Source organism: Ixodes scapularis, unplaced genomic scaffold (assembly GCF_016920785.2).
Source record: "Ixodes scapularis isolate PalLabHiFi unplaced genomic scaffold, ASM1692078v2 PGA_scaffold6__148_contigs__length_123643588, whole genome shotgun sequence".
Taxonomy (NCBI): domain Eukaryota; kingdom Metazoa; phylum Arthropoda; class Arachnida; order Ixodida; family Ixodidae; genus Ixodes; species Ixodes scapularis.
The window spans coordinates 63,077,723-63,221,901 of NW_024609881.1; the positions used below are offsets into that span (position 1 = coordinate 63,077,723).

The 144,179-nt window shown below is 44.3% G+C and overlaps 1 protein-coding gene and 1 long non-coding RNA gene across 2 annotated transcripts; one reads left to right on the forward strand and one right to left on the reverse strand.

Moving 5' to 3' along the window:
* Positions 1-4,941: 4,941 nt before the first annotated feature.
* LOC115316682 (venom metalloproteinase antarease-like TtrivMP_A) lies at positions 4,942-109,936 on the forward strand. Its single transcript, XM_042294454.1, has 14 exons — positions 4,942-4,990; positions 7,257-7,414; positions 8,404-8,496; positions 8,882-8,999; positions 10,009-10,053; positions 10,465-10,592; positions 10,732-10,803; positions 15,713-15,846; positions 19,208-19,263; positions 29,280-29,391; positions 29,625-29,792; positions 95,851-95,983; positions 97,028-97,135; positions 109,889-109,936. The coding sequence occupies exons 1-14, from the start codon at positions 4,942-4,944 to the stop codon at positions 109,934-109,936; spliced, it is 1,422 nt and encodes a 473-aa protein (XP_042150388.1).
* On the reverse strand, positions 62,297-63,631 carry LOC115316698. The gene is made up of 2 exons (XR_003917918.2): positions 63,413-63,631; positions 62,297-62,457 (listed from the first exon to the last, which is right to left on the reverse strand). It is a non-coding gene; the product is annotated as an uncharacterized LOC115316698 (long non-coding RNA).
* Positions 109,937-144,179: the final 34,243 nt, after the last annotated feature.

The following is a 144,179-nucleotide window of genomic DNA, read 5'->3' on the forward strand; positions in this document are numbered from 1 at the left end:
TCAACCACAACAGAAGACATGTGTTCAAGGATGATTCAGGTGGTTCACTGCTCTCCAAAATTCCAAAGTTCCATCACGATCTTCAACAAAGTCACCTACAACAAAATTACGTATTGTCCTTTGATGCAGCAGCCACGGTAAAGTTTTACGTTCAAGGCCACAACTACAGATACAGGAATACCAGATCATTCCACCGTGACGTGATGTGATCACTGTTGACAGGGGCGCCCTTATTGAACAGGAGCATGATGACGTTTTTATGGGATTTAGGGTGACATGAAATTTATTTGAGGTCGAAGTCTTTTCGTATCGCTCATGAGACACACAGAATTCCAGAGAAGGGACCTCGGTCAATCCTTGACTGAAAGTTTTTGAGCCCATTGAAGACTCCTTGCCGGTTGGAACCGTACAGCGAGGCGACGTCGCTTGGCACTTTAAGGTCAAGTGCCAAACCTGCGAGAAAGTAATTTCGTCATCAAAAACTTCCACTTCAAGCTCAATCTCTGTTGGCGTCTCAAACATATTTTTAAAATATATTGTAGTATCAGTATTGAAATATTTGTATTTCTGCCCTCAGTGAAACGTATTCCTGTATTAGTATTTGCCAAGACTTTATGCTTATTCTTAAAATGTATCTCCGATACCTGTCGCGATAGATTTTTCTACATATATTGGAATATCGGTATTTTTGCTCCTTTTCTCATTTCTCCTAGTATTTGTATTCCCAAATACATTTTTGAGTATTTCTCCCCAACCCTGGTATGGACCTTAATTTTTGTCGACATTATTTATTGCCATTCGCGTTGCGAGCGGCGCTATCATGTTACTGAGAACTATAATAGTTGCGTGTCGCTGTTGCGTATACCATGTGAGATAAAATGCTGTCACAGGCTCAACGGGAACTTCAATCAGCTTTACTAACCCAAGACATGACGAAAGTATGGTCCTGCTCGAGGCGGCTCGGCGTGAAAGCGTTGGAGTCTTGGGCTCCCGCAGGGACATGTACCGATATATCAGTACACCACAGGCGCAAAAAGGTATGTTTGGATGAAAAACATGGATGGATGTGCCGGAAAGATCGCGGCGTGCTAAATGAGGTATGACAGAAGCTTATTAAAATAGACCCTGACGAGTATTGGAAACTGCAGTGCGTCAGCCTGGAAGAGTTTCTGCATCTCCATTCGCGCGTGGAACTAAGAGCCGCGCCACAAACCGAACAAAAAACACAATGACTCGCCAATTTTGTTTTTCTAAAAAAAAAAACTTTTTTAGATGTATTACACTAACTGCTTTTCAAGCTAGAGGGAGACTGAAGTGGTTTTATATTTAAGGGGACAGATCCCCAAAAGGGTCAACTTTTGAACCCTTGGCGTAAAATTAATGAAATTTACAGGGCAGGCTGATAGTCATGCTAGAGGATGCGTAACAAAATTTTAAGTCTGCCGGTTTAATCGGAAGGAAATTAGAGCAGCTTCTATCAGTAACACGCCTACATTGCTTAGTTAATCCATCGTTGGAAAACTATCACAATATTAAAATCGTTTTTCTGCTAGATATGTAGCGGAGTGCCTAGGGGGTGCGGCTATGGAAAGTTTCTTGTAAAAAGTAATTTATTTCTTTAAATGTTTTCTTTTGCAAAATTGGTCAACTTTTAGTCTTCTCTGGCGTTGACAAAATGGTAACATTTGTCAACGTGAGAAAACAATTCCACAGCCGCGTTCCGTATTAAATTTGAGTCAGGAAAAGCGAAGAGCGAGCCGTCCCTTTATCGCCATTATCAAACGATAGATTGACTAAAATAGAATTTCTAGCAAAAAGCGGAACAGAGAAAAGTGTGCTCAATTTGCTGCAAACCCTACCTTTTGTTTAGCTTCACTGGACAGAAAATAATGTATAAAAAGGTAACTATGCAATGTAAACTAATTAAACTTTCTGCGGTAAACCTCAAGATGTTAGTGGATTCAAAAAGATAATTTTTCAGAATCAACTTTTGTTGCAATTTTTTTTTGTTTTGTTTTTTGGTTAGTGGCTTTCCTTAAAGAAAAACACCAAAATTGTCTTCATTTGGCCTCCAAGATCAGGAGCATAAAAAATATTTTTCAATTTGGCGCACGGAGGCTGCAAAAACTATTTTTTAAAGTTAATATCAAAATGCACGGGGCGTGGCGTGATACTAGGAGTTTTCGGAATCCCTGCTTAGCGCATCTTCAGCACCTGTCAAAGCTATCCGCATGCACTCTTGCTGTGTTCGAAAAGGTCAGATATAGACGTCACGACTGACGTCAGTGCGGAGAAATACACCTTGCAAGCTTCCGATTGCACGCGCTGCCCAAACATGCGACACGCGCCTGGCGGCCCGAAGATCCTAGTTAGACGTCACTACTGGTCGGAGGTTTTTCGGGTTTTCTCATGTTTTGTATAAATCGTTGTGGAAAATGAACATGGTATTCAAAGCCATGGGATAAAAATACTCTAGAATTCTTCTCTAACTCGTTTCTATTTTTTCAAGAATTGTTTCAGCTTCCCTTCAAAGGCTCTCAGCTATTCAGTCTTTTCACTCCGCGCGCCCGCGGACTGAAATAATATTTTAATTTCTTGTAGTAATTTGTTGCGTCAAGAACATAGAAGTTTCGCTGTTACTAAATGAAAAAAAATACGAAATCTTTTTTGACGACTTACGATCAAAAACGAGTACAAGAGGACTCCGTTCATTTCGGCCAATCGCCCGACGTGCCTCAATTGATGTCACGGTCCACGCCATTCATAAGCTGGATTTTTCCGCAGTCTCGGGCGCGACGACCGAGAAAAAACATTGAAGAGTCCATGAAGACCACATTTAAGTTAACTTAAACGATTGATAGGAACGCCAAGCTCTTGCGCGTTGCACAAATTATTTGAATAGAACCAGCAACAATCACACCTGGACCGATGAGAGCTACTCTCATCTGTTCCGGTGTGATTGTTGCTGGGTCTATTCAATTAATTTGTGCGACGCGCAAGAGCTTGGCGTTCATATCAATCGTTAAAGTGAAATTCAAAGTGGTCTTCATGGTTCTTAAAGGTTTTTATTAAGAGATTCGCGTTTGATTAATGACGAATTGCACTCGTCGTTATGGCGAGTTCCGGGATGCACTTTTTTGGAGGGCGCGTTTGCCACTGGTCTTTTGAGATCAACCTGGATGTCTTTCGCACGTCCTTTTGGAGCAGCGCCGGCTCTGATTTAGGGTTCGGAACGCCCATATCTCGATCGGCTGATCCTCCCGGAGCCGAGTGGAAGGCGATATTTGGGAGACGTAACTTCCTGCCTCGCCGAGCATGACTGGAACGGCGGTCGACCGACTTGTGATGGCGGTTTCCGGAAATGACGATAGCCCAGTACGATGCGGAATGCCGGGACGACAGTTGGTCACTCTCGCAACCCTGTCGTCTTCCGCTGATGAAGTCGGAGGCGCGGTGGCTCCGCACCAATCGGATGCTCCGTAGTGGATTTAGACTAGGGATCTCAAACGGCCAGGGGAATGGTCGTTTTGAGACGCCTGCGACCGCTTACGGAGAGTGAACACAGTGGCGTCATCTAACGGGCAGCCCTGGATACCTCACGGTCTCCCTACAGTTTTGGGTGTCATCCTTATTCATTACTGTATTATCTCAGATAAAAAAGTAGGTTGACTTAAAAACTGAAAATAAATGTATAATAAGGTGCACTCGCACCCCTAACTAAAGCCAAAAGGACAGCGTGCATCCCGTGATGATGACAAGGGACCAATGTCCCAATGTTGCCGGATTCAGCTTGTTTCGTACATACTCTGTATTCTAGAACTTTTCGAACATGAACGAGGAATATGTTACAGAATGATAACGTTCTAGAAGAGGGGAGAAAGATAAAATGAGAAATTTGTCTGGTGGGGCCCTAGCCCCGTGCCTTTCCGTGGGTGACGAGCGAGACGCCAACTCTGTCGTGAATATGTCAATAGAAATCACTTTAGTAAACGTAGCCCTCGAGAGGTGTTCTGAACTTCCCTAGCAGGCAAGTGAGATGCCGCTCAGAAAGTACAGGATTGTTAAATCTCAGTTTTACGTGCTATGACTGCTATTCAGTATATGGAATCGCACTTTTTTCTATCGAAGCGACGTGAGATTTGAGGAAGTCATTTGCAGACGCGGAAGAGTACACCGCTGGTGTACTCTTCCGCGTCTGCGACGGTCCGGTTTCGTGACATTAACATGTCTCGTTAGCCTCTTCGTTTATGTGTGGCCGGCATGTGACGTCATATTACATACTTATTTTCATGCATTGATGAAGAAGCCACGTGCTCAGCAAGCAATGGCCACCAGAATGGCCGCTGCTCTGCCGTGAGTGTAAGCCATATTTAGTCTCCACCGCAATAACCAAACCACTCGTGTCTCCTCTTTGACGCCGCTTCAATAGACCCTTTTCAATATTTAGTCTCACCTACCACGTGCAGAGCCAAACTCGACGCTCTAATTGCAGCGCTATGCAGCTTCTGCACCCTTGGAGAAGCGAACGCCTTTAAAAGCATGCCACAGAGAAGCGGAGAATCCATTCTAACAAGTTGGCCCTTGAAAGTAACCTTTGATTCACAAAATCGAGAGTGTTTGAAGGTAGACAATCTTGATCTTCTATCACCGTCATTAGTGCGGAGAAATTACTGCTATTGAGACTGCCACGAGATGGCTCTGACTTTTGAAAAGGGTCCAGTGCCGGTGTCAATGCTCGTCTTGTGCAAAAGCTGTCTTTAAAAACATAATAAATGCAACTTCCTGTGTGCGTCATTGGAGGTATTGTTTTCATTGTCTCTCATTTTGTGTAATGTTTTAAAGGGCGCTGAATCTTTTCACCCTTTAAAAAGGTTCTTGACAAAGGCATTCTTTTATTTCCATGTGTTTTTCTCTCCTTTACGCACGTTTTTATGACGGAAAATGTATTCGGCTACACTCATCATTGCCAGCGTAGCTACTGCTCACCCCGGTGATGTATTGATTCTATTTATGCAGAAGCTTCCGCATGGCGTTTTTCTTAGTGGCGTAAAATCGAATTTTACATTTCTCCTAGGCTTCAACCTCCGAGCTTTTGGGCACGATAAAGAGTTATCATGGAAATTCTGCACACAATATTGCAGACGAGAAATATTTGTATTACGGCATGCACCATGCCCCCGAAAGGCGTAGGATTTAAATTGGCTTGGGTAAACACGCTGCATTGATTGTATTCACAGATTCCTTCATAATCGCTGACAAATAAGACGCGCAGGGTGTGGCTTAATACTATAAACTTGATTATTGCTTCGTGATTGCTTCTTTCGTGTTCTTATCCTCTAATACCGCAATCCTACTGAATGAGAAGAAATAATGATATGCTCGTTAGTCAGCACGTCCTTCACTTTGTTTGTCAATTATTGTAGAAGCGGCCTTATATAAATATATGCCGCTATATATCCCGATAACATGACGGGTTGATTGAGACACTTTAATACGTTGGTATTCTATCGGGTATCTAAATAGCGGCCAGGCTAATTATATCAACCGCAAAATTCGGTTTCTTAAGCCATCACTACGATTTTCTGCAGCGTTGCCCACAGGGGGCGGGTATTTTTCTATAAAATTCGCAACGAGCGAACTTACCTCAGGAAAATGTAAAGAAAGTCTTATTTCCCGTGGAAACCCAGCGAAGCCACCGGTCTTCAATCAATAAGGTGCCCTATTGTTTGAAGACTGGTGACTTCGCTGCGTTTCCATAGGGGTTAAGCCTTTTTTTTACATTTTTCTCACGTAAGCTTGCTCCTTGTAAAGTTTATAAAACAAATGCACCACCTGTGTGCAAACCTGCAGAACATCGTGGCGCGATGGGTTAAGAAACCGGATTTTGCGGTCGATTTAAAGAGTTTGGCCGCTACTTGATACACTCGATACTACATCCAAATCTCTTTAAAAACATAGAAGTTGCGAACGAAATTCTTGTACTCTGAACCACTCTGACGTCATATAAGTTCCATGCCGTTGGCCAGGATCCTGGCGGTGTCGCAGTGGTGGTGGTACGAGCCAAATGTACGAGCTTTCCATTTCACTTTTGCCTGGGAATTCCGGCACCAAGCGCAAGGGTTGCGACATCCGAGAGCATGACACTTCGGCTCCTGTGAGGTCTTTTGTAAAAAATTCGGGATTACTTTTAAGGTATAGATGCGATAGCATCTTTAACGCACCAGTCACAGATGAGCTCTAAAGGCGTCGTACTCCATAGTTCAGCCAGCCAAAGGGCGTCATAAATTGGTAGAAAGCGACACCGAGGTCATCATACCGGAAGCAGTTGTTCGCGTATTCAACGTCTGACGTACGTCAGGTCTGCGTAAAGACCATGCATTTGGTTCCTCCTCTTATACCTACAAATTAAGAAAGGATGCAAATGTGGCTTTTTAATGCGGAACGACACTTGCATTGTACGTGCACGGAATGCACAATCACGTAATATTTTTGTTTTGCCGAGTTCCAATCTGCCAAAAATCCTTTCGCGTTGTTGGGCCTTTGAGAAAATTACTCTTCGCGCTTTTCTTAGAGTCTGTTCGTTCAGATTACTTGTACAGTCGGAGTTACCAAATGGATGTGACCGTCTCAAAACGATGTTCCATTCATCATGGTGCCGTACAATTAGAGCGCTGAAGAGCGAAAAGTTTGACAGATTGCCAAAAGGTTTTCGCAAGAACAGGAACGTAGGCGTGGTACAAAAGATTAAGGTTATAACCATCATTAACAAAAACTAGGCAACAAGGTAATCTAGATTCTTCAGTCCCTTTTTTTATGTGGTATGGCACCCTAATAGCATTTTGAGGTCTAGCGAAGTAGCATATCTTCTCATGAGCTGCATATTAAGAAATGCATATGAAAGGATAAATAGTGTTAACGAAACACGATTGGAAGATGCCCCCTCCCCCCCCCCCTCCCTTCCCCCGAATTTCTAAATCTGTTCCGTTCGAACTATTCAGATGAGTGTAGGCTTGCTTCTTTCCATGTACTTTTATTGCATTACGTTTCCAACGTCTTGTCATTGCGGAAGGGCTTTCTTATTTTTGTTGAGTTCATTTTCCTCTGTTTGTGAAAGGGAACTTTGCTGGGAGATCTAGATACAATTTTTTTATAAGAAAAACACCGTGAATTGTGACCACCCTTTAGTTTCTTCCTCTGTACCGAGAAGTTTGTTGCGAGAATGGAACGGTCGGATAACAGGAGCGGTTACGTTCCAGGTGTCGTCTACCCGGTTCTGATTGAAAGCAGAAGCGGCAACTCAAGAGGCGCTGTTCAACTTTCTAAAGACTACGTCATAGACTTGGAAGAATCCAGCGTTTTAGGGGACAGTCTGTATTTTTCCGATGCTAAGTATGGAGAGGTGAATCACGAATTGGTAAGGAAAGATTACCTTTCACAAGAAAGCATGCTTCCGCCTCACTGTTTGAAATTCAGTGAATTTACTTAGAAAATAAACATTCGGCCTGTTTTTTCGCTCAGAAGTTTTTTGACGTGCCCGCTAGTGCCTTTGGAGGTTTTCGTACATTTCAAAATGCCGTTCGAGCAGTATTGTCTCCGCTTATAATAACGTTAATAACACACATTTGTTTAAATGACGTGCCGACTCCCACGATTTCTTTTTTGCATTCTTTGAGGAAGTTTTACTTTCTCGATAATTTACACAACCATTCACACCGATATTCGTTCTGCGTCTTGTTGAAATTTATTGAATGTAATCATTTACTGAGTTTTTATATAATGCCATTGTTTGCGAAGGAAAAAAGCATGAGCAATTCCACTCTGTAAAGGTGGAAGACCAGCGAAGCTGTTTAGCACACTACACAGACGTGTCAAAAAATTTTGAACAAAGGTACGACCAGATTTATTGTCTTGATTGGCGGTCATCGTGACGAGCCGGAGGCAAAAAGACACCCGCAATGCGACGGCCACCTGGCGGAATGAAGACGCGCGCGAAGGGACCGCCAATTCGGGAGGGCGGAAGGAACGGAAACTAGGCTCGCAAGCGCTCTGGACGACGACAAGGAGAGGGCGGTGCGAGAGTAGACATAGCGGACGCGGGTCGCACAAAGCCAAATCTTTGAGAAGCGTTCATTATCTACCTGAGAATCTACTGATCTTGAAAATGGAGCCTATTGATAACTAATCTACTGAAGATGCATATCCAAGTGATGAGACATAAGCTTTTTCATAAAATTAAGCGATTTTGCACCAAATCCGGGAACTCACGTTTTGTTGACATACACAAAAAATCCACGAAACCCAGAAATAAATAGCGTTTCTATGAATATAACTGTTTAGCATTTCAGCTGCAACTAATATGAATATTACTTCGCAGGTATTTGTCTGATAATATGTTCTTTCCAGATGGATACTACAGACATACGTAATAGTGTTTATGAAAATGCGGAACGCAAGGCGTCCTTTACAATTACTGAAACAGACGTGGGAATTGAAATGGTATCTACACATTTTTTTAAGTATATATTCTTATAGGAACAATAAATACGATTATACAAATGCACAGAAGGCTATGCAATCGTTATTTATAAATCCTGTACTTGTTAACAACATAGATTTTCGCGAAGATTTTATAAACCTGGAGTGTTTTTTTAAGTTTCATAAAAATAAAGGAGCATTAAGCGTATTAAAAGTAAACGCCACCGCAGCGTCTAAAAAACATTACTTACGAGAACTTTAAATTATATATCTAGAATACTTTCTCCATAAATTGCTTCCTAACCAATTGAATTTTTATTAAAATGAAATGTTTGTTTAGCGATTCACAAACGGTCTGCACCGGGCAATGCTTCAATATTCAGAAATCTTTCACTTTTTTTAACAGGAAGGATACCTAAACTTTACACATGGAATTGAGCCTTTGCGAATACATAACAAATCCGGCCGTGTCCCTCACAGAATATTTCCGCTACCGACGCCTGAGGAGGCGATCCACTTGGAAAGTAAGTGAAAGAGTCAATCACTACACAAGATATTTGTTGAAAATTCCATCTTTAAAGGCTAGACTTCCTGAAGCAAAAATGATTAGAAATTTTGAACGTACGACCGAATTTCTTACTTCAACGTTCGCTTCACGTGCAGTGTCAATTCTTGTATGCTCTCAGTTATTTGCCATTTATTCTCTCGATGAATTATTTCACCTCCCGTTTTTTTTCTCTCAACACATTCTGTTTAAAGCGTGGCGAAATGACCGCAATATTTGATTATCATTGAAAAATTAAAAAGGAGAAGTTCTTGCATAGGCGACGGCCCCTCAGTATTTCTTTATTTTTTTTACTTGCATCATTTCAACGGCTCCTGTATTAGTGATCTGAGTATGTAATCCGATGTTCAAAGTATTCAGAGTACCAGAGCATGTATGATCTCAAATAGTACCAATAATTAGCACTTTCTGAGTTAACGGAAGAGGTCAGTGGTTCGGCAGTCGGAAAAAGTTCTCATATCTTTATACTCAAGACAACCTTCCTTAAGTGCGTTCAAAGTTTCCCTTCTATTTTTCCTAAATAATTTAATTGGTAGCACTAAAGAGTTCCAAGAAAACATGTTTCTACAAACGATATTTTTGACGCAGAATATACTGGCGATTATAACGTCCCTTATGATTTTACTTAATTATGCTTGCGTTTTGGGTAACACATGTAAAAATATCACTTCGTCGTCTTTTCTTTCAAACAAAAATAATTAACTACTTTATTTCGGCATACTTCAGTTTTGATTGGATGGCATTTGAATAAACACATATGCGCTGACATCGGATATTGTAACAAGTTAAGAAAATTATCTTGAAGATATCTTGACGACTAAAAACCGCAAAAACGGGACAAAAAAAACTAATTGACAGCAAAACAGGAATTGATTCTGTATAATTTTGCTGAAGAAGCGTGCCTTTGAAAAGTTATAACCTTTGACTTTAATTACTTTTTACATTCAGTATCACTATGATGTTTACAGTTCCCGTTCAAGAACGTTCTGATGAAAGACTACCGCCAAAAGTAAGCTTATTTTGTTTGTAAAACATTTAACATATCTCAGCAATCCTCTCAATCAATTCTAGAAACACCAAAGAGCAGGCTGCAATTCCAGTTACATGCGCTGCATACATACTGGGCATTTTATAACCTTGATGCAATTTTCTGTACACAGTATAAACCCTAATTTTTCTTCTTCAGGGTTTTGCTTTGAAATATTTCGGTAGACGTCAGCTCTTGCTTCACGTGTAACTACAATTCGAGACCGCACTTTAATGATATAATGAATTTGAAAGCTTTCAATTAGAGACTGTTTCACTATCTTGCACAGAAAACAAGATCGACTTATCTGCATCGTGCAAATTAAAAAATAATGATTACACAGTCAATTCTAAACTTGCGAAGCACTGAGAACATGCCATGATTTGAAACCTTCTAGATGACACTGCAGAGCCACCCACCGTGTGGCGACCTGAAATGTACGTCATGGTTGACAGTGTAATACACAAGTCCCTCAACGAAAGCAAATATATACAGGCTCAATACATCATAAGGCTTATGAACATCGTGCGTATGGTTTACATTTGTTCTTGTTCAGAAATAATATAGTAATGTCAGTTTTCATTGACCAAACAAAAAGCGCTTACTGAGGCTTTTGTGCTCCGCTTACTGACACCCGTTCGAATGCCTTATTTCTTCCACGAAGGTGAATGCAATCTTCAAGACGGTTCGCAAGCCCCGAATAAACCTCCAGCTTGTTGGAATATACAGGTTTCAGGTGCGTATTCATTGTCCAACCCCCACATATTGGTATCTTTAAATTTGAAAGTCTTGTTATTGCCGCCAAGAGTACAACACAATTGTAAAATGAAATCTTTTAGAAGAAAGCAAAATGTTTGTCATATAAAGCCGACTTTTTTATTTGAAACCGTTTGGATCAGATTGCGCTTTGCCAAGGGGAATCGAGTGAGCGGAAAACAATAACTATTTGTTTAACTATAAATTATTGGATGCCTATGATTTAAATAAGATTCATTTGCGTTATACCAGATAATATTATTTTACATTAGTATAGCTATAAAATAGTGTATTTGATGACTAGATGTATTTTTGAACATGACAGATTGACTAATATATCCAACCGATCACTGAAAATATTCCGGAAGAAATAATTACTGTAAATATAAAGTACGGTTTAAGTGACTTTTTTCTTTATTAAGCTGTGACTTTGTAGAACGAAAAAAAAACAGCTTAATATTGTGTGGTTGCGATTCACTCAGCCGACTGCTTTATGTTTGATTTCAGTGCGTTATGAGATTTTTTGTTTTGTTTAGCAATTCCTTGATATAAAAAGCAAACAATGCATATACAATGCATCGCATGATAGAAAAATTGTAAATTGTAAAACTATTTTGGGATTATTTTTGTGGAAATGTTTTTATTCAAAATATTGTAGTGAAACAGGTATGATTTAAAGCACTATTGAAACATGACAAAAATCACGATTTAAATCGTCCAGACTTTTATTCTCCACCATGCTGTTAACGCTCATGTTTTCTGGGTTGCAAGAATATTGTATTGGTCAGCTTGATGCAATGTTGTGTTTTTGATATGATAGTGCTGCAGAGCAGGTTTACACAATTGTACCGGATTCAAAAATATGTTCAGTATAGTGATTTATATATTAGGTAAATATTGAAAATATTATTAGTTACTATAGAAACTACCACACGTTTAGCAATTTGCGTAAAATGACAACGGACATGGCAGTAAAATAGATAAAAATGTCCGCAAGTGATTTACCGATTCTACTTAGACAACTTTTTTCCTGAATTCGTGTGTTGGTCACGTTTCACAAAGTCACGGGACGTCATTTCTTCTTCTAAATTTAGCGGAGAAACTGAATTGGTGTTGAGGTCACGTGGTGTCAATTTTCCTGCTAAATCTAGCAGGCAAATTAAAATTTCGTTTAGGTCACGTGACCAAGTCAGATGACATCACTTTTTCCGCCATATTTAGCTGAGAAACAACATTGTTCTATTGGTCAAGTGACATAAAGTCATGTGACTTAATTTCCCCGTAAATTCAGAGGGGAAATAGCAGAGGTCGAGCAATAATCCGGACCCGGAATTCCATTCTTCATTTGTCTGAGATGCATCGAGGGCGCTGCAGCAGTATTGTAGGCGTTGCCGAAAAAAAGTAACGAAATACGTTACTCATTACAGCAGATGATATCAAGGCCATACCAATCATAGCTGTTGCCCATCTTTTGTGTTCTGCTCTACAGCAAATATGTAACATTTATTAGCAACTAAAGCGCCGTTCCCATATATGCGCCCGAGTACGACCGAGAGAGACCAAACCGCTTTTAAGCCGTTTGCGACGTCTTAGGAGCAGCCCCGCTGCAGCGGAGCTGGTCCTAAGAAGTCGCAAAAGGATAAAAACCGGTCCTGTCTCTCTCGGTCGTACTCGGTTGCAAGAGTGTGAACGAGCCTTAATACTTTTCCCCATGGCATGAAAATTCCAAAATTTCCTGTTTTGTACAAAGCCCAGGTACTTTTGACAACATTAATAACTATAGGCCCATATCCGTACTGCCCTTATTTTTAAAAGTATTAGAACATCTAAAACAAAAACGCCTAAGCAAATTTTTGAATGAAAGACATGTCTTTGTAATGCAGCAATACGGTTTTCAAGAAGAAAAAAAAAGTCAACAGAAAGGGCGCTTTTTAGTATCAAAGAAATATCAATCAACATTTTGAAAATAAACTATTTACCACTGGAATATTTTAGACTATAGAAAAGCGTTTGATCTCATTAAACTTGATATATTGTTTTATAAACTACCGTTTTTTAGAATTCGAGGTGTTGCTTTAGATTTGGTGCGTAGTTACCTATCTTGTCGGTCACAATATTAAGTTTTAGGAAGTAAAAGTGACGTAAATCCGTCACCCGTTACTCGAACTGCGTAACGTAATTACATTACCCGTTACTGTTTTAAAAAAGTAACAAGTACGTTAAGCGTAACCGAAAATAAGCAACGCGTTGCAGGTAACGTCATTACTTGTAACGCGTTACCCCAACACTGGCGCTGAGTCATCAAACGCTGAACAGTCTTTGTGTCAAAACACCGAACTCTATGTTTCCCTCACACTCAAAAATATAACGTTGCACTCCGAAATAGAACGCGACCCAATCAACAGTGAGACAACAATCAGGGGCGATGTCAAGGTTTGTATAAAGAAAACGCGCAGAAGAAAAGTGCCGCTACCTTGAAGGTTACATATGTCACAAAGAGCGGCAGAAAGCAAACGGAATGGTTTCGTTTCGTTGCCGTTACAATTGATCAAGATGCGGGGCTCCGATTTTGACTGAAAAGGACAACGTGAAAAGCAGATCCCGTAAGTTGCTCTATCCAATTTGTCTATGACGATATATTTATGCATGATAGAAACCACTGTTATTTGATTCGTTTCTTACTTACTCTTATTAGCGCCACCAGGTATATGCTTAAAGGCAGTTAACATGCCATTGCACATTTACGCTCCTTTTACTTATAGGCGACCATAACCATGCAGCAGACTAGCCGAGGCTTGTGAGGGACCAGCTGCGCTTGGCGCTGAAAACGTCAGCAGCACCCAACCCGAATACGCCCATGCCAAGTTTGTTTAATGAGGAACTTCTCCAAACCTGCTCTGCAGTTTCCTTCCAAAATATTATATCTATCACACCTACGAAGTATCCTGTAAAGTTTCTTAAACGAAATCACAAAATTTATTCTAGGTGCCAGATGAAGACGCAGCAGATGTACCCACCTTTGCCAGCCTGAAGGATTCGATGTATCGCGAAAGGCGCTCAGCGCAGCCACCGGTTCCTTCATCAGCCGACACACCGCAAGACAACGACGCCCACAAAAATACAAAAATAGCAGAGCCCTTTATCATTGACGACCGCAGAGACCCTCGTCTTGAATAGTTGTCTTCGCAACACGAAGTGGCATGCAACGGCTGTCGTCAGTTAAAATTATTTTTTTTTTTGCAGACGGGGCTTTTTTTTTTTTTTTGTACCTTACATGTGTGACGAACTTGTAACTCTGCATGTTGTAACTGACGGAGTGCCTAGCGCAGCCGTTTGCTTTTTTGTTGTCGGGTCGGCTAGCTACAAATTTATGCTCCTGCTTTTGAAGGTGTATGATTACATTCACATCTGCTGGGATTCCTTCCTCGACCCCTGAAAGTTTCATGACGGATTTTGAGCAGGCGCTTTTTGGTGGTCTGCGCGTCGTGTTTCCCCAAGTTGTTCATCGCGGGTGCCATTTTCATTTTTGCGCAATAAATGTGGGCTTCCGTTCAGGGGCTGGGCTCCAAAGCGCATATTCAAGAAACAGCCAGCTAAGGGCGCTCATTCGTAAGCTCGTGGCACTTTCCTTTGTTTCGCCTTCGTACATCCATCGCCCCTGGGCGTTTCTGCGTTGGGGCGTATATTGCTCGGTATTCCGCAGCTCATCGGATTACTTGATTACTTTGAGGCGACTTCGATACGGGCATTTTCCAACTGGAGCGGTGGAACCATCACGGAAGCAGGGAATACACAACCAACAACCATTTGGAGGCATGGAATCGAAAAATTAAAGCCATGTGAGGAAGATAGCACCCGAACCCCTTCGTGTTCGTTGATTTATTCGAGAGAGATGAGGCCCAAACAAGAGTCATCTTGCTTCAAGTTGAAAACGAGCGAGCCGTACGTGCGCGAGGCCGCAAGTGGGCTAAAAAAGTAAAAAAAAAACTAACGGAGATTGAAGTACGCTGTCACAGTGGCGTCATTTCGCTTTTTTTTTTTAATTTCTGAACTATGCTCAAGCTTCTTTTAAAGTATAGGCATTGCTGAGAGCTTTAGCCGGAGAAATAAGTGTCTGAAAAAACTTGCAGTCCATTCGTTGTACCAGTGTGTGATGTGTGAGAAATAAAACCAATATACGTTTTGTCGCAAACATGCGGTATCACTCTAATCGAATGTAGAAAAATGGTTTCGAACAAGCCTGAAAGGAGGGATTGGAAGGGGAGGGGGGATGCTCGTGCGTGCCTGTATACATATCTTATATCTGATGGTATGTTGGGGCCCCGAGTAAGGAAAGAAATGAGCGTCGGTATGTGTTGCGAAGAAGGGTTCCTATGGTTTGGTGAGGGTAACAAAGAAACCACTTATTTCCACCATGACCTTGCACTATTTTAATGTCGCGATAGTATTACACCGTGTAAATGAATAAGAAAACGAAGACATATGTCTCAAAGTGATAGTGCCAATCAACAGCAATTGGGGATTCATCTGTCTAAATCAAAGTTGCAAAATCGCTCCTGTTCGCGCAGTCAACGCCGTCGGTTTTTTTTCGAAGTAACCATTCGTTTTCTATTTAAATTGTGTACAATATTTATTTTTTTCGCGAGAGATGGCGCTGTCAAAACAAAACTAGCTCATTTCTAGTTCGTTTTCGCAAATGTCCGTATGTTTCATTTGACTTATTTTATTTAGTAGGCTCAATGAAACGTATTGCAGAATTTGATAAACGATTAGAGCTAGAGACATTTTTAATCTAGAAAGTACTAATTTTCGATGATAACGGCGGTCTAATTTGTGATTGAAAAAGTAATAAAATATAAATATTTTCAATTAATACTTTATGTTTACAGACGAATAAAGATGAGTATTTCGTTGTGGAGGAAGATAATGTAGTATCAGCGGGTGAGTCACTAAGCGCCTTTGGAAAATTCACGAAAAAGACCAAGTTCGCATGGCCTGCCGATTTCTACCTGATGCTCTTTGGGTAAGCAAGATCACGTAACTCAGCCTGAGTTGTGCCGCTGAGGCAGAGATCCTAGTTCCTATGGCGATGCAATGCTGCCGAAGGATATGTGATAGATTGAGGCGTTCGTGCGACAATTTTCGGGCTTACAATAAATTAAGCACTGCGTAGATCAAATCATTGGCTTCTATAACCCCCCAAAACAAGGACTAGCTTTTATTTTTACTCAAAGGCAATCGGACAATTTTTTTTGTTTAGATAAACGAGCACAGTTAGCTTTTACCTCTTTGCCGGAAAAAGTGGCCTCATGATCTTCTATTACGGATTATAGGCAGGCAAGTGGCAAAAACTTGGCGTAGGACGGATGGGCATTACTACAGGGTGATTTAAGGAGACTCCAGGCTCTTTAAATCGACCGGAAAATCGGGTGTCTTAACCTATCGCGCTACGATTTTGTGCAGCGTCGCCAAGATATGGTGCATTTTTTTTTTGTAAAATTTGGCAAGAGCAAACTTATTTAGAAAAAAACTGAAGAAAGAAAAAGACTTAGCTCCTATGAAAACGCAGCGACGCCATCGGTCTTCAAACAACACGGTCCCCTTTTTCACGGCAGGCAACAGATGGCGCAAGCGGTCGCGACGCCAACTGCCATCAACGAATGAGCATACGGCATCCTTAGCAGACAAAAAACTGTAGTTCCTTCTTGTTACCGAACCTGCTTTTGTTCCTGCAAATGTCGCCGCCTGCGGAACGCGCGCCGCTTTTGAGTCGAAAAGAGTGCCTGCTAAAGACGCCGGCTCTCGGCGCCGTATGCTCGTTCGTTGGCGGCGTTCGTTGCGCCATCTTCAAAAACACGGCGCCGTGTTTTTTGAAGACCGCTGGCGTCGCTGCGTTTAAATAGGAGCTAAGCCTTTTTCTTTCTTTACTTTTTCCTCAGGTAAATTTGCTCTTTGCAAAGTTTACAAAAGAAAAATGCACCATTTGTGGTCAACGCAGCACAAAGTCGTAGCGCTATAGGTTAAGAAACCGAATTTTACTGTCGATTTAAAGAGCCTGGCCTCTCTTTGAATCACTACGTAGAGTTGGGCTATTCACTGTACCGCAGTGATTAGGCGCAAACTACTACTGAAATGTTCGTCTAGCTGATTTTTTCTCACGAGCCTAACTCGAGTGATTCCGCACTGCTCATGTTGGATACTCGAGCCGGCTTCGACACTTTACCCCATACGGTGTGATCCCCGTAAATACGTCGTTAATTTTTACGAAGCAGAATAATATTCTACCAATACAGGGAAGCTCCTGAGCTAATATTGTTTCCTGAGAGTACAGGGGGATATATTGAAACGTTTCCGCAATGAATATGAAATGAAAACAAAACCGTTTGAAGTTATGGTATTTGAAAACAGAATCCCCTCGAAGTTGAACGCACTTGATGCAAGGTGTTTCCAACTTTTCTATTCACTCTTGGAACGGAATTTCTTCAAGGCCCTCAAATACGCAATTGAATTCCTCTGTTAACTTTTCATTCGACCGAAATCTCTTTCTAGCCAAGACTGTTTGAGTTTTGGCAAAATATAAAGTGTGAGGGAATTCAAACTTCTATTGTCTTATGTTGCTTTTTTTTCTAATCGTAGCAAATGCCAAATGCAGATCATTTGCTAAGGAATAAGAAAATGCGACACCCATCTTGCGGAAAGCTTTCTGTTTTGAATTCATTACGTAAAATATTATCTACTGGGGGACGAGAGATGCCCACGGCTTCCTCTATCTTACGCACTTTCGTTCGGCGACATGCAGAACGCTTCGTCTACAGTGTCTGACGTGCTGATCGTTTCACTGTGTAGCGAACCTGATTCGTCGCTTAATGTGTGCCACAAACCTGGAGCTTGGAATCCTCCAAAACTCACTGTTGAAAACAAAGGCAATAAATATCAAGGGCATCAAAGCTGAATTTATTTTCGTTTTTTTTCTTTATATATATATATATATATATATATATATATATATATATATATATATATATATATATATATATATATATATATATATATTATGACCACTGGGCCTTTGATTTTATTATGATTATGAAAAAAAAAACATTTGCATAGTTTCCTTAAAAAATGCATCTTTATCTTTATTTTGGCATAGTTCAGTTATTAGGAGGCGGTATCTAGTTACACACATATGTGCTTATATGTGTCTATCCGATATGTGTTCAAGAGAGGACACATGTGCGCTGATATCTGTCTCCTCTTTGTCTTCGTCTTTCTCTGCGCTGTATTTACCTTACCTAGTGATGACCAAACTCGCCTGCATAACCACCTTTGGTAACTTCGTACTTCGGTGCGACTCGTGCCAGCAAGCTTGTGTACAGATTATTTCGATCCAAAATTGTAACATGCCCTCTTTTTTATGTTCCGGTTAAATTGACTTTACGGCAAGGTGACAAGAGACGTGTAAAAAAGTTGTGTTGCCCCTCAAATCGAGCGGTAGAGGTGCATAAGTCTGGCAAATACGCGCTGCATGCTACAAGTTATTCATGTATTATTTCCGAGGATAGCAAAGCCCTTTATATATGCAAATTCTAGGGATCTCGAATTGTCAGTATTAAACTGTCGTAAGCATTACAGTTTTGGTTTTAAAATTTCCTGTCAGCAGACGTTAAGAAACAATTTCCTGGAAACAATATTTCTCTTGGAAATATTAAGTGAAGTCTTCGATTTTGTCGATTGTTTATGTATAGTAGGTGAGTTTAGCGGACATTTAATAATTCTTGCGGTATCTTAATGTTCTAAATACAAAAAGGCTTATGATTTTGTCGATGCACAATTCTTTTCTCTATCTCTACGTTTGGTTCAAATCGATGGCCTAGAGAAAGGCGTGGTAAGGGCCGCGGGTAAATGTTCCATTCAAAATCCGAAGTTTTTTTAGATTGACAGGGCTGGTGATGGGTAAACACAGACGATTATATTCTCGTCTGAGTTTTTGCATCGCCAACCTTGCACCGATATCACGGGTGGTAACGTCAGCGCGCCACAACCCTTCCCAAAAGTTCCAAAATTTTCTAACATCGACTATTTTAGTGCTTTTTGACGACGCTCAACTAAGTTTTGATTAGAATGATATGTTTTCTTACGAACTAGAACGTTGATTCACAAGTTTTAGTTAATAATCTTACCTATCGTTACAGCTCCTGTGTTACGTCCCAATCGCCGTGTAACTCATCTGCCGAGACTGCATAAGTGTAGCTTTCACGGATTTTCTAGAAAAGGACATCTAAAGCCTAAAAAGCACAAACTATATGTACATACACCGTTTCATGTGATTAATGTTCATAGCAGCAGGGATGCGCATAATTAGTATTTTTATAACTTCATTTCAGGCGCCGCTTAGGAACACGTAACAAGAAGACTAAGAAATTATCTCCTAGTATTTACGGTAAGAGAGCGGGGCCAGAAGATGCTCCGGACCACACCCCAAGTAGCACAACTCGCTGGTTTGGGAATGGGGTGGTACCGGTCTGCCGGCAAGATCCTACTGGCCCGACGCTGGAAACGCCCCGTGGGGCGACAACGGGCCAGTGAGATTGCCAGTCACTGGCCAGCGACTAGGACTGACTGGGACGCCCGGCACTGGGCGTCCCAGTGAGTTCCCGGGATGCTGCCAGCACAAACCTCCAGCGTAGTACCAGTAATACGGTAAGATACCAGCAAGACCCCAGGCTAGCGGCATCAAGCCATACAGTTCCCGGTCTTTTTTCCCAGCGAGTTCCCGGGCTGCTGCCAGCACAAATCCCCGGCATAGTACCAGCAGTACCGCAAGATACCAGCAAGACCCCAGGCTAGCGGGCTAAAACCAGACAGTTCACGGTCTTGTTTTCCATGCTAACATTTGGTTTTGTGTGCAATTCACACCTGGATAGAAATGATGTAGTTCATAACAAGGGTTATTTTAACACGTAATGTGTGTAAACAATAAATGAAACATACAAAATTGTTACCGTCATTGTTTATTGTCAGTTGCAGTGAAGCTACAGTCGGCTGGTAATCATGCGCTTGTCGCCAGAGGAGTGCGCTGAATGAAAGAGGCTGCATGTCACGGGCCTAGGAAATTTTCTTCACACTTCTCATGCAGCTTGTGCTGCAAGTCGACCATGCACCCGAGAAGGCAAGTCCTTCATTACAGCAACTGTAAAGAGAATCGACACCACAGTAGAATGACAGGGTAAATCAATAGCAGCTGGACGTGACAATCCAGAAATTCCAAACTGGGGTGAGGGGCACGAGACAAGCAGCCCATGTAAAAGGAAATTTTTTTGTAGCTAATGCACTAATTGTCTTTATTTTATTTTCAATCTGGAAACTATATCAAAACAAGAATCCCTAAGGGACACACCTGTAACAACACACTGGATGACCAAGGGGCGAAAATGGTCCAGTTATCTCATAATCAAGGTCAGCTATTTGTATGAAAAAGGCCCACTTCAGAGAAAGGCTTGTGGAAATCATCTATTTTAATTCAAAAGGGCATGTCGAGAGACGGGCGATCTTGGCAGAGTAGTTGGCATGGTGTTTAACACTGACGTTTGTTACGATAGGTGTGCAGTCCCCGATATCCACATTCAGCATTTTTAGGTAAACATAGCGATTCATTAGCATTACTGAGACAATGACAAATCATATCCTTGACATATACAGCTCACCGTTGTACACATACTAATGAGATTGGGTAGACACAGGTAAACATGTAATGCATTGCAGAGTATGAAACCCCGGTTCCCACATAATGGCAACTTGACGACTAAAAGTCATCTGCAGACTTCATGAAATAAAAAATAGCGACTTACACAAAAACTAGTATATATTATCAGCGTCCACCATCAAACTCACATTGAGTGTTTTCCATCGGCATGCCCTAGCCCTTTAAAATGCCCGCAAGCCTCACTTACTTTAAGCATATGACACCCCATGAGATGAAACATTCCCTCGTTATCATCATTAAAATGTCTACAGGTGCGAACAGTTCAGGAATATCAATTGAAAGATACCAAATCAGTAGTGAGGTAGTGTACAGTGGCTGGTAGATGCAGGTTAATATGTATGGGACATCTATTTTCTAAGTGATATTGTTTATCTGGTCAATTATCTTCACATACCCATCACATACTGGGACAAGGTTCTCAATACAGTGGAAAACAGGAAGGAGGAGTGAGTTCCAGATTTAGTTTTGCACAAGTTATGTGGCAACTGACTTCATCCTCTTAGAATTTATTAGAGTGGATCTGGGTGTAATGATGCCTAGCCCGACAATACTGCCAGTAGCACATGTCCCAAAACCTTCAGAAACGGGTAGAGGAAGTTTTAATCCTAATTTCCGTATTGCGATGAGAGCTGCTCACACTGAGAATTGATGTGAGCAGTGTCGGCCATCCCTCTGTCTGAAATATCTATGCGTCAGCCACCCCCTATCAGAAAAAGTTTTAGCTGAGCGCTTTTTACGGCCCGCTCAGCTCAGCCACTGAGCGGGAAATTAACCAGGCAAGCACGTAACGCTCAGTCGGCAGTGGCCATAGGGGTGCAGGAATTGTCTTTTCCATCGGCATCTGCGCTCCAATTGGTCGTTGCTGACTGAGCGTTGTGTGCATGCAGGTGCTTTCCTTTTGAGTGGAGCGGGTCTAACAATGCTCAGATAAAACTATCTAATGTCTATGTCACAGCCTCAACAGCCAAACGAGCAGTCTTCTTCTCGCTTGCACAATAGACCAAAATTGCACTGCATACTGCTTTAGAGGCTTGTTGGCATGTTTCACACTCACTCTCTGCAGACAGCTAGGACAATCGGTAAGCGAGAGAAAAAAAAGTGTGATCACATATCATGCATGCCAAAAGAAAACATCAATGGGACTGCACGAGACTGCATTAAAGTTGCCAATTGGGCGCGTTTTATACTGCACAGCCACTGGCTGAATCACATAAGTGTCACACTTGCCGAGCTTGAAGTACAGTCGTGATCTTTACGAGTGTGAACAAGCGATCGTCGACTGTTCAGTACTGGGAGCATCATGCACCAGCGGACTTGCTCTCCTTTTAAAATGCCTTGCGAACCAAGTGTGGTAAGTCATCTGATAAGGAGAGAACGTCACCACGGACAGCACTGAGCAGTTGATAATCACCTGCTTACCTTCACATGGATCAAGTCTCTACTTGGCCAAAGTAGGCAGTATGTGTGCAGCAGAAACGGCTGTACTGAAATCTCAAAAGGATGAAAGATCAGAACAGGCTTGGTGAGGTTTCACGTTGCAAGTATGCCCATGGAAATTTCACTTTCTAAAACATAAACACGCATTTCAAATTGTCATCCAGGACAAGCTGCTATTACACAGCTGTATATATAAGGCAGCTTACCATCAACAACCTTCGCAGACTGCCATGGACCTGATCCTCGGCTTGGCTGATGATGCAGGAACGAATTGGCCTAGTCGATGCTAGCTTCCGTTCGGCAAGGGCTGCACTGAGTATAAAGATGAAAAAAGTGTTGTAGATTATGTGAAACAAACAAAAGCAATCCTAGCATCCACAATTCGCTAGAGGCACTGAAAACAAAAATAAGAGGTTGGGTCAATTATTTTAATGCAATATACTTCGGACACATACCATGACTGCAGGTAAGATATTTGCTGCCTTCAATCTAGATCTGCTTGAAAATTTACGAGCCAAATAACAAATATTTTTTAAGCTGAAATATATTTTGCTGGAACTACAAAATCTGAAGACTATCTCTGCAAATATGGTGCTATCTAGTACATCAGAGATGAGTAGAATTGGATTACAGCGTCCCCCTTACAAAGATTGAAGCAAAACAAGTACAGAATCTGCCGTGCCACTACAGTAAAACCTTGTTAATTCGGATCTCATGGGACCGGCAAAAATGTTCGAATTAAGCGAAAGTAGAAATATCGAAAGGACAAAGAAAGCTGCGCGAAAACGTTGCCCTGTGACAAACCTTTATTTTGAGAAAAAATCTGTTATTACCGCCTGCTTTCTGGACGACACTTGGGCGAAGACGCCAACTTTCCTTAGCGCGGTCGAGTGCTTCACCGCACTCGCACTGTCGGAGCTACGCATCCCGTGCGCTGACAATGTAGCACAGCAAGGCCTCTTCTAGTTTCGGGTGCACCACCTTCCAAGGCCGCTTTCTTTTCGCGTTGAACTTCTCGCTCTCAAAAGCCCGTAGGATATCGGAGAAAATTTTTACGTACGTGGCCAAAGTGCTTCTCTTGACGTCGTAACTTTCCACAAGTTGTCGAAAGACGCCGCCCTTTAAGGCCCTCAGTATTTCCACTTTCGTCGCTAAATTCTTAGCCTGGTACAGCTGCAACGGAAAACGAGTAGCACAACTGACCAGTAATCGGGGCGGCGAAATCGCGACACTTGGCGCCATTTTTCCCGAGCGCCGATAGCGAGAGTGCCAGTCACGTTGCAATTTACAATGCGGGGGTGGCCGACGAAAAATTGAGGGATAGGATAGTTGTTAAAATGGCGGGCTTTAGGATCCCCGCGTTGAGGCATAAAACGTGACTGTCACTCTCGCTATTGGCACACTCGGGAACAATAGCCCCGCGTGTCGCGATTTTGCCATTCCGGTCGTTGGTCACTTGTGCTACCCTTTTTCCGTTGCAGCAATGCTTCTGCCGCTTCCTTGCCAGGAGAGTAACCCGCTGAAGCACGGCGATCCAGAGCAAAACTGGTGCGAAACACGAAGAACCGAAAAACCATGGGAAAACCGGAAAAATCACGTGCGCACTTCGGATGGATATCGGTTATACCTTTTGGAACAGACGGTTGATAGCGCCACCTGCCGAATTCGTCCGAATTTACGATAGTGCGCCGCGTTCCCTTTGAATTAATGAGCGTTTGCTTCCATTGACTAATATATACGTTTGACGGGACCGAATCGGCAGTTCAAATTATCCAAATTTCCAAATTAGCGGGGGTTGAATTAACAAGGTTTTACTGTACAACAGAAACGACTCTACTTTGATCTCGTGGGGATCAGAGTTCGGAACAGGCATGAAGGATTTGGCACGAGAAATATGCCAATGTCATTATTCATTTTTCCAACATTAAAATGACTCTGAAAGTGCGACCAGCTGCAGGGTGTATTAATGCAAACCTTGTGAGTGCTGAATTGTAGGCACAGTGCCCTGGTTGTGTTCATGTGCGATATATGACCAAATACCATAGAGACCAATACTGCAAACCTCATCGAAAACCAATGGGTGCGGTGGCGAATGGCGTGAGTGGCGCTGTTCACCTCTCTTGCCGTTCATTTGTGTGTTGCCACTTCCAATGGGAAGGCTTCAGCCATTATTGGGAACACTAGATAAACAAATAAAAATGCAAACACAACACACGCAGCAGTACTGGCAGCAAGCCGAGACGCACTTCTGTAGTAAACTCAGCATTCCGCTTACGAATGGGATGCGCAATTTCCCTACAGGATTTCATTCCACGTGAATGGCATCGGAATTGCTAAAGGCCAGTCCATAAACACAGTCTGCGTTAAAAACAATCCTATCAGCAATAAGTTTCTATTATATTGCTCAATATATAAAGAACCTTACCATGAACAGCCTTGGCAGTCTTCCATGAAGCCTGGCCTTCAGCAGAGGAAGCTGGCATTCTGTGTCGTTTCAGGACACTCGCATCAGAATGGCGAAAGTGAATGCCAACTTCTACTCGGTAAGGACTGCAGTAATATAAACATGAAAACACAGGTTAGAATATACGATAAAAAATATCATAGACCAACGTGAAAAAAGTGCACAAAAAGACAAGGACAAAAGGACAGGAACACATAGGACGCAGACTGGTGCACACTCACAACTTGATCTATTGAACATAAAGGAAAAAGGATCAGAGAAATCAGAAAGGCTGTGTTCGGAGAATGCGAGCTTCAGAAACCAGGGCGTGAGCAAAAGATGTCAGGTAGACTGTTTTACAGACACTTTGGAAATAACAACAGCCTTTCCATGTAATAAGGTGGTGAGTTCATTCTGATTGAACATCCTGAAAGTAACAAACAAAAAACAAGGAATAAAAGAGAGGAATACATACACTACATACGAGTGTAGACTCCCAACTCACAAATTGGAGAAGAAAAAAAATAAAGAATGCGAAAGGAGCTTTAGCAAAATTTCGAACAGGTCCAAGTGGAATGTGATAACTCCCACCCATATGCATAAGACTGTAAACACAATTTTCTTGGCAGCTCAGGTAACGGACGGATGTGCGGACACATTAGTCGCCCATACTAAGAATAATAAAGGCCTAAAATAATCCCCTTGTATGGTTTTCACAGTATCTGCTGATTATTCACGTTTTCTCTAAAAGCCTCGTCCCACTAGAGCGCCAAACACCGATTTTCGTCCGACGACACCACAAAGTTCCATGTCGCCGATGCTGTCCCACTGCAACGGCCAACGCCCGCGACAAATAATAGAGGCGGAGGGCACCGCGCTCTTCCAGACATTCTAGTTTACCAGTGAACAATACGGTGGAGGCAGGCAATCAAACAACCCCCCTTCCCCTTTCCGCCTCGCCTCCACCCGCCGGCGGGCCGGCCCCCCCGCGCGCCCGCCGCTGCCGCGGTTCCCCCCCCCCCCCCCCCACCCCGCGCGCGCCCGCCGCTGCCCAAGCGCTGCCGCGGTTCCCCCCCCCCCCCCCCCCCCCTCCATCTCCCCAAACGTTCCGCCGCTACTGATGGACCTCGAGCGAGTATGCAGCCTATTTGTGAGCGAAGAAAAACAGCCTCGTATTACCCCATTCGCGCACAATTAGTAATACTGGTAAAAGCAAGCGATCTGGACAATAACAAGGATTTTGAACGGAGGAAAGAATAATCTAGCGCTAACAGACAAAGAAAGGAACTTACTTTGGAACGACCGTACCATGATCTTGGCTGTTGAGCAGATTTGACGTAGTTCCACGGCTCACAGTCGCTTCCTTCTTGTTTAGACACATTTGAAACTAAGATAAACTCCACGCATCACGACTAATCGGTGAATTGACCTGAAGACAGGGATATGAATTGAAAACCCACACGCCCGGCCAAACGTGCAAAAAAGGGCTGTGGATTAGATTGGATTGCATTGGTTGGCTCTAATGGATATCTAGCGACTTTACGGAAACTATCTTCAACACGCTTGCAATAAAACGACCAGCAATGCAAATTTAAAAAAAAAAAACATTAGTATACACATTAATAATAACTTATTTAGCATGTAAAGATTGCCACAATAATATAAATGCGTCCTGAACACGTAGCAAAAAATTAAATACGAAACCAACCGCACAATGTATCCAACCGACTTCAGCGGACCTATAATCTTTTAAAACATCAGACGTTCCGTATGTTGGTTTGGCTTTGGTTGTTAACGCGTCCTGCTGGTAACCTAGTGGTCGGTGGTTCGAATCCCACTAGAGAGAACGTTTCCTAATTTTTTTTTATCGCGTTTTTTGCTTGTTTTTATTATTTTAAATATTTGCTGTGTTTTTCGCAGTCGCCGGCCCCCTACTTTAGGGTAAAAGTCGCGCAGAATGTGAAAATAGAAAGTGCGAGCCCAAATTTGAGTTGAGGCAATGCACAAACCGTGACCCTCCTGTTTGCCGGGATAAATCGCTCCCTCCGTGCTAATAGGTTGGTTGGTGTAGTACGCAAACAGCGGAAGTGCTTTCAACGAAGTAAAGAAGCTAATAATAATGGGAATATTGAGAGAAAAATGGGAAAATGTGTATGTAAATGGTCAAACTGCCACAGTGATGCAGCCGAAGATTGTCTGAAGGCGGTCACCTTTAGCCACTATTAAAACAAAAATACCGCTATTTTAAGGCAGTTATTTACCTGAGCTCATAGCGCGCTACGTATTGAGCACATCTCTTAATTTTCTGACTTCCGGAAAGTAGTACTTAATTTTGTTCTGGCACATCAGTGATATCCATCGCCTGCCCCTGGTTTTACTTATTGAGGTTGTGCTCCGCAATTTTACTTTTTTATTATGCCTATATAATGTTTTTATTCCTGAGATCAAAGAACAGTGCGGATAAATAAACTAGCTTTCAGAAACGATATCGTTCGGTGTGATAACATTTATGTTTTGTAGCGCCAAGGGGTCACACTCACAAACCAGGCAGTGTAAACACCCACAACGCCTTTGTGTTTCCCGTTTTATCGTGTTAAAAAAAAAAAAAAGTTTTTATATTTACTTTTTTTTGGTGCGGTATGTCGTATAACCTAAGCTATCGGGGACAGATCATCTGGCTATGTGAACATTTGAAATATTTCTGTTAGATGGTCGTAGCTACCACAGAAAATAGTCGATTCTTGCCTGAAATAGCATATTTTCACACTCGATTAAAATCACCAATAACATGATCTCAGGAAAGTTGTGTACATCTCGCAGCGTCATAAGCAAAACACACATCTCTTTCTTGTCCAGATTCTGCAATGTAATGCAAATTACTGTTTTTGTCACTCAAAGCGCGTGCTCAATGATGCCACGTGTTTGTTAATTGTGGTTGTTGTTTTTCACTCGGATTCTCTGCTATACCGTTTTTATTTTATTTTTCTTATCAGTGCCAAACACGTGCGTATACCACCGACCTTAAGTATAGTGCATCAAATTAAACTAGCTTCCTGAAAAGGTGTCGTTCGGTGTTGTGTAATTTATTCTTCATAGCGTAGGTGGTCAGAGTCTCGAATCCTGAACTGCAAATGTTCCACGCCGCATTATTTTTTCTCGCGTTTTCGCGATAAAACACGTCAGCCCTGCCATGCTGGGATCAAATACACCAGCGTCGGCAGTTATTTGCGAAGGATTGATCTACGCAAATATTTCCACTCGCTATTCATGAATTGCCACAGTTCGCCAAAATCTGGAGGACTTGACTGCATAGTAAAAACGGCAAAAAAAAAAAAAAAGATAAATCGATGTCGGTCAGTAAACGGAACTTCCATGGCGGGGTTCGCCAGCCTGAACAGCAAAGCGCCGATGCCGGCCAGTAACTGAACTTCCGTGTAAATACCGGCCATCAAAGACAGCAAAGTGCCGATGCCGGCCAGTTACTGAACTTCCATGTAAATACTGGCCATCAAAGACAGCAAAATACCAATGCCGGCCAGTTACTGGAACCTCCATAGAAAGACTGGCCAGCAAAGACAGCAAAAACCCGATGCCGGCCAGTCACTGTAACTTCTTCGGCGGAACTGGCCAGTGAGCAAGACGAAACCCCGACGCCGGCCGTGGCCGGTAGCTCACCGGCGCCAATGGCCGGGCGCCGCCATCCTGTTACCGGGACCGGCCGGCGTAGTCCCGATACCGGCCGACGCGGTGTGCTACCTGGGACATTTATTCTGAATCTTGAGAAAATCGGAGTTTAAACAGCTATTTCTTAGAGATGTATAACAAATATCGAATGCTATTCGCCGTTTGTGCTAGTTGGTAGCACGGATTTGTAAGTTGGTAGCCGTTTTCACGGAAGATTTGCTTTGCTGAATAAAATTCACATTGTTTGCTTTGAAGTAGTTGGAGAAAGTCAAGTTCAAAATGTTTTTCAAGCACGTTTTGGCCACTTTGTTCACAAATAAAATTTGACGAGAAGGGTTGTCGTCAGATGATGGTCATAAATATCACATTGAACGAATATCTCTTGAAAATTTCACTTATATTCGTGGTGAGATTTCTACAACACCAAACGCGAAAATCAACTACAAATTATGACTTTACATTTTTATTCTACGTAAAACTGTAAGGCCGCAAGTGTACGTGTGTCCACAAAAATAGTGTTTTAATGACAAGACAGCCTACGCATTGCCCAATGCTTAGTGCCCTCCATATGGAGCTCTAACGGTACAACCTGATGCCAAAGTTTTAAAACTCAGTGTTTGCAGATTCAAAAGTTAGAAGCAATTTTTTTTAATTTTACACTGGCAAAATGAGTCCCGTTTTCGGTGGCCGACGTCACTCCTTTTCAAGGGTTTCCTAAATTTCCTAAAACTGTTTATAACCTTTGAGTCAGCAAGTTCTGATACTTCGCCATCAGGTTCGAGCACCGAACGCTGCATTTGGCCGAAGACTGGGAGTTTAGTTATTCGTAATTTAGCTTTGCGCTGAAACATGTAAATGTAGATGTTTGTTTGCGTGTTTGTTATGTTTGTTCAAGCACACCACCAAACTTCTAGATACGGCTTGTTTCCTTGGCATTTGAGAATTTCGCACAAGCGGTCACGCCTCGGCTAATTATTAACTTTAAGTGGCTGAACTTCCCATAATTCTAAATACCTGCTTTTTGAACGAGGGTGATTTTAACATCACTGCTTATTCTTACCGCTTGAAAAAAAACAAAAAAACGTTATTGAATGTATTTGGTAAGCAGCAGATGGATTATTATTTCCAGGCCGCGCCAATGCCGGAACGGTCGGCGTGAAAGGCGCTAATGTGGGAATTTCCTGGGACGTACCTCCTCTGTACAGTAGATTCACCACAATAGCCCACGAAATTGGGCATTTGTAAGTATCTCGTTGCTTCCTCTATAAACACATGTGCTCAGCGTATCATCCGGGAAAAGCTTTTTTTAGTTACCGTTAGTAAATCTCATGCCTCTTTTCATCGCCATGGACAATGCGATATGGGCCGAAAAGAAGCCTGATCATAATGATCCTTGCTTTGCGTTTCTTAATCTGTCCCTGAAAATAGTGGTGACCATTAGATGGTTTTCGTAGCATGAACAATATTTTCGCAGGCTCGGGAGTGCGCACGATGGAAGTGGTCCCCTGAGAAATGTCAAGAATCATCCTGGTGCTGTTGACTGCAAGTCCAAAGTCAAATACATCATAGACTCTGGAGGGCCTCCTGGACCGCCTTTCGCGTTTTCGCATTGTAGTGAGGAGGGGATGCAATTTGTTTTAAAGTAAGTATTTTCTTGAACTTCCTTAAGCCCTGGCATCATCGAACCTTTATTTTCCTTTGGACCCGTGATATTTCCTATGCTATTGTTTCACCCTAATTTTGAATGCATCGTTTGCCAGTTGATGGGGATGTTAATTGTAATCATAGTTACTTAAATCGTAGTTCACTTAAAAGGTAGCTAAATCCACCACACAAATGGTAACGCTAAAAGCGTCACCATATTACGAGAGGCAACGAGGCGCTAAGTTCACAGCGAAAATACATTGTATTGTGGTTGTACTGTTATTCTCGATATAAACAAATTATGGTCATTATATCGACTTTAAGGAACATCAAAGCGTTTACCAAAATGTAGCTGAATCTATTAAACTTCACAATTAATTTTTCTTTTTTGAGTCCTAGTGCGTCCGTCGGTTGGTTCGTGTAAACGAACTGAACCGAAAGAAACACTACAAGGTTGATTGATTTGACGCCCTTAAGGCCCGGTCACACTGAGGCAACAGTCGGAGAACTCTATTCGGCAACACGACATAGACTCGTTTCCGGCGACCCTCTCACGTCGCGGCAACAAGAACAGCAGGGCAACATGTTACTCTCACCCGGAATCCGTGTTGGCCGATTTGTTGTCCGACCACCCTGTCACACTGCGCTGACTTCTGGCCCAACGCTTGGAACACTCCACCGTCTTTGATTGTTTACCTTCGTTCGTGTGTGGCGAAACGTCGCTGGAAATGCGACTCTTAAATGTGCTACAGCATTCAAAGGGCTGGAAACTTCCACGGGACCGCATCAACTAGTGACCGTGGTTAGAAAACTTGACACGGGGACTATTTTCCACCTTTCTTTTATGAAGATGTTCTCCTTTCGCTGACAACGGTATAGCCCTATACGAGGAAGATGATATTGCCGATATATGTTAGGAATCTACGACATCGTATAAGGTGTTTCTGTTCAGTTTTTTTCTTTCATGCAATTCAAATATCTACTGTAAAATTGAGTTAGCACCTACAGTTCCCTGAAGCGTTTTTTGAAGCGTGGTGTTGTCTGAACTGACAGTGCTTAAAAACGACGACACCGACATTATCGGCCTTCATTACAATAGGTAAAATGAATATTTTTCCACGCTGTATACTTGCTTCCGCCTGCTATGTGATCGCTTCATTCCCCAAAACGTCCTGGGAATTTTTGAATCAGTTCGGGTGTCTGGTAGCGGCTGTTTCCTAGTGCCAAGCAAGCAGGCTAAAATATCGCGTTCTTTTATTGCATTTCTAAAGTACGACGAAATCTCGCAAATGTGTGTGAACAAAATAATGAGAGCGAAAAATTAGTTCTTTATTGAGGACCTACGCGGCCTTATAAAAACTAACTCAAAATTATTTGGAATGCAGTTAACACCCAAGCACACTTCCAATCCCTTTTAGTTTACTGATTCTTCGAGAAACGAGCTGGATGCTGTTGACGTCTGTGAACGAGTTGGCAATTCCTTTAGTGAAATCTTTTCTGATTAGTGAAATGTTTTCTGACGAGACCTTTCCCTTGCTAGTTATTTTACCTTAAAGACCGACCAACGAAACCATTTTCCGCAAGGTAGGAAAATGACCCTCGCTCCCTCCTCTTTTCACCCTCTCCCAAAAATCACGTGACGGCAGAGGCTTCTTTTGAGTCGGCTTTTTCTGTACGGATAATCCTCAAAAAGCGCGAAATGAGCGGCTAGCTGCGAGCGCCACAACGACCTTGAGACGTCTAGGTGTCTTCCCTCGTTTACGCGGGCACGCTCCATCCTCGAGATTGAGGAAGCCAGCGCGACCGCACGCTTTTTCCCATGAGCTGTAGGTCCGAGGCCGCTCGGTCGGTGGAGATCGAGGGGTCGTGGTATGCTGGGTTCGTTCCAGCAGCCGTTCTCTGGCATCGCGCGGCTGCTGGAACCATTCCCGTGTCTGCACGAGGATTGGCTCGTGCAATAAAGGGTTCAGGTCGTCGATAATACATTTATTTACGAAACTTATAAATCGAGTGGCTTTCCCTAATCTCTTCATTACTGTTTGAAACATATCTCCTCTCATAGGTTGTTCATCCCATTTTGGACTCCCCTGTTGGAAAATATCGATGATGGAAAGATGATGGAAAAGGCTCATACAAGCGTAACCGTAATATGGGACATCCTATACAAGCGAAAAGGCAGCTCCAGTAGAGTGGATTACGGCGGAATGATACAGGTAGGCGGAACCATACAAGCGTGTCGTATTATGGGACATCCTATACCGGCGTAGTGGATTATGGCGGAACCAAGTAGGCGGACGGAACCATACATGGATAACGTAATATGGGACATCCTATACCAGCGAAAAGGCGATACCTGCATGTTGGAGCCATATGGCTCCAACATGGTGGTTTTGCCTTTTCACTGTTGCACACGGCAATTTAGTTTTAAGCTTTACATATATGTTTAGAAAGGTTGTGAAAGCTAAATTAATGCGATTTGTGCAGGCGAGTTATATGGCCAGGCGTACGTAGTATAGGGACCTAGTCGTAACGATCAGTCAGATAATTAAATACAATTTGTTAATTAACTTTTTAATTAGTGAAAATGAAACTATGGTTTCTATTGGAAACTTTCTGAGTCACTGAAAACCACAAAATCAACTCTTTTTAGAAGGATATAATGCAGGGGTAGCATTTTACGCGTTCTGTAAAAATGCTTTATTTGGACGAGTTTCTAGGTTTCAGTTTCTTATCAGAGCTCATCTTTGCACCCACAGTCCTGTTCCCCAGGGGCTTAGACGCGCAACACACGTGCGCCTTGCTTCCCTCCATCCTACGAGGGAGGCGAGGGGGCGGCTTCGCACTGCGGCCACCGGGCAGCAGGACCGTAGGTGCAAAGATGCGCTCTGGTAAGAAACCGAAGTCTGGAAACGCGTCCAAATTGACCATTTTTTAGAACACCATAAAATGCTGCTCTTGTCTTATATCTTCACAAAGTAAATTGATTTAGTGTGTTTTGATGATGCTTAGAAGTCTCTAATTGGAACCATGGGTCTATTTTGACTGATTAAAAATTTCAGGAACATACTATACTTAGAGAGAGGCTGAAGCGGTTTTGTATTTGAGAAAACACTTTTAAATCTTCTTCATTTGACCTCCAGAATCTCAAATATCAAAATTATTTGCTAATTTAATTAATCGAGGCTGCATAGAGTCATTTTTAAAGCGCTTTGAAAGCACTTCCCTAGAGAGCGACGTCACAAGAGCAGCTTTCAAAATCTTTGTTCACGCATCTTCAGCGCCTATGAAAGCTATGCACGCATATGCTATTTATTAAAGGGGCAGAAAAATGTGTCACGACTGGTGCCAATGCGGGAGAATATACCTAGAAAACTTGCGACTGGACGCGCGGCCCTTAAGCGACACACACTTGGCGGCTGAAAGGTCTTCTTACGATGTCACTATTGGTAGGATGTTTTTTTTTGTGTTTTCTCACGTTTAGTTATATCTTTGTGGAAAACGAGCGGGATATTCAGATTCGCGGGATAAAACCACGCGAGAATGAACCTCCATCTAGTTTTTTGAAAGAAGTCTGGCACATCTCTGTAATAAGCCGACTGATCATTACAAATTAGCCTTTTATACTATGCCACCCTGGCCATATAACTCACGTGTACAGACTGCGTAAATGTAGCTTTTACGGCTTTTTTTTTAAATCTGTAAAATATACAAAAAAACACTCTGTAGAATGTCCCCCAATACAATATGATTGTATGGTTCCTTTCCCGCTTGCATTGTTCAAGAAAGACTTGTGGATATCCAGCGTTTCATTGGAATGCTGGATGTCAATGAGTCTCTACATCAGTGAGTGGTTTCAAACAATTATGATGTTTGCACACCAGGAGCACTAAGAGCAGAGGCAAAATGTCGTGACCTGGTAAATTTGGTTGCAGGTATTTATTTTGAGAAGAACTGCATGCAGCAAAGCTTAACTTTGCTCAAAAGAAGATAATTAAAAATTCAATACTGAACAATGGTGTCCCTTGAGCTGTCAGACCAAACTCCCACTCTTGTCACTCAGGAGTTCCTAACTTGTGCGTAGAGGATCAGCACAACCCAGATTTGTGCTGCAAGCGCACCTGCAATATAAAAGTTGAATAAACATGAGATGAAATATGAGACGTTTACAATTCTCTGTAATGAGAAAATACAGTACAGCTCTCGAAGAGGAAGATGGGTGGGTATGCCCCTCCTTCCCCTCCCCTCCTCCTTTTCTGCTCCCTCCCATTTAGGGGGAAACTTCCCCACTAAATTTAGCGGGTTAAGTTTCCCAATAAATTTAGCGCGGAAATTGATGTCACATGACCTCAACACAAATGCAGTTTTTCCGCTAAAAGTAGCGGGGAAAATGACGTCGCATGACCGTGTCACGTCATCCATAAAAAAATTCAGTTTCTCAGCTAGACTTAGCGGAAATATTAACGTCACATGACCACAACATTAATTCAATTTCCTGCCAAGTTTAGTTGGGCGGTTACGCCAACAGCGACGCCGCGAAACGCGGAAACGGGTGCTAAGAGCTGCGCTAAAAACTAAATGCATCAGGTGAAATAAAGTGAACATTATATATACTGTAAGAAAAAGAAGAGAATCTAAGATACCGTTCTCAGATCCTTCCTTTTGTCCGTTCTCAAATGTTTTGATATCAAGAAATGTTTATCTCTTTATTCATACCCAGAGAACCCCTCCCAGTTTCAGCATGAATGCAATAAATCAATGCAGACTAGACCTAGTAAACAATAATGCACATGAAAATGAATGTTTGCCACATAGTCATGTATCAGTCAGTGGCTCCGATCTCAAAATACATTTGTATTGAGGAACATTCTTGAATAAAACCTCTGGGCTTCGAATTCAACAGTTTGTACTTCCATAAGGAACACTGTATGGCACTGATTTTTTTTGTTTTTTGTGACACATCAGAAACAGCACAACAGTGTCATCCTTGCATGCCTAACAAGAATTTGTACCTTTTTTTTAGCATGGCATGTGCTATTCTAATGCCCATACAGCCTCCTTTAACGAAATTTCCTTTGCATAGCTTTTATTGGTTCTTATTTAGCTCGCTCGACAGATTCGGTACCTTGAATTCTCACTCGGCATCAACAGTTTTATATATAAATGTAATAGCAAAAGACATGATGTATGGACTTGAGTACGGTTCAACAAGCACAGATGTTGAGAAAAGTACTGAGGAAAACTCAAATGTCAAAATAAAAATAAGCTGGAATGTGGATACAATTATGGACATGGTCATGAATACAGTTAGCAGATTCAATATAAAGAATATGTGTTAGACGCACGCTCAAAGAAACCTGTTGCATCTATATTCATTCAAATTACTTTGCAGAACCCAGCGCTGCAGTCTCAGGTGGGAGTTCGCTGGATGAGTCTACTGAAAATGAGTGTAGACGGAAAAAGCAGTTTGATCTGCGATAATGAGCATTACATAAGTGACATGTCATTATTACTGTTACAGTGCCGAATGTTCCAAACTGTCAGTAGCATCATTCTGTGAATTCCCTCCGTACACTACAGGGTTTGGCTGTTTCGAATGCTTTGCGAGAAAAATGATGAACTGGAAATATCTAGAGTAGTTCTAGAAAAACTATTTCCAGAATCTTATCTCAGCATCGCAAAGAATATAAAAAGTTTCTAAAGACAAGGTTAGTGCAGGAGTTGAATAAACTAAATACTTTGTTTTTCGAAACCATCTTGCCGTAGTAAAAAAAGTTCCCCTAGGTAGAGCTAGTCATTACGGATGATTGTGCCCATTGCATACCATAAAAATGTAATTTGCGACCTACAATATTTACAAACTCAATTAACTCTGAATAAGTGGACCACTTGGAATTAAAGATTGGCCTCACCATGACTGTCTGCCAACATCTACATAATAATTTTCATGAACCTATGTATTTCAAGAAAATATTTGGTGCGAGCTGCTTAAAACACAATAGCACTTTTTAACAAGTGCTGATTGTTGGGCAAGTTGGTACGGTACGTTAGAAAACATAATTGCGCTTTGAAGACGGGGACATAGGAAGGACAGACACCACCGAGTGCTAACTTTCAACTGATTTAATTCAAGAACCTCAGCGTAAAAACACACTGCGTCACCGCACCACATCTCCACCAATCCGTGGCCCTGCCACGGACCGCAAGTACGCCAACTCCTTATCCGCCAAGTCAATTGACGCCACACTGACACAACACGTGCCAGAACTATTTATAGCATCAGCCTCCATAATCTCTCTAACAGTCATATCTTTGTGCCTAGCAAGAACAGTAGACGAAGCAAATAATGGTTTGCACTCGCAGTGATGATCTGTCGTGTCACTGCCATGACTGCGGGTGCAAACAATTATTTGCTTCGTCTACTGTTCTTGAGAAGCACAAAGATAGGACTGTTAGCGAGATTATGGAGGCTGACACTATAAATAGTTCCGGCACAAGTTGTGTCAGTATGGCGTCAATTGACTTGGCGGATAAGGAGTTGGCGTACTTGCGGTCCGTGGCAGAACGGATTGGTTGACATGTGGTGCGGTGACAAAGTCCGTTTCTACGCTGAGGTTCTTGAATTAAATCAGTTGAATGTTAGTGCTCTGTTGTGTCTGGCCATCCTATGTCCCCGTCTTCCAAGCGCAACCATGTTTTCTACCACACTTTTTAACACTAATAGAAAGCCTGTAGTGGGCCACAACTTAAGCAGTTTTCACTTCATTATGAAGAGCAATTACACATATGTGAACCATGAATATAGGCCTGCACTGAGTTTTTTTCTTAAGCTGAATGTGCTATGCTCTGTTTACTATATAAATCTTTGCAGAGCTGACAATGTGCAACTTCCTGTTTTTTTATATTTCACATGTCCCGACTGCCGGGTGTGGTAGGGACATAAGATTGATGACACCAACGAAACACAATGATTATTTTAAGAATTTGCTTGTGTAAAGCACGAACAAGGCGATCTGCGGGAAGTTATTTCTGTGACACCGTCGAACCTACATCCGCGGGCTTTAAGTTCACATGTTAATCATGTCTGCAGACTCCTTTTTGTAATTGGAACTCTATCCAACCCAAGATTTGAATATGTTTTTTTTGCATTTTAGGCTTAGTAGTGCTTTTGCTGTTCTAGTAATAGGTAAGAAAAATGCTTATTTCAAGTGGCATACCTAACACCTGGTGGCACGAGGACTCCCCTGTCGTGACGCTGATCGAAAGTCACAGGCAGGGAGATACTGCGATGCTCTTGTTGCTGGGATTATCTCCCCTATGGTCCTGGCCAGACCACAGAAAAAGATTGAGTCCAAGCTTGTGGCCACTAGGATCACCAGATCTTGAAGCACCCAAGTAGCTGAAAGTAAAAACAAATCACAATCAAGTACTTGGCAGAGCTACATTAGAATGGCTAGCATATTCTTTCGTGATCAGCACATAGATCCTCTTCTTTTAGTCATAGTCACCCCCCAGGACAAGGCCACGTAGGCGTTAAAATGATGGGTACCGAATTAAGGCGAATGATCAAATGCATTCATTTAACCCTCTTTCGCCCCAACCTGAGAGACTTCTGTCAAATATTCACATTCAACTGTAAAGACTACAAATAAAACTACTACTGCAATGCAAAGCCGTATAGTCTGTTCTCAAATGTTTTGATTTTAAGAAATGTTTATATCTTTATTCATACCCAGAGAACCCCTCCCAGTTTCAGCATGAATGCAATAAATCAATGCGGACTAGACCTTGTAAACTATAATGCACATGAAAATGAATGTTCGCCACATAGTCATGTATGAGTCAGTGGCTCAGATCTCTAAATACATTTGTATTGAGGAACATTCTTGAATAAAACTTCTGGGCTTTGAATTCGACAGTTTGTACTTCCATAAGGAACACTGTATGGCACTGATTTTTTTTGTGACACATCAGAAACAGCACAGCAGTGTCATCCTTGCATACCTAACAAGAATTTGTATTTTTTTTAGCATGGCATGTGCTATTCTAATGCTTATACAGCTTCCTTTAACAAAATTTCCTTTGTAGAGCTTTTTATTGGTTCTTATTTAACTCGCACGACAGATCCGGTACATTGAATTCTCACTCGGCATCAACAGTTTTATATATTGATGTAATAGTGAAAGACAACATGTATGGTCTTGAGTACGGCCCAACACGCACAGATGTTGAGAAAAGTACTGAAGAAAACTCAAATGTCAAAATAAAAATAAGCTGGAATGTGGATACAATTAAGGACATGGTCATGAATACAGTAGCAGATTCAATATGAAGAATACGTGTTAGACGCACGCTCAAAGAAACGTGTTGCATCTATATTCAAGCAAATTACTTCGCAGAACCCAGCGCTGCAGTCTCGGGTGCGAGTTCGCTGAATGGGTCCACTGAAAATGAGTGCAGACGGAAAAAGCAGTTTGATCTGCGACAATGAGCATTACATAGCATTACATAGGCAAGTGACATGTCATTGTTACTGTTACAGTGCCGAATGTTTCAAACTGCCAGTCGCATCATTCTGGAATTCCATCCGTATATTACAGGGTTTGGCTCTCTCGAATGCTTTGCGAGAAAAATTATCAACTGGAAATGTCTAGCGTAGTTCTAGAAAAACTACTTCCAAAATCCTAACTCAGCATCGTAAAGAATATAAAAAGTTTCTAGAGATAAGGTTAGTGCAGGAGTTGAATAAACTAAATACTTAGTTTTGCGAAACCATCTTGCCGTAGTAAACGTATAAAGTTCCCCTAGGTAGAGCTAGTCATTACGGATGATTGTGCCCATTGCATACTATAAAAATTTAATTTGCGACCTACAATATTTACAGACTGAACCAACTCTGAATAAGTGGAACACTTGGCACTAAAGATTGGTCTCACCATGACTGTCTGCAAACATCCACATAATAATTTCCATAAACCTATGCATTTCAAGAAAATATTTGGAGCGAGCTCTTTAAACTGCCTTAACACTTTTTAACACTAATAGAAAGCCTGAAGTGGGCCACAACTTAAGCAGTTTTTACTTTATTATGAAGGGCAATAACAAATATGTGAAGCTTAAAACTAGGCCTGCATTGAATTGCTTTCTTAAGTTGAACGTGCTATGCTCGGGTCAATATATTATCTTTGCAGAGCTGACAATGTGCGAGTTCCCATTTTTTTATATTTCACATCTCCCGACTGCTGGGTGGGGTAGGTACATAAGATTGATGACACCAACGTAACACAATGATTATTTTAAGAATTTGTTTGTGTATAGCACTAGCGAAGCCATCTGCGGGAAGTTATTTCTGTGACTCTGTCGAACCTACATCCGTGGGCTTTAAGTTCACATGTGAATCATGTCTGCAGAAGCCTTTTTGTAATTGGAACTCCATCCAACCCGAGATTTGAATGTTTTTTGCATTTTAGGCTTAGTAGTGCTTTTGCTGTTTCACTTCAAGAAGAGGTAAGAATGCTTATTTCGAGTAGCATACCTAACACTTGGTGGCATGAGGACTCCCTTGTCGTGATGCTAATCGAAAATCACAGGCAGGGAGATACTGTGATGCTCTTGTTGCTGGGATTACCTCCCCCATGGTCCTGGCCGGACCACAGAAGAAGATTGAGTCCAAGCTTGTGGCCACTGGGATCTCCAGATCTTGAGGCAACCAAGTAGCTGGAAAAAAAAACAAATCACAATCAAGTACTTGGCAGAGCTACATTAGAATGGCTAGCATATTCTTTCGTGATCAGCACATAGATCCTTTTGTTTTTATACTTTGTACGTGCACCTATTAAAAAACTGCTCCTTCACAGCCACAGTCATAGACACACCCCAGGACAAGGCCACACAGGCCTTGAAATGATGGGAACCGAATTAAGGCGAATGATCAAATGCATTCATTTAACCCCCTTTCACCCCAACCTGGGAGATTTCTGTCAAATATTCACATTTAACTCTAAAGACTATAAAAAAAAACCTACTACTGCAATGCAGAGCCGTATAGTGGGAGAGTTTAGCCAGTGGGTGTGGTGACAAAGGTGCCGGAGAGGAGGAAAGGGAGGAGAGCGCCGAAGGAGGGAGAGAGAAGGCAGGAAAAAGGAGACGACTGCTATTTTGACGCAACGCTGTTGGCGCGGAGCACTGTTGAGGCTATGTGTCGTCTGCTACTGGCTTAATTGATTTTTGCCTTTATAAAAATTTGCGTTTAAACATGAAGAAACTTCTTTCTTTAGGTTTTTAAGCCACCGAGGAATAACACTATATTATTTTATTGCCAAAGCCTGCCAAATAAAAGCAAAGGGCAGGTGTCTGGATAGAAAGAGTTTAGTTGGCGCACCAAGAGGCTAACCAATAAAAATGGGTACCACTCTGCGCAAAGTGCCTAAAAAGCGTGCATCTCTACTTGACACTAACAGCGGCACACACTATCTATTTTACTGACTAAAGGGTACTAGATCATTATTTTCAGCTAACTAGTCAAACTAGATATTCTTGCCGACTTGCTTTTTAGGAAAATTTTTAAATTTACAAGAACTATTAAGACAACGGCTAAAAAAAAAAGCAACGGCAAAACCAACAATCGAATTCGCCTGCTCTCAAGTAGCACGACATCTATAGAAGGCAGACCTGCGGAATGAGCAACCAGTCTAAAAAAGAGTATGTCCCATGTATAATTTGTTTCCATGCTGCAAAGCAAGTGCTGGAAAGAGGTTTCACGACATTAACGAAATTTCTTGCAATCAGTTGAGAACAAGTTAGAGCAGTGAACTTGGCCTTGCCCTTGGCATAACGTTTTAGTGTTGCCCATGGAAACTCAAATAAATTTGTAAATAAAAACAAAAAAGACTAACCTTTATAAAAAATCTAACTTTCGCAAAAAAAAGTTAATTTGAACAAAATATGCGGGATACAGTTGTACAGCATCCATTTGTGTGCTGAACCAATTTTGAGGCAAATCTGCGACAATGAAAAGAAAACGCCCGAGTACATTAGGGAAAGACAGAAAGGATGCATACCTACAACAAAAAAAATTTAGAACGACCACGGACAGGAACCTCTGGTGAGCCTCTCGGAGTGACTCCCTGCAATGGGCCAGCGCAGACCAGAGAACAAGATCGGTCAGAGCTTGCAGCCATAAGGTGCTTCATACCATGAAGTTCCAGAAGTAGCTGCAATTGGAAGCAAAGTGCATTTTATTTCTCTGCAGAATGGAGAGTTTAATAGCTAGTATGCATTCATAAGGTGATACAGTCACGAATGCAGATTTTTCAATGCAGCACTATATCACCAAATTGTTAACCGTGCCGGGCAACACTACAAACCGAGAGCATTATTCCAAACTATCTCAGTTTAAAGTTAACCACGGCAGAACTGCAAGCCATGTGACCTTCTAGTTGGATGCCATGGTACGTAGAGCTTATAATCATGTGTCACACTGTTTTTGCTGCAATGGCTTGTAGTGTCAAAAGTGGTCCAGCTTAAAGAGATGCAAAGTATAGACGTTTGTGAGTGGGGCCCCGACCTAGTCTTGAGCCACATTGCGAGAAAGGACGTTTCAACCGGGATGTTTGCTGCCTGTATCCACACGACCAGCTTGTGCACAGCGATTGCTTGAGCAGAGTACATGTCCTCGACAGTGCCATTAATTGACAAGCAGTTTTATGAATGTTAAACATGACTGACTTACAGAGACTGCATCTCAACGACTAATGACTTGGGATACCTAAGTGAATACTGATATATTAACTGAATGCAAAACAAATTACCTGGCAGGCATTAAATTTATCAACAGGGTGGGTCGACTCCGTATTAAGTTGGAGTCGATGCGTCAGGCACGTAGCCAGGATTTTGTTTCAGGGGGGACCCACTCATAACAAAATGCTGTATGAGGGGGAGGGGGGAGAGGAGGACCCATGCAAAATGGAAGATATCGGGGGGGGGGGGGGGGGAGGCCGGGCCTCATAAGCCTCCCCCTGGCTACGTGCCTGCAATGCGTAATAGGACAATACAAACAAAGTTATGCCTTACAATTCCTTTTGAACCCTCAAAATGATGTGTTTTTGAAGGTATGATACACAATGTTCTTGATTCAGAAAGTGCCTCAGCTGTACAAATGCATATGCAATAAGGGCACTCGCCAAGCCTATTCTCCTCAGCTCTGTGCAGGTTAAGCTAGGTTAGAGTATAGAGGTACACGCTCACTGACACCATCAGAAAGGCAGGGAGAAGTCTCCGTTGTTCCACCACCAGCCCGTCTGCTACCTTTGATGACGTTTCAGCGCCTCGTGAGCCTGGAGCAAGCACATCTGTCCAAAGCGGGGTGAAAAGCACAAGCACGTGCTGGAGGACGCCCAGCCATTCTCTTTTTGTCATCGGCTATTCTACATATTTTAGTATGACATATTTTTAAGTGAGAAAAAGTGTTGCAAATATGCAGTCCAACTTTGACCATAATACAGAAGTCTGATAAAGATAGCAGTTGTCATTCACCATTTTCCAAATAAGTGCTCCCACCTATCGGAACATCTACACGTGGTGCGTGAGTGGGTTCAGGACTGAGACGCTAGAAAACGAAGCGCTCGCAAGGCTTGTCTGGCCCTTCCAACCATGCGGGTACATTCATCGCAAATCCCCAATTTTTCGACAAAATGATTTAGAATGAGCAAATCTTGTCTACGCCCGAGGTAGAACATTGAATTGTGATTCCCCCATATTGTGCCAACCATCCTTCAACCTGCGGTACCACCTGCAAATGAACTATGTTGTGCTGCGGCACGCGTCCATGCTGCCTGCTTCAGGGAAAACCACTGCTCGTGTTGAAGACGACATCCCACAATGCAGGGCCGTACCCAGAAAAAAATTTCGGGGGGGGGGTTCTCGGGGACAACAGCGGCCATTTTGAAAGTGTCTATTGTCGTATTTTCGCCTATGAATCATGTGCATCGGTGGCATATAATGGAGAGTTATAGCAAACTGGAGAACCGGTCCCGCTTTGGTACCCGGTAGCCGACCGGTGCCACTGCGCGTGCGCAGAGGTGGAGATTAAAATCGGCTGGCTGCAAGTGCACCGACCAGGGCCGTACTCAGAAAAAAATTTGGGGGGGGGGGGGCAGAGCCCCCTAGCCCCCCCCCCCCCCTGGTTACGGCCCTGCCACAATGTACACGCAACAATGTTTAACGAACTAAAACAAAATTGATATCATTCAATAGACACAGATAGGCTTGCAAAGTGTCGACACCATGATTGTTGTTGTTCGTTTTACTCCTGCATACAAACATAAGTGACTTCCTCTTTCCTCAGATGTACACTAAAACCCCCTTACCTTCGTGGCCCCTATTTCTTCTCGAATCGGTCACAGAGGACATAATCGCAGCCACTGAATTCTGCAAAATTAAAGGCCGCGAAAATTAAAGGTTCGCCAACATTAAAGAGTTTACTGTTCTTCGGTGTGTCACATGATGTTAACATTTCAAGGAGGCTGAAGGTATTGCTTTAAGAAAAAATTGACCTATGAAAAAAAAATGCCCTTCTCCAGGTTAGGCACGCGAGGTTCTTTTGCACTACCTATAAGGCGGCAAGTTTGTTTCGGCAGAGCTTTTGGTTAAACGGAGTCACAAAAGTAGCCATACTTGGAGTCAACTATTTTGTGCTGCATTATAAAGCTAGAGTAAATTCCACTGTGCTTCTGCACAGCAAAGTGTTGCATCCCATTTGCATGATCTAGAGAAACTAGCGCTAACAGAGTTGGAGCACTCAAAAAAAGAAAAAAAAAAAAAAACAGCCGACTGTGGAAACATTGAGAGATGCACACATGCGAACTGTGCATTTCTTAAAAGTGGATTCGAGCAAAGGTAAAGAAAATATGTATACTTACAGCGGCCATACTTGCCTTTCCCAAGCATGACCACTTTTCCCTCGGTAGCACCATCCAGTAAGCACCAGCAACACGCCCATGAGACGCCGCCGACTCATGGACTGAATGACGACCCGCCTGAGGTCTTGGAAGGAGACCCGGAACACTGCTTTAGTCCAGATGTTGTATCTGGAGGGGGCAAAGTAAAAATTAACAACTTTATCTGAAGCGCTACATTCCTATAGCATGAACTCTAGGATAGCACTATTTTTTTTTGAGGTCAGTGATGCATTTTAATTACACACAAATGGTTGGTTTATATGATGAACTAGCAGCCCCTATTTTCCTTAAGTGTAACGCAGTGTCTAACGTTACGTCCGACGGAACCCGAAATAAAAATTAAAGTTACGCCCAACGTAACTGTCAAGCATTCGAGTTGCGTCCGACAGAACCCAAAATAAAAATTAAAGTTACCGTATTTACTCGAAAATAGGTCGAACCCTATTTATTGAATCGACCGCGAATAAAAAAAAAATAATTCAAAAACAGGTCGACCTTTTTTTTTATTTTTAAGAACAGGGGAAATTTTGGGCAAAAGAAAGAAACAAACCTTTATTTACATCACTCAGCTAAATCACGGGGCGATGCCAAAAACTTTATCACCGTCAGAACTTCTGGACATGTCATCGTCGTCCGAAGCTTCGTCAGCTGGGTAGACATCCTCGGAAATTCGCAGCAATACTTCACTGAAACCTTTGTAAAATGATGACAAGAAAGGAAAAAAGGTGCGAAGCGACGGAAGACAAACTACAAAGACGCAAGCAAAGCCGCCGTGTCGCCATGAGCAACACGCGAGCCGAGCCGCCTCAAGCAACTAACAAAAGTAACATCTTTTTTTTTTTTTTTTTTTTTTTTTTTTTGGTGCGCGTTTGCGAGGATGGAGGGTAAAGTGCATGGCGCATCGCGTTCCTCTCCTTCCCCGTTGCCCAGCAAGGGGAACGCTAGAGGCGCGATGTCGAAATCCGACGCCCGAGGAGCGGCACCGGCCACCGCGGGCGGCGAGACATTTCGGTTACCAAACGCTTTTCGAAACAAGAAGCGGCGCGGCTCTACGGCAACGCCGGCTCGGTGACTCGATAGCTCCATGCCTCCGGTAGGGTCGCAAAATTTGGTCGCGAATGTAGGTGACGAAATTCTTTATTCGCAATTTCCGGGAAAAAAAAAGTTGACTTACAATTGAATAAACACGGTAGTCAGCCGCGCGCCGCGACACACATTATGAAAGCGATTGGTGCGAGCGACGAAGGCGATGAGCGACGTTTTCTAGAAGCCCAAGAACCGAGCGGCGCAAGCAGCGAGAGTGACAAACCTTCGTCACTCGGCGCCGTCGCTCGTCTCGTTGATCGCTATATTGCTTACATGCCGTTCAGAAAGGCGCTCTAAGTGCTTACTATTGCATTGGGACCAGCCTCGCATCCAACCGTAACCAGTCTTGACTTTCTTTAAGCCGCACAGGTAGAAGTTAACATCGTACATACATCGTTTTCAAGCATGGCTCCTTGTTCATTGCTCGATTTACATTTTCGGTAAATGACAAACCGCAATGAAGCACAATTATTCTAGTTCAAAATTGTCACGAACACTTGGCACGCATGCTTACACTGTAGCGCACCAAACGTAATTTAAAAGTAGAACGAAAACGGGACGAGATTCGCTTACCGTTTCACGGAGACAGACGACTTCGGATCCCAGGCCTAAAGAGCTCGGAAGTCGCCGGCGGTCCGGAGATCGGACGAGGCGAGCCGACCCAGGCCGACCACACCTGGTTGAACTATGACAGGCGCCGTCGAGTTTAGAACCAGAGACGCAGTAGAAACGGACCGCAAAACATCTGTCCCGTAACCGTAAACGAGCCAACGAACCACACCGCTCTACCTTCGCCATTGTTTGCCATCTCCGCGACGACCGGAAGTGGAAGCTGCGAAGTTAGAAAAGCCGCGGCTGCCGCGGCAGCGGAAGCACCGAAGCCACTGGGCGGAAGCCTTACGTTTCGGTTTCGCTTTTCTCCAACGCCGGCTACGGTCGCTACGGTGGCGGGCTAATGAGTTTGTGGCTGGTTGCAAGGACGCGAGGGGCCACGAAAAGACGCCGAGTTTGCCGAGTACGAGCAACAAGCCGTTTGCCGCTGTCGACCGGCGATGCGGTATCCGCGGCTTGGTGTTACGATCGGTTTGTTGCCGTGCACGTTGACTCAAAGCTCGAAGTTACGCAGTTCCGTTCCGGCACCAGCCGCACCACGTTTTCCGGTGCATCGCACGTGGAGGCCTTTCGACGCATTCAGTGAAAGTAAAGATCGTGTCCGCTGTCTTCGGTGCTGTGAAAGAAGTTGCGAGACGGAAGAAGCATCAAAACCAAGGCGTTTGGGACTCCAGGCGGGGCCGCCGGTTCACTCTGAGCGAAAGGCGACGTGTGTGCGCACGCTTTGAGGAAGCCTCCGCGTTTCGCCGCGCCAGACCTCGCCGATCGCGACCAGACCAACCGGACCCCGAGTTCGAGAGGCTCTTGCGCAGCCAGGAACGGCACCGAAGTAGGAGCTGCTCGTTCTGCGCTACCATGCAGTGCTCTACAGTGCTCGAAGCTCTCGGTGTCATTCGTGCTTGCACCGAAGCCTTTGTGACCCCTTCGGACGCGCAAGTCGTACTTCGCAAAGGTTTGGACGGGGCCGCCCTCACCGAGCAGCTCCGCTATATTCCGCTTACTTATGATCGCAACAAAAGCTTGCGTTTGTTCTCGGGAAAAAAAATTGCGGGACCGCTCTCCGCGCCGCCGACGAGGTTGGCCGCCGCCATGTTCTCAGCTGTTCACTCGCTCCCGCAGCGAGCGCCTTGCGATTATCCTCCCCGTTCCAAAATGCGATGCGCTTTGCGCATTATGCCGTTTACATGACCGTATATTGAATGTGGCAACTGGATTCGATGCGACTAAGTCGCATTCATGTAAACGCGGCTTATGTCCTTTTTCAACATGCATGGTGTATGTAACGATACCGGTGGTGAACGATGGACGTTTTCGTTGGAAGATGGCGGTCGTCTTTCTGCATGTATGATTTAGTTATACCGGTGGTCCTGTGGTATAAGCGTTTTGTTGGAAGGATGGCAGTCGCCTACGTCATCGGACGCAAAATCATACCAGCCACACCGAATCATATCGGCAAGCAAACTGGCTGCCAGTATAGACAGATCCGGAGCCATAGCGGTCCGGTATCTCCAGTTATGCAGAACGCCAAACCAAACTAGCTGCATACATAATAACAAGCAATTATGTTGGTGTCATACCAGAACTGAACAAGCGGCAGGTTTGTTTCTTGTACGTTTTTCCCATAGGGTCTTGCGTATTTATTCGTCCTTACCTCTGCTTGATGACTGTTTTATAACTAGATAAAGACCTTTAAATATTGGCGCGGGCTTGCGCGATCAACGCTGTCCCGGATTTATCCAAAATTGGAAAGATTGGCTTCAGGAGGGGTTGAAGAAGCAAACCGAAATTCTTAATTGCTTCTAATGAAGACGGCACAATCGTAAGATAGGTCTTTGCTTCACTTCCCTCCACAACGCCCCATCGTTTGCACTATCGCAACTTCTCAGTGACATAGCTGTGTACCACATTCCACCCCTTTCTGTCCCCCCCCCCCTCTTCCCTCCCTTTACGGAGTTAGGGATATATCAGGCCACTCCAGGAAGCAGCCTGCAGACTGCGTTCTTCGGCTACTCATTCTCAACACATTCAAACACGGAAGTAAACACATTGCATGAACGACGCCCTGTTTATTTGCAACCTAAATAATGTTGCCCAATCAATTTCATCATAAATCATTTTATTTACGATTTCATGGTGAAAGTGTGTTCGTCGTGATGCCACAAAAGTGGTCGATTCAAAGAGAGCAACAGGTCCTCGTATTTATTTTGCGGAAATACTCGCTCCTGTGACGCTCTAGTGCGTAAGGTCAAAGCACCCGAGGCAGTGCGTAATACTTTAAAACTGTCGATGACGATGAAATATTTGTGGGAAGTGCTTAAAATTGTTTACACCACAAAAGCATACCTAAAGACAACAAAATATCGCAATGCAAAAAAGAAAAAAAAAAGATCTGCCAGCGAAAATTGTTGTTTCTCCCCCCTTTCCCCCCTTCCCTCTTTTTTTTTTCGCGCCACTACAAAAAATAGCGGCCGAGCAACGAAATTCTATCAATACCTCACTTCTTGGAGAAAGGATAGCAAGCGATATGGTTGTGAATTTGGCAGGGAGTTTGTAGAAATAATGGACGACCATTAAATCTAGCTTTCTGCACGAATCATGCCCCGGATATTTCCATTTTCCTTCTTCGCCTTTAGAAGGCAAGACGCTGGGGGAATTCATGTGCACTAACGTGCTGCTTCTAAAAGAAAGTACCAGATTTCTAGTGCATGTCAATATACTTGTAAATAGTTTAATCAGTGTGCGCAAACATTCGCGGCCTGGAGGATGACATGGAATCATGGCGGAAAACAGCTTGCTGGAAATAGAAGTCTCTATTGCATTGCACTGGTGTGAAAAATTATTACGTATTTTTGTTTCATTTCTGTGCGAAAATAAAAACAGCGTTTAGAAACCGGACACTGTGCGTTTTGAGGTGCGCTGAAAGGACATAAAAAAACCGGGACAACCTGAACAATACAACGTCACTCAGCTTTTCCTGGTCTCTTGTTTTTCCGGAGCCTTTCAAAAGGGGATGAAAAATTATGAACCGATTGACCCGACCTGCCACATTAGAGCGGTTCATTTTCTTTACGACAGGCTTTCTTAGAGCGTCTTGCATAGTTCAGCTTGTACCGGTCCGTTTTTATTTTCGGTTCCTTTCAAAAAGTGAGCTCTATGCCACTGGACCAACCTACAACATTCAAAATTTACGGAAGCGGATAAGTGGTTGGGAGGGCCAAGCGGGCAAGGGTTGCACGCCTCTCGAACCACCGTCCGTTACCTTTGCTTAGTTGCTGGGCTTTGCGAGCAGAATGCGAGCTTGCTCGGGTAACTTGAATCCGTTCAGAAGATAATCCACTCTAAACGACAATCTCCGCCGCCTGAGAAGAACGTAAGTGTGCGAACGAGACGCCTCTGGGTTTTGCGTCACGCCTCCATTTCAAGGGTCAAACTTACTGGTTCTCGACACGAGCACGATTGACGGCTCCGCCCGCGTCTTTGATTGAAATATTCATACGAAGAAGAAGGAGAAGAGCGCGACGGCCCGCGGCCGTAGTGCGTTCTGGCTCGCGCTCTGGCGGGCAATCAGATTAAAAATCTACCGCTGAAAACCACCCCGGGTACATAGTCGAAAATATGATAAGCATCGAATGGGAGTGAACGTAGACGTATAATGATCCGATACAAAGTTTCGCTTGATTCCTAAACGAATAATGCCATTGCCAAGTACACCTTTACATAAATTGTTAGACATAATTGAAGGGAAGATTGTGTGTTTCTTGAAAGAGATTTCGGCCCCCTTCTATCCGTTCCGCTTTTCTATAGGCCTCAAATAACGTGGGCGAATCATTCATTTTGTTGCATTTCCACTTCTCCGCTTCCGCAGATTATGAATGTGGTAGTTTGGTCCAGTGCATGGCTTAGAGCTCACGTTTTGAAAGAAACCGAAAATAAAAACGGTCCAGCTCAAGCTGGACTATGCAAGACGCTTGGAGACAGCCTGTCGCAATGGAAATGAACTACTCTAATGTGGTAAGCCGGGTCACTCGGTTCATAATGTTTCATCCAATTTTAAAAGGCTCCGAACATACAAGGAACCAGGACAAGCTCTGGTTGTCCCAATTTTTTATGTCCTTTCGGCGCTCCTCAAAACACACAGGGTTCGGTTTCTAAACGCTGTTTTTATTTTCGCACGGAAATAAGACAACAATACGTAATAATTATTCACACCAGTGCAATGCAATAGATTTCTATTTTCAGCAAGCTTCTTTCCGCCATGCTTCCATGTCATCCTCCAGGCCGCGAATGTTTGTGCACACTGATTAAGCTATTTACAAGTATATTGACATGCACTAGAAATCTGGTACTTTCTTTTAGAAGCAGTATGTTAGTGCACATAAATTCCCCCAGTCTCTTGCCTTCTAATCGCGTGGAAGGAAAATGGAAATATCCCTAGGCATGATTCGTGCACAAGGCTAGATTCAATGGTCGTCCATTACTTCTACAAACTCCCTGGCAAATTCCCCACCATATAGCCTGCTGTCCTTTCTCCAAGAAGCGAGATTTTGATAGAATTTCGTTGCTCGGCCGCTAATTCTTGTAGCGGCGCGAAAAAAAAAGAGAGAGAGAGAGAGGAAAGCGACAGCTTTCGGAAGCTGATATTCATCTTTTTTTTTTTTTGCCATTGCGATATTTTGTTGTTTTTAGGTATGCTTTTGTGGTGTAAACAATTTTACGCACTTCCCACAAATATTTCATCGTCAACGACAGTTGGAAAGTATTACGCACTGCCTCGAGTGTTTGACCTTACGCACTAAAGCATCACACTATTGAATATTTCAGCAAAATAAATACGAGGTCTCTTTGAATCCATCACTTTTGTGGCATCACGACGAACACACTTTCACCATGAAATCGTAGCAAATAATGATTGATGATGAAACTGATTGGGTCCCAACAGTAGAGCCACATTATTTAGGTATTTAGGTATCTGGAGTGGCCTGATATCTCCCCAACTCGGGAAAGGGATGGAAGAGGGGGGGGGGGAGAGAGAAAGGGGTGGATGTTATGGGAAGGTGATAATATTTATTCTCACTCAGGAGAGTCGCCGGTCGTTAAAAAGTCGACTCGCTCATAACGGGAAAGCCTGTGGGGCCAGATCTATAGTAATCATCAGTAAAATGTGGTATACAGCTATGTGACTGAGAAGTTGCGATAGTGCATACGATGGGGCGTTGTAGAGGCAAGTGAAGCAAAGACTTATCTTACGATTGTGCCGTCTTAATTAGAACCAAGAATTTCGGTTTACTTCTTCAACCCCTCCCGACGCCAATCTTTCCAATTTTGGATAAATCCGGGACAGCGTTGATCGCGCAAGCCCGCGCTAATTAGAGGTTAGGACGAATAAATACGCAAGAGTCCAAAAGTGGGATGAACAACCTATGAGAGGAGATGTGTTTCAAACAGTAATGAAGAGATTAGGGAAAGCCACTTGATTTATAAGTTTCGGAAATAAATGGATTATCGACGACCTGAACCCTTTATTGCACAAGCCAATCCTCGTGCAGAAACGGGAATGGTTCCAGCAGCCGCGCGATGCCAGAGAACGGCTGCTGGAATGAACCCAGAATACCACGACCCTTCGATCTCCACCGACCGAGCGGCCTCGGACCTGCAGCTCATGGGAAAAAGCGTGCGGTCGCGCTGGCGTCCTCAATCTCGCGGATGGAGCGTGCCCGCGTCAACGAGGGAAAACACCTGGACGTCTCAAGGTCGTTGTGGCGCTCGCAGCTAGCCGCTCATTTCGCGCTTTTTGAGGATTATCCCTTCAGAAAAAGCCGACTCAAAAGAAGCCCCTTCCGTCACGTGATTTTTGGGAGAGGGTGAAAAGAGGAGGGAGCGAGGGTCATTTTCCTACCTTGGGAAAATGGTTTCGTTGGTCGGTCTTTAACATATTATACTAACTCATAGGGCTCCAATTGCTATGTGTGCGACTGGTATTCACAAACTGATAGAAAATCTTGAACAAAGTTGAGCTCCAGTCCCTGACATTATTTAAACAAAAGTGCTTAGGCTCCGCAAATAAGAAGCTTCCTCTCTTCTGTGTTTACTTTTCCAACACTCCTTACATGCTGGTAAAATTCCTGCGAATCGGAAAAAAGCAAAGTCACCCCACTTTTTAAGACCGGTCAAAAAAATGAGTTGACGAAATATAGATTGACCCTTCTGACAGGTGTACCTAGTAAGCTGATGAAGTATGTAATTTTTTGGAATATTATGGATCATTTGCCGGAAAATAACTTGCTCTTTGTAAACCAGCACGGTTTCTGGCGGTATCATTCTTGCGAAACCCAGCTCTTTGAATTTGTCACAGACCTTCATCAGAAACTTCAGTTTAAAACAGAAACCCATGCAATTTTGTTGACATAAAAGAAAAACATTTGACAAGTTACCACATTAACGACTTCTTTTTAAATTACGCGCTTTGCAAACAGAACCATCTCTCATACAGTGTATTTGAACTACCTCGTCGACCGCTCGCAATGTGTCTGCTATGAACGCGAATCCTCATGTCATTGGAACGTAAAATCAGCAGTACCACAGGGAACCGTGCTGGGTCCACTACTTTCCTTTTGTATGTAAACGACTTGTCTCCTACTATCCAGTCCACCATCGGTTTTTATGCCGATGATTGTGTCGTTTATAGAAACCCATCTAGCATTCGGGATTGTATTGAACATCGGAACGACTTCAGTACAATTAAACATGGTGTCTAATGTGGAAAGTGAAGATAAATATTTCTAAAAACAAAATGTCAAAATTTTAGTACTAAGCGAAGTCCAGCAGAGTTTAACACTCACTGTCTTCGATGGGGTTCTTGAACATGTGCATACATATAAATATCTTGGGGTTCATTTTACATCAAAATCGTCTTGGGAAGCCCACATCATTCGCATAAGTGTAAAAGAAAATGAAAGCCTCGGTTTTTTAAGTCGAAATCTTCACATGGCAAACTGTGAAACAAAGCTAGTAGCATATACCGCCCTTATTCAATCTGAACTTGATTGCGCTTCTTTAATATACAAAGTCACATCATTTTTATTTGACACAAAAACTAGAATCAGTGCAAAATAGAGTCACACGCTTCATTCTTAAAAAAATACAGGCGCACAAGCATCACCGCACTAAAGGAAAGACTCGGAGTACCAACTCTTGCTCACAGAAGGAAAATTTCAAGACTTGCATCATTGCATACTTTGTACTACCACTGCCCATCGAAGAGATAACTGTATTGCCGGACTGCACCATATATTTCCGCGCGCACTGACAATTCAGAAAAACTTCATTTGGTCACTCCATGGTCAAACCTTTTCAAATTATCCCCATTACAGTTAGCTACATACGAGTGGAACTCCCTTCCTGATATATTGTAATCGTCCAAGAATCCTGTGGTTTCAGAGCTTCTCTTACCACTAACTTAAACGCATAGCAACCGTAACACCTGTTTTCTTGTTTTATTTATTTTCTGTTTGTGTTATGATTAATGTTGTACTTGCCCCCCTTTATGTAAAGCCCCATGGGCGCCTTAAAGATATAATAAATAAAATGAAATGAAATCAAGAATCATTATCATAGTGGTCGTTTTAACGCTTTTACTTTTTGATCTTTTCATTCTTTCGTTATTTTAACAATACGATATCAGCAGCTTAGTACAGACATGTCATTTTATTTCACTACCCTATTGGAAAAACGTACAAGAAACAAACCTGCTGCTTGTACAGTTCTGGTATGACACCACCTTAATTTCTTGTTATTATACATGCAGCTAGTTTGGTTTGGCGTTCTGCATAACTGGAGATACCGGCACCACTATGGCTCCGGGTCTGTCTATAATGGCAGCCAGTTTGCTTGCTGATATGATTTGGTGTGGCTGGTATGATTTTGCGTCCGATGACGTAAGCGACCGCAATCTTTCCAACAAAAACGCTTATACCACAGGACCACCGGTATAAACAAATCATACATGCAGAAAGACGACCGCCATCTTCCAAATAAATGTCCATCGTTTATCACCGGTATCGTTACATACACCAAACATGTCGAAAAAGAACATAAGTCGCGTTTACATGAATGTGACTTAGGGCCGGTTGCACCAACGCCGCTTATCTTAACCCAAAGCGGCGCTTTCCTAAGCCGGCTTAGCGCCCTAAACCGAGCTTAGGTAAGCACGGGTTTAAATTCCGGTTGCACGAACGTTAAGCCGGCTTTACAGACGCGCCCCTAGCTGAACGCCGGATTTGCGTAGGGAATGTAGGGACAAACAGAGCAAACTAGGGAACGCTCAGAGGGACGAATATGATTGGCGGAGAAAAATCACGTGATGTAAACAACTGTTTTTTTTTTTTTTCTTGCGGTCGTCGTCGGCGGCGGTTGTTCTTCGCTGTCTTTCACCGGTGAGTAGCAGATGAAATATTGTTTGATTGAACAACTCTGACACCGACTTTTGTAAACCTGACAAAAACATATTTGAAAACTTTAAATAAATACGAAAGATCTGTACATGTGTCTACGTGTGGTTTCTTATGGATGCTAGCAGACGAATGCCACTTCTGCTTCCCAACTCGAAATGAAGGAATCGACGCGAAACCGGGCTCCGAATTTCACTGAACGCGAGAAGGATGTATTATTGGACTTAGTGGAGGAATTTAAGAACATTGTAGAGAGCAAAATTACCGACAAAATTACAACGAAAACCAAAAACCGGATATGGGACCGAATTACGCTAAAATTCAATGCCGTCATGGGTGCCAGCCGAGACTCGCAGCAACTAAAAAAATGTTACGAAAATATAAAGAAGAAGGCTCGGAAGGACTTGGCCGCCAACAGGCTTGCCGTGAGGGCCACTGGTGGGGGGCCCTGCCCAACGCCCCTCAGCAAAACAACCGAAAGATTGACAGCATTCATCGGGCCGCTGCTGGAGCCTCTACCGAACCGGTTCGACTCCGACGCTGTGCCCAGTGAAGGTAATTCAACCTTGGTCATTTCTAGCTTGTATGCCCTTCCGTAGGCACGTATCTAATAGATTTGTTTCTATTATTTTCCGTCCAGTGCACGAAGACACCGAGAGCTTCACAACCGAGCAATATCACCTGCCGTGGGACCCTGAGTTCGAAGTCTTGAACCCCACTTCAGAGGTAAATATATACTCCAGAACACACGACAACGAGGCCGTATTTTTTTCCCTAAAGTCATTAAGACTGAAATTACACCTGTCCCCCCCCCCCTTTTAATTAATTTTGTTCTAATAATTTGAATTGCTTTAGCAAGCTCAATAGCCTGACTGTGGAGTTTAGAAAGTAAGCTAGAGCAACCCCACAGAGATGATATCCTAGGCTCACAGTTTCTAAGCAAAATTCATGCTATACACAGAATTAATTGAGACATATGGTTAAATATGCAAAGAAGTAGCATGGGACAAAAGCACACAGTGTTTGTGTCTTGTTTTTTTTTGTTTTTTTTTTTGTTTTTTTTATCACTGATAGTCTGTGTCATAACCTCCATGTGTGCTGCTTTTTCTTTTCACTGTGTTTTGACATTTTCCAAACATGTTGAGACATGAAATAGAGATCTTTAGGAAGTCATCACTGAAGGGCCTAGATAAATACTTGTCCCTGGCTTTATTTCTGTCAAGGTAACCATATGGTTTAAATTAACACTATGTATGTTGTGCATAACTAAAAATTAGGAAGTAATTAAAACATGCCTGTCATCATATATCTTTTCTTTTATTTGCCCCCTGTGGGATTTTTGCCTGCTTTACCTTTTTCACTTTTTGTCTTGAAGATATAATTATCACCTTCTAAGCTTTTTGTGACATAATGATTGCATAGAATATGTTACATTTGTTTCGTTTTACCGAGTGTTATACGGCTGAAAATAGACTACTTCCATAAAGCCCTGCATGCAACACGGCGCGCGTTGCACTCTGGGAACTAGTTGGCCAGGGGGGGAGGGTGGCTTGGTTTCGGTTTCGATTGACACGTCGACAAGAGATTGTTTTCTGGTCCCGAGAGCGTCATTTGTGGTCTCTAAACTAGCCTAAATGGCCAGACCTCGAAGCTTTAGCACAAGCTCGAGATGTATAGCTTGTCTTAACACATGCTTGTTGTATTTTTGTACTTGAGCCTTCCTGTTAGCGCTCCAATCGAGGTATGTGGACGAGCCAGTGCTGGGAGTCTCGACGCTGCGAAGCTCGGGTGCTCGGGGATCTTGCTTGTGTACGAATCAACAAGCTGTAGCAAACAATAAGTATGCATATATCGAGCTCGCGCCTTTACATTAGTGTTGTTGATCAGGAAGTTTGTTTGCTTCGTGCGTCCATAGACGAAATATTTCTTTTTGCAATTACTGTTTTTCTTAATGTGCCTGATTATGCGAGGTAAAACTCGGAGGTGCCATTGAAAAGCTCAATTTTAACACACTTCTTATCTCTTATCTGTACTGACACGCAGCACTGCACGAAGTGAAGTCCCCACCCGCTTGCATTTCACTAATATTCAACATCGCGTATGCGCATAAAGTTATCCTGCAATCATATAGGCACATTCGCGCATACAGACCGTTTTAAGAATGCAAAAGTCGAGCACTTGTGTGAAGAATGTCGCACCGTTCGCCGGAAGTGCGTCAGACGGGCATGAACCCCTATGCGCACCGCATTCGGGTGTTCATGCCCATCCGGCGCACGGTGCGACATTCTTCAGACAAGTGCTCGAACGAATTCAAAGCGCATTTGACGGTTGGTAATGGCCATGATATTTGTTATGTGTTTGCTTTCTTCCTGACTGAGTATGCCGAGATAATTTCAGACACCGTTCCCGGCACAAATCTCGGGCGTCAGTAAAAGCTCGTCCAAAAATGCTTAGCGAGGAGTAGGGGACGCTTGTTAAGGGCCTCCGTCGTAGCTAGCCGATCTCAGCGTTTGCGAAAAGTTAACCTTCTATCAGCTTAAAATTTTAGTGGGAGATATATGATGACACGAGGAAGACGTCATAGTAACTTTTGTGCAGTAGTGAGGTCGAATTTATTGCGTTTCCTTAAAAGTTCATGCGTAAACGCTGGCCTAAACTTTGATACCCTGTGAGGATGCGGCTTGCTTTTTGCCCACTGAAGTAACAAGAAGCGGACGTTTGGCAAACAAAATGCGTGTAAGGCTCCAGACGAACAAATTTCAGTTGTAGTTCACTGGTACTAGACGGGATTACTGACATTGAGCTCAAAGATGCACTCGTGGGGTGAGGTGACTAAGCCACGACTTACTACATTCGCATACGCACGCACAATATCCGGTGTTTCGGGAACCAAGGAAAGTGCCCCGGTCTTCGTTTTGTATCGCTCGAGAATGAGTGTATTGTACGTTCGTGAAAAGTCAGATAATCGAAAACGCAAGCAGCGCGTTCGGTCGCGGCGTGATAGTATGAGGTGAAGCTGCTCAGTCGAAACCGAAACTGAGTGGCCAACTAGTTCCCAGAGTGCACTGCGTGGTATTTCGCCGCGATGGGGCGCGTCGGTTTTGGAAGAAGTCCATTATCTTAGAAAGACTTTTCTTTGTTAATGAATGGGGTCTTCATAGCTGTTTGCTTGGTTTATTATCAGCATTACGTTTACACAAAGTTCAACACCCTCAAATGTAATGTATATTACTGTGCGAATAGACCGTTCTAACTAAATCATTATTACCAAGTAATTAAAGCCAAAATCTCTTAAAACAACTTTATGTCTGTAACTGCAGCACATATTTGAGGTAGTAAAACACCAAGTCATGAAAATAGGTGCTCTCCTAATGCTTATTACCCATGTTCCACTTCAATAACAAGCCCGGCTTTGTTTGGTGTGGCCTATCAATTCTTGTCAGCACCAGATTTCACCAATATCTATTATTTCAAAGTGGCCAAGTACCACTGTTTTTATAATACGAATGATAATTCTAGCACTTGCCTGTTTATACAGTATTCTAAGCACATTGCATCATGGCTGGTGCCCCAAGTGTGCAAGCACATGCAGCATATATGCACATAGATCTGACAGGCTTGCAATTGTGTGTACCTGCTCACATGAGGAGAAACACGGTGGCAGCGTGATGGTCTGCTCACTATTGCACAAAAATAGAATAAATTATTTTGTTCGCTTTGGCTAAGCAATAATATTTGTGCTATTTTATAATCCCACAGTTGGCACCATCCCTTAACCTGGGTTTTCAATAGAATATTTTGTTGCAGTACCATTGTGCAAAAGCATCTATGATTTCAGGACAGTGACCAGCAGGAGCAGACGCCAGTGACTCCAGCTCCTGGAAGTAGTCCTGTGGCCTCTGGAGTGATGCCCTGCACACAGACACAGCCTCAACAGGGACCCAACAGGCCCGTGAGGAGAAGCTCCGCTGCTGCCGATGCCACAGCCATATATAACCGCGTGGCTGAGGCAAAAGTTCGCTTGCTAGAGGCCCAGACAAAGGCCGTTGAGGAAAAACGAATGCTTGACATGGAAAGACAAAGATTAGAAATTGGTATCCTTACACTCCAACGAGATCAAGAAATCCTGAAACTAAAACTACTACAAAAAGAATGCGAAAAATTCAATCAGTAATTAACACTGCTCCTCAAAGTTTGTTCTGTACAGGTAGAAGCTGAGGAAGGGGAGGAGAAAAGAGCACGTGGGTACGTCAGAACCCTGAGCTCTGGTTTGAATTATTAGTGGGTAGATGCAAAACCGTGCTCACTGTTTGCATGCATTCGAATGCCAAACACCGGCGTCTAATGTTCTGTGCTCGCTTTCAAACAGTGAGTAGAGACAAAGGCTCTGCCTCTACCCACTAATCATTCCAACCAGAGCTTGGTGTTCTGACATGCCCGCTCGCTTTCATCTCCTCCTCTCTCTCAGTTTCTACCTGTACACTTCTTCATTCAATAAAACTCGAAATCTGTTCATTGATGTTGCTTTTCTGTTTTATTATTGCTGTCGGATCATCACAACAACCAACATGCAATAAATATAGCAATAGCTAGGGTTTAGTGGCTTCTTACTTGCAAATCCTTTGCTTAATGAGTTGCAGTAATGAAGGATTTGAATAATCAACTCAGATTGTAGAAACATTCAGTATGTTCATTAGCGACCTAAGGTATTGTGTTTCGAATAAATTGAGCTTAACAATTGTCAATGAAGTGGGTCATGACCCTGAGGCTCCAACATACTCATATCATAGAAGATGGGGCTGTGAGGTTAATCCGAGTATAGCCATTTTTTCATCCTGACATTGCCTGTTCAGCTATTTTTTCTTCTATCAGAGCCCAGTTGGCTAATTCATTGCATAGATATGGCAAAAACACTTTCTTAGCAATTGCTCAAAACTCGTCAATTAGTGAAAATGCATAGGCATCAGATATTAATATTGAAATATTGTAGTAGGGTCTACGAACAATGTTACTGCTACACCGTAGTGGTGTCATAATATAAACCCGCCTCAAAGTAAATTTCGTTATTGATCACAATGGAAGACAAATATTTATAGACTCCATGCCACTGACAATGTTATGAATAATGGGGCTGTTAATGGTCAGTGTCTGACTTTCCTAGCTGCTGCAGTCATTATTTCAAGAAACTTTTACCATTTGGTCCCTGTGAAAGAATTTAGTTTTCCAGCATTGCAACACATTTCAATTATATCAATTGCATTCATATTTTATTGACCACTACAGCTGTCCTGTTATTGTTATTGTACTATTATTGGCAGACAGGTTCCAGCAATGCCGGAAGAGGGTGCACAAAAATCTAGGAGCTCAGCTAGGTGTTTGTACGTCAGGGTCGTGCTTGCTATTCTAATTTTACCTCCTCCATTATTGAAAAAAGTGCCTCATGGCAGCATAGGCATGTTGGCACAAGGTTGCCACAACGCAAGCTGTCTTATTTGATACCTTTTTTTCTTTCTTGCCTGAGCATGCTTACCAGGAAGTCGTGAGCCACACTTGGAACCTGAGAGAGCCGCATGTGGTTGCGAGGCGCAGTTTGGCCACCCCTAGCCTAGTATTCTGCTTTGAAAATCCTCCGTTCTTATTATCAACCCAATCATTGATATTCTTGTTGGAGTTTAAACTGATGTCATGTATGTTGTGCCACTGAGTAGGAATCTGTTAATTATCTTAGGAAAAAAGTGGGGCCAAAGCAGTAATACCAAGCTTACAAGTTTTGTTTTCACAAAAATAAATAATTTATAGCTTTTCTAGCTTCAATTAACAGTTGGAAAAAGCAGGACTACACTTTATGTCATCTTAATCTACAGTTACAATAAGGTGGTAGCCAAGTCGTTAGTTTCCCCACAAAGCACACCTGTGTTGCGAGAAAGTATGCACGACAAAGTGAGAAAAAAAAATCGGAACAGTATTTTATTGCTTCATTCGCAAAATGAGGGTTTAGTTCTCCTTTTGTCATCTAAAACAAATAAGGGGCACTAACCAGATGGTTACTGCCACTTATGTTGTCGAAAATGACAGTCTACAATGTAGATGTAGTCATGACCTTATTTCCCCACAAAGCACTCTGTATTGCAATGAAGTGTGCTTAAGAAAATAAAAAAAATACGAGCTGCATTATTTTTTTTTTTTGCAAAACCATGGGGTTAGTGCCCCTTACGTTATCTAAAATGAATATGTTATTCAAAAAGATTCTGCAATGTAGAGAAAATCATGACATTAGTTTCCCCACAAAGCATCTCTGTATTGCAGTGAAGTGTACTAAACAAAATGGTCAACATGAGCAGCTTTTCATTTTTCCACTCTTTGCTTATATCCAGGTAGATAGCTCCCTGGCACCTAAAACTAGAGCTTATAAAGTTTGTTCGTAAAGTATTCAGTGATTTTTTTTGTCTTGCTAACCCGGGGCGCGGCTCCAACGTCAATTGGCCAACAGTCGGGACCCTTCCGCACATGCGTGAACAATCACTTTACCTTTCTGCCACTCAGTCGGCAGCAAGATGCCATTGATTGAGGTGAAGCACTGTCTGATCATCAGATTTACTATGACTTAGCGAGTTGATCAGATATTACAGACTTTTATACTTCAATATTCATTACCGGACACTTTCAGGTACAATTCATTGAGCACTCCGGAGATGGTCGGCATGCCATTGACAGGGATGCATGCTCCACAAGGCCCTTCATAGCCAGAATACCTGGCAACTTAAAGTGCACGTGAGCTACTATCAACAATAACTGCCGGATGACAGTGAGAGAATTGGGAGACGTGGCGATTCCACAGACAACACTTTCAGAAGTTAGGATGGAGGATTTAAGCATAAAACGCGAGGTGAAAAAAAATTCATTGTGCAGTTTCTGTCACAGGATTGGTGGATTGCCATCCTATTCTTTTCTATCAAAATAGGCATTCAATCGGTGGTGCCTTTCCAGGTGGTACCTATAGAGGCATGTTATTTTATAAATATTTTTCTTCCTCACCCTAATTTATGTCACAAAAGCAGAATGATTTTCGTGCTGAAGTTGCATAGAACTTGATTTAAACCAACAACAATCCAGATCCTAAAGAAAGTTATAACTAAAGCTGGGCGTCGATTAAATATTTTAACCCGATTAATCGCCGCCTTTTATTGATTAATCGGTCTCGTTCATTTTCATGCCGAACGCTCTAAAAATCCATTTTTTTTTGCTGCTGAATTTGTGATAAACGATGCAAAGAGATTTTTGATTATGAACCAACCTTGGTGTAGTTGAGAACAGTTGAACGACACACACACTCAGATTCTTACTTCAGCTGTATGAGGCCAAGAGGTTCAGTCATACTCTCTGGTAATAGAGTGATTTCCTCTGATTATTCACAATAGTCTATGGTGCGGTAAACGGACACTCGCATGGCATTGAAGTGGCCGGCACGCTTGAAACCTTCTGCATCCGTCTTGAGTTACAAATATCACCCATAGAGTTTACATTAGGTTAAACTTTTCCCTAAAGTTTGCCGTTTATACAGGTGTACTCGTCCACGTCTGCGTGGTTGGAACATTTAATTTTTACTTTCTTTTGATTCATCAAAATTTTACCGATTAACTGTTTGAAAAATAACCAAGATGAAAGCATGAGGTTAATCGATCAACGGCCTAGCCGTAGTTATAACTTGAGATGAGTAATGGATTAAGAACTGTGACCCTAAACAAAAGCTTACTCAAGCCAATAGAAGTCACCCAGGTCTCCAGATTCTAAGAGAGCACAGAAAAGTCGGAGCCACGCGAACATACTGTTGACAACCCCTTTTGATTATAAACGTTAGGTCCATTATGAGTATGGTCCTTCAGACCAGACAATAAATAAAGAGTACACTACATGGAAGTTTTTCGCCGCCTGAGATGCCATAGGAATAAAACGGCAGGAGTTGCGCGCAATAGGTGATTGACAGCTTCATCACAACAATACATCTGCCATTTCGTCACGTCTCGTACTGGGTTTTACCCAGGTATACCAGCTCCCCTACAGTCCAGACATGGCACCCTATTACGTCTGGCTTTTGCGAAAGCTGAAATCGCAACGCAAAATATATTAGACTTTATTGAGATAAGAGACAACACGACGAGGCAGAACAGAAATTCAGACACGGGTCTCGGTGTGTTCTGATGTTTTTACGTGACCCTGTCAAGTGTGTTCTGATGTGACCCTGCCAATCTAGTGTCTTCTGGGGTGACCTCGTCATGCATACACAATATAACTTAGATGCAGAAAGGACTGCTGATGACAACGGCTAGCAAATTGTGCAAAAAGAATATCAATTTTTCGAAGGTTTAGGTGTTCATTCTGCCATGAAATAAAACTACAAAGACAATGAAACTTACTATTTTATTTTTTTTCCCAACACGCACCACTCGCACACATTCCCTTGCAGACAGGGCTGTCCATGGCTCTTTTCTTCCATGCCGTTTTTGCCAGCACATCTGGATGGCTAAGATGATGGCTTGGGCATGTTGGTATCGCATGATGAAACCTACAGTGCATAAAAAAAATACACGAGCAGTTATTCATAAAAAAAACCTTAAAGTAATAAAATTACAACAGTAAACAAGGAAGTTCTGTCGTGTCCAGCCTGATAATCAGTCAATTTATCACTCGGCCTGCCCTTCCGCATTCAATCTGCTTTCCCATACCTGTGGGCAACATAATACAGTCAAACCCGACTATATCGAACTCTCAATAAACCGTCTACCATTTCGATATAGCGGGCAATTCACTATAAAAGTTTTAATGATTTTGACAACGAACAAGCACGTCACATTTAGAAAAGTAGTTTACTCTCGAAGGGGCATCTGTACGTCATGAGGAACGCTCACCGCAGCTATTTAGTGGCCGCTTCTTCGTCTACCGGCTCACCCCCTCCCCCCCGAGATATATTTTTTTTTTATCTTCTGGGCGGTCGACGCAACAGCCCAAAATAAAAAAAAAAGCCACCTTACTCTGCAAGCTGGCTTTCCCCCAAGAAAAAATTCTCTCGCTGGGGGAAAATCAGCTTGCAGAGCTAAACAGCGCTCTTGGCAGATTGATGTATGGGGAGACGCTGCAATTTTCGTTCAATGCAATTGCATTTTTCGCTATGCATTTTTATTGCAGCTACCAGTCCATTTACAATTAGTATGAATTAACCGGGTTCGATAATATTGGGTTTGACTGCAGATCGAACATCGTGGCCTCGCTCCCAGTGTGCAAAGAAAGCGCTGTACCCCATGCGGCATTTCTCCTGGTCTGCCCACATTCACCTTGTCTGACCTCATAGTGCCTCTGACTGTACATGTGTGCTGCACAAGCCAAAACCAACAACAGGTCCATAAAAATATCTCAAATCGTAGTAAATTATAACTCACACTATACACACATTATGTGCAGAGCTAAGCACAGCACAGCCACAACAGATTCTGTGCCCTTCCAGGTTGATCAAAAATACCCACCAGTTAGAGCGTCAATTTTTTCTTGTGTTAGGGGCTTCTTTCCCACCACACCCTCCTAGAGGAGACGCCTGCAGGCTTGCCCTGACATTCTCCTGTCCAAGAGCTCCGCAGGCTCCCATAGTGGTCGGCTGACCATTCCGAGAAAGCGGCCAGGAGTGGCAGCCTTTTCCAAGGCGTGTGTAAATGCTGCCTCTCGCATTTTGATGCCAGGTCCAAGATGAATCTGCAGAGAGTCACATTGTCAAGCAAATGCACAAAAAGTGAAGAAATACAGGACACACATGGGGCTGTCCACTTTTGTCTGCAATCATGTTCCTGCTTTGTTTCACTGAAATGCTGTATTGTACATATTATTACGAAGACGACGACGCACATCTTTGGGAAATAGGGGCGCGCGCTGCATGTTTTCGCCACGCGAGCTGAGAGCGATTTGGCTGTTTCGCCATTGGTCGCCTCTGGTCTTCCCACATTGCACTATCAAATACGTCTCTCATAAACGCCCTCACAATATATATAAATAAAAACATGAAATAAATTAAAGGGGCATTTCCTAGTATTCCACGATTGCCTATTTATGTTCCTAACTCAACCTATGTGCTCTAAGCATCCCATAAGTCCAAAACTCACAATCATGTGCAGCTTATTTCGCTATTAAAAATGTGATCAAAGATAGCGAATATGGTTGAATTGAATCAAGGCCAATGGGGTGGAACGGCGAAAGACACTCGTCACTCAATTGCAAGCGAGGGCGTCCTGTGCAGACGAGCAGGACTGGTCGGCTGCTTGTCCGCACGTGAAGCCATCGCTTTGTGATTGTGTGATGAGCCCCGTTCGTTGCTCGCTTACATTCGGCCAGGTTCAGTGGTGCCATTTGTCCTTCTCAGATTCACTATCTTTTATCAGATTTTTATTAGTGGAATAAGCTGCACATAATTTAACTTTAAATTTTTGGGATGCTTAGAGCACATAGAATGTGTTACAGCCATAAATAGGTCACCTTAGAAATCTCCCGAGAGCCGCTTTAAGAGAAGGAATTTCAGCTTCGGAAAGGAGGTCCATTATTGCTGTAAGATACTAATATTGATATAAAAAAATTGTTTCATAAAAGCTTTTCCCATATATAATATTTTAGGTACCCTTTAATGAACCATTTGACAATTTTTAAGTGCAGCATCGCAAAGTACAAAGGAAGTATACTGCTGTGCACTCCCATGTTTTGTACTAATATGTGCAGTCTCGGGCAGCCAAGCGATGCGAAAGAAACACCTTTGGGCTCCAATCCATGACAAGACATGAAAGAAAAAACATGAATGAGTGTGCCATCACCATAGCTCACTACCTTCGCTTTCCGTGTTCAGAAATAGGCATCAAAATGTCTCACCTCTGCCTCCTTTGCTAGTCTATACTAGCGATGCGGACTAGCTTACTAACCCCTGGATAGGTATTATTGGCACTGCTAAACTGTAATTTGTGGGACACGGCTGTCAGATAGCACTGATGTCACTCTCACCCGCATGTACACTTTTTCGAAAATAGTGCACCTTCTCGTCCTATGGCAGGACATGAACTATCTTCTTTTATTTCTTTTTTTCTATTTTTAGTAGGAAAATAGGCATCGAACGAGCATAATTTTTCGATATTTAGGATCCTTATAGCCCGCCGAATGAGTTATCACCAAGAACAGACAATCTCAGAAACGTCTTTAGTCCAACTCTAAGCCAGGTACCTGTCTCTTTGTGTGCCTGCCTGTTTGTGTCCTTGTCTTTTGTGCCATTAGTCTGTTCTCCAGAATAAACCAATGGAGTGGAAACAATAAACAAAGTGCCTTGTAGGCCCAGACACATACCTCAGCATCCCGGACAGCAAAGAGAGGTGGCCAAGAAAAGGCCACAGCCTCACCAGGTGGAGCAGCCACAGCAGCACCGAGGAGAGCAAATTGAAGGTTAGAGAGACGAGTAACATCAAGATCTTGATTCGCTTACACATTTAGGACAAACTGTAGCTTTAATAAAGAAAACGTTTGCCACACCACGTAATCCCAAATGACGGGCAATGCAGTATAAATAAAGCACAATATTCCTTCACAGCATCAATCTAGCCCCATGCTAAGGAGCTATGTTAGGTAGTCAAATCATTCAACCCCATGTCTTTGTTGTAGTAATTGAAGGAAGCATGCATATGCCCAAACAAAATGTAGGCTACAGTTACTAATAGGGTGAGATTTCAGCAATGCATCATAAAACAAATGAAAGCGATTGGCTGGTTTTCACACCATCAGCCAATCACTTTCACTTGTTTTATGATTTGTGAGGACGCAAAATTGTGGAGGTAGTGCCCGCTCTTCCTTGCGGTTCTTTTAGGGAGGTGACATGAGGGTGCTGTGGCCACTACTATAAAAGTGGTATGCTAAGCTTATGATGTTGCCACAGCCAGGCTACTTTATGCACTAAATAAATGAAGACTACCTTTTGAAATCACGCCTTTAAGATAGTATTCATTCACATGCGATACTGGCAACCTGATCAACTCTTGTCGTTGCAACTACTCGTAATCAATGACTGTGTCGTGCTATGCTGCATAAAGAAGTCATGAAATGAAGTCGTCCTGCAAGTACATATTTAGATTCAGGCCCACCAGCACTGTCACCCTGTCAGTAAATTATTTTCTTCTTTTATACAGATCAAAACAAATTAGGTTTTGCAACATACAGTCAGAGGCGCTTTGGGCAACGACACTGTGTGTGTGTGTGTACGCGAGGGGGGGCAGGCAAACGCAGCAGAATCTTGATAATATGAATCTCTCTACTTCACTCCCTCCCCTCATCGAAAGTAAAGTTACTGAAATATTAACCAGCAATGAAGTTTGGCACTACACGTTGCGCCATCTAGCGGCTGCAAAATAAGACACTCGGTGGGCCAGGACGGCCAAGATCGGGGGGCTGCGGGTGGGCGCGTTTAAGAAAAAACGTGTGAATGTGGCATTTCGGATTGGCGTGAGCCTTTTTGGGCACAGTTTCTCTTAAAAGTAAGTCCCGGCTTCACGTCTCTATGACCTCACCGAGCTCCTGTGACATCTCGCCTACTCCTAGAGTTCCCCCAAAGAATAAACGTCGCTACTGCTGCGTGAAAAACTGCCAGAGTCACGAAGGTGACTCAAGCATCAAACTACAACGGTTCCCTTCGAGATCTTGGGAAGCGACACTGCAACAGAAATGGATTACTGCAGTGCGACGCATCAAGCAAGTGAATTCTACAATAATTGTTGAAGTGAATGAAAATAGAAGTGCAGGCTTGGAAAGTGGTTCGACGAACTCGTTTTGCAGACTACTCGGCAAAATAACAAATTTATACCTGTTGTTTTACAAGTCACTTAGACAGCCACACAGGAAATACGGTAGAAACAATCGGGCCGATTGTTGCTTTGCTGTGCCGCCTAGAATCAGGCGATGAGGCCTTCAAGATGAGAGAGGCCTGTTGGCCCGTTCCGGCACTCGTAATTGTATGTGTCTATAGCCGTTCGGCACACGCGCAGTCACAACCAAAACCTTCCAAACCTGTGAGTTCTCAAATAGTGGAATTTCGCAGCACATTTGTTTGTTTTGGCAACCAAATTTAATGCTGAGTCTGGTAACAAATGTGACGGCATGCACAAAACAGGATGCACAAGTTTTTCTTTAGAAAAAGATTATGCGAAGCATAAATATCCATCTTATACGCACACTTTGTTGCCTGTCACCTTTTTACACCAGGCTTGCGTACCACATTACCACATTACAGCCATTGCAACGCGCATACTCGTCTCACGCATGCAGTTTGGTTCCAATCAGGGATGCCGCAAACTTTTTTCGAACCGAAGGGTCGGTGACAGAATCAGGCGGCTCGAAAGATTTCGAATTTTCGAACTTGTTGAACTAAGATTTTTTATTTTTTACCAGTGGCACAGTTATGTAGGTCAAAAAGACATAGCTTTGAACTTCCGAACCACTAAGTATGTGGCGAGTAGTGCCTTCCAACGAGTTTCCAACAATGATCATCTACGCAATCTTTTATGAAGTGAAGAGCGACAGTAGCTATACATATGCATATATAATTTCAGATTAAAATAAAGATTGAGCTCAACCACGCATCTTTCCCCGTATTGTTTTCTCTAACAGTCCGGAAAATCAGGGGATGGGGAGGTAGCTTGCCAGATCGCTTCAAGGTTTTTCTGAGCCTCAACTTTTTGCCCGCCCCTGGCCGTTTCGAACTGAAGGAGTATCGTACGAGTGCGTTCATGTGATCACTGCTGCGTGACGCACGTTAAAGATTCTCCTGGGCTGGAGGTCGCAATTACTGCTACATGGCCAGACGTCACTCTGCACTGGCAAATATTCCAGCACATCCGGGACACTCGTCATCTCATTTAATTGCCTGACCAACTTCTGCATTCTAAATGTCACACCTAACTTTTTTAAACCTGATTTTGTGAAAACCAGTGAGGCGTGAAAAGGCTATTTGAAACTGAAATTGTAGAGGAACATGAAAACCGGACTTCGAACTTTGCGCACTTGGAGAATCGAAACCTTCTAACTTTATGCAGAAAGAAATTCGAAATCTTAGAATTTTTCCAACTTTGTCTATAAACATTTTAAACGTTGAAATTTTTCGAATTTCACATCCAAAGAAATTCGAAATCTTCTAACTTCTGATTCAAAGAAATTCTAAATCTTCTAATTTTTCAAACTTCAGATCCCAAGAAATTCAAAATTATTGAAACTCTCGATTTATCAGTTAGGAAAGTTCAAAAACTTTGAATTACTCGATCTCAGGTAAAAAAATATTCGAAATAATCGAACCCGTACTTTTAGAAACCGGTTTTCGGTGTTCACGTGTTCGAAAGTTAAAAACTTTTCGAATTTGCACATCGGTACGGTCGAAAATATCGAAAACTTTCAATTCGGACCTCAGATAAGTTTGAAAAGATCAAAACCTTTCGAAGTCGAACCGAAGGAGGTTCGAGACATCTCTAGTTCCAATTAGAGCACTATATAGCTCCTACGGAGCAGAGTAGCGCAATCCTTTGATCCGCGTGCTTCGCCGACAAGATGGCCGACTGAGCAGCTCGGCGCGAGTCACGTGGTACTCAGGGTTCCAGGAGGCGGCCCGCCCTATCGGAGAATACATGGAGATCGACTCAACACGGCTGATAAAAAATAAACGGCAAGTCCACACTTTTTGAAACTAGTCTGTCGTAAAGTTGCTAAAGCACGAAACACTTTATCAAAATTTTAATAATATTGGATGCATGTGAAAATTGTGAGAAGGCAATTTCCAAGGCAATGGCGTTTGAAGCAGATGATTGTTTTGCACAGCGGAGATGGTTTTTTTTGGGTTGGCCGGAGCGGGTCACGTGATTGGTGTGACGTCGCCGCGTCGTCTGCTGCATGATGCCGCTTAGGCATTTTTTAAAAAAAGTTATGTCCTTACGAGGCACAGAACTTAGTGCAAATTATTGTAAAATGTTCCATTATTATGTCAAAAACTATTGTCGTTCCGTACATCCTCACAACAATGAAGAAACAGCGATTTTCCCACGTTTTCCATGCATTTCTGACCGGAGTTGGAACCTCCAGGAGTTCGCCACTAGTCGCCGAGAGATGGCATTCTAGATTGCGGTACTCCAGAGCCGTATATGGGGAGAGTTTGGTCAGTCTATGATCTCGCCACCGTAACGCTCTCCTCCTGAGCGAACCAATGAGCACGCGGCGCAGAGTGAGAGGCATGAGCGCGAACTTTCGGCTGCTCGCAGCTGAGTGGAAAGGGCTGCCATCTTCTATCATTCTCCAGGCGGAATGCATGGAATCAGCATCTAAATCTCGATTATTGCCTTTTATATCGCTGGCTCAGGCAAGAAAATTACATTCTGTTATTCCTCGGTGGGTTAAAAAGCTGACAAATGAAGATTTTTCGGCGCATGGCCCCAAACTTTTATGCAGGCGAAAAGGAAGTCGGCCCGTAGCAGACGATGCGTAGCCTCAGCAGTGCTCTTATCCGACCAGCCTCCGACAGCGTTGCTAAAAAATGGTGGTCGTCTTCTCTCTGCTCCCTTCTTTATCTCTCGCTCCTACGGCGCTCTCCTCCCTTTCATTTACTTTTCTCATCTCCGGCGCCTTTGTCGCCACACCTACTGGCCAAACTCTCCCAATATACGGCTCTGCGGTACTCTGCTCCGAAGGAGCTATATGGTGCTCTAGTTCCAATCACCCACCTTTTATTCTAGCCGGGGGCGAGCGCGAGGAAACAGGAGGAGCGTGCTGCACCATGCTGGGGCCGGGCAGGAACAATGGAGCCGTTCTGGTTGATCTGGCCCATGGCGATCCCCGGAGTGTTCCACCAGCAAGGTTCGGATCAGGATCGGCGGAAACGGCGAGCCCTGGCCATACCGGCCTAGGCCGCGACGATCCAGACTGGTTCCGCAGCAAGACTCGGGCTGTGATAGCCCGGAACAGCTAGCCTACGCGGCGCTGGCGTGGGAAGGACGGTCCGCAGGCCTGGACAAGGACGCCGACTGCGATCTCTGAACGATGGGAGACAACCAGGGTCGGCGGGTCCGGACTGCCAGCTCTCGAAGACGGACAACTGGGAAGTACAGTAAAACGATTACCCGTCTTCTCGTTGTGTTGTGTCCTTCCCTGGGAGACGAGTGAAACACATACCGATCGGGCGGCGATTATTATAGAGCGATCCTACAAGTGGTGAAGACAACTCAAAGAGGTGTCCGAATGACAACTCAATATGCTTGCCGGCTGGCTATGCTGGGTAAAACGAAGACTTTCGAACTGATAGCCGCCAGAAACTTTTCTGTAAATCTATACATTCAGGCTCGTATCGCTCACTGGAGATCAAGCTGCAAACGTCTCAGCAGATCTAATATTGCGAAATTCCCGATGTGCAATGCAGCAAACACAAAAATAAACAAAGATCCTTACCTTCCTCGTGACTTGCTGAACTTGATTCTTCCACGACGAGCTCGCGGTGCTGGCGGGCCAAACTGCCCAGTGTACACAGACGCCGCCGACGATTCCCACCACTTATAGCGACACAAATATTTTTTCATTCTTTTAACTCTCTTCCAGGATACAATGAATATGATAATAGTTTTTGGAACCCAAAGCAATAAGCAAGCAAGTTAACGTATGTTAGGAGATACATTTTACTGGTTTCGTTTTCGCGGTCTCGAATTTTTGCCGCCAGGGGTTTTCCAGATTCTCTGTCGGCTCCGATGTGCGTGGCGGCAGCCAGGACGCGTATCGTTAGTATCGTCCCATATCGTCCACGCCGTGCTATGCATTTCGGCCTGCTGTTGCAAAGGTAAGCAGTACTTTGCTCTGAAATATGTTAATTTTGCATTTTTAGAAGTTCTAGATTCGATAGCGCAGACGTATTGCACCTTGAAACGTGTGAAAGTCGGGGGAAAAAGTACATAGTAGATATGCGTATCGTGTAAAAGCTGTTTCACATGTTGCGATTCTCGCCCGAAATCAGTGCGATTTCCAGTAAAATGTGTGATTAAAGTCGCAGTCGCACTGTCGCAGCGGCTCTGCGACTGATTTCCACCGAGTTGGTATTTTGCCGCAGAGTCAGTGCGATCGCTTTCTTGTCAACCAGCCGTTCATTAGCCAGCTTTCATCCGCGAGAAGAAAATAAACGTAGGCACATAAAAGCTTCTGGTTTAATGCCTAATTATTAGAAATTTCTAGTTACATATTGCATTCCTAAAATATTTGTGCTTATTAAGACGTTTTTGTCGTATTTTAGATAAAGTCAAAGCGTCGCATCCGTGTCCGAAGCGCCGGCCGCTCAGACAGAAATCGCGCGGTTGTTGGAGCATGTGAAACCAAACATTGCGATCGCACTCGCCGCGTCAGCTGTCGCACCGATTTTTTTCCCCACAGTTGCTGCATGTGACGCAGGCTTAAGAGAGTAGTCGGATAGTAGCTTTGTGATTTCTGTGGTGTTCCCTTCCGGGCTTAGATTTGGCAGTGTTTCGGTAGTTTAAGCCAATTAATGTTTAGCCAGGTAAATAGACTGGGCGATAGTTTAGGGGCGAGCGTTCACTCTGAATCTTACATACCTATGCACGAGGAATCAGCTGTAATTGTCGGCAGAAAGCTTCCTGTTTGGCGTGGTTTAGTTCATCCCTATGTTGACCTGTTTACTGATAGAATTTGACGTGGTGCTCTTTTCTTTTAGGTATCGTACTCTATTGCTGCCCGATGGAAATTCTATCAGGATCTTTCTACCAGATACGAAGTCGCGATCGTCCCTGTGTGGTTTTCATTCCGGAAAGTGGAACAGTGTCCGATGTGGGATCTGGTGATAGTGAAGTAAGTGACGGTGGCGAGGAGAGCTTGCCAACGAAGGGCCTAACAACAGAACTTCCTAGCGATAACGAAACTGAAGGCGGAACGCCCGCCTTTCCAGTTCTGTCAAGAAAGAAACAAAAGTCACCGCCGCAAGTTTTCGACTGGCGAAAGGAAGACCGGTGTTTAGTGGAGCCTGCGGAGGCCGTGTTTACGGCCTCTGATGATGTGAAAAGCCCGCTGAAATATTTTCACGTTTTCATTGATGACAAGCTGCTGACGGTGATTGTTGACGAGACAAACCTCTATTCTGTGCGTCAGGCTACAGCGTACGGGTAAACTTTTGTTAAACTGTGTCAGCATGCTTGCACAAAGTACATATTATTCAAACTGAATCGTTGCATCGCCCCTTCAATTAAGCACCTTGTAAAATCAAATGTGATGTTTGAGCTCTATACATCTTATTTAATTTTACAAGAAAACATGTTTTCAATCAACACCAGACATATATCCGTAATATGTGCTCACCAGATTCACCCTAGAGTGCATGTCAGTCCAGTTTAGTGTCCCGTGGTGTGCACATTAGACTGGTCTGGTGTGGCATAATGCGCACATCAAGCCATTCTAGTGTGCTGTGATGGGCATATCTGACCAGCCTAGTTTGTTTTAATGTGCACATCAGGCCACACTAGGATGGTGTGATGGGCACATCAAACCAGCCTAACGTGTTCTGGTGGGCACACTAGAATATGTTAGGCTGGTTTGATGTGCGCACCAGAACACACCAGGCCGGTCTGATGTTCACAACAGAAAACACTAGAAGACACCAAACTGGTCTGGTGGATTTCTCAATAGGGAAGTGTGTTAGCTGCTAAGGGGAGTACTTTGTAGGAGATTAAGATAGCATTGTTTTAGAGTGCAAATATTTTATAAAAATAAATGGCTGGATAAACAGATCTGATTCTATGTAGAAGTAGACATGGCATTAGTTTTGCCACAAAGCACCCCTGTATTGCAACGAAGTACTCTTCACAAAATAAAAAAAAATATTAATAGCTTTTCATTTCTGCGATATTTGACAATTATAAGGTGGTTATTGCACAGTCATCTAAAACTACAGCATGCAATGTAAATGTGATGTAGTCATGCCATTAGTTTTGCCAGAAAGGATTTCTGTATTCCAATGAAGTGAACTAACAAAATGGGCGATATGAACAGCTTCTAATTTTTGCTTACATCCAAGTCCTCAGATCAAGGAAAGGTTGATGAATGTTATGTATATTGTGCGTTGTGTGATTTCAATGCTTATCCCGGCAGATTCTTATATATGTCCTGCGGGAAAGTATATATTATGGCACTGTGTATACACCTACTCATTGACTGAATTTGTAAAAACTGCTCAGGAGATCTATAAGGATCTATTTTATAGAATTATTATTGAGCACATTACTTATTTTCAACATGTGAAGATGCCTTAAGTGTACAAGAATCCTACATAAGTCTTGTTATGATTCGGACACCAAGCGAAATAGAGATGTAGTGAATCGCTTCGATGACGCCTGGAAAAGTGTGCATTGCATAAAGTTTGTGACAAACGACCCCGTATCTTGTCGTTGCTGCTTTTCACGTTGACGCCTTTTGTATTCTGAGTCTTATAGGCATGAACCAGCTCTCCCAAATTGCGCTTTTGACTTGGCACCATCGACATGGTTACTGAGCTACGCTAATTATCAGTGCTGCATGTACAGCTCTCTTTTTCACCCAAGGTGTGGGAAGGTGCTGCAGCGTAGCAGAAGCGGCGCTTCCAGCCCCAAGAGAAAGAACTGAAACAAGAATTGGGCAACTGCCCTTTAACATGTAAACAAAACAGAAATGTTCACACATGACTTTGTGTGCTGTCGAGTACATACGAGAACTCTGTCTGCTCCAACACAGTGGAAGGCATCTGCTGAGCCAGCTCCTGCTATGGCGTCTTCCTTCATCAGGAACTTGTCAAAAGAGAGCACCCCTTGTGCTGTTTTACTCCCTTCGCCTCGCTACACGGGCTCGCCTGGCAAACACCTGGTCGATGAGTGCCGATCTTGCACTGGTCCTGCCATGGTGCTCAGGAACATGCTCTACTACTACATCTGAGAAGACGCGTCGACGACTTGCCAACCTCAAGTCTACGGGTGGTTCGGCTTCACCCAGCTGGAGTGCCAGATTGTGGACCACTGCCATGGCCACGATGCTGGACAGTGCAGTCTCCAGCTTGATGCGGAGTCCAAACTCCAGAGCGGGGAAGCGGCGCTTCCACACGCCATACTGCCTTTCAACAGTACTGCGTGTGGGTATGTGGGCTCGGTTGTAGGCTCTCTCAGCTGGCGTCTTCGGAGCAGCAACTGGTGTGAAGAGGTACCTGGAGCAGGCATAGCCTCCATCTCCTAGCAAAATGCTCTCATTCATCTGTCCACTCTCAAACAGTGCTTTTAAAGCACTGTTGCCAAAGATTGTGCTGTCATGCACCGAGCCTGGCCACCGGTCCACAATGTTGCGGATGCAGAGTTGATGGTCTGACACTGTCTGCACATTAATGGAAAAGTATCCGGCCCGGTTCCGATACAGTTTGGCATGATCACCTCCAGGCGACTGGATGGGGACGTGCGTGCAGTCGATTGCTCCAACAACGCCTGGAAATCCTTGCATGCTGTAGAATCCTTCGGAAACAGTCCTGCGTTCCGCCTCGGTCGTGGGAAAAGAGATCAAGTCCCTTGCCAGCGCAGCAATGGCGTGCGTGACCCGCTTGACGACTCGACACACAGTTGACTTGTGCACACCATACAGGTCGCCCAAAACTACCTGGAAGGTGCCCGTCGCGTAGAATCGAAGAGCGACCAGGAGCTGGTTGATGGGCGACAGGGGGCACTTGCGAAGGCCGTCGAAGGCGATGGCGTGTTCGATTCGGCTCAGCAGCCGGATGGTAGCATCTTTGGAGAGTCGGAATCGCTTGATAAAATCTACGTCATCATACCGGTAGAAAGGGTCGTCCCTCGGCCGTACCTGCCGTGGTCTGCACCGGCCCTGGATACAACGAACATCGATGGAATCTTGATAATCTTACAGGTCACTATCTTCCCCTCCAAAAAAAGTCGAATCGGCAAACATGTCGTCGTACAGTAACCATTCATTCTTCGAGGAAGCACCTGCTAAAATGTAAATCGTGAGGTTGAAAATCTTATTAAATAGAAATATGATATGGAAATATATAACTAATGCGATACACAAGAACGTTAAAGCATGTTTAAATAGTTTATTGTTCAAGCGAGATGTCTGCCACAATAAAAGTTCCAGTAGCAGACGTCAAGAATCAGCTGATCATTGCAATCGGACGTTGCCGCTAATCAAAACATCGATTGCGACGACTCCGCTTCACGGCGAAGAATGAAAATACAAATATTTACACCTTGGACACACGTTTCAGTAATCTTCCAAACTAAATACTTTCGATCGTGTACGTACGCTGATTAGATCAAACACGAGTCGTGCAAAAAAAACAACCTACTTATGTGACTTCTCTCCGCGATCCCCGCTTTGCGCGGTTAGGGCTAACGCTCATTTTTAGTCGAGAGCGTATTTAAAAATAAGGGTCAATAAGCACTTATCGTGGCTATATTTAGGATCCTTGGCACAATTGAAGATCATTCTCTTGTCATTGTTACACAGTTGCAGCCTAAAACACACTTTAGGACCACTTTTGTCCACCGCGTCGACCGCCACAAACCAGCCGCCATGTTTTAAATCCAGGATTAAGAAACAACCAAAAACTAAGCGCCCAATGTTGAGCGCTTAAGTTAAGCGCAGTTTAGTGCTAGGTTTAGCGCTAAGCGATTTTGGTGCAACCGAACGAAACCAAAACTTAGCTTAAGTTCCCGGCTAAGCTCCGCTTAGCGCTAAGCGGCGTTGGTGCAACCGGCCCTTAGTCGCATTGAATCCAGTTGCCGCATTCAAAATGCGGTGATGTTAACGGCATAATGCGCAAAGAAAGCACATCGCATTAAAGTCACTAGACAGAGGTGGATCGAGATGGCGAGTGCGCATTCATTTAGCCCATGTAAACGGAGGTCGCATCGCATTTTGGAACGCGGAGGATTATCGGAAGGCGCTCGCTGCGGGAGCGAGTGAACAGCCGAGAACATGGCGGCGGCCAACCTCGTCGGCGGCGCCGAGAGCGGTCGCGCAATTTTTTTCCCGAGAACAAACGCAAGCTTTTATTGAGATCATAAGTAAGCGGAATATAGCGGAGCTGCTCGGTGAGGGCGGCCCCGTCCAAACCCTTGCGAAGTACCACTTGCGCGCCCGAAGGGGTCACAAAGCCTTCGGTGCAAGCACGAACGCCACCGAGAGCTCCGAGCACTGTAGAGCACTGCATGGTAGCGTAGAACGAGCAGCTCCTACCTCGGCGCCGTTCCTGGCTGCGCAAGAGCCTCTCGGACTCGGGGTCCGGTTGGTCCGGTCGCGATCGGCGAGGTCTGGCGCGGCGAAACGCGGAGGCTTCCTCAAAGCGTGCGCACCCACGTCGCCTCTCGTTCAGAGTGAACCGGCGGCCTGGCCTGGAGTCCTAAACGCCTTGGTTTTGATGCTTCTTCCGTCTCGCAATTTCTTCCACAGCACCGAAGACAGCGGGCACGATCTTTACGTTCACTGAATGCGTCGAAAGGCCTCCACGTGCGATGCACCGGAAAACGTGGTGCGGCTGGTGCCGGAACGGAACTGCAGAACTTCGAGCTTTGAGTCAACGCGAACGGCAACAAACCGATCGGGACACCCAGCCGCGTATACCGTATCGCCGATCGACAGCGGCAAACGGCCCGTTGCTGGAATCGTGGGCCGTGACTCGTACTCGGCAAACTCGGCGTCTTTTCGTGCCCCCTCGCGCCGTCGCAACCAGCCACATACCCACCAGCGCGCAACCGTAGCGACTGTAGCCGGCGCAGTGTTGCCAACCTATTTTTCGAAAATACCCCACGGCAGCGTCCAGAATACCCTACATTACCCTACGAATGTTTCTTATTACCCTACGTTTTACCCTACGAGGCAAATCTTTGTTCAAATAATACTGTTGCATGGATTATGATGCTACAGGGTAATATTAATACAGTACAAAGCGACAGGGCACGCATGCACGCGCATACCTGCGTTATTCTAGAAAACCATGCTTGCATGTGCGCTGTGTAGCATCAGCACAACAGTGATGTAGCGAGCGCACAGACATCCCCAACCAACAGTCGATTTGTCATGAAATTAAAAACTGGGCTACGTGGAACCAAAACTCGCGGCGTCAGACAAGGTGGCTCATTACAAAAGGAAGCTAATCCGAATGGTATATTAGCTTCTTTGGGTGTACCGCCTAGGGATTCGTCAAACTGAGGTACTATTTTGACCAACTAGGCTTTTACACCAGGGGAGGATAGGAAACCGGCGGCTCCTCCGTATTCGCTAAATTGTCATTCGATGAAACATCATTGTTTCGGCTTCGTTCGTTAAAACGTCGTTCGCTCAAGTGAACGCCTCCAGCCCCCGGGATGCACTCACTTGATCAAATGACGTTTTAGCGAACGCCCACGTTTTACCGAATGACACTTTAGCGAATAGTCGGACACCGCGAAGTGGCACCTTTTCGGGTGGGCCAAATGGGTGCACATTTTTGTAATGAGCCGCCGCAGACTGTCACGCGAAACGGCGTAAGCGCAGCGCGGCCCCCGCTATTCCCTACAACGTCGATTCGCTCAAATGTCGCTGTTCGCTAAAACATCATTCGCTCAAGCGGTATGGACCCGTCCTGGGTGGGCTCGGGATGGTTCCGCCCGCGGTGCCACGTGTTTCGCAGGTGTAACAAGGACTGCCGGATGGACCAGTCATCAGAAAAAAAATTGGCGGGACCATTTCCACTGGGAAGATACCTCTTCTGGCTCCAAACTTCCTAAGCGCAACCCCACCTCCTCCCCCCTGTCCCACTTGCTCCAGCTCCCCAATACTCTCCAACTTAGGGAGCCTGCATACTCCAACTTGGTGTGTGGTGCTCTCAGTTAGCACGTCTTGCAACTTGGATTCTTTCGTCTTGCATGATGTTGTGGTGTGGCAGTACACGGGTTGTAAAGCTGTGCAAAACTTGCGCGGCAGCTCTTTTTCTTTTTTTTGTTATGCTCGCCGTTGAAGAAGCAACGTCTGAAAATACCCTACTTTTAACGGGGAAATGGCCGGACGGCCCTACAGCCCTAAAATACGCCATAAATGCCTAAAATACCCTACAAGTAGGGTAATTACCCTACGGTTGGCAACACTGAGCCGGCGTCTGAGAAAAGCGAAACCGAAACGTAAAGCTTCCGCCCAGTGGCTTCCGCTGCCGCGGCTTTTCTAACTTCGCGGCTTCCACTTCCGGTCGTCGCGGAGATGGCGAACAATGGCGAAGATTGAGCGGTGTTGACTCGATTACGGTTTACGGGACAGATGTTATGCGGTCCGTTTCTACTGCGTCTCTGGTTCTAAACTCGACGGCGCCTCTCATAGTTCAACCACGTGTGGTCAGCCTGCGTCAGCGCGGACGGCTCGCCTCGTCCGATCGCCGGACCGCTGGCGACTTCAGAGTTCAGCCGTTAGGCCTGGGATCCGAAGGCGTCTGTCTCCGTGAAGTGGTAAGCGAATCTCGTCCCGTTTTCGTTCTACTTTTAAATTACGTTTGGTGCGCTACAGTGTAAGCATGCGTGCCAAGTGTTCGTGATAATTTTGAACTGGAATAATTGTGCTTCATTGCGGTTTGTCATTTACCGAAAATGTAAATCGAGCAATGAACGAGGAGCCATGCATGAAAACGATGTATGTACGATGTTAACTTCTACCTGGGCGGCTTAAAAAAAAGTCAAGACTGGTTACGGTTGGATGCGAGGCTGCTCCCAATGCAATGGTAAGCACTTAGAGCGCCTTTCTGAACGGCATGTAAGCTATATAGCCATCAACGAGACGAGCGACGGCGAGAAGCTACGAGTGGCGGCGCCGAGCGACGAAGATTTCTCACTCTCGCTGCTTGCGCCGCTCGGTTCTTGGGCTTCTAGAAAACGTCGCTCATCGCCTTGGTCGCTCGCACCAATCGCTTTCATAATGTGTGTCTCGTCGCGCGGCTGACCACCGTGTTCATTTAAGTATAAATCAACTTTTTTTTTTTTTTTTTCGGAAATCGTGACTAAAGAATTTCGAACTACATTCGCGACCAAATTTTGCGACCCGACCGGAGGCATGGAGCTATCGAGTCACCGAGCCGGCGTTGCCGTAGAGCCGCGCCGCTTCTTGTTTCAAAAAGCTTTTGGTGCACGAAAACCGAAATGGCCCGTGCGCGCGGCCGGTGCCGCTATCTCGTGCATCTCGGGCGTCGGGTTTCGCCATCGCGCCTCTAGCCACTAGCGTTCCCCTTGCTGGGCAACGGGGAAAGAGAGGAACGCGATGCGCCATGCACTTCGCCCTCCATTCTCGCAAACGCGCAAAAAAAAAAAAAACGGAGGTTACTTTGGTTTGCTGCTTGAGACGGCTCGGCTCGCGTTTGCGTATTTCGTCGCTTTGCACCCTCTTTCGTTTCTTGTTGTCATTTTACAAAGGTGTCAGTGAAGCATTGCTGCGAATTTACGAGGATGTCTACCAAGCTGACGAAGCTTCGGACGACGATGACATGTCCAGAAGTCCTGACGGTGATAAAGTTTTTGGCATCGCCCCGTGATTTAGCTGTGAGTGATGTAAATAAAGGTTTGTTTCTTTTGCCCAAAATCTCCCCTGTTTGTAAAAATAAAAAAAAAAAGGTCGACCTATATTTGAATTATTTTTTTTTTTATTCTCGGTGGGTCCAACAAATAGGGTTCGACCTATTTTCGAGTAAATACGGTAACTTTAATTTTTATTGCGGGTTCCGTCGGACGTAACGTTAGACACTGCGTTACACTTAAGCAAAATAGGGGCTGCTGGTTCATCATATAAACCAACCATTTGTCTTTAATTAAAGCGCATCACTGGCCTAAAAAAATACTGCCATCCTATAGGAATGTAGCACTTCAGATAAATTTGTTAATTTTTACTTTTAGTCCCTGCCCCACCAGATACAACATCTGGCCTAAAACAGTGTTCCGGATCTCATTCCAAGACCTCAGGCGGGTCGTCATTCAATCCAGGAGACGGCGGCGTCTCATGGGCGTGTTGCTGGTGCTTCTTACTGGATGGTGCTACCGAGGGAAAAGTGGTCGTGCTTGGGAAAGGCAAGTATGGCCACCGTAAGTATACGTATGGTTTTTACCTTTGCTCGAATCCACTTTTAAGAAATGCACAGTTCGCATGTGTGCATCTCTCAATGCTTCTACAGTCGGCTGTTGTTTGGAGTGCTCCAACTCTGTCAGCGCTAGTTTCTCTAGGTCATGCAAATGGGATGCAACACTAAACCACATATGCTCTCGCAACAAACAGTGCTGTGCTGAACAACTGTGGAATCTACTCTGGCTTTATAATGCAGCACAAAATAGTTGAACCAAGTATAGCTATCTTTGTGACTCCGTTTTACCAAAACCTCTGCCGAAACAAACTTGCCACCTTATAGGTAGTGCAAAAAACCTCGCATGCCTAACCTGGAGAAGGGCATTTTTTTATAGGTCAATTTTTTCTTAAACCAATATACCTTCAGCCTCCTTGAGATGTTAACATCATGTGACACACGGAAGAACAGTAAACCCCTTAATGTTGGCGAACCTTTAATTTTTGCAGCCTTTAATTTTGCGGAATTCAGTGGCTGCGATTATGTCCTCTGTGACCGATTCGAGAAGAAATAGGGGCCACGAAGATAAGGGTGTTTTACTGTACATTGGAGGAAAGAGGAAGTCACCTTTGTTTGTATGCAAGAGTAAAACCAACAACAACAATCATGGTGTCGACACTTTGTGAGCCTATATGTGTCTATTGAATGTTATCAATTTTGTTTTACTTTGTTAAACATTGTTGCCTGTACACTGTGGGATGTCGTCTTCAACACGAGCAGTGGTTTTCCTTAGAAGCATTCAGCATGGACGCATGCCGCAGCACAACATAGTTCATTTGCAGGTGGTACCGCAGTTTGAAGGATGGTTTGCACAATATGGGGGAATCACAATTCAATGTTCTACCTCGGGCGTAGACAAGATTTGTTCATTCTAAATCATTTTGTCTAGAAATAGGGAATTTGCGACAAATGTACCCGCATGGTTGGAAGGGCCAGACAAGCCTTGTGAGCGCTTCGTTTTCTAGCCTCTCAGTCCTGAACCCACTCACGCACCACATGTGTCGATGTTCCGATAGGTGGGAGCACTTATTTGGAAAATGGTGAAAGGCAACTGTTGTTATCTTTATCAGAATTCTGTATTATGGTCAAAGGTGGACTGCATATTTGCAATACTTTTTCTCACTTAAAAATAAGTCATACTAAAAATATGTAGTGTAGCCGATGACAAAAAGAGAATGGCTGGGCGTCCTCCAGCACGTGCTTGTGCTTTTCACCCTGCTTTGGACAGATGTGCTCGCTCCAGGCTCATGAGGCGCTGAAACGTCATCGAAGGTAGCAGACGGGCTGGTGATGGAACAACGGAGACTTCTCCCTGCCTTTCTTATGGTGTCAGTGAGCGTGTACTTCTATACTCTAACTTAGCTTAGCCTGCACAGAACTGAGTAGAATAGGCTTGGCGAGTGCCCTTACTGCATATGCATTTGTACAGCTGAGGCACTTTCTGAATCAAGAACATTGTGTATCTTATTTTCAAAACCACATCATTTTGGGGGTGCAAAAGGATTTCTAAGGCATATGTTTGTTTGTATTGTCCTATTACGCATTGACTCCTTCAACTTAATGCGGAGTCGACCCAGCCTCTTGAAAAATTTAATGCCTGCCAGGTAATTGTTTTGCATTTAGTTAATATATATATTGTTTTGCATTTAGTTAATATAGTTAATAGATTGTATTGAAACGTGTGTTGTCACCTTTGGATCACTGCTTTGCTGCGGGGATGTTGAATCGAACCCGGGTCCCATGACCGTGGAGCAAGCTCACCAGTTCGCACAGATGTTTCAATTACTAACTGAACTCAATTCTCGGTCACAGGGGTTTGAGGCTGGTCAAACAGCGCTAATTAACTCCGTTGATGAAATTAAACCTAGTCAAAGGGCTATCGAAGAGAAGGTTACAAACATCGGTGCAAGACTCGCATCCGTCGAGATAAAGACAGGCGCCTTTGAACAGGAGATACAAGGCTTGCGACAGGAAATCGGAGAGCAGAAGAAAACAAATAGTGCCCTGCTTGATCGGTTAGATGACTTAGAAGATAGATCAAGGCGAAACAACACTCTTTTTTATGGAATTGCTGATAGCGGCACGGAAACATGGGCACAAGCCGAACAAAAGATAAGCAAGGCTCTATCTGACTGCTTTGATGGTGAAACTAACTTGTCACTAGACATTGTGCGTGCTCACAGGCTCGGTCAGTATACTGTCAATAAATGCAGGCCAATAATCGTCAAATTTGCTTCTCTTAAATTAAAAGAGCAAGCCCTGGTTTTAAAGGCAAAACTGAAATTGATGAATATCGGTATAAGCGAGGATTTTTCCTTTTCGACTCGTTTGGCACGAAGGAAGCTAATTGAGTTCGGGAAATCGCATGGAACTACGTTTAAGCTTAACTACAACAAATTATATTTGAATGAAAAGTGTTACGTCTATGACCGTGAATCAGGAACCGTCACCGAGCTGTTTCGTCCACATGCCTCCAACAATGGTCCACGCCGTGGCACAACTGTTACTGCAACAGAAGGCGCCTCCGTTTCTACTTAACAATTGCAGAGGGGTAGTGACCACTCGCATTCTTTGTCAAACTTATCTATTCTTTCCACAAATATACGAAGCTTACTAAATAAACGTGATGACTTATGCTCTGCAATTGACTCTTGCGATGCTAACATTATTGTGCTCACCGAGACGTGGCTCTCGGCAAGAATCAGAGATACCGAATTATTCTTAGGACAAAAACAATTCGATACCTTTCGGCAGGACAGAGAGTTGCGAACAGGTGGAGGCGTGCTAATTGGGGTCATTAAGAGTATACCATCATTTTTTGTTAATATAAACAGCTCCTTAGAAATAATTTGGGTGTGTATTAACGTTCAACATAAGAAATATATATTGGGATGCTGTTATCGTCCACCCTCATATGTCTCTGATTTTGCTGATAAACTACACGATGCATTGAATGTAATTACAGCGCGTTTTCCTAACACGCCCTTGCTTTTGATAGGTGATTTTAATTACCCTAACATTGTTTGGGGTCCGGGGCATCCCAACTCTGACCCATTTTCAGCAGACTGTGCGAAGTTTTTAAGTGTGCTTTCTGATTTTCATCTTACTCAGCTAGTTCATAGCCCAACTAGAATAACTGCCACTACTTCAAACATTTTGGATCTTGTTTTGACTACGATGCCCAACCTGGTTGGTCCAATCGCATACCTACCTGGCCTCAGTGACCATCTGTTATTGCATTTTACTTTGAGTGTTCCTAATATTTGTGTTAAAAACAAAAGAAAAGTCATTCGGGACTACAGCAAAGCTAATTATGATGCCATTAATCTTGAATTATGCAGTTTTTTAGATACTTTTTTGGGTAACTTTTCAGAATGCTCTGTTGAATCCAACTGGACGCGCTTTAAGGAAAAGGTGATTTCGCTCACTGAGAAATACATACCTTTGAAAACCATAATTGTAAACTCTAATTATCCGTGGTTCAACAGGGTGCTCCTAAGATTGTCAAACAAAAAGAAGCGTCTATTTAGAGCTGCGAGACTCGCATCCTGCCCAGTTCGCTGGCAAAATTATTTCAGTGCTGCTCAGTGCTACAAGAATGCTGTACAGTCTGCTAAGTTCAACTTCTTCTTCACCTTACTACCTTCCATGTTAAAAAATAACCCGCGTCAGTTCTGGAATGTCTTGTCCCATCGAGATAAGCCTTCATCTATTTTATTGAAAGCACCTGACGAAACTTTGATCGATGATTCCTTATGTGCCACAATGTTCCAGGAAGTGTTTATTAAATCCTTTTCTAGCACCCTAAGCAATGTGAACCCAAGCTATAATGTTGATCCTTTTCCACTGATGGACCCTATCATAATCAGCCCCGATGGTGTTCTGAGCATTCTAAACGGCCTAAAGCTGTCATCGGCAACTGGTGTTGACGAAATTAACTCGAAATTTCTTAAAGCTACAAATCAGTACTCCTCTGTTATTCTCGCCCATCTTTTTCAGCAATCACTTGACACATCATTGGTACCTTGCGACTGGAAAATTGGTAAAGTTATTCCTCTACATAAATCTGGTGATAAGCACTTTCCTATCAACTATAGGCCCATCTCGCTAACCAGTGTTCCCTGTAAAGTTCTAGAACATATAATTTATACACAACTTGTTAACTTCCTAGAGTCCAATTCATTTTTTTCCCCAAATCAACATGGCTTTAGGAAATCCTTGTCCTGTGAGACACAGCTACTGTCTATCACTAACGATTTTCATTCAGCATTTGATCAGGGATCTCAGGTGGACTGCATATTCTTAGATTTTGCCAAAGCGTTCGACAAGGTATCGCATAGACTCTTATTACATAAATTAAGTAAACTCAACATTGATTCTAACGTGTTTAACTGGTTGGTATCATTTTTAACAAATCGCTCGCAATTCGTAACCTGTAACGGCATGAACTCCTCCTCCGCACCCGTCGCTTCCGGCGTACCCCAAGGATCAGTTTTGGGGCCTCTACTTTTCTTGATCTATATTAATGACTTGCATGAGATGGTTTCTTCTTCAATTAAACTCTTTGCTGATGATTGTGCTATTTATCGTGTAATAACTAATGACTCGGACTCGCAAAAACTACAACATGACCTCGACTCTATATTTAGATGGCGCAAACTCTGGTCAATGGAGCTTAACATTAACAAATGTAAAATCATGCGCATAGCCCGCAAAGTTAAATTTCCTACCGCTTATAACATTCACAACATACCCCTGGAACTTGTGACCTCCTACAAGTACCTAGGTGTGATCTGAAGTGACGACCTTTCCTGGAAACTTCATATTAACTATGTGATTAACAACGCTAACCGAATGCTTGGCTTTCTCAAACGTAACTTTCCTTTAGGTCTATCGTCATTAAAACTGACTCTTTATAAAACACTAGTTAGGCCTAAGCTCGAATATGCAGCTTCCATCTGGGATCCCTTAACCATCTACCTCATCAACTCACTTGAAGGCGTTCAGAACAGAGCTACACGTTTTATACTGGCCAACTATAACCGCACAGCAAGCGTAACGTCAATGAAAAGCACATTATTACTTCCGACCCTCGCGCATCGTCGTATGGTTTTTCGCATATCCCTTTTTCATAAAATCTATCACCATGTTCCTTACCTAAAAGCCCAAATGATAATCCCCCCATACTTTATTTCAGCACGCCTTGATCATCGTCAAAACGTTGGTGTACCATTTTGTCACTCTAACGTTTATTACGCTTCTTTTATTCCAAGAACTTCAAACGATTGGAACCGCTTACCTGCATCTCTCACATCAATGACTGACCATGCACTTTTTTGTAATTCTATTACCAACCTCATGTTCCCTATTGTTTGAGTTGTTTGAGATTTTGTTCATTGTTCCTTGTGTATTCTTATTGCTTTTATTCCCCACTCCCTCTGTAATGCCTTTGTGCCCTGAGGGTAAAATAAATAAATAAATAAATAAATCAGTATTCAGTTAGGTATCCCAAGTCATTAGTCGTTGAGGTGCAGTCTCTCTGTAAGTCAGTTATGTTTAACATTCATAAAAATGCTTGTCAAATAATGGCACTATCGAGGACATGTACTCAGCTCGAACAATCGCTGGGCACAAGCTGGTCGTGTGGTTACAGGCAGCAAACATCCCGGTAGGAACGTCCTATTTCGCAATGTAGCTGCAGACTAGGTGAGGGCCCCACTCACAAACGTCTATACTTTGCGTTTCTTTAAGCTGGACCACTTAGGACACTACAAGCCATAGCAGCAAAAACAGCATGACGCATGATTATAAGTTCGACGTACCATGGCGTCCAACTAGAAGGTCACATGGCCTGCTTTGTGCACCGAATTCGCAAGGATGGCTTGAAGCTTCTGTCGTGGTTAACTTTAAGCTGAGATAGTTTGAACTAATGCTCTCGGTTTTTAGTGTTGCCCGGCATGGTTAACAATTTTGTGATATAGTGCTGCATTGAAAGTCTGTGCATTCATGACTGTATCACCTTATGAATGCATACTAGCTATTAAACTCTTCGTTCTGCAGAGACATAAAATGCACTTTGCTTCCAATTGTACCCGCTTCTGTAGCTTCATGGTATGAAGCACCTTATGGCTGCAAGCTCTGACCGATCTTGTTCTGTGGTCTGCACAGGCCCATTGCAGGGAGTCGCACCGAGAGCCTCACCAGAGTTTCCTGCCCGTGGTCGTTCTAAATTTTTTTTTGTTGTAGGTATGCATCCTTTCTGTCTTTCCCTTAATTGTACTCAAACGTCTTCTTTTCATTGTCGCCGATTTGCCTCAAAATTGGTTAAGAACACAAATGGACGCAGTACAACTGTATCGCACATATTTTGTTCAAGGTAACTTTTCTTTGCCAAAGTGGCACATTTTTTTTAATGAAGGTTTGTCTGTTTTGTTTTTATTTACAAAGTTATGTGAGTTTCCATGGGAAACACTAAAATGTTATGCCAGGGGCTAGGACAAGTTCACTGCTCTAACTTGTTCTCAACTGAATGCAAGAAATTTCGTTAACGTCGTGAAACCTCCTTCCAGAGCTGGCTTTGCAGCATGAAAAATAATTATACATACGACATACTCTATTTTTTAGGCTGCTTGCTCATTCTGCAGGTCTGCCTGCCCTATATGTCGTGCTACTGGATAGCAGGTGAATTCGATTGTTTGTTTTACTATTGCTTTTTTTTTAGCCGTTGTCTTAATAGTTCTTGTAAATTTAGAGATTTTCTTAAAAAGCAAGCCAGAAAGAATATTTAGTTTGATTAGGTAGCTGAAAATAATGATTTCTAGTACCCGTTAATCAGTAAAATAGATACTGTGTGCTGCTGTTAGTGTCAAGCCGAGATCCACACTTTTTGGCATTTTGCTCAGAGTAGTACCCATTTTTATTCGTCAGCCTCTTGGTGCGCCAACTAAACTCTTTCTATCCAGACACCTGCCCTCTGCTGGTACTCTCTACCCTCATGCCCTCTGCTGGTACACTCTACCCTCATGGGTACTACTTGATGGTATCTCGGCCAAACTACTAAAAATGACACAGCACGCAGCATCAAAAATACTCAGCGCTCTTTTTCAACAAAGTTTAAATTCTGCTGATGTACCAGCTGACTGGCGATTTGCCCGAGTTCAACCAATTTTCAAATCAGGCAACAAATCAAATCCATCAAATTACAGACCTATCTCATTCACCAGTGTGCCGTGTAAGCTTATGGAACACGTTATTTATTCTAATATTATCTCATAGCTGGATCAACGCAACTTTTTTTCCCCAACCAGCACGGTTTTAGAAAGCGCCACTCATGTACTAGTCAACTGTTTGAGTTTGTCACGGATCTTCATTTTAATAATCATTCCTCACTACAAACAGACGTTATAATTATAGACTTTGCCAAAGCATTCGATACGGTCCCCCACCAACGACTACTCCTAAAACTTTCTCTCCTCCAGATTAACCCTGTAGTAATAAAATGGATAGCTTCGTTCCTAACAAATAGACAACAGTCAGTTTCGGTGAATGGTTCGTCATCTAACTCAGTCCCAGTATCTTCAGGCGTCCCCCAAGGTAGCGTTCTCGGCCCCCTTCTTTTTCTCATTTATATCAACGATCTTCCCTCTTCGATTACCTCAACTATCCGGCTATTCGCAGATGATTGTGTTATTTATAGAAAAATCTTAGACCCGACAGACCATAACGTCCTCCAAAATGACCTTGATGCTATATCTTCCTGGTGCTCAAAATGGCAGATGACGGTTAACCCCAACAAATGTAAACAAATGACCGTTACTACGAATTCAAACAAATCATACAGCCAATATACATTACTCATGCAGCAACTTGAATCTGTTCCACTATACAAATACTTAGGAGTAAACATCTCTGAAACTCTCTCATGGAAACAACACATCGATAACTTAGTCACCAACTCATTTAAATCTCTAGGTTTCTTAAGGCGCACCCTACACTTGGCCCCCCCTTCAACAAAACTGCTAGCATATAAAACAATCATTCTCCCTAAACTAGAATATGCAAGTATCATATGGCATCCGCATCAAAATTATCTTTCTTCGAAATTAGAATCTGTCCAAAGCAAAGCAGCCAGGTTCATATCAAACGACTTTTCGCCTCAAACTAGTGTCTCAGCTTTAAAAACAAATTTGGGTCTCACTCCATTGTCTACCCGGCGCAATATTTACCGCATATGTTACTTTCATGACTTATACTACAGCAACTCGTGCTTTAAAAACACCTATTGTCATTCCGCACATTATATTTCTCCTCGAACCGATAATTCCTGTAAGGTGCAGCAATACCAGCCACACACTAATTCCTTCCTGTTTTCACCCTTATTATTATCGATTACTGAATGGAATAACTTGCCAGACGAGATGGTTACTAACACAAATCCCGTTGAATTTAAAACAATCTGCTAGCGCCTGCGGCAGGAATAGTACACGTACATGCTTGTTTGTTGTTTTCATAGTCGCTTTCCGTTTCTCCATATTGAAATTGTTGTTTTATACATAGTTACGTCCAGTTCAAAATTGCAGTTGTGTACGTACAATGTGATTTCCTTTTTGTAAACTGTGCTGGGCTGCTAGCGATGATTTTCTTATACCAATGATTGTGTTTGGAAAATTGTGTTACTATGTTGTTACAAATGCATGTACCACCTACCCCCCTATGTAATGCGTCCTCAAAGACACCCTTGAGGTAAATAAATGAAATGAAATGAAAATGTTCAGCGAGTGTATGAACTGGAGTTGTATCCCCAGTCGACACTCGCTGAGCACGAGGGTAGGAAAATCTTTCCATTGCACCAGAGCCATATATGGGGAGAGTCTGGCAGTCTATGATTTCGCTGCCGTAATGTCTCCCTTCCGAGTGAGCTAATCAGCCCGCGGCACAGAGCAAGAGGCGTGAGCGCATGCACGTGAACTCTAGGCTGCTCCCAGCTGAGCGGGGAGGGCCGCCATTTTCATTCATTCGCCCGCCATGGGATCGATATCCAAATTTCAGTTCTTTCCTTTTATTTGGCAGGCTCTGGCAATAAAATGATATAGTGTTATTCCTCGATGGCTTAAAAACCTACAGAAAGAAGGTCCTCCATGTTTGAACGCAAACTTTTATTCAGGCAAAAAAAAAAAAAAGAAATAAACTGGTAGCGGACGACACGTAGCCTCAACAGTGCTCCATGCCGACGGCTTTGCAACAAAATGGCGGTCGTCTCCTCTTTGCTTCTTTGCTGCCTTCTCTCTCTCCTTCGGCGCTCTCCTCCCTTTCCTCCTCTCCGGCGCCTTCGTCCCCACACCCACTGGCTAAACTCTCCCACTATACGGCTCTGCATTGCAGTAGTAGTTTTTTTTATAGTCTTTACAGTTGAATGTGAATATCTGACAGAAATCTCGCAGGTTGCGGTGAAAGAGGGTTAAATGAATGCATTTGATCATTCGCCTTTATTCGGTACCCATCATTTTAAGGCCTACGTGGCCTTGTCCTGGGGGGTTACTATGACTAAAATAAAAGGGTCTATGTGCTGATCACGAAAGAATATGCTAGCCATTCTAATGTAGCTCTGCCCAGTACTTGATTGTGATTTGTTTTTATTTTCAGCTACTTGGGTGCCTCAAGATCTGGAGATCCTAGTGGCCACAAGCTTGGACTCAATCTTCTTCTGTGGTCCGGCCAGGACCATGGAGGAGGTAATCCCAGCAACAAGAGCATCACAGTATCTCCCTGCCTGTGACTTTCGATCAGCGTCACGACAGGGGAGTCCTCGTGCCACCAGGTGTTAGGTATGCCACTTGAAATAAGCATTCTTCTTACCTATTAATAGAACAGTAAAAGCACTAATAAGCCTAAAATGCAAAAAACATTCAAATCTTGGGTTGGATGGAGTTCCAATTACAAAAAGGAGTCTGCAGGCATGATTCACATGTGAACTTAAAGCCCGCGGATGTAGGTTCGACGATGTCACAGAAATAACTTTTCGCAGATCGCTTTGCTCGTGCTATACCCAAACAAATTCTTAAAGTAATCATTGTGTTACGTTGGTGTCATTAATATTATGTACCTACCACACCCAGCAGTCGGGAGATGTGAAATATAAAAAAAACAGGAACTTGCACAATGTCAGCTCTGCAAAGATTTATATAGTAAACAGAGCATAGCACGTTCAACTTAAGAAAACAATTCAGTGCAGGCCTATATTCATGGTACACATATGTGTAATTGCACTTCATAATGAAGTGAAAACTGCTTAAGTTGTTGCCCACTACAGGCTTTCTATTAGTGTTAAAAAGTGCTATTGTGTTTTCAGCAGCTCGCACCAAATATTTTCTTGAAATACATAGGTTCATGGAAATTATTAGGTAGATGTTTGCAGACAGTCATGGTGAGACCAATCTTTAATGCCAAGTGGTCCACTTATTCAGAGTTGGTTGAGTCTGTAAAGATTGTAGGTCGAAAATTAAATTTTTATGGTACGCAATGGACACAATTATCTGTAAAGACTAGCTCTAACTAGGGGAACTTTATACGTTTACTACGGCAAGATGGTTTCGCAAAACAAAGTATTTAGTTTATTCAACTCCTGCACTAACCTTGTCTCTAGAAACTTATATTCTTTACAATGCTGAGATAAGATTCTGGAAATAGTTTTTCTAAAGCTACTCTAGATATTTCCAGTTGATCATTTTTCTCGCAAAGCATTCGAGAGAGCCAAACCTAGTAATGTACGGAGGGAACTTACAGAATGATGCGACTGGCAGTTTGAAACATTCGGCACTGTAACAGTAATAATGGCAAGTCACTTGTGTAATGCTCATTGTCGCAGATCAAACTGCTTTTTTTGTCTACACTCATATTCAGTAGACTCATTGAGCGAACTCTCACCCGAGACTGCAGCGCTGGGTTCTGCGAAGTAATTTGCATGAACATAGATGCAACAGGTTCCTTTGAGTGTGCGTCTAACACGTATTCTTCATATTGAATCTGCTAACTGTATTCATGACCATGTCCATAATTGTATCCACATTCCAGCTTATATTTAATTTGACATTTGAGTTTTTCTTCAGTACTTTTCTCAACAGCTGTGCTTGTTGAGCAGTACTCAAGTCCATACATCTTGTCTTTCGCTATTACATCAATACATAAAACTGTTCATGCCGAGTGAGAATTCAAGGTACCGAATCTGTCGTGGGAGTTAAATAAGAACCAATAAAAAGCTCTACAAAGGAAATTTGGTTAAAGGAGGCTGTATGGGCATTAGAATAGGACATGCCATGCTAAAAAAAAATACAAATTCTTGTTAGGTATGCAGGGATGAGAGTGCTGTACCGTTTCATATGTGTCACAAAAAAAAAAAGAAATTCTGCCATACAGTGTTCTTTATGGAAGTTCAAACTGTTGCATTCGAAGGCTCGAAGTTTTATTCAAGAATGTTCCTCACTACAAATGTATTTAGAGATCTGAGCCACCGACTCATACATGACTATGTGGCAAACATTCATTTTCATGTGAATTATAGTTTTCAAGGTCTAGTCTGCATTGATTTATTGCATTCATGCTGAAACTGGGAGGGGTTCCCTGGGCATGAATAAAGAGATAAACATTTCTTGAAATCAAAACATTTGAGAACGGACAAAAGGAAGGATCTGAGAACGGTATCTTAGATTCTCTTTTCTTTTTCTTATTTCTAATGTTCATTTTATTTCACCTGATGCATTTAGTTTTTAGTGCAGCTCTTAGCACCCGGTTCCGCGTTTTGCGGCGTCGCTGTCGGCGTAACCGCCCTACTAAACTAGGCAGGAAATTGAATTAATGTTGCGGCCATGTGACGTTAATATTTCCGCAAAGTCTAGCTGAGAAACTGAATTTTTTTATCGATGACGTGACACAGTCATGCGATGTCATTTTCCCCGCTACTTTTAGCGGGAAAACTGCAGTTGTGTTGAGGTCCCATGTGACATTAATTTCCGCGCTAAATTTAGTGGGAAACTTAACCAGCTAAATTTAGTGGGGAAAGTTTCCCGCTAAATTCAGGGAAATTTCCCGCTAAATGGGAGGGAGCAGAAGAGGAGGAGGGGAGGAGGGGCATACCCTCCCATCCTCCTCTTCAAGATCTGTGCTCTAATTTCACGTTACAGAGAATTGTAAACGTCTCATATTTATCTCATGTTTATTCAACTTTTATATTGCAGGTGCGCTCGCAGCACAAATCTGGGTTGTGCTGATCCTCTACGCACAAGTTAGGAACTCCTGAGTGGCAAGAGTGGGAGTTTGGTCTGACAGCTCAAGGGACACCATTGTTCAGTATTGAATTTTTAGTAATCTTCTTTTGAGCAAAGTTCAGCTTTGCTGCATGGAGTTCTTCTAGAAATAAATACCTGCAACCAAATTTACCAGGTCACGACATTTCGCCTCTGCTCTTAGTGCTCCTGGTGAGCCTCGGATAAGAGCTTACTGGTGTGCAAACATCATGCTTGTTTGAAACCACTCACTGATGTAGAGACTCGCTGACATCCAGCATTCCAATGAAACGCTGGATGTCCACAAGTCTTTCTTGAACAATGCAAGCGGGGAAGGAACCATACAATCGTATCGTATTGGGGGACATTCTACAGAGTTTTTTTTTTTTAATGTTTTACAGATTTTTTTAAAAAAAGCCGTAAAAGCTACATTTACGCGGTCTGTGCACGTGAGTTATATGGCCAGGGCGGCATAGTATAAAAGGCTAATTTGTAATGATTCATCGGCTTATTACAGAGATGTGCCAGACTTTTCAGAAAACTAGATGGAGGTTCATTCTAGCGTAGTTTTATCCCGCGAATCTGAATATCCCGTTCGGTTTCCACAAAGATATAACTAAACGTGAGAAAACACAAAAAAACATCCTACCAACAGTGACATCGTAAGAAGATCTTTCGGCCGCCAAGCCTGTGTCGCTTAAGGGCCGCGCGTCCAATCGCAAGTTTTCTAGGTATATTCACCGGCATTGGCACCAGTCGTGACACATTTTTCTGCCCTTTTAAAAAATAGCATGTGCGTGCATAGCTTTGATAGGCGCTGAAGATGTGTGAGCAAAGATTTCGAAAGCTGCTTTTGTGGCGTCGCTCTCCAGGGAAGTGCCTTCACAGCGCTTTAAAAATGACTATGCAGCCTCAATTCACCAAATTACCAAATAATTTTGATATTTGAGATTCTGGAGGTCAAATGAAGAAGATTTAAAAGTGTTTTCTCAAATACAAAACTGCTTCAGCCTCTCTCTAAGTATAGTATGTTCGTGAAATTTTTAATCAGTGAAAATAGACCCATGGTTCCAATTAGAAACTTGCTAAGCATCATCAAAACACACTAAATCAATTTTCTTTGTAAAGATAGAAGACAAGAGCAGCATTTTATGGCGTTCTAAAAAATGGTCAGTTTGGACGCGTTTCGAGACTTCGGTTTCTTACCAGAGCGCATCTTTGCACCTGCGGTCCAGCTGCCCGGTGGCCGCAGTGCGAAGCCGCCCGCTCGCCTCCCTCGTAGGATGAAGGGAAGCAAGGCGTTTGTGTGTTGCGTGTCTAAGCCCCTGGGGAACAGGACCGTGGGCGCAGATATGAGCTCTGATAAGAAACTGAAACCTAGAAACTCGTCCAAATAAAGCTTTTTACAAAACGCATAAAATGCTACCCCTGCATTATATCCTTCTAAAAAAAGTTGATTTTGTGGTTTTCAATGACTCAGCAAGTTTCTAATTCAAACAATATTTTCATTTTCACTAATTAAAAAGTTAATTAACAAATTGTATTTAATTATCGTTACGACTAGGTCCTATATTACGTACGCCTGGCCGTATAACTCGCCTACACAAACCGCATTAATTTAGCTTTCACGACTTTTCTAAACATATATGTAAAGCTTAAAACTAAATTGCCGTGTAGAACAGTGAAAAGGCAAAACCACCATGTTGGAGCCATATGGCTCCACCATGCTGGTATCGCATTTTCGCTGGTATAGGATGTCCCATATTACGTTATGCATGTATGGTTCCGCCTTAATCCATAACGCTGGTATAGGATGTCCCATAATACGACACGCTTGTATGGTTCCGCCCACCTGTATCGTTCCGCCTTATTCCACTATACTGGAGCCGCCCTTTCGCTTGTATAGGATGTCCCATATTACGGTTACGCTTGTATGCGCCTTTTCCGTCATCTTTCAATCATCGAGATTTTCCTACAGGGTAGCAGTAATGTGAGCTGGTCTCTCGGTAGTTCCAAGATCAACAGCAGTTTGAACGTTCACAACCGCCTCTGTGACCAGTTTGACAAGCACTCGCCATAATTATGCAGTAAAAAACATTCATAAAATTATTTTAGCTGCACGACAGCCTTAATTATTGTTGGATAACGTTTTCCAAGCCTTTATTTCAGTAAGCTCATAAAAAAAACGATGTTGATAGGAAACTAGCTCTGCCCTTAACACTATAGGTGCTGTCTTGTTGTCGGCCAGCAATTCGCCCAGCCAGTCATAAGAGCAGCACGCGTTGTCCAAAACAAGTTGGTTTTGTTTTTTGTTTTTTTGCCGAAAGCTGTCATACCGAGGTAACTTTTTGTTGTCATCCATGTTGTGTTACTGTTGCGGCGATGCCACAGGGTTGTCGGACAACATGGGAAGGGAGCAACCAGTTGCACGATTGTTGGACAGCATGTTGTGTTGCTGTTGCCGTCGTGTTGCCTAAGTGTTACAGGGCCCTTAGAATTTTCGTAGGCACGCATTTTGGATAATCACTCCAATTAAAGAGGATGTAGTATATCGGCTGCCTTATGCTAGTGGAAGGATACTTTTCTGTCTTTCTTCTTGTGTGTTCATTAAAGATCTAAATGTATAATTAATCTAACCTCGTGAATCAGGAAAACATCCGTTATAAAAATATTCCCTGGAGAAGAAGAACAAGGGGACAAATGACAAACACATATCTCCAAACACAGTTAATTTCTCCTAGGTGTGTTGAGATTTGTGTTTGTTCTTTGTCCCCTTGTTCTTTTTCTGCAGTGATTACTTTCATCATGCTTTTCGACCTCGCTTGCACCTTTGAAATATTTTCATTATAATAATAACCTTAATAGGCAGCCATTCACCCTTCCGTATTGAAAAATCTCATTTGTATGAGAAATATCTGCGTCCAATAAACACATATGAGTCATACAAGATATATAAGAACTAAGTAAAAAATTTAAGAATCTTGTGAAAAGCTTCTCATATGTTCTTATATGTCTTATAAAGTTCTTTCTATGTTTATTGTATGGTTCTTATATGTTCTTATATATCTTGCATGATTCATATGTGTATTGGACATAAGAAATTTTTTAACAAATGGCTTTTTCTTTAGGGTTGTTGGAGTTCGACCCCCGGCAGCTAAAAGAACCCGTTAGCACTACTGACGCCTAACTCCTGATTAGCTCAGTAGGTAGAAAGCTCCACTGGAAATAGACAGGTCCCTGATTCGATACCAGGACCAGGCGGATGTTTTCTGTCGCGCACAAGTCACCTAGCTGTGTTTGGAGATTGAAGTTTTTCCTTTTTCCCCGATGTTCCTGTTCTCCAGGGAATATTTTCATCACTCTAGTGCAGCTCGCTTGCACCTTTGGATTAATTGCAGTATCATGAAAACATCCGTATTTCTTCCATTGCAAACACCCAGATTTCGATATATTGTTATTTTTAGACATATAATGACCGATTCTTGTTTATTTGCGGGCTACGTGGAGAGAAATGCTGGAAAACACAATCCGACTTCGACTTTTTAAACGTCACCAAGCAGGTTGCGGACCGTTTCCTCACACCGAAGAGGATTTGTCAAACCATTCACCCGGAGGGATACTATTCGGCCGTGAGCATCACTCCCCTTCCTCTTTGTATACCCTTCATCTCCCTAAAATCCGCTCCCCTACCTCTCGTCAACGCGCGCAGCATGCGGAAGGTCTGCTCGAACAGTACACGTTTTGTGCAGCCACAGCATTTGCTGTCGCTACAAATGATTGGTTTCCTTCTGTTCCGGTCCGCTCGCATTTTTTTTTTTTTGCTGGGCAAATGCTATTCACGACTTGGGTTCTTGAAGAGAGGATTTAAGGGTGCTCATCACGTGCATCCGGAGTCACACGCTCTGTTGGCTGTCGTCAAGACCCCACTGTTGTTGGCAATCGCGAATCTTCCGAAAACAAAGGAGAGGAGACGGCGATAGTGGGAACGCGAGGAGGAAAGGCGTGCTGTTTGTATGGTTGATGCCCTCACTGAAAACGTAGGCCCGCGCAGCAAACTTCTCGCCTTTTAGAAGCCTGGACACTTTTTTTTTCCGTGCACGGCATTTTTTGTGTTGTTTGGGCAACCCTTAAGTCGTGCGCTAACAAACACGTTCCCAATAAGAAAAGCTACCTTTCAAGTAATGCCGATTATGTCCGTGCTGTGTCATGAACATACGTCACAGCTGAGGCTCCCATAGAGCGACGTTCTTTATGGTTGGAGAAGTACAATCTCGATTTTTTTTCTTTGTAAGAAAGAACAATGACTTTTTTTAAATTTGTTCATTCACATGAATTCAAACGCCTCTTAGGTATTGCATATATAAGGACTAGACCGTTGGATATGAAACCCAGACATAAACGGATGTGAAATCGCTAAACATGTACCGGAAATAGAACCTACTCCACAACACATTATCTTCTATAAAAAATAATACCAGTACGACTATAGTTTAATGTTTTCACCCAGGCATCGCTTTCGGAGACCATTAGACACTTGCTGTAGCATCTGTGGTTATGTGCACATATGTTCTACAGAATTTGATATCTATATTAATATTAAAAAAAGTAATCAAACATTTGTCCCACAGCAAACATTTGAAGTTAACTACCTTTCTTGCTACAAATATTTTCAGAGTATGGAGGACTGCGTCATAAGGTGCGGTAATTGGAAATTGAATTTGTACGTAAAGACGAACATATACTTCGCTCCGTTTGGCTTCCCATGCGGGGATAATGGAGAGGTAGGATATCCAAAAATACCTCGTTTTTAAGTTTTCAAGCAGCTTGGGGGGGCATGGGTGTTTCTGATGAGTGCAGAGAAGGGAACCTGTCAGTTAGGGGAGTACCAACAATTTAAGAAACGCATTAACTGCCGGATACTGAACATCTTGCCATTGCTCGGTAGCTAATAAGATCACGGCATCAGTGGATAAGAGCGTCGAAGCGCCGATCCCGCTCTCAGAATCAACACCATAATGGTCCTCACCCTGTGATCTTTCAGCTGACGGAGACTCTATGTGTCCTTCAAGAACGGCTTACCAGTATATATTCTACTAGCGAACACTAGGTAGAAATTAATGTTATATATGTTGTCACGGGTGGTGACCAAAAGAACAATAAATAGACAGAAAAAGATAAACATTTAATGTGGCGAACTAGTGCCAAAAACAAACGGGTACAAAATAGAATAACAGAGCGTCGCGGGCGTCGAAGTCGGCGCAACAGCAGATTTGAATGCTGGGGCGAAACAGACCCTGGCTCGATATCCGAAGCCCCCATGTACACGAGTGAGCTTCTGGAATAGTCAGCGTAGAATGTTCGACGCGTAGAACATTCGGAACGGGCTCCCGTACAAGTACATGCGGAACTTCGCGATTGCCCAGACGACCGCAAGACACTCCTCTTCAGTCGTGGAGTAATTTCTCTCAGATTTGGACAGCGTCCGACTTGCTAGGCGAAGACTCGCTCCGTGCCTTCTTGCAGTTGAACCAGGACCGCTCCAAGTCCTGCATTACTAGCGTCCGTGTGAATCTCGGTTTCTGTATCCTGATCAAAGTATCCTAGGACAGCAGGAGTCTGGAGTCTTCGCTTCAGCTCGTCGATTGCCTGCTGCTGCTCCTAGGCCTATCTGAACTTCTTGGCGTCCTTCGTGAGGTTTGTGAGCGGTGCGGAAATCCTTGCGAAATCTCGAACGAAGCGCCGATAGTAGGCACAAAGTCCGAGGAATCTTCGCACGGGCTTCTTGTCTTTCGGCGCTGGGAATGCCGCGACGGCGCGAGTCTTCTCGGGGTCTGGGCGGACGCTTTCGTTACTAACCACGTGGCCTTGGAACTTCAGTTCGTCATAGGCGAACCGACACATTGACGGTTTCAGGGTGAGTCCGGCGGTCCGTATGGCTTGGAAAACTGCTCGGAGTCGTCGCAAGTCTCGTCGAAGTCGCTGGAACACACGACGACGTCGTCAAGATAGACGACACAGCTCTGCCACTTCAGTCCTGCCAGTACGGTGTCCATGACACGCTGGAAAGATGCTGGCGCCGTGCACAATGCGAAGGGCATCACTTTGAACTCGTACAGTCCATACGGCGTGACGAAGGCTGTCTTTCCTTGGTCCGGTTCGTCGACTGCGATCTGCCAGTAGCCGCTCTTCAGGTTCGTCGATGAGAAATATCGAGACTGCCGCAGCCGGTCTAGAGTGTCGTCGATGCGGGGGAGTGGGTAGAATTCTTTCTTCGTCGCCGCGTTCAACTGCCGGTAGTCCACGCAGAACTTAAGTGTTCCGTCCTTCTTAACCAGCGCGACTGGAGAGGCTCACGGACTATTATGTCGTCTCTCAGCATCTTTTGAACTTGTTCCTGGATTACCTCCCTTTCTTTAACGGAGACTCGGTACGGCGATCGATGCACATGGCGCGCGTCGTCCTCAGTAACGATGCGGTGCTTCGCAACGGCGGTTTGGCGTACCTTCGACGACGTCGCAAAGCAGTCGCGGGATTCGGCGAGGAGATTAAGAAGCTGCCGTCGTTTCGGACCCAGAAGCTTAGGGTCAATGTCGAGCTGCGCTGGCGACGTACTGTGTTGCTGAGGTGGCAAGTTTTCGTCAGTGATCACGGCGATCTCGGCGGTGTTTTGAAGATCCTCGACGTGACCCACGGCTGCAACTTTTGTGACGTGTTGAGTCTATTTCGGAAGTTCGTCACGAGGACCACAGTCCACCCATCCTGATGTTCAGCTACACCTCTTGCGACGCCTATTCCTCTTCCCAGGAGCAATTGAAGGTTGTCTCCCAGGACAAGTTCGCCGCAAGTGGCTGCATCTGCCGCGACGGGTACGACAACACTTGATCGCGGAGGCAGGTTCACGTGATTGACGGCGACTCGGACGGCGGGTGACGCTGGTCGGGGTTTCTCTGAAGGAGGAACAGGCTTCGGCAGCGTCAATCTGTTCTCACCCATGTCGATGACGGCGCCGTATTCGTACAGAAATTCCATGCCGAGAACGACATGTCTGGAAAAGTCTTGTAGAACGACCGATTCCACAGGGCACGTTTCGGCGTGAATTTTGACGCGAGCAGTGCAATTTACGACAGGCGTGATAAGGTGTCCTCCGGCGGTTCGAATTTGTGGTCCTACCCAGGGCGTCGTAACTTTTCGCAGGCGGCGAGAGAGCCTCCCACTCATGACTGAGTAGTCTGCTCCGGTGTCCACAAGTGCCGAAGCGTCTTAGCCGTACATAAGAACGTTTAGGTTGTCGGACACCGTTGCAGGAGCTTCGTTGCGACGCGTGGCGTCGGGAGAGTGGGAGCGCTCCGGCGTTCTTGGAGGCTCTTTACTTTGGTCGTCTTCACCCTTACAGAAATGTCATATATGACCCAGATATATTTGATATAGGGCCATATATGGGCATATAAGTAGACATATACGGTCATATATTGCCATACAAGGGCTGAAATCAGGGCAGATATGGTAAGGTGACACCATATATGACGATATATATTGCCAGATAAAGTCATATATGGTGCCAGTGGCTGCCATATATGACAGTATAGGATGCCTGATACTCCTGTATATGGCACTATATGGTGCCAGTCAACGTGTAGATGCAGGTAGCACTCCGCGTCGGCCGATATCGGGACTACGCCGGCCCGCCCATGGTAACAGGATGGCAGCGCCTGGCCATGGGCACCGGGGAGCTACCGGCCCCGGCCGGCGTCGGGATTTCGTCTTGCTCATTGGCCAGTCCAACCGTAGAAGTTACAGTGACTGGCCGGCGTCGGGTTTTTGCTGTCTTTGCTGGCTAGTCTTTCCTTGGAGGTTCCAGTAACTGGCTGGCATCGGTATTATGCTGTCTTTGAGGGCCGGTATTTACGGAAATTCAGTAACTGGCCGGCACCGGTATTTTACTGTCTTTGATGGCCAGTATTTACATGGAAGTTCAGTAACTGGCCGGCATCGGTATTTTTCTGTCTTTGATGGGCAGTATTTACATGGAAGTTCAGTGACTGGCCGGCAATGGCGCTTTGCTGTTTGCAGGCTGGCGAGCCCCGGGAACTTCCGTTTACTGACCGGCATCGTTCTATTTTTTTTTGCCTTTTTTTACAATGCAGTCACGTCATCGAGATTCTGACGAACTGCGGCGATTCATATGTAGCGAGTGGAAATGTTTGCGTTGATCAATCCTTCGTAAATGACTGCCGACGCTGGCGTATTTGATCCCACCATGGCAAGGCTGACGTGTTTTATCGCGAAAATGCGAAAAAAAAACAACAAAAAAACAACGCCGTGAGGGAAATTTGCAGTCCAGGATTTGAGAATCTGACCCCCTACGCCACGAAAATGAAATTTTACAACGCCGAACGACACTTTTTTCAGGGAGTTTGTTTAATTAGATCTACTATACTTAAGGTCTGGCGTTATACCCAGGTGTTTGGCTCTGATAAAAAATAAAAACGGTATAGCGGAGCCTCGAATGAAAAAAGAAAAAGACATAGCATGACTGAGCACGCGCTTTGAGCTACAAAACAATAATAAACATTACTTCCCAGGAACTAGAAAAGTAAGAGATGTGTTTATTGCTTATGACGCTACGAGAGGTACATAAATCTCCTGAGAGGTCATTTTAATAGTCATTTTAATCTAGTGTGAAAATATGCTATTTCAGGCAGGAATTGACTGTTTTATGTGGTAGTTACCATATAAAACGATCATCTAAGAGAAATATTTTAAATGTTCACATAGGCGAAACGGTATCTGTCTCTTTAATAGCTTATGTTATACGACATACCGTACCAAAGGAACGCGAATTTAAAAACTTTTTTTCTTTACTCAAAAAAACGACAAACACCAATGCGTTCTGGATCTACACACTGCTGGGTTTGTGAATGTGACCCCTTGACACTACGAAAAATAAATGTCACAATGCCGAACGATAGCATTTCTGAAAGCTAGTTTAATTATCCGCGCAGTACTTGAATCTCAGGAATAAAAAAAGTGTTTAGGCCTAACAATAAGTAAAACTGCGGAGCGCAACCTGTATAAGTAAGACCTGGCGGCACGCGGGGAATAGCGCTGATCTACCAGAACAAAATTAAATACTACTTTCCGGAAGTCAGAAAATTAAGAAACGTGCTTATGAGCTATGAGCTTAACTAAATTACTGCCTTAAAATGGCGGTATTTTTGTTTCAATAGTGGGTGAAGATGGACCGCTTTCATGACAAACTTTGGCTTCATCACTGTGGCAGTTTTATCACTTACATTTTCCCATTTTTCTCTAAATGTACCCATTATTATTAATTGCATTTCTTCGTTGAAAGGACTTGCGCTGTTTGCCTACTACACTGACCCACCTATTAGCACGGAGGGAGCGAATCATCCCGGCAGAACAAGAGGGACAGGGTTTCTGAATTGCATCAATTCAAATGTGGGCTCGCGCTTTTTATTTTCACCTTCTGCGTGATTGTTACCCCGAAGAATGGTGCCGACGGCAGCATACATATAGAAAATATTTAAAATATAAAAAAACTAATACACAAAGGTGAGAAAAATTTTACAATAATAAAAACAATTTTAAAATGGTGAGAAAAAAGTATAAATAAAAAAAAGAATACAAAAAGATGAGAAAAAAATATTTAAAATTAAAACTAATACAAAGAGGTGAGAAAAATATTTAAAATAATACAAAATAATACAAAATAATACAAAATAATACAAAATAATACAAAATAATACAAAATAATACAAAATAATATAAAATAATACAAAATAATATAAAATAATATAAAATATTACGAAATAAAAATAAAACAAAATACAAAAAGGTGAGAAAAAATATTAAAAATAATAAGAGCAAATACGAAAAGCTGAGAAAAAACATTTAAAATTAAAAAAAACAGTGTAAGAAAACAAACAGCGCTTACCGCGATTCGAACCAACGACCACCAGCTGAGAAAACCAGAGCGTCAACACACTACGCTAACGCCGCCCGGATGACCTCCGCTTCCTTTCTAGAAGGTTGCATGTCTGCTGAATTAGCCTCTCATCATTGCAGGCTTGGTTTCGTATTTATTATTTTGCAACATGCTCAGCACTTATTCTAATATTGTCGCGAAATTGACATGCAAAATAATTTATTATTGCTTTGTCTTTTATGAGTTTTATAATGCAGTTTGCTGATCGTTTTATTTCAAACATGTTGAAGATACGAATACAATGCCATCGAAGCAACGGCCTTTCTTTCGCACGTTTTGCCGGCCGTGTGCGTTTGAATGCCTGTGATCACGGCCGGCTAACGGTCCAATTACCCGATTAGTGGTGATGCGTGGAGTTTGCCTTAGTTTCAAATGTGTCCGACAAAGACGGAAGCGACTGTGGGACGTGGAACTACGTCAAATCTGCTCAACAGCCAAGATCATGGCACAGGATCGAAGTAAGTTCGTGTTTTGTTCGTTAGGGCTAGATTATTTCCTGCGTTCAAAAGGCTTGTTATTGTCCGTAGATTGCTTGCTTTTACCAGTATTACTAATTGTGCGCGGATGGTGTTATGCGAGGCTGTTTTTCTTTTTTCCTCGATGCAGAGGCTGTCTACTCGCTTAAGGTCGATCAGTTGCGGCGGAACTCTTTGGGAGACGGATTGGGGGTGGGGGGGGGGGGGGGGGGGGAACTCTTTGGGAGACGGAGTGGGGGTGGGAGGGGGCGGGTTGATTTCCTGCCTCCGCCGTATTCTTTACTGGTAAGCTAGAATGTCTGGAAGAGCGCGGTGCCCCTCCATCGCCGATGCCACTCTCCGTACTTGCGCGCTGAGAGCTGGACCCGACAAAAACAGCGATTGATTGATCGAGCAAGTCCGTAGCTTTCGCCGCCCCAGTCGTCTGCAGACGCCTTCATTTTCGCAGTTCGTACCCAGAAAAAAATTGCCAAAAATTGGTGCCGCGATGAATTCACCCCGTCGTGATTAATGCATAGCATACCACTTCCGATCGCAAGAATTTGTGCCCGCGAAATAATTTTTGACGCTGGCATTTATTCCTCGCGAAATGTCGAGCTCTAAAGATCATTTGCAGTACACGTGTTTCATATGATCCAACGTACGTGTAACGAATTTCACACCTCCAGAAACACTCAGGCTGCTTTATATGGTGAAGCATTTTTTCTCGTCCTACTGGTGTTTTTCTTCTTTTTTTTTTTTGGAGGCTTTGAAGTATTAATTACAAGCTTCTAGGGAAATGTACAGTCGGGAGCAAAAGTTTGCGGGGCACGGGAGCGCGTGCCGAAATGCATCGCGGCGCCGTCCGACGGCGCAACGCCGCATTAAGGAGACGCGCTTCGCGCATGCGCGCCTTTCGTGTTCGCATTCATGTCTCTTTCGCTCGTTTCTTTCCGACGCACTCCTGATAACAGGAGTCGGCGCCAGGGGCGCGAGTTAGCGGTTCGCTGGCTGTCATGCTGCGCGTCTGCTTCAGCTGCCGCGCTTTGTCACGGAGCTCGCGTAGGGAAGGGGAGGGGGTTAACCAGGCTCTCCGTCACCCAGCGCGGCTGCTGTGGCGGCTGAAGAGGACGCCAGACATGACAGCCAGCGAAACGGCAACTTGCGCCCCTGGCGCCGACTCCGGTTATCAGGAGTGAGTCGGAAAGAAACGAGCGAAAGAGGCATCACTGCCAGCACGAAGGGCGCGCATGCGCATAGCGCGGCTTTTTAATGCGGCGGCGCGCCGTTGCACGGCGCGGCGATGCATTTCGGCACGCGCTCCGGTGCCCCGCAAACTTTTGCTCCCGACTGTACATGCATGCCCTCAATTAAGGTAGTGTCTCGCCAGTTTTTGGTATCTATATTAGTCGAATAGACAAGAGTTATACGTTCAGCGCGTGTGCTTGTCTTTCTGAGTATCTGGTGTGTGATTGTTTCCCTGCACTGTCACCGTAGAATATGCAAAAATGAATAATGACATTGGCATATTGTCGTGCCAAAGCCTGTCACAATTTTTTCGAACTCTGATCTCCACGAGATCACAATACCGTTGTTTCTGCTGTAGTGGCACGGCAGAGTCTATACTTGTTTTGCTCCAGTCTTTGTAAGGGGGACGCTGTAATTCGATTCTACTCAATTATGGTGTACTAGATAGCGCTATATTTGCAGAGCTAGTCTTCTTTTTTTGTAGTTGCATCGAAATATATTTCAGCTTTTAAGTTACTTGTTATTTAGCATGTAAATTTACAAGCTTATCTACATTGAAGGCAGCAAATATCTTGCCAGCACTCATGCTACGTCTTTGAAGTATATTGCGTTAACATAATTGACCAACCTTTGATTTTTATTTGTCAGTGCCTCAAGGGAAGCAAGGAAAAGGAGTGGATCCCCGCCCCTGCCCGTTTCGATCTGGATGAACATCGTACCGGCGTGCGGTTGTGTGTCACGACTGCGTGGTGCGCGTTAAAGACCCCAGGCCAGCGGTTGTACCGCGCTGGCTAAATTACTCTACAGCTGAGACATCAGACGCGCACTTAGGCAAGCTAACTTCCGACTGTATAAACATACACGCAATTTTTTCTTTTCTTTCTTTTTTTTGAGGAGTGAGATTATGTAGAGAAGCTAGTGGGTTTTTCAATGGATACGAAGCTGTCCGAAGTAAGGTCAGAATGGAAAAAGCACCAAGTTCCGGCTGGTCCCAAACTGCCACAATAATGAACACGGAATTCAGAAGAATAGTAATACGAAGGACTTACGCAGGCAGCCACACTTTTTGAGTTCGCAGTGACATTTGATTATGATCACAAATATTCCTGCTTTGCTCAAGGTGGCCTAGTTTACACACCATATTGGTGATCTTTAGCGCAGCAGGAATATTTTTTTTCAGAATTTAACGTCATTGTTAATTGAACAAATGTGGCTGTCTGTGTACGTCCTTCGTGTTTTTATGCTTTTTACTTGTGTGTTCATTATTTCATTTTTTTCTCATGATTTAGTCCTTTTGTTTTTGTTTCTTATGTGTTCATTATCTTATTTTTTATTTTTATGAGGTTTTAGTAAAAAATATGATGCCCTCGTCATTTCCTAGTCCGGGAAACAGTGGTGACCTCGTCGTGTTCAAGGAGCAGTATGACCTTTTCATCTTGTATTGCTTCCGCGGCGAACAACTGTGTCTGTGTGCGTGTGTGACGTGTTAATCACACGGGAAGATTTGGCGACCGAACGGAAAAACAAGGCCAGCGAGGAGCGATCGGGGGCTTTGATCATCACACGGTGCAAGGAAGGACTTCAACGACGAGGCTAGCAAGCAAGCCCTTGTCAAAACTGCTGTGCTCGACCGGAGAGTTGAATCAGGACTGTGACTCTGTGAGTAGGAATCAAGGACTTTGAAACTTTCGTATAGTTTACAACTTAATTGTTTCCTTCCGTTTGTTTTATTTTAATAGGTGTCTTTGTACTGTTACATTTTTAGTCTATTTTAATGTTTGTCCATGCTATATTACAGTTTTGTTTCTTATCATTTTTTCTTGAATGGGGGAAGTACTTGTTTAGAGTTTTGGCGCTTTCATAAATAAAACTTCTTTTGCAAACCATATTTTCAGTCTGCTCCCTCGACAACCAACCCCGCCAAAGGGCTGTTTACTTTCCGACGTCGAATGATATGTTACAGTGTTTCCGAGCTAGCGATCGTCTGCATTCTATATTTGTAGCATACATATTTGTCGGAATGACAGATTCCGAACCAGAGCAATAAGGATTGGTCAGTGGCCTATTCTGTAGATATATCTACGTAAGCACACGTTTGGCAGTGTGGGAGAACAGCAAAATGTATATTATGTGGATATTCATAGAAATGCATTATATGATCCCATGTCTGGACCTGGAAAGTATGGTACCTGCCGCATGGCAATAATTTTCATGTGATGCTAGAAGGAGCATCACGTGAAAATTTCTTTATATGGGGTGGGTACCCTATCTGCCAGACCCAAACACGGGATCCTATAAAGCCGTCTATATATGGTATATAAGGAATTGGGCAGATATGGGTATATAAGGAATTGGGCAGATATGGTTATATCCATACAGATATGGCCTGATTGTGGATATCTGGCCATATCTGCCCAATTCCTTATATATCCATATCTGTATTTTTTAATATAAGTCCAGATATGACATTTCTGTAAAGGCAGCAACGCCACCTCCAGGCGTTGCCGCACTTTGTTTTCCCGACGATATAGGGGAGACAGACTGTCCCGATGAGAACGGCGGAAGGGCGAAAGCACACGTCGAGGCGAAGGCGAACGGGAACCTCGTGGTGGAGTCGGCACCAGGGACAGGGGTCGTCGGAGGTACTTCTCGACGTCTCTTGATCGCTCCCCAAGGCGAGGTCGCGGGTTGCTCGGCGCAAAGCCTCGCAGGCCAATTTGTCGGTACGGGCAACTCTGGTAGACGTGATCGGCCTCGCTGCAGTGATAACAGAGTGGTCGTCGATCGGCCGTGCGCCAGACATCTGTTTTCCTAGGTGCCGGTTGTTCAGTGCGGGCGAGGTGGGGTTGCCCTTCTCGACGTAGGAAAGTCTGCGGCTCTGGTAGGCCCCGTCGAGGTGTCGCCGTATATGGGCGAGGATCTGTTGTCGTCGGGTAGCTGTGCCGTAGCTCAGCTTCGGTGGTTCAGGAGCGGCGTTGGTGAGAACTTCTGACTGCAGCGCCTGCTGAAGTTCTTCCCTGACAATCTGGGCGACTGCCAAAACAGCACAGATTTGGCCAGTCATCGGCCGATGGCTGGCAATGGTCCTTGGCCAAGTGGGCAGACAGTGGCCAGAGACTGGCCGGTTACTGGCCTTTATCTGGCATTGGCCAATGGCCAGTGGCCATCAGCCATCGGCCAACAATTGGCCAATGAATGGCCACTCTCTGGCCACTGGCTAAAAGACCATCGCCAGACATTGGCCATTGCTTGGCCAAAATCTGTGCTGCTTTGGTGAGGGCGTAACCGGCCTTGTGGCACCAGGTAGCAGATTCCTGATTTCCTCCCGCACGACGTTCCGGATAATTTCGCGGAGGTCCGGGCTGTTGCAGCTGGAAGTCGAGATTGCAGCGACGCCGGGAAGTCACTGGTAATGGGAGGCCCGTGCTTAAAGGGCACGTTCGATGTTTGTTGCCTCCGTGATAAAGTCTTCGACAGTGATAGGCGGGTTCCGCACAAGGCCTCGGAAGATGGTCTCTTCCACCACTCGCATCAGGAACCGCAGCTTCTTCTCGTCAGGAGCCTTTGGGTCGGCGCGGTTTATGAGGCGGAAAACGTCCTCGACGAAACTTGAGACGCTGTCGTCTGGCCCTTCGCTTCTTGCTTGAAGAAGATCCTCGGCCCGCTGACGTCGCTGCTGGCTGGCGAAAGCACGTCGAAGCTACGCCTGGAAGTCTTGCCACGACGAAATTGACGCTTCGTGGTTCTCGAACCAGGTACGTGCTGTGCCTTCCAGAGCGAAGTAGATATTTTTCAGGCTCTGCTCCGCACCCCATACGTTGAACCGTGCGACGCGTTCGTAGTGGCGCAACCAGTCGTCCACATCTTCATGAAAATTGCCACTGAAATTCGGCGGCGACCTCGGTGGGGCCTACACGTGGACAATGGACGTCGGTGGCGTTCCGTCCGGCTGCGACGTGGTGTTCATCGTCGGCTTCGGTAGCTTCTTTGTCCTGTCCGGCAGTGGTCCAAGTTCCGGGGGTAGGCCGAGTTTGCGGTGACTTGATCGGGTCTCGGTCCTCTCTTCGTTGGGTCCTCGGAGGCTCGGGATCGGACTTGCACTGCGGGCCCTCGTAGGGGTGTGCTGAAGAGACATGCATACAACGCACCTCCATCAAAATGTCACGGGTGGTAACCAAAAGAACAATAAATAAACAGAAAGAAAGAAACGTTTAATGTGGCGAACTTGTGCCAAAAATAAACGGGTACAAAAGGTAATAACAGAGCGTCGCGGGCGTCGAATTCGGCTTAACAGCAGAGTCGAACGCTGGGGAAAAACTGACCCTGGCTCGCTATGCGAAGCCCCTTATGTACACGTGTGAGCTTCTGCAATAGTCGGCGTAGAATGTTCGACGCGTAGAACATACGGACCTGGAACAATCAACAGGGTACTCGAATTTATTAGAAAATTAATTTGCAGGAATAACAAAAGATGCGTCGCTCCCAGGAATCGAACCCTGGCTTTTCGCGTGGGAGGCAGACACGTTAACCGCTAGGCCACGCGCGCGCCGCCTACTTGGCCAACTGTGCGTACGGCAATAGTTTTAGTTAGCTCGACTCTTCGGAGGTGCAAGTAATATCCGGCTCCAATCAATCTTCAGTGATACACTGCCTGTTCTTTTAGGCTTTTTAAATTTGTTTTCAAAAACGCCGTTATTGCTACACTAATACAGTCTGCCATTTTTAATGGTGCTAAAATATAGTGTCGCCCCAGCGACCTACCAAGTACACCTTAGTCACCCAGGGTGGATAAATTGGACAAAAAAAGCTGAACTTCTCTTTGTTGCACCATCAAAGGAAGATAAGCTCCTCAACTTTCAATGATTAGAGGTTTCCTTTTCCCGACTCTCCTCTTCTCTGGAATTCTCTGTGGAAAGAGTGAAGAAGTTCGTGAGAGGAGCTTATTGTGCAATTTTATAAAATCTACCTTTCTCCGAACCATTTTTAATATAATTTAGGCCTTTTTTTTGTAAAGAATTATGGGGCGCGTTCAACAAAAATATGGTTTTGAATGTATGGTAAAAACATGTAGCTTGAAAGAAACATACAAATCCTCAACCGTTCCTCTAAGATACTATTGGGATACATGTTCACCGCGACACTGCCAACTTCTGTCTATCGCCGATTTCACATTGAACAGAGAGGATCGCCAGCAGCAGCAGTCAATGAACTGCGTAGAAGATGAAAAGGACAGCAGATTTACCAAGCGCGGCTTACCCATTTCAAGCATTCTTAGTCTGATGTTACTTACGAACCACTGTTTCACGTGAAGCTCAAATGAATTGGACCTGTGCTATCTGATGGCTCGTTCAAAGCAACCAAACCCATCGGCATGCCACATGTTGCTCACGCACACATTATGACCGGACGGAAAACAAATAAGGAGAGTTCGTCACAAATAATTGTAAACAACTCAAACCTACGTAAATGTGATATTGACGCAGGAGGCGCTATTTCTATGTCGCTATATAGCTCGTAAACGTGTATGTTTTTTTGTCTTAAGTTGTTAGCACGTGTATACACAAATGTACTACAACTAAATATATTCAGACATAGCTTCTTGCTAACCTTGTCAGATATTTCTTGAATGCTTATTTTTAATGTATATCTTGCTCCAAAAACCGAAAACAGACTAGTACGCGTAATAGAGAGATCATACTTTAAAACTTCTGCGTGGTGCTTAGAATAGCGTACCAAGCATAAATTGACGGCTGGCTAACATTCCTCGGTGTCTCGCCACGACAAATTTGAGAAATCTAAGATGAAAATTGTTCCCTCTTTTTCACCGGTGCTGGTTCGGAAACTGCACAAATATTGACCGCGAGGTCTCTTAAACAGTTACAAGGTGGAAATTTCCGGTCTCAAATATCCATGCCTCTGAAGAAGCATAAATAAAAGCGTTTCTTTTTGCCTTTCGTATTGAGTGTTATATAAGAAAAAAATCGCAATAAATATATGTATTTACATTCTCTTTTTACAATAAAATGCAGATTAAAACTTTCTGTGAACTTTATTTAGCTTTAGCTGCAAAAATAACACGGAAAACGAATTACAGAGACTTAACCTAAAGGGTCGTTTTGCTTAAATTTTACTAGAATTTAAAAGATTGTTCGCGGCAGTCATTAGTCTAGGTCCTGATATCTGCCGTGCTGCAAATCAATGAAGAGCGAGAGCACAGTAGCAACTTGTATCTGATCATTCGAGGCAAATCCATTTTACTTATAAATTGCAGCAGAATACACAACAACATGCACATATCAAGCATTTGTTTCAGTTGCGCAGGATAGCTTTGTGGTTATCCCGTACCTTCTCGCTTGTGTCAGCATATTTTGTCGCCATTGCAACCACACGTCTTCATCACGTGACAAAAATATAAAGTGAGCAAGAAGTAAATCAAAGGAAATGCTGTCTTATTGGAAGGAGTCATGGGTATCTAAATTACAAAGATAGTTCTAGAAAATGAAACTGTTTTTTTTCTACTTTTTGCAAAATAAAACTACGTATCTCAGAAATTTAGAACTTCGTTAATAAAGCGAATTCAAACGCATTCAGACGCCGCTGTGTGTAGGAACCTTATTTTTGTCGACACCGTTTATTGCCAATCGCGTTGTGAGCGGCGCTATCCCATTACGAAGATCACTAATCGTTGCGTGTCGCTGTAGCGCACCAAGTGGGACAGAACACTGTGAGAGACTGAACGCAGAGTTTATTCAGCTTTGCTATAACCAAGACATGACACAAGTGTGGACCTGCTCGAGGAGGCTCGGCGTGAGAGAAACGCAGTCTTGGGCTCCCGCAGGCACGTGTACCGATGTTTCAGTGCACCACTGGCGCAAAAGGGTCTCGGATGAAAAGCTGGATGGATGTGCAAGAAAGAGAGAGAGATGACAGTTTATTAGGCCTAAGGAATATGAGCAGGGGGCCTCAGTCCAGGCCCTCTCTGGTGGCGTACTCCAGAGAGGACTGGATGTACGCAGCCAGGTAAATCAGCCAGGTAAGCCAGTTAAAAGGTAAAGGGAAAGATCGCGGCGTGCTAAACGAGGTCTGACAGAAGCTTTTTGTAATGAACGCGGAGGAGTACCGCAAACTGCAGGCGTCAGCCTAGAACAGTTTCTGCAGCTTTCTTCACGCCTGGAACCAAGAATTGCGCGACAAGCCGGACAAAACACAATAATTCCCCAGTTTCGTTTTTCGGGTGTGATTGTTGCTGTTTTTGTTAAATTAATTTGTGCGACACGCAAAAGCGACATCGTGCTAAAACTTCGTTAAAGTTATACACTCTAAGAAAAAGGGGAGCGCGACTTAGTACCACAGGGGAACAAGTTCGTTGCCACCACCATTAGTCCCCTCGGGGAGTAATGAGGAAGGGGAGTAACAGTTGCACCCCTCCTTTAGTCTCGCGCATTAGCACCGTTGGGACTAACTGTTACACCGTTTCAATTGTACCTTAAGGAACAACTGTTAGGCCCTTGCACTTGGTCCTTTGGACCAACTGTTACACCGCTTCAATTGAACCCCGAGGACAAACTGTTAGGCCCTTGCACTCTGACCCCTGAGACTAACTGTTACACAGTATCAAATGAACCCCGAGGACCAACTGTCATTTCCTTGCGCTTGGACTCCTCGGTCTAAAACTCAGTCCTTGGACTTAGACCCCTGGGACTAAAGATTTATCCTTTACATTCGGTCCCGAGCCACAAATCTCCGAAACGAAATTGTGCAGTTCAGGTTAAACACAGCTTTATTGCATCGTAGAAACACATCGCATTCAACGATGATTGAAGTCGAAGTTTCCGAGCGGTAGAATACACGATAAGGCCAAATTCCGAAGAGTGCACCTGCGTCGACGATGGCTTGAACACTGTGACGTCTGTCCAAACCGGTCGTGGTCCACGCACCGTTTTGCTCCTTGCCTGTTTGCGAGGAATTTGGAATATTAGAAACAGGGGCAACGTGAAATACACGATCGCTCAGCAAAATTATGATATATAACATGCACATAATAAAAAAAATTGGCTAAAAAAGTGTTACAATGGTTTACATCTAACATGCGATCTGTTGACAGCAGACCAGCGCAATATGATACTTTTAGTAGACTGTTTGCTGCGAATTACAGATCCAGCGTGTCCGTGCTCAAACTATGCTTCAAACCGACGGAACGAGCTCACGCCATCAACCCGAAAGTCTGTACTATCGAATAAATGTCTCCATTAAGGTTGCGGTCCCACGGCAGCCATCTTGAACAAGGCGTTAGTTCAACCAATAGATGGCGACACAGACCCGTGGGGTGTAAAGCCCCTTGATAAAGGCGTTTTTTTTTACAAGTACCGCCAACCATTGTTGTGGAAACGAGCGAGACACGTGCCACGAGCGGGTGCTCCGCCGCCATTCGCTTCCTAAGGCCGCTCATTTCAGTGCTGCACCGCCATTCGCTTCCAAGGGCCGCTCGAGACGTGGGTTTCGTGCACTCGCGCATTTGGCGCTACTTGCACGACAAACGCAAACATATCGAGGGGCTTTAGTGCGGTGGCCGAAGCATTGGTTCACAGTGGGATGGCTCGAGCACCATCACGTTCCCCTCGTGGCCTTGCTCGCGCCGCTGCCAGCTGTGCTCAGCTAGCTCAAGTAGCGTGGCCCAGCAAACGGATGTATGCGAGAATAGACAGTTTTAGTATAGCGTTGCTGGCTCTTGCATACGCAATACGCAATAGTATAGCGTACGCTAAAAATGACCTGCTCGGACCGAATTTAGTTGTGCGTTACGTTTTCGAGTGAACACCACGCATGATCTTGGTTAGCGCACACCAGCTCGGAGCACGTGGAGCGAGAGCTTCGGTCTGTTGTATCCAAGGATCCTGGGTTCAATCCCCACCCCTGCCCGTTTCGATCTGGATGAGCATCGTACCGGCGTGCGGTCGTGTATCACTACTGCGTGGTGCACGTTAAAGACCCCAGACTAGCGGTTGTACTGCACTGGCTAAATTGCTCATCTACAGCTGGGAGACTCGTCGCCCCTGTGAGGCAGACCAAGTTCGAGGCTGTATAAACATATACACAACCCAATTTTTTTTTTTAGATTTGCTAGAGCTGCAGAATTCCGCGTGTTTATAGCCCAACCATGCTCCTGGAAAGAAATATTGAAAATGAAAACGTGTCCAATCATTTTATTTCAAATTAAACCAAGCCACAGCTGCCTCATCAAGCGTGCTTTTCTGCGGGGTACAGAGGCTACGAGTAAAGGCCGGTTCAGACACTTGCGTTTGAGTGCGTTTGACTGCGTTGCATTGAGAACCGAAAGCGAGTCACCGGCATATCTGTGCTTCGTATGAAGCGTGCAATCCAATTCAAAGAATCATCTTAGCAGACAATATAAGTAGCAGGGATGTCCTGGTTTCTCGCTGCCGCTACGCAGTCAAACGCAACTGTCTGAACCAGGCTTCAGAGTACGTAGCCAAATTCGAACACGGAGCCTCCGACAATCGTCCCGTTGAAACGGCACCTTCTATCAATGCTATCGCGGAATGAAATTCATGACCCTGATGTCCAGTGCATAGCGAAATCTTCGGCGATTTCTTTTAGAGTCGCTCGTCCGTTGGCGATGAACCGTGCGAATAGGCTTAGCGTTGAGCAGATCGCAGCGTTGTAGCATATTCCGAGCGGCGAACATTTTCACTGTGCACTCCTTCAGCTGCACGACGATCTGATTTGACCGCGGTAGGTCCCAGAAAGAATTGCCGAGCTGAACACCACGCAATTTCACGTAACACAGAACTTCGAAAACACCACGTCGCCCTTGCTGCGCCAGTCGAGGTAACCGCCATCTTGAAACTGGCGCTCTCGTTGGGTCCGAGATCTCTCGAGAGCGTCCCGCAAAGCCCGCTAGCCCGCCTCGCAAAATCCCCAGCGTTGCGTGCGTACGCAATACGCTAGCCCTTCTATTCCGTTCTGCGCAAGCGCACTCACGACCCGCAATTGTATTGCGTACGCAAGGCTTTAGCATACGATCCACTAAAACTGTCTAATGTCAGGCTGGATATAAATTGTTCTCTGATATAGGGAGATGCGGTTCGGCGGTTGTCACGGGCTTTCGCAATAAATCTTACCAAGAAGGAATCAAATGTTGATTGACGTGTTAATATTCTATCAATGAAAATTTCTTCTGCAGGAATGCACGCTCGATAGACTCAATCTTCCAAGACACCGTTGGAAGCGGACGTCAAGTGAACTACTTCCCGATTTACGGTACTTACCTCACCATTTTAACAGGGAGTTTTAGAATAGCGCACGTTAAAGCTTTGCGTACGCAAAGAATAGCGTCGTCGCCACTGCGCATGCTCCGAACGCAAACCAGGTTTTGCGCTTTGCGTGCGCAATTTTAGCGCGCGCTATATCTCGGAAATAGCGTGCGTACGCAAAGAGTCTTTGCGCTTCTCCAAGGAGGATTCGTGATGAGAAATTGGCTAAAGTAGCCACCGTAGCTAAAGCCAAGACGAGCACAGTTAAAAAAAATGGCGGCTTCCAGGATTATGTCGGCGGCTGCTTTGGCGGCGTCGTGAGAGTGAGTCGGCGGCATCCTCGCAACTGCAATTTTCAATACGGGACGATATTGTACTCGGTTTGGCAGCGATCACCGGCAACTTGATGTTTGCGACGCGCGAACATTTCACGGCGAAGGAACGATGTGCGAAGGTCAGTACACGAGACCTCTCTTGCCGAGGCGACGCAAGCGGACACGACCGGTCAACCGCTCGCGTCGTGTTCTCATGTTTAAACAAATTAAAATGCTACCCTGGACCAAAAAACTCGTTTTCTTTTAAAGTTACATCATTTCGTGTATGAAATAAAAATTTGACTGTATCTTGGTGGCGTCGCAAGCGCGAGATTCTTGGGCTTTTGCGTCGCGGCGAAGAAACGCTATTCTAAAACTCCCCTGCGCCGCGTGCGCTAAAACAAGCGCTAAATTTAGCGCTAGCGTGCACTAAAATTGCGTACGTTATTCTAAAACTCCCTAGTTTTAGTGAATCGTACGCTAAAGCCTTGCGTACGCAATAAAATTGCGGGTCGGGAGTGCACGTGCGCAGAACGCAATAGAAGGGCTAGCGTATTGCGTACGCACGCAACGCTGAGTATTTAGCGTGGCGGGCTAGCGGGCTCTGCGGGACGTTCTCGAGAGATCTCGGACCCAACGAGAGCGCCAGTTTCAAGATGGCGGTTACCTCGACTGGCGCAGCAAAGGCGACGTGGTGTTTTTGAAGTTCTGTGTTACGTGAAATTGCGTGCTGTTTCAGCTCGGCAATTCTTTCCGGGACCTACGGCGGTCGAATCAGATCGCCGTGCAGCTGAATGAGTGCACAGTGGAAATGTTCGCCGCTCGCAGTGTGCGTCGACGCTGCGATCTGCTCAACGCTAAGCATGTATTCCCACAGTTCATCGCCGACGGACGAACGACTCTAAAAGAAATCGCCGAAGTTCTCGCTATGTATTGGACATCAGTAGGTCATGAATTTCATTCCGCGATAGCATTCATAAAAGGTGCCGTTTCAAAGGGAAGATTGACGGAGGCTCCGTGATCAAATTTGGCTACGCACTCTTAAGCCTGGTTCAGACAATTGCGTTTGACTGCGTTGCGGCAGCGAGAAACCAGGGGTGCTATGTTGCGCTTTTTGGACTCCGAGGAGACTAGTGGCGAATTCGCGTGGTCATTTCCCGGCAAAATATTTTGCCATATCTCCGCCAAGGGCGTTCGCGTGGTCAAAGGCTGGCGAGTGCGCGCCGTTCGGGTGGCACTTCTCAGGCGTGTGCTGGCAATTTACCGGCACAATTTTTGCCCAAGCTCCAAGAGGTCGGGCAGCTTGTTTGCCAGACTGTATCCGGTATCTTCATATCCGAATCGGGAAATGGAACCAAACGAAACAATGGGCGCCGAGAGCGTGTTCTAGTAGAAAACGAAGCCACTGAGACAGACACCCCTCTGTGGTCCGAGAAAGACAGCAAAAACCACGGAGATAAAGATAAAATATTTTAAAGGAAGCTTCCGTAAGATCAGTTTCCTATGGGACACAGCGTGTTATTACACCGCTGTAAAAAATGTATTGATAGTGCTGCAGCTCGACACTTGAACGCGCATTACTATTTTAGAGGGCTGGGTCAAATCAAAATGCTGAGGATTCCAGCAAAAAGGTAATAACAAGAAAATGGAATATAAGATGGCGACGCTGGTGAGCCTTCTAGGATCCTTGTAAGATGGCAACAGTTCCTCGAGAATCTAAACAAAATATATTACAATTTGTTTACCCACATCTCAGAGTCCAAATATATGTTGCTGATGCCTAGAGCGTGCCTATTGTATCATAAAATAATCGTGGAAGAAGTTAACGAAGTTCACGCGCGACCCAGGCAGACGAAAACGCCAGTTGCAGGCGCTTTGTGTTCGGGTGGAGAGGGTCACGTGGTGCGCCGCTGGCGCGGTTTTCGTTGCCTGTGCCGCCGGCGTGAGCTCGCCGGCGATTGACCACCCGAATTCGCCATAGGAAGAGGGAAGTGACGTCAACGACACAGCAAACGCAGATTGGATGTTGACAGAAGAAAACGAAATCAACACCTAATCTGCGTTTGCTGTGTCGTTGACGTCACTTCCCTCTTCCTAGTCTCCCGGGAGTCCAAAAAGCGCAACATAGCACCCCAGCACATCCCTGCTACTTATATCACGTGCTAAGATGATTCTTTGAATTGGATTGCACGCTTCACACGAAGCACAGATGTGCCGGTGACTCGCTTTCGGTTCTCGACGCAACGCAGTCAAACGCAAGTGTCTGAACCGGCCTTTACTTGCCTTTACTCGTAGCCTCTGTGCCCCGCAGAAAAGCGCGCTTGGTGAGGCAGCTGCGGCTTGGTTTAATTTGAAATAAAATGATTGGACACGTTTTCATTTTCAATATTTCTTTCCAAGAGCATGGTTGCGCTATAAGCACGCGGAATTCTGCAGCTCTAGCAAATCTAACAAAGATCATGCGCGGTGTTCACTCGAAAACGTAACGCACAACTAAATTCGGTCCGAGCAGGTCATTTTTAGCGTACGGTATACTATTGCGTATCGCGTACGTAAGAGCCAGCAACGCTCTACTAAAACTGTCTATTGTATTTCACGGGGTCCGGAAGATGTTAGATTATAGTTCCCAGTAAACAAACGCCATTGCAATATTTTCGGAAGTACCGACACACATAATGTTGTAAGTAAAGCTTAGGAGGAATATGGTGAAAACCATCAGAAGAAATAGCAAGACGTTTATTTTGCAATGTTGACGCTATGAATGAACGGCGTTTAGCGACGGCAAGTTATTAGCGTTCGGGAATTTATAAGTTCACGTGATTGCTAACTATAGACATGCGTTTTTGTCGGGAGATGGTGTTGCGGTGATGACCTGATATCGGACGACTCGTGGCAGACGAACAATCAAGTTTCTTCTCAGCGAATGGTAAGTGTCCAGTGTCAAGCACAGCACGTGGCTACCGACGTTGTAGACGTTTCGAACACTTACCGCTTTCGACAAAAGTCCTGGCACCTAGGCTAACTTTTTGGAAAGACTCGAAGTCTTCCTTGAGTCCAACGCCATCATGAACAGTAACTGAAAACGATCCACTATTCAATCGGTGGGTGGCGAAACGTATCCGCATTGGCGGAGTCATGGGTGATGCGTACTCTAAGTGGCTGGAAGTTTACACGATGCCTGCCACGACGTCCAAACACGTCATTGACGTTCTACGGTATCTTTTACCTACTTTTGCCCTACCGAAAATACTTTTCTCTGATAACGCGCCAAATCTTGCTTCAAACAGAATAAACAAATTTTGAAGAAAAAAAACGGCATCAGGCATCACGTTAGTGCACCATACCATCCTGCAACTAAGGGGCATGCAGAACAGATGGTGTGCGAAACAAAAAAAAAAAGCCGTTTTGAAGCTTACGGAAGAAGCAGTACAGTGAAGAATCGCCAGGTTGTTGTTCCAGCAGCACGCGACGGTCGCATATTACACGATAAAAACACCCGCCGAAGCAATATTCGGCGGACGAAGAGCCACACCCCTCGATCTCATGATACTATGGCTTACAAACGAAGATCGAGAGATTCCCAGATCGGAAGTATTTGCAGTTTATACGGTCGGACAACTCGTCTACGTAAAGAATTTCAGCGGCAGTCGGGCCTTCCATGTAAAACTTGAGTAGTAAAGGCTCTATATTGGTTGACCAGAAGGTGTCATCTCTCTGAATACGTTGGATATCAATGCCCTTGAGTGTAAATATAACTAAATCACAAAACTCTCTTTGTGTATTGTGTAACTGCCCTTGTATTCGATAGTAGAAGCTATGGTGGTGATTTGGACCTTTCACACCAGGCTCCTTTTTCTTATTTTTCGCCTCATACTCCTTTGCGGTTTAAGTATGCTTATAGAATCTTTTGGAACGGGGACACTTCACGTCAACGAGGCCATCTGTTCCAAGTAGTCAATCAGGGAATGCTGCTAGAAATCCGTCCCTCCTATTAACAAATAAGCCGCACTTCTGCAGAGTGCAGTTTTCTTGTTCCACGTACAGTTGTAAAGCAGCGTCCTCATTGATTCTACCATATTCTGTTGCGGGTGAAGAAAGTCTTTGGGTACACGATACTTGAAACAAGTCTGGCACTGTACGTTGTGGTTCGACACCCACTAATGTCGTGGTCCTTATAGAAGCTCATTATTTAATCATTACCTCGTCACTTATATTGCTCTTCGCCAACAGTAAGTACAATAGGCTACCGCCATATTACAATCCAAGAATATAAAAATTTTGTCGTTCAGTCCTTTAACAAGTTTATTTATATAATGTTATTACGTCACATTACCTCGAGAGTATCGACGCCCATAGTCGATTTTCGAATACTTATACCTGTATATAAATTAGACCCGAAAGAGGGGGGGGGGGGGGTCGGTGGCCGAGTGCATGGTCAAGCGCACACCAGCCCGGAGCACTTGGAGCGAAAGCTCGCGCTGCAGAAGCCACCCCGCCCCTGTCCGTTTCGATCTGGAAGAGCATCGTACCGGCGTGCGTTCGTGTATCCCTACTGGGTGGTGCACGTTAAAGACCCCAGGTTTGCGGTGGTACCGCACCGGCTAAAATGCTCATCTACAGCTGAGACACCAGACGCCCACTAAGGCAGACTAACTTCCGGCTGTATAAATAAACACACAACAATTTGCAATTAGACGCCTAATAACAAAGAACACGGCGTGCCGCCTCTTTTCTTTGGATGCCTTTTTTTAAACCAGCGCAAGCTCGCGCGTTCTCTCTTTTGAGACGGTTAGAACGATCGCACATGAAACCCACGTTTTTCCTACCCGGCAGCTCCCTCCTCTCATTACGTGTAGTTGGTTATAACTAAATAAGCTATAACATAGGTGTATTATTCGAATTTAGTTTCAGTTTCACTCAGGGAAAAGGAGTTTCGCGGGAACTAGAGTCAATAAATGAGCGGCGCTTAAGCGCGATCCAAACGAACGCTTCTTTTTGCGCCTGTAGGTCGTGCGGCTGCGGATGTGACGCATTTCGTGGCGCTTTCGCTGTTTCCGGGCGCGCTTTCTGAGTCAGAACCGTGCGCTTTGGTTTGGACGGGCGAAACTTCGGGCGAGCGCGCACGCAGGCACGAGCGCACAAGCAAAGTGCAACTGCGACAGACTGGCCGGCCAGACGGCGAGAGAAAGAGAGAGAGATCGCGTTGTCATGTTGGAAGAGAATAAAAGGGAGGGAGGAGAGGGCAGCCAGACGGCGAGAAACGCGGAGCCGGAACTAGCTTGCCCTCCACCGATTGGCCGGGACACAGGAGCGTCCTACTACGTCACCGCGCGTTTTTGTGCGCGTTGACAAAGAAGTTGAAATCAACCAACTTTTTTATGCGCGCCCGGAAGGAGCGAAGAAGCGGCGCGACGTCACGAAAATACGTCACATCCGCAGCCGCACGACCTACAGGCGCAAAAAGAAGCGTTGGTTTGGATCGCGTTTTAGAGTATCGGCACTCTCTTCCCCGACAGTGTTGTGAACACCGCCATTTTGGTGCTTGTGCAGAGCAGGCGCAACTGCCGATCGTCATGATTCAAAAGTGCGGCATTCTCAGCATTAGATTCGGTGTTAGGAAGGTCATGTAATGTTACTTTGCTTTGTCGCAAACTGTTTGAAGTGGAGGACGGAATAGCGTTTCTTGGGATTTCAGGTAAAGCTTCATATAACTGGAAACAATGATTTTGAGCCAAAATATAGCCAAGTGCCACTACTCTAACGCGTAGCTTATTTAATGACATTATTCATGCTCTTGTTCAAGAGGCTTGTAATACCTGGAGGGGCCATGACGTAAGCCCGGTGGATTCCACAAGCCACTACCTTTTGACGTCTGCCACTTCCTCATTGTTCCCGCTTGTGCCAGTAAAGTAGCTACGGTTCAGAGTAACGACACTTGGCCATATTGTGGCTGAAAATCATGGTTGCCAGTTATCTGAAGCTATATCTAAAATCACAGGAAACGCTTTTCCGTCCCCCACGAATGTTTAAACAACCCGCGACAGAGCGTTGCAATATTGAATCAGCTTCCTAGCACCGCATCTAATGCTGAGGAAGTCGTACTTTTGGATCATGACGATTGGCCGTTGCGTTTGCACTGTACAAGACCCAAAATGGCGCCGCCCAAAACAATTTTGGGGAACGAAGTGCCGATACTTTAAAGCTCATTTAGTGGCTCTAGGCATGAAGAGAACTCGGGTGTATTCTTTTCTTCTTCGTCTTTATTTTTTATTAATTTCAATCATATCAAATAATGAACACATTATATCACGCTACGCTTTTGTAATGATTTGTCTTAGATTTATTAACCTGACTAAGTACTTGAACCATTCATTTATTGATAGTAAATCTTCCAATATATTTTTTAATGTGAAGGTAAAACAACGAGGTAGAGGGGCTTAGAGTGATAAACCGGAAGTTCGGAAGTGGCACCCCCCCGGTTGCCGCCATATTTTACGCAAATGTGACCACTCGTCACGTGACCTTCCAAGAGCCGTGACGTCACAGGTAAGATGGCAGCGCCCAGAGCTGGCGGATGCGAGTTTGTTCTGTGCGCGGTAGCCGTGATGTGCAGCTGCTTTCTGACGACTTCGGGCTTCTTCGTGCTCGCTGACGCAGGTATAATGTGAAAATATGAAGGAATGAGACTTTATACCGTTTTTGCGCAAGATCGCTCTGGATCAACGCCTGTGAGACAGCATCAGCTCTGCATCGCCGTACCGGTGCTTGGATTCCGGGATGTGTCCGAGGATCGATAGAACTTTGAGTGCTTTTAACATGAAATTTTCGCATTCTCTTAGCTTTGTTTGAACGTTGAATTATCTAAGAATCTACGCTAAATGTATACGTCGCGTTAGGGCCTAAGGGAAGTTGTTTCAGCCCTCCGTCACCGAACAACCATAGCAACTTTTAGCGAGGAAGCTCCTGCGATTTTAACCTTTTGTGCTAATCCACGATTCTACGTTCGATCGCTTTTCTTCCTTTTTTTGTGTGTGTGTGTGTGAGTGCGAAGTGCACCCTTATTTTCAGCTATGAGGTTGGCGTTTTATTGAGTATGGGGAAGAATAAATCATTGCAGGCACCTGCTTCAAAGCTATTCGACTTGCTATAAGAACAACTGTTTTGGTGCATGCATAGATTAACTGCGCATTTTTTCTGTTTTGTAGGATTTATTGCAGCTATACTCTTTTCCATCAAGAGTGCATTGTATTAGTCGGTCAATTATTTAATTGTTCTAATTACCTGGATAAGATGATTCATATTTGTGTTCATCCCTTGCCTGGAGAGCAGTCTTGTTGAAAAATGTTGACTACCATTCCTTTCGGTCTCTTCAATAGACTCTTTTTAAAAGTGTGGGCTGTCTATACTTGGCATCACCGTAACTTGGAAAAGGCCAACCGCCACAGCCCCCTCGAGCCAATCAGAGAGACGGAGCGAAGGTGTGTGACAAATCTGTGCAGACGAGCACTCTGGTGATATGCTTTCATGTGCCTCTCTCCAATGTGTGTATTGACTCACCGAGACCGTAGCCTTTGCCGTCTGCCAAATTCTGATGAAACAAATTACAGTAGCTACTTCTGTAATTACCCCAGGCTTTCATACTTTGGGTATTTGTTCGACAAGAATGTTGTGTCCGCCATCCCTGTGAATTCGGCTCAGCACCTATTGGACTCGAATGCTGCATTGGCGTTCGACGTGAACTGGGGCCCATTCATGTGCTTTGCGCCGAAAAAAATGGTGACGGTTGTGTTGCTTGATAAGGTTCTGCAAAGGGTCTATTGTGTCATACATATAGGAAGTGTCATGCTATATAACAATGCATCAACACATACTATTAAACTATATGCTCAGAGGTGTGTTTGTTTTTCCAATTAACAAGTTACAGCAGTGTGCTTTAATGCTATTATCATGTGTGTAGTTTTAAGTATCCTCTCTGCAATGCCTACAAAGGCCCCTGGAAGGAATAAATTAATAAATAACATTTTCACATCACTGGAGTTGGTTTTCGGATGCACCACATGTTCAGGAAAGGTTGAACAAGTGCAGCCCCATGCAACAAGTCTGCCAGTCTGGTATTTCCCATTAATTAATATTGAAGGGTCAGAGATGCGAGTGTCCTCGTAAGGTCCAGAGCATGCAATGGACACAATTCTCGGTGTGTAGACTCTCAAGGCATGAAGGCAAACGGAAATATGTTTATCTGGTTAGTGTATCAAATATGTTTATTTCCACTTGATTACAAAATTATTGATTCTTAGTAAATGGTTCCATAACGAGTTCTTTCTGCGACAGTCTCGTGTCAGGCGTTCAGTCGTAGTACCTGTGGACCTTGTTGTCGGATGACGCTCCTGGCACGTCGGTGTTCAGTTTGGTCGAGTGGCAACTTTGACCGACTGATGCTGTCTTGTAATCATACGTCATGTGCACTGAAGCTGCAGGGCTGGCTTCTAATCCGAAAATTTTCCTGGTAGTTTTCGGCATCAATGTAGCAAGTTCGGGCATGTATTGCTTACGTGGCTGTGCCTTTTGCTGTACCGTTGACTTGAAAGCTGGCAACAATTTTTGTTTGCTATTCAAGTCTGGTGATGCTTGCAGTTCACTTTTGAGAGCAACCAACCATTCTATTCCTTCAAGTCACTCAGGGGCATTCTCCCTCAAAGTTGCAAATTGTGTGCTTCGTGGAGTGGACACAGAAAATTGGTGTCAGCAAGTTTTTAGGTATTGTCCTTGGACGACAACCGACACCAAATCCACTGTCACTGCATCGCCGTTAACCTGCTTTGTCGTGCTTACCTCTTGTTGAGGTGATGGACATGAGGAGCTTCGGGGTAATCAGGGATTCAGAATCTTCGATTCAGCACCTTCGGCATCAGGGACAAAGGTCGCCGAAGGTAATCCTTAATCTCCCGTGGTCGCTCCTCGAGACGTAATCGAGGGTCGTTTGGCACGAACCCTCGCAGACCAATTCATTGGTACGGGCTGCTTTGGTAGACATGGTCGGCTTCATGCAGTGGTAGCAAAGTGGTTTTCGGTCGCACATTCGCATCACCTACGTTTTCCTCTGTGTACTTTGTTGAGCGCGGACCTACACACGATGTCGGAAATGCTTCGGCGTTAGAGTGTCTCATTGAATTGGCATTGAATACTAAGGGGCAGCCGGTGGCGGTCGTCGTGCTATTGTGGCGTAAGTTGCCCTTGGTTTGTCAGATGCCGCTTCGCTCGCAGAACTCTCGGTTGAAATACCTGTCAAACTTGTTCCGAAACAATCTCGGCAATCAAAATAAAAGCCGGGCAACTGATGGCAGGAAGTAGCTTCCTTATCTCCTCCCAGGCAACGTCGTGGGTGATGTCGTGGATGCCTGGGAGGCTGGCGTCGAAGTAGTAGCTGGACAACTCGAGTGTCGAGACGCCGGGAAGTTGTTCATAGTGGCAGGCTCGGGCATGCAGTGCACATTCCATGTTGGAAGCCTCAGTGATATGAACACTTCGACTGTTGTTGGGGGGTTGCGGACAAGGCTGCCGAAGGTGTTGTCCCTCACGTGGGGCGCATGGGATTCTTAGGTTCTTGTCTTCTGTAGCATCAAGGTCGGCGTGGGCGTGGGCGCTCGATCAAGCGCAAAACATCCTCCACGAGTGCGGTGGCGCTCTCATTGGGGCAGTGTCCTGGACAGAATCAAGAATGCGGCTCTCTTTCGTTGATGTTGGCCGACGGATGCGCGCTTCAGCTTGATCTTGCAAACTTCCCATGACGTTAAGGAGGATCCACGGTTCTCAGACCGGCGCCGGCAGTTGCTTCCACGAGAAGTATAGGTTCTGCAGGAGCTGGTTGTCTGTCCACCCAATGTGGCGGGCGACACTGTCATATTGTTCAATCCAGTCCTTGACGTCTTCATACAGCTTGCGTGAAAAAGCGTCGGAGTGTGATTTGCGACGGGCATGCAAACAATGGTGGGAGGGGACACGGTTTGCTGCTACAGGTTTGTCATTGTTGGCTTAGTCAGCTTCGGATTTTCTGACAGGACACCGAATTCCGGTGGTTTTTCCTGGTAGCAGCAACTGGCTCGGATTTCAGGTGCTTCGTGGTGTATTTCCGAGGTTACTCCTTGTGGTACTTGGTCGTCTTGTGGTTGTTCTGCCAGGCTCGGGTCAGAACTTTGCCTACGGCTCGACAGGGGTATAAGACGCAGAATAGTCCGCCAGCCGTGTCCCATTATCGGGTAACTCGGCTGAAGAGCCGCTGGGTTCACACAGAGTGAAGGGCTACGGGTAAGGTGCCCAGTACCTCCACCTGAACATACGATTACAGCTGAGCATGACCTGCAGTGTCCCAGAATAGTGAATATTGATAGAAGATAGGACTGGAACAAGGATCCGTGACAGTATAACAAAACTAGCAGAAGAGAATCTATCCTGACCACTGAAGAAGCTGCATTGCTTTAGTGGCATTCTGTCCGAATAAATCCTCTCCTTCGGGGTTTGGCGACTGCCGTGGACGAACTGAACTGAAATGGATGTGGGACCACTTTTCTGGTAATGAGCCACTGCAGACTGTTGCCACAAAGCGGCGTGAGCTGGGTACGTAACACGCTCGGTGAAATGTCCGGACAGCTTGCAATTCGCGTAACGAGTGTGGATGAAACGTTTGTGTTGACGAAACGTGCGACAGACCAGCGGGATCAATACCAACTGCAACACCTGTGCTCCGTGAAAGTGCACGGCTACGCCGGAACAATTTCGGAAGCAGCACAGCATCACCTAAAGCATGGCACAGGAACTACCAGCTTGAAGGCAGCTCTTCGGTGCGCCGCACACCTGTGCTCCGTGAAAGTGCACTTCTACGTCGGAACAATTTGTAAGCAGCACAGCATCATTCAGCACGGCACGGGAACTACCAGCTTCAAGGCAGCCTTCCGGTGCGCCGCACAACCGAAGTGAGCCCTCGGTCATTTGATCGAAGCTGCACCGTGATTGCACACCGCCAAGCACGACTCAGGCAATTTCCGTCGCTAAACTGTGTATCCAAATATATTGCACGCGCTTCACTGCAAACCTCGAAGATTCCGATGGTCAACGAGAGCACAGAAACGTCGCCTTAAATTTTATCCTAGCGGTATCCGAATCAATCCGAGGTCCGAGCAACGTAGGTCAGATTGTCTCTTCCGTGGCAATATCCCGGTCGGTCACCAGCGAAATGCACACCGTTTCTCCGTATTTTCACGTTATACCTACGTCAAACACCACGCTGAACTCTGAACTCGCTTTCGACCGGCCTCATATGACGGCTTCCGCGTCTGAAATCAACTCGCCGAGACGAACGACAACCAACAAAGCATCCGACAAGCTCCGGCCAGCTGGGGCCAGCCGCAGCATGGGCGCTGCCATCTTTCCTGTGACGTCACGTATTTGGTTTGGTCATGTGACGTGTGGTCAAATTTGCGTACAATGGCAGCCTCCTTATGGGGGTCACTTTCGAGTGCAGACCGGAACCCCGGTTTATCGCTCTAAGCCCCTCTACCTCGTTGAGGTAAAAAGACACGAAGATTGATGACGATACAGACGCCAACGCCGCCCTCGGAAATTTTTTGAACATTAAAAATCAGCAGTTTGTCTTTCATCCGCCAGGTAGCGCAACAAAACACCCAAACAGTTTTTATTTTTCTTAGAATTATCTAAGCTCTACACCTATTAAAAAACCAAAGCAATATCATTGTGAAAATTTAATACATTGCAATGCATATCTATTCCAAACAATAAATGTTATTAGATGTCAATAAATCTGTTTTATGTCCAAAAAAGATATGCGCCAAAAACAGGTAAGTTTGAAGGGCTCCTGGAGCGTTATGACTTCGAAAATGAAAAAAAGCCATCGTCCACCTCTTGGGCAACCATTGTAGCTCTAAATGTTATAAAAGATTTTATCCTAGTTTAATTATTTCCTCAGCGGCATTTGAAGTACCACGACTCGAAGCACCAAAAAGTGCTACTTTTGAAATAAAATATCTAAACAAAAACATTTTACACAACATTAAATTTTTTTCTGCATATTATTAATAATTATCAATACATCTGTAGCTAACTTCATTGTCCTAGCACTTGTCATTAAAAACATATTTGTGCTGAAAAATGTCAATTTTAGGGCAATATTTGGAGGGATGAAAAAAACAAAGTAGTGCAAATACCAAAAAAGTGTATCGTTACACTCTGCTCCGACATCATCTTAACAAAACTGCTATATTGGAACCGCGTTATCTTTATTGGAACGTTCATAAAACATGAACTAGCGGAGCAAGTGAGGGTCCGCGACATCATATTCGCAACGCTACAAATGCGCATGAACAGTAAAAACCAACACTCACATAATATCAAATAAAAGAGGATTGCATTGCATTTCGAATGACATCAATCCCACAAAAGAGTATTTAAAAGGAGATGAGTAATTACCTGCCAAAAAGTACCTAAACTGCCACATTCGGTGGGACCGTGGCCTTAAGGCCGGTTCTCACAGGCAGTGAAGCACTGAAGTAGCGCTGCTCACCTGTCGTGAGCCGCTTTTCGTCTGCCATGAGCAAGAGTTTTGACGGTGCGATACAAAGCTGGTGAAAGCTCCCGTCAGCGCGCGCTTAGCGCTAGGTCAGTGCTATGCCTGTAGCTCTCTGCTGCATGTGTGAACACGCCTTTATGGTAAAGGGATCCTGCCAGGGTCTGCAAAACGCAAAAACTAAGCCGTCGGTAGAACTGGCGTTTTGCTTGATACGATTGAATATCAGGTCTCTGTGCTGCATAACAAAATAAGCAACCATGGTGCCAAAAAGAATAGAGCTTGGCGCGCGCTTCGGAAGCTAAAAAACGCGCTGAAAATAAAACACTTTCTGAAGTCGCTGTTAATGAATATACCATACACAGAAGTATTTTGACATACCTTAATCGGGTTCCCTTGTTTTTTGACTTCAGTACAGATCAAGTGCCGTGTTGCAGCACCGCGAATCCAAACCGGATCCCGCAATGATCGGGGACTTCAACTTCAAAGTTCTGACGAAGGCTATGGTAAAAACAGGTTCTTTTCAAACAAAGTCCCCTTCCCATTTTCCCGACGAACCCTCTCTGCCCCATCTGCTCACCCCCGCGTGTACGAGGAGCGCAAGAAAAAACGCGGAATAGGTTGTTGGTGGGAAGGGGAAGGGCGCGCACACGGAAATCTCTTTTCCCCCTCCCACTGCACACACTGCACACGGACACAGCAATGCTTCAAGGACGGGAGAAGGTCAAAGGTCGCCATTTTCAACACGCCAGTCAAGTGCCGTATAAGCAAACACGTTTTTTTTTTCTCGCTTTCTCTTTTCAGTTTTCTCGGCAGCTTTTTTCTTTAGTTCGCATTTGTTTTATATTAGCAGTGTGTTGCCATGGATGACGATCCAGGGGCGGTTCGTTCTTTGTAGTTCATCTGGAATGTTATCTCAAACAGCGACGACGATCGTATGAAGGCGTTTAGATACTGCCCCTGAATGTGCTTTTTAAGTGGAACGTGCCGTGCATCAAGTGTGTCGTTGCGGATTTTGAGTTCGACATTGGACTACCAAGAAAGGTTCGTTACTAGGAGACGCAGAGACCAGGCTCGACGTGTTCTGAATAAGTAAAGTTTGAACGATTGAAATGACCATTTATTGACTGCGAGACTCCGGTGTTGAAAGGGCGTCTTCAACAAACTCTGAAATTTTATTTAAGAAAAAAAAAAGAGTGTTAGTGTTTGAAGGTGTTGCGTTTGGATAAATGCTCATTTTTTGCGCGAAGACAAATAACATAAATGGGAGTTGTGAAATGTCAACAGACCAATTTTGACGAGATATTTGGGAGAAGTAGAGTCAACGCATTCGTTAACTCGCATTCGCGCAACGCGCGAAGCTCTACCATGTGATGTCTGAACGTTCGTGGCACATTAAGCAAATTCGCCAGTCTCGTCCGAGTTTTGTCAACACTTTCAGCCGTATAGGGCTGAGTCTCGCCGATCCCCAAGACAAGCGAAATATCATCCGTCCTCCTGGCGAACATTCCGTTTGTTTTCGGGGACTAAATTACATTGATGCACCCTGTCTGAGGGCTACTGATGGCTGCTTTTGCTCGCGCACGCCTATCGGTTAGTTCCAGTCGAGCGCAGTTAGTCCCCAGCTTTTGCGCACGGTACCTAGCTTGAACCAGATAGTGCTTTTGGAGAGCAACTGGGATGTCAGATGACCAAATGCTGCCGTTAGTCCCTTGACGCCAACTTTTTTCTTAGAGTGTACTTGCCAGATGCGGAGTTCCGGAGAGCCAAGGCCGGGGAAGCATCTGAGAAGTCGCCGATACACGTCCTATCTCTTTCGCGGTCACCGGACGAGTCTCTTTTTCTAAAGCGGGAAAACAAGAGGCCGAACCTCCTCGCCTGTCAGCAGTGATTCGTGTCCGAGGGGAGGAACGGAAAAAGGTCCCCCCGGGCCCCGGGAGAGAGTGAAGAGAGGAGCCCCCCAAGCCAGGTAGCCCTCCGCCTCACGAACAGGTAGGGGCCCACGGGGAAGGCGGCCCAGCGTTCCGACCCGCGGTCGTTATCACAGCCTTCGGGGAATGGAAAGCACAGGTATCCCCTCAGATGCTGGCGAACAATGACTCGTGAAATTCCTATCTTGGGACCTGCGGCAGAAGACACTTCGACTCCACTCTTCGAACGCTACCTGGTTCGAGTCGCCGCCAACGCAACAACCGGTCAGATGAAAAAAATAGTTCGAAGAATCGGAAGGAACCTTGGTCAGTATAGTAACAATGCCCCAGGATCGCCTTGATCTTGGGGCCCAAGAACGTAAAAAAAGGTGTGCGGACTTAAGTGTTGTTTCTCGGGGCGAAGGATATTTCTCAAGAAATGTAAAGAAATATACTTCATCATGATTTAATTGCAATACAAAGAAACATTCCAAATGTATTTTGATGCAGGAATACAAATACTGGTGAAAAAAATGTATCGCGCTACAGAAATACAGATGCAAAATGTATTTCTGAAATACTATCGCGATACATTTGTATCGCGATACTGCCCAACCCTGGTCCATTCACACAGTTGCCTTTCGATGCGTTTAAATGGGTTGACTGTGTTGCGTCGACAAGCGAACGGTATTCATTCAAGCTTTGTGTAAAACGTGGCCACCTATTCAAGGAGTAGCTTGGCAAGCTGATTACGAAGGCACAAATCTCCTGGCTGGCAGTCGTAACGCGGGACAACGCTCTCAAACTAATAAGTGTCGCTACAGCTCACCGCGTCATCTAAGTTCATGACTCCTAAATATTTGCCAGAACCGAAGGTTCAAAGTTGACGTCACCTCCGTCTTCAGGGAGGCTGAATGTTGGGAAAACCGAACATCAGTTTCGGTTTCGGTGATTTATTTTATACGAAATAATAGACTCCATAAAACTTCATAACAAGATTGAGCATATTGCCAAGTCCCCATAGAGTCCAAAAACACCTTTTCTTAAAACAAAAATTCTAAAGAGTTTGAATGGCCCTTTAGGCAGCAGTTTGCTGTGTTGTACCCGGCACTGTTTGAACCAGGGCGGATTAGAGAATGCCGAGGAAGTGATAACTACTTTTTCCAGTAATAATATGTAAATATAGTCACGGGGTAAGGTGAAGAGGCGATAAATTATGAACTCAAAAAGAAAATTTTAATCGGCAAACTGGTGCCAAACAATATAAATAAGGAGCGGCGAGGCAGCAAAAAACCCGGCGAAGATTTGGCGGCGTAACAGGAGGCGAGAGCGAGACTGACTCGACAAGGTGGCGGGCCGCTCCTTATCTAGTGTGCGTCGGCATTGCGAAAATTTGGCCGACAAAGTTCGAGCATCGAGAATTCGGGGTAAGAATGCACAGGCCCTTTTGAGAACAAGAAACTATGGTGAAATGATAAAAGTTACGGCTTGAGTAAGAATAAACGCGAAACTTCTGGAATACCGTGACCGGGCGCTGCTTGCCCGACCCTGCGCGCGGCATTACACAGGAATCGATTGAGAAAATGAAAGCGTCTTGTTCGTTTCCTATGAATGGACTACCCATCGTAGGAGGCCGGAGCACTGACGGAATGTGACGCTATCAGTGGTGACAAAATGCGGAAGTGTGAGCAAGTGGCTTTACCTGGATCAGAAGATACTGAAGAAAAACAATATCTCTCTGTGAGTCGATGTCCGCCTAAACCAGGTATTCATCAAAAGAAAATTTCAGATTCTGGGCGGCATTGTAGCATATATATCTGTGAAAACAACTTATCAGTATGAGAATGATAATTATGTTTTTTCTTGCTGTCAACTGGCCTAATTGCTACATTCGCGTACAGACTCGAATTTTGGTTTGTCGAGTATTAGACAGGTGGACGTCGGCTCATAAAGACATTTGTTTAGTATTTTTTTTATTCAAGTAACGCTATCTGGTCAAAATTTGACATTGCATTACCACTGCCTTGCGTCATATTCTTACCGAGTGTCAGTATACTCTAATGCGTTGCTTTTCTATGCGAGCCGAAAATCTGGATTTCACTTTCTCGATCGATACTATATATTTCGCATCTATATTTTAACTTCCAAAACTGACTTCTCCTTTTTAGTTTTTTTCGTGTATCTTTTCAGAAATCACATAGAAAAATTTAAACCATGTATCATTACATGGTATCTTTAATATCTTATATTAGAGTGGGCAACTACAGCAGCCCCAAGACAAAAGAAAATTAGGTTGCTTCGGCTAATTTTATTTTATTTGGGGAGTTCGATTAGGAGGTCAATTTATTCCTTAGGCATATATTATAGCGAGTATGGAAACCTTGACACTCCGTGCCGGGGGAAAGGGCGGGGGGGGGGGGGGGTGTTAAAGTGGCACACACATAGCAAGTTTTTTTGCCGGTATGCAATGATCGTAATACAAGCCGGGATTCAAAATGCAAACCCGTAACCAAACGATTTGTAGCTGATGAATAACATTAATCTAACCGTAATCGCACGTCGTCCTCGAACAAGGGATGTAAAGGGCTGAGCCTACGCACAGTTTTCCGATCGAAGATCGTTTTCAAGGCGCCGCATATGAATTTCCGCGATTCAATCTCGCACCCATTCTACCCCGCTACAGCGGAGGAGCATCCGTGACAGAGCAGAGACTCAATCAGTATCGGAATCGCACTTCTCCGTCACGCATGTTGCCGGCTGCGCTGTAGTCTCCGCTCGAAACAGCGGGTAAATAGTACTAAAGTTCAAGATATTACCACACATTCTCCACCGCACTCGCAGTAACGGAAGTATGACACGAAACAATTTTTCAAGACTGACTAGGGATTACTCCGTGCCGGGCTTTCTCACATTTTGTGTTCCGTGCCTAAATTTGGTTCAGATATTTGCAATTTATACCCTAGTTGCACGGGCAACCTTAGTTGCACGTACAAAGGGTGTGACTGTGGAGGTATGACTTAAATGGGGTTAGGACTGTCCGAAGGACATTCTAAATCGCAATAACACTGAAGTATAGCAAGGCACAGGGCGCGCCATTTTTAGCTGTTACATTCTTACAATTGTGCACTGAGGGAGCCTCGGAATGGCACCTGGTAGAGTGCCTTCATACACACGCGCGCTTTTGCTTGAGTGGTGACATCTCAGCCATTTTTCCGCCCAATCGTTTTTTTTATGCATTTTGAAGTGCGCGCAATTCGGTGTCACTCAGCTCGAGCGCGTAGCTTTGGCTGATGCATAGACGCCATTTTACCGCCCAAGTCACGCACCGAGTGCGCGAGAGCGTAACGCGCTGGCACATTCCGGACAACAATGGATGTCTTCACCCTGAGACAGACAGACATCTAGGCACCCTAGCACCTGGTGCTTGTAGAGTCTAGAGCTTGTAGATTGAAACATCGTTAGCAACACGATGTTTCAATGTATGGTACAAGCTACATTACCCTTCCTTCACATAAAAACAATTGCGACTTTAAAGAAGCGGATTGCAAGTTGTTTCAGCGTAGAATTAGCTGCCACTTTCGGTTTGTCGGATGGTGAGCATACTAAATGAAACGCCCATTTCCTTCGTCGCAAAGGCCGAACATTAGATCGTAATCGTAATCGTAATCTTTATTGGCTCAGGAGAGCCGTGGCACCGCGGAAAGGCGACAGCCCGTACCATGGAGGCCCGCGGTGCCACGTCTAGTGATGATGATTATGAGATGATATATACAAGGGGGAACGACGCAGTCTTCTCAACATCGCAAGCACCGTTGCTTGAAGGTTCGGGGTTTGCCAAGACACTTCTACCAGCTGTAAGAAGTGCCTGGGCAAAGATATTTGAAAGGGATATCTAAAGCTTGTAAGCAGTTGTTCTTCTTTTTTTTTTCTTTTTTTTTTTCTATCTTATTTTATAATGAAACGAAACGGCACATACTAAAGTCCGAGAATGTTTTAGTATGTTTTTAATACCCCAGGTTCAGAGGTCGGCGCTTTGATGACGTCAGCGCACGCCCTATATTCTCCTTCTCTCCCCCGATTTCTCTCCGTATAGCCATACTTGTGCTTATTCACACGAGGCGGATACGAATTTGCGTTGAGTCGTTTTTGTTCCTGGCTTTTTTTTTAACTCCTCTGTCTTCTTTTCTGCCCGTCTTCTTTTTCTTGACCTTAAAGGGACCCTCCGGAGCGTTCTGCGATGGTCTATTTATGGCGGTAACTCAAACTATGGGCCCTAAGGATACTAAAAATTATAAAATTACGGCCATGCGCGGCGGATTTTCCTATTAAAATTGCTATCAAAATCCCCGGCACGCCCCCCTTTCTGCGATGACCCCGGAAAACGGGAGGGGCATCTCTTTACGCGTCAGCCAATACCAAGCGAAGGATTCCGGCGACTTAGTGCGTCGCCAACACGGCCGACCGCCGACCCGCGGAGGAATTTCTCGAACACGCGCGGACTGTCGTCAAGGAGCCCGGATTTTGTGCTCGGCAGTCGTAGTTCGTCGCACCGCACCGTCGTGCAATGGACCTTTCGGACCTGACGTCCCTGCAGCTTGAAATCCTGAAACGGACAGCGGACATGGGAGCCATTTCGTATGAGTCGACCCCGATGCGCGTGTCCCGCAAACGCACGCCTGCACAGTGCACACGCCCCGGGAAGCAGACGAGCCGAGGCGCCGACGCATCACCCCATAGCAACAAGCCTGCGAGGAGAAAATATATGTAACGATTCGTAAACGCGTCAAGATTAAAACTGGTGTTTTTATTCTATCCACCTCTTCATCCTCCTCTTCTTGATATATCCTGGCCTATCGTCGTCTTCCTTCTTGTCTCCCTCTTGGAACACTACACACGCTGGGGCCTTTGTCCTCAACCCGCCTGGGGTGATATGGAATTATATTCTTAATAGATGCCATTTCGGTGGTGTTGTTGGGTCCCATGTAGTACAGCGTCTTGAGGATGCCTTGTTGACTGCACGTCTTGGTAACCATGTGAGGACCAGAAAAGGCAGCCTTGGATCCTTGTAGGACTTTTCGCACTAAAATCATGTCGCCGGGTTGAATCTCTGGGACTGCACTTAGGTGCCGTGTGTCGTAATTTCTTTTCATTGACGATCGATATTTTTTCTGCTGCTGTGGGGGTCGTTTCTGTTCTTGTAGCGTGATTTTGTCGGTGAGGCCCAGGAGATGATCGGCAGGTAGCCATGGGCTCTCTCCGCGCGCTGCGAAATGCGGACTACATCCCAATCCAGCGGTGTGGGAACGATTGCGGTGTGCAATGGCTGCCTCAAGTGCGCATTTCCATCCACCTGTGAGGTCGGGGTACATTTTTATGAATTGTTTGATGTCGCGTATCGCCCGTTCAGCTAACGCGTTGCCTTCCGGGTGATAAGGAGCTGGAAATCGAAGTGTGATTCCTTTTTCCTGTGCCCATCTTTGGAACTTCTTGCTGCGGAAGGCCGGTCCATTGTCTGAAACAATGACTTTCGTGTTCTCGAAGACCTCTCGTTCCATCAATGAAATGACAGAGTTAGTGTCTTCTCTGCCAGCTCTTGCAGCTACGATGCGCGTGCATTCATCGATGGCAATTAGAAAAGCTTGCGTTTTCTTCACTCCTTCTCCCTTTTTTTTTGATTTCTGCAAAATCGAGATGAATAGTCTCGAAGGGAACATCAGAGTATTGAGTGGTCACCATTTCGTCTCCCCGATGTCGGTATTTGGCCTTATGAATTTGGCACACGTGGCACGTACGCGCATAGTTGGCGATATCATGTTTCATGTTCTTCCATGTGAATCCCCTTGTCAGCTTCCAGTAAGTCCTCCAAAATCCGTCATGTCCTCCTGATTCAGGACTGTCGTGATAGAGTTGTAACACCCTGGGAATCATGGACTCTGGCACATGGAATTTCCCATCTTGTAATTCCAAGTGCTGGGTACCTTCCCAAATTCGGGCATGGTTTATGCTCCCGTTGAGTGTATCTCTTGGAATAAGAAGTATGGAGAGGGTGTCAGCGTCAGGAAGCTTCTCCCCGGGTCGGTGAGCAACTTCAAATGAAAATTGTTGTATTTCAGTCACCCATCTGGCCATTCGTCCCTTCGGTTGGGTTAAGTTCAAGAGGTAAGTAAGAGCTTGCTTGTCTGTGAAAAGCTTAAACTGACGGCGTTCGAGGTAACTTCGAAAATACCTCAAAGCCATCACCACAGCTAAGGCTTCTTTTTCTGTCGTGGCGTAGTTTTCTTGGCTTCTCGAGAATGTGTAGGAGTAGTAGCCAACGACTTTCAACTGCCGGTTAGGAGGCTCTGTTGCGTGTCTCTGATAAAGGACAGCTCCTGTGCCGTAGCCTGATGCGTCAGTGCAGAGTTCGAATGGCATTTGGAAGTCAGGCAGTACCAATACCGGGTCAGAAGAGATGACCTTGACAAGGTAGTCGTACACACTCTCGCACTCTTCAGTCCAGACAAACGGGGTGTCTTTCTGAGTCAAAGCGGTCAAGCACTTTGTTTTCGTAGCATAATATTTTATGAATGCCCGAAAATGTCCGGCCAGGCCTAGAAAAACACGTAATGAGTGTAGGTCATAGGGCTTGGTCAGCTTTGATATTCTTTGCACTGATTCTTCTTTCGTGCTTTTCGTTTTTCCGTCAAAAACTCGTCCCAGGAAAACTACTGTTCTTTGGAAGAATTCGCTTTCTTGGTGTTGATTTTCAACCTGGCAGTACTCAGTGCTTCGAGCACCTGAGACAAATGGTCCATGTGTTCTCCTTTTGTTCGGAAATAGATGATAACGTCGTCGACATAAGCGTTGCAGAAATTACCCAAAAAGTTCTTGAGTATTTCATTTATCATCTTCTGAAACCAGGATCCAGAGTTCTTCCACCCAAATGGTAGTAGGTTATATTCGTACACGTCGAATGGTGTTACAAAGGCGGTAAAGCGCTTGGTGTCTTCTTGTAGAGGAACCTGCCAATACCCTTTGCATAGATCGATCCTGGAGAACCATGAGCACCCTCCTGTCTCGCTGATGATGTCATCGACGCGTGGCATAGGGAAAGGGAAAATATCGGTCTGGGAATTGATTTGGCGAAAATCAGTGCAGAGACGAAACGTGCCATCTTCCTTCGGTACTATGGTGATTGGGGATGCGAACGTGGACGTCGAAGGTCTGATGATCCCGGCATCTAGCATTCCCTGCAGCTCCCGCTTAAGTCATAATTTCATTTCGTGGGACATGCTGTAGGGTTTTTCTCGCACTACAGAAGTGTCGCGTAGTTTGAATGGAACCTCGATAACCGAGGTTGCTGGTGGATATGATTCCACACATATCAACTCTGGGAATGATGTTGGTACGTCCTGAGACCTCTTCACAGTTCTGAGCATTTGAACTGGAGTAGCAGGTGGGCTATGCGCATCGTGGTCCAGCGTTACTTCGTCCTTCCAGGATATGTTCATTTGGAAGCGCTTCATATCGGGTCGTGATAATATGAACACGAACTCGACATCTTCTGCGACGAGTGCCTCGACCTGGATTTTCTTTCCCTTAAACTCGACTTCCAACGTCGTCCAGTTTTGCATCAGCTTAACATTGTCATCATAGCTGTGAACCTCGATGGGTTGCCCACTTCGTATGTTTTCTGGGTCCACGATATTCTTGTTGACAAGACTGATGGATGCTCCAGTGTCAACTAAGGCATCCACGTGTCTCCCACTGACGATAACAGGGGCATAAAGGATGTTGTATTCAACCAAGTAGACAGTCGCTTCCTTCGTCCTCGGGAGGGACTGTGCTCCCTCTGTTATTAGTTTTTCGGCTGGTCGTTAGCACCGGTGTTCACGATGCAGTGGCATGTATCGTGGCACGCGCATTGAGGCCCTTCCACGATGTGGTGGCAAGCGCGTGCATTCGCATGTGTTTCGTGGCTGCCTGAATTGGGTCTTACGTTCATCCAAGGCTTGTTACTTGCCTGGTTTACTGGAAGCTTTTGGCCGCTGTGGGTGTCGACGATTGCGCTTCTGGGGTTCGTTATTGGTCGTTGTTGTCCGTAGGGAATAGAGTGGTCCACGAACACACCCTTCAGTGAATACAGGAGGTCCTCGATGGTCTTTGGAGAGTGCGCTTGTACTTGTCTTTCTGCATCTCTGCTCATCCCGTGAATGACGAGTGGGACGATCGATGTTTCGGGTAAATTAGGATCGGCGAGCTGTAGAAGTCTGCGCTTCTCATAAAAGTAATCTAGTAGGCTGCCTCTTCTATGTTTGTAAAATATTGCCTCATCCCATCGTTCAACCGCATTTTTGTCAAAAGATGTCGTGAAGCTCTCCTTCCACATATCCCACGAATCGTTGGTGTGTTCAGCCACACGAAGTTCGTACCATTTTTTCGCATTCCCGGCGAGAAAGAGTCTTAAATTCTTGATTCGCTCGCTGTTTTCTGTCCAGCGGTTTTTCTCACAGGCATATTCGTAGAAGTCCAGCCACGTAGAAGCAGCTGAAGATTCACCGTCGAACATATCTGGCTTTACGGTCTCTTCACGCCTACGTTCTTGCACTCTCATAGTTTCTAACATGGTGGTCATGAACTGCCTCTGCTGTTCCATTTGAGATACTTGCATCTGTAGCCGCTGAGCAACAACCGATGCCATGTCTCCACCAGCCGAAATCACTTGACCAGAAGTAGTGGTCGGCTTCTGAAACCACTTCTGGAATTCGTGCACTCTGATGTTTAGTTTCACCGTCCGTTTTAGAAGAAGCTCTTTCGGCGACAATTTCGCTTTCCCGGCGATAAAGGAGATAAGTTCCATGTTGTTAGCTTCCCGGGCCATTGGAACTGTTTCCTCACCGTCCAGTTGATAGCTCTCCAGTATTGGCTGTCCTTGTTCGCCAACCGTCATAATTAAGTAAATCCACATCTTTCAAGTAATCCTGTCGACTGCGCCAAGTGTAACGATTCGTAAACGCGTCAAGATTAGAACTGGTGTTTTTATTCTATCCACCTCTTCATCCTCCTCTTCTTGATATATCCTGACCTATCGTCGTCTTCCTTCTTGTCTCCCTCGTGGAACACTACAATATACTTCGCTGGTTTTAGAACGATAATTGTAAACTATGTTTCCCGAACCACAATCAGTTTACGTTTTTGTCAAACTCTAATTTACAACAAGTTTAAACAGTGTTGCAATATTAACGTTCGCATTCACCGCGAGATGCAGCATTTTCATTGGTCAAGTTTTAGCGATGGGCAGGGAATCGGGGACTGTCTTCCAAGAGAAAATAGTCCTGATATATTTCTACGGCCACCTGCTTAATAAACGGGTTTGTAATCTAAAACTGTGTGTACATATTAACTTGCACCAACTATACGCAATATAACAACATAAACACACGATCTCAGAAATCTCCGGAGGGCTCCTTTGATCAGCTCGCTCCACTTGTCACTCATTCTTGTGTTCATTTATGCGACGAAAAACCCAAGCGACGGTCGCAAACGGGTGAGAATCTTTTATTATTTATTTATTTATTTATTTATTTATTTATTTATTTATTTATTGATTGATTTATTGATTTATCGATACTACTAATCCTCATTGGAAGATTTTTGTAGGGTGGTACAAAAACACAGATACATAACCATAGTGCAGAAAAAACCGCTATACAGAGGATAAAAAGTATATGAAACAAACGGAGTGGATGAGACATGGTATGTTCACATCATGAGCGCTTAGACATCATCCATGAACTGTTTCTTCATGGCTGCCACGACCATCCGAGGACCACCCGACGTTCACTTGTGAGAAATGGCTTATAAGGCGTGACAATTTTTATCACGCGTTTTAACATTGAACTTAAGTCCAAAAACTGAGACAACGTGGGCTGAACAAGTAATGCTTTATAAGATTCAAGGAAAACAAGCAACTATTTCACATCATATTGAGCAGAAAACATGAGCACACGTAGATCAGGCAAGGAAAAAGTTGTAATAGTTTACAGCACGGCATTGAAATAATGGTTACAATGTGCAGCGCATACATGGTTACAATATGCAGCGCATTATCCTCTTGAGGGTAAACCATATGGAACCTACACGCTCATAACAATAGATTTAACCGACAGCTGCTTTCTTACAACAGGTAAGTCTCGCCTGAGCTGGGTATTCGAAGACCCATGGCTTCACAGGGGGCGTATCTGGTTCACACAGACATACAGGGTGTTTTTGTTTTATTCTTTACAGAACTTTACATATTTTACAAAAAAAAAAAAAAGATGTGGCAGATATGTGGATGCCGTCTTTCGTTATGTCTGTAGGGCTCGGTGGACAATAAACGTGTGAATAACCGTTGCAATGTTTAATAATTAACCAAAATCAGTTAGTTAACTTGTTTATTAACGGCCTCATTGGCCAGGGTGCAATTGCAGTTTTAAAAGGAGTCATTATTAAAGGAAAACATAATTTCGACAATTCGCGAAAAGGCAACGAGGTTCGCAAAATGTGTCGTAAAAGTTTGCCTTTCTTCGCTTGATTCAGAAACCGCGTTATGAAAATAATACGTAGAATAGTGACTTAGTCATCTTGATGTGTGGCGCCGGCGAGTTTACCGAAGACACGCTGTCGAGTTAGTGACGAGGGGATAGAAACAACAGTGTCATTCTTCTACGCATCAATATCAGCAGAACCTCATTCGCTCTTTCAGCGCGCGGTTTTTTAATTAAGCGAAGAAAGGCAAAATTTTAGCGATGAATATCTCAGTACAGAACGAGCGGGTTGGTAGAGATAATTAAGCTTGAGGAAGAAAGCGAGAAGGGACGGACAAACACAACAAAAACAAGCGCCTTGTTGCCTTCGCTCAAAGCTGTTTTTCTTTTTTTGCGAACTGCTTAAATTGTGTTGGCCTTTAATAATGGCTGCCTTTAAAGCTGCAATTGCAACATGACTCATTAAACCGTTCATTAACCCTTTGCCTACCGCAAGCATTAAAAAAAAAAGATTGGAAAATGCCGACTTTTTTTTATGTGCCCTCTACTCTGTTTCACCTTGTGTTGTACCGCAGGAAACAGTACAAGCCCGAGCTCCTTGCTCTGGGGCAGACCTCGGCGGCACAACCTCACGCGCATTAAGGGCAGCTGGCATCGCTATGAGCTCGCGCTTCTAACCTTCGCTGCGGTACAACATAAGGTGAAACAGAGTGTATAAAATCGTGGTTCCGACACGTGCACCGCTCAAAGAAGAAAAAAAAAGGTGGGCTGCGCGATTTTTTCCGGATACCTCGACTACAGCGCCGCCACGAACGTCAATACACGCGCCGTCACGAGCTCCTGTTGCCGAGCCGCTCCGCTCCCAACACTAGCCAAGTATTCTAGTACACTGTAGCATTGAGCTACAGTGTACTAGAATACCTGGGTAGTGTTGGGGACCGGAGCGGCTCGGCAACGGGAGCTCGTGAGGGCGCGTGTATTGACAGTTCGAGGAGGCGCTGTAGTCAAGTTATCCGGAAAAAATCAGGCAACCCGCCTTTTTTTCTTTTTTACTTTCAGCGGTGCACGTGTCGGTACCCCGATCTTATACACTCCGTTTCACCTTATGTTGTACCGCAGCGAAGGCTAGAAGCGCGGGCTCATAGCGTTAGCAGCAGCCCTTGGTGCACGAAAACTTGTGCCGCCCAGGTGTGCCCCAGAGCAAGAAGCTCGCGCTTGTAGCCTTTCCTGCGGCACAACACAATTTTTGCGGTAGGCAAATGGTTAATGAACGGTTTAATGGGCCATGTTGCAATTGCTGTTTTGAAGGGAGCCATTATTAAAGGCCAACCCAATTTAGAAAGTTCGCGAACAAACAACGAGCTTTGAGCGAAAGCAACAAGGCGCTCATTTTTGTTTAGTTTGTCCGTCCCTTCTCGTTTTCTTCCTCAAGCTTCATTATCTCTACCAACCCGCTCGTTCTGTCCTGAGGTATTCATCGCTGAAATTCGGCCCTTAACCGTGTGCTGAAAGCGCGAATGACGTTGTGCTAATATTGATGCGTAGAAGAATGACACAATTGTTTCTGTCCCCTCGTCACTAACTCGACAGCGTGTCTTCGGTGAACTCGCCGGCGCCACATATCAAGATGACTAAGTCACTATTCTACGTATTATTTTCATAACTCAGTTTCTGAATCAAGCGAAGAAAGGCAAACTTTTACGATAAATTTCGCGAACCTCGTTGGCTTTTCGCGAATTGTTGAAATTGTGTTTGCCTTTAATAATAACTGCTTTTAAAACTGCAATTGCACCATGGCTATTTAAGCCCTTAATAAACAAGATAACTAACAGATTTTGGTTAATTATTAAACATTGCAACGGTTATTCACCCAATTATTGTCCACCGAGCCCTACATATATAACGAAAGCCGGCATCCACATATCTGCCACATCTTTCTTTTTGTAAAATATGTAAAGTTCTGTAAAGAATAAAACAAAAACACCTTGTATGTCTGCGTGAACCCGATACGCCCCCTGTAGAACCATGGGTCTTTCTCTTCGAAAGCCCAGCTCAGGCGAGACTTACCTGGTTGTCAGAAAGCAGCTGTCGATTAAATATATTGTTATGAGCGTATCGGTTTCAGATGGTTTACCCTCAAGAGGATAATGCGCTGCATTTATTTATTTATTCGAATACCTACATCGCCCAAATCTGGGCATTATCGTAGGGGGGTAAGGCAATAAAACAATGGCAAACGATACATATAGAGATACACAATAACTATTGTTATGCAGAAATAGTGGATGTCGTATCCACTATTTCTGCATCACAATAGTTATTGTGTATCTCTATATGTATCGTTTGCCATTGTTTTATATTGCCTTACCCCCCTACGATAATGCCCAGATTTGGGCATTACTGTAGGGGGGTTGCATTTCTCTCCTAAGATGTCATATCTTCGGAGAAAAATGCAACATACAACACTTTGTACAACATATGAAAACAAAGTGTAGTTATTTTTCCAACAGCAAGTTTTTTAGGGCGGTCGGTAGGAAAGGAGGAAGGAGCCGCAGAGATGGCCTCAGTTGGTAAATTGTTCCATTCGTGTATTGTTCGTGGAAAACACGAGTGCTTAAAAATGTTAATTCTGCATCTATATTCTCGTACTTTTAAGTGATGACTTGTACGTGGCGACGAAAACTGGGCTCCTTAATATAACGTTCTTTCTCGATGCCGGTCCTACCGTTTAGTATGTTGAAAAATAAAGTGAGCCTAAGGTACCTTCGTCTGTCTTCCAACAGAGGCTATCCCAGGTTGCGGCGTAATTCAGATGATCTTATACAGAAATCATAATTGCCGGTGACAAACTGAGCTGCCCGTTTCTGAATACGTTCGAATTGCTCAATGGTGCGACGGGTATGGAAATCCCCATGCGGCACATGCATATTCCAAAATGGGACGACATTCGATATGTACAATGTTTTTTTAAGGTTAGTAGGTGCCTGACTAAAATTGCGTCTCAGAAAGTTTAATGTGCGGCTGGCCTTAGATGACAAATAATCAACATAAGCATTCCATGACAAGTTACTAGAAAATAAAACTCCCAGATACTTATATTCAGGTACAACCGTTAAACATGTGACACCAAGGAAATATTCTGTGGCCAGAGTTTGTCGTTTGTTAGGAAATCTGGCTACGTTACATTTGTTTAAATTCAAAGCCATGTTCCATGTTTGACACCATGACATCACAGAATCGAGATCGTCTTGCAGTATCTGGGAGTCATCCTCACACGTGATATCACGGTATATACAACAATCATCAGCATACAGTCGGACGTGGCTAGAAAGATGACCAGCAAGATCATTTATGAACACTAGAAAAGAAGGAGGCCCAACGCCGATCCTTGCGGAACACCTGATAAAACACTAACATTTGACGAGCTCACACCGTCTAGAACTACGCATTGCGTCCTACCAACAAGATAAGCCTCAAGCCAGGTTAAAAGTGAATCCGAAATGTTTACAGCTGCCAGCTTTTGCAATAACAAAGTATGAGATACCGAGTCAAAGGCCTTCCGAAAGTCCAAAAAGACACAATCGACTTGGAAACCATTGTTAATTGAAAAAGAGAGGTCATGTCTGAATTCTACTAATTACGTATCGCAAGAAAATCCCGCTCTAAAACCATGCTGCATAGGAGAAAATAATGCATTATTTTGTATATGATTGATTAAATTTGAGTAAATGATGTGCTCCAGCATTTTACAAGAAACACTTGCTAAAGAAATAGGCCTATTGTTGCATGTGCTGGTTTTATCTCCACTTTTATGTACTGGAACCACGTTGGCGCTTTTCCAGTCAAGAGGAAGTTCGCTCTGTTCAAAAGACTTTTTAAACAACCGGGTTAGATAAGGGGAAATAGAAGCAGCACAGTTTTTGGAAATAAAGTTAGAAATACAATCTGGGCCTGGGGCACTGCTTACTTTGATCCTTTGCAATAAGGACACAATGCCACTTTCCGAGAAGTCGATGTTATCCATTTGTGTAACGACGTTTGATGTCGGTATTCTATCTACCGGGTGGGCCGGCTGAGTGAAAACTGATTGAAAATAAAGATTAAAGGTTTCAGCTTTGCTCTTTAGGTTCGTTTCGTAATTGACCCCATCTATGACATCGGGGATAGTAATGTTAGGAGTTTTCTTGTTTTTGACGTATTTCCAGACCTACCTCTTTAGGATTTCTTCTCAGTTTGGCGGGTAGAGTGTCTAGATATTTATTTTTCGCCTTGCGCATTTCTTTTCAAAGCTGAATGCTGGGCTAGTTGGTATTGCTCTTGGGTTGCCATAGCCATGGTAGCGCTTTTTTGGACGAGGACAAAAGAAAGAAAGTCAAGACAGACACGAGCGCTGAAAAGAAAGAAAGACAAGACAGACAAGAAATGCTCTTAGGTTGCCTTTGGCAATCAAAGAGCATTTCTTTTGTTATGATTTTGCCTAACTCCTTGATTTTGGAATATAATCTTGGTTCATGTGAACGATAATACCCACTG

Coding starts and splice junctions, on each gene's coding strand:
- LOC115316682 (XM_042294454.1), top strand. CDS start 4,942: ATGTATTCGGCTACACTCATCATTGCCAGCGTAGCTACTGCTCACCCC. Junction 9,000..10,008: donor GGAGGCGATCCACTTGGAAA/GTAAGTGAAAGA, acceptor TGATGTTTACAG/TTCCCGTTCAAGAACGTTCT. Junction 10,804..15,712: donor TTGGAATATACAGGTTTCAG/GTGCGTATTCAT, acceptor TTATGTTTACAG/ACGAATAAAGATGAGTATTT.